Below are 126,454 nucleotides of genomic sequence, written 5' to 3'. Positions count from 1 at the left end.
TGGTGTCAATCAGAAAAGTAAAGGAGTACTAGTGGCACCTTAGAGACTAACCAATTTATTTGAGCATGAGCTTTCGTGAGCTACAGCTCACTTCATCGGATGCATTCAGTGGAAAATACAGTGGGGAGATTTATATACACACAGAACATGAAAAAATGGGTGTTATACACATTGTAAGGAGAGATGTGTATGATAACACCCATTTTTTCATGTTCTGTGTGTATATAAATCTCCTTACTGTATTTTCCACTGAATGCATCCGATGAAGTGAGCTGTAGCTCACGAAAGCTCATGCTCAAATAAATTGGTTAGTCTCTAAGGTGCCACTAGTACTCCTTTTCTTTTTGCAAATACAGACTAACAACGGCTGCTACTCTGAAAGCAATCAGAAAAGTGTAGTTACAAAAATGCCTCAAAAATAAAGATCAAGGTTGTTTTTTACATTAAGTGATGGCTTTATTCATAAAATACAATGTACATGATGGATTTTTTTTTTTAAAAAAAAGATCTGCTCTAAGAATGATCTTGGAAAAGGTCACTGGCCTGTGCTGTGTAAGAGGTCAGAGTAGATGATCACAATGGCCCCTTCTGGCCTTTGAACATATGAAACAATAAATGGGTTTATTCAAATTGTTAAATCACTAGTCACATTGGAAACTTTCAGAGTTTAAAATTCTAACGGTGATGTCTGCTGAGCAGGTTGAATGCACCTAGTTCATTGCTGAGTGACCCAAGTAAAATTCAAGAGAATGCGCCAGCATGTGTTAATACTGATTGGGCTTGAGTGGAACGTTAACTGGCGATCAGCAGCACTGCTGGGGAGATTTGGGACCAGGAGCAAATGACCAGTGGTGTACTGCTATTTTAACAGAAAATTACAAAGTATAACATCCCAAGAGATCCCAGAGTGCTTTGCAGGCATCATCTGCTACTACTGAAATGCACCAGCAAGCAGGTTGGTGTGGTAGTCTTTACAACTTCTCAGTCTGTGCTCCTCAAATAACCCCTGCTCCACACAGAGCTTAAAGCCATAATTAGGGCCCCCTTTATGCAGATACTGAACTTTAAGCACAAGAGTAGTCCCATTAACTTCCAGGAGTCTACTCAGGAGTTTAAAGTTAAAACAGATACATAGGTGCTTGCAAGACTGGAACCTAGAACTAGAATATCTCGACAGGAGAGGATAGAAACAGGATCTTACAAAAATATGATAGAATCCTCAAACAAGCTTAGCAAGGGTATAAATGGGATTCTGAAGGAAAAGATATAAACAGATAAAATATGTTCCCAAAGACTTGATATACCATTGAAAGTTTTAAGAACATTCTAGTCCCAGGGTTCTCTAAAAGTACATCCACTCAACAGAGCCCCACTTGAGTCCCTGTTTAGAATCCATTGATTCATTTCATTTTATGGTTTAGCCCTATCACAGTAGGTACCTGGACCTCCTAGGTGCATGCCATAAGAGAGGCAGCAAACTACCTCCTGTGGCCCTATGGACTTATAGGGTAGCCATATAGGGTAACCTCACCCTAAAGTAAAATTATTAGAAAAATACCAATTTCTTCCTTTGCTGGTAACCTGTAGTGACTGTCAAATTATCCCAAAGCCTATTTTTAGGAAGGGAACTAAGGGATACATTTTAAAAACTAGAATTGCAAGGGCAATGTAGGAACACAGAATGCAGTTATTGTACCTAGATTTGGTTATATCCTCAGGGTGAAGAGCTAGTCTTGTCATAAGTGCCAGGTGGTTTTTAATCACCAGGGCAGCCAAAACTTCCCAGCTTAGTTTTACATCCTGTCCAGAAATATTACTAATTGCATGATCCACTTAGATCCAGTTGCAGGAGGACTGAAACCTAAGTAAAACGCAGAAAATTAAACATTGCCTACAGGGAGAGCTTTGAGAAAAACACCACAGTTTGTGACCTGTGATAAAAACAGCAAAAGTTGACAACACTAGCAAGAAACAGACATTTAAGAAATATTTTATCTGGAAACTTCCCCAGAAACCTAAGAAAAATACTTTATATTAATAGAAAATACATCGTGAAGAGTTGCTATGGGTATCTCTATTAGTATTACATTATTATAAAATATTGATTTTGTAAAGCAACATTTTATGCAACCAACAATCCATATTTGGAGCTTTGTTACCTGACAATTTCCCTTGAAGACGCAGGAAAAAAACAGTGTTAATGAAATGAAAAAAGTAAATAAATTAATACAGCCAAAAAAGCTCAGTAATCTGCCCTTGGGTGCCATGTGGCATCAAATCTGCAGTATCCGAAACCTGCCACTAGATGGCCCTCAGACAGTTGTATCAGTACTGGCGGAAGTAGCTTCATTCTCGCTCCTCTGGCCGTTGCCGATGCCGTTGACGGAAGTTGTTTGGGACAGGTCCTGGCAGATTATAGTTGCTATTATTGTAGAAAAACTACGAGTCATTTTAACAACTGTTATGCTCTGAAATAAATACTCTTTGGTCTTCATCTAACCAGCGTAGTTATCACGGTTAGGAGGCTGGTTCAGATTCCCCCTTTCTGGGTCGTGATCAGGGATCTGGCCTGCCAGGACCTTCAGGAGTCACCTCATCAGCCCGCGCGCTCTTCCGCTCGCTCTCTCTCAGCGGCGCTGCCTCTCAGGGTGGCCGCCATTACCAACTGGTAAGTCCCGCGCCCGCCCGGATCCGTCGCCATCGGTGCCTGGGGGACCTGCTAGCCTGGCCCTGCAGTCTCCCGAGGCCCGTTGGCGGCCCCCTGCTTTAGCGCGCCGGGGTATTTCCCGGCGGGGGTGGATTATTGCGGCCGCGGAGCCGGGTTCGGGATCCAGGGAAAGGGGGGTTGGCGAGCTTGGGGCTGTGGGGGGGCCGCGCCGGGAGGGGCGAGTTCTGGGCTCCGCGGCCGAAGGGGTGGCCTCGCTCGCCGGCCCTGGGGGAAAGCAGGGAGTAGAGCAGGCGACCCCCCGGCGCTGGTGACCGGAGCTTTCTTCCTTCTCCCCGCTCTGGGCCAGACGGGGGAGGGGTGGACGGGGGCGGGGTTCTCTGAATTCTGGGGGCGCCGGGGCTGCAGCTTGGGGAAGCGGGGCATTGTCCCCCCCACCCCCGCAGGGGCTCCAGCGTCGCCTCGGCTGCGCGCCTGGAAACCCGGTAGCAAGAGAACTGCTTGGGGCGTGGGGGAGCGAGGCGTAATGGAAACCTACAAACCAGCACAAGGGCTTGGCTGTAGGATCCCCCCCAAATGCCCTCCTCCCTCTGAGTGGCAATTTACTCACACGAGTGACGGCCGCGCGGTCACTCATCTACTCTCTTTATACTACTGTGCTGAACATCCTAGCTGAGCATCGTTCACCGGTAGTCAACCAAGATCGCACTGGAAATCCCAATTTAAAGTGGTTGCATAAGCCTCTGTGTTGGCCAGTGGAAGTGGGAGCCTTGCTGTGGGTAAGGGAAAGCCCTTGAGGGTCAATGCTAGAGGGAGTTATTGCATTGCATAGGAGAAACCAAAAAGTTCTTCAGTGGACAACTCAAGTTGAAATAGCATCTGCTGAGGTGATGCTGAAGAGCTCTAGCTGGGATGGGGTGCAAGATTATATTTTCTTTTCTAGTTTGTATGGAATGGAGACTAGTACGTGCTGCAAGGATGGCTTTTTGACTCAGCAGTTTGGGCACAAATTGGAAGGAGTCCAGCAACAACCACAGAATTGGGAGGATGGGCAGGATCATTTGGGAATTAAGCTCCTAAAAACATCTTGTTGAAGGTCTATATGACATGACTTGCAAAGACATTTTATTCCCAAATAATTTTGACTTGTGTGAGCAAAATGGGACCTCCCCGGGACCGCATCTGGAGAGCTTTCAGTACTCTTCCAGCTTCGGAAGCAGGAGGGAGAACTACTGCAGAGGAATACCCATTCCATTACTAGCTTTGGAAGTGGCTAGTTAATGGAAGGCAATCTGCTACAGGTTTGGTTGAGATAACTTATTGCCATCTTGTTTTGTGTTCTTTCTTATCCCTGTTTTATCTATTTTAGACACCATGCCTGCCCTCCGACCCCTGGTGAAACCTAAGATCGTCAAGAAGAGAACCAAGAAGTTCATCCGCCATCAATCAGATCGCTATGTCAAGATCAAGGTATGCATCCCTCTGACCAAAAAAAAAATTGGAGTGTTTAAATCTTAAAGTCTGAGGCGTGATTATATTTAGGAGCTGTTATGAAGTAAAACATAAAAAGTACCTTTAATTATCAAGAATCAGAAATGTGGATTTTCTTTAATAACACTATGGTAGAGGTTCCTTGCAGATGTGCTTGTAATGTTGTAGGATGAGAAATGTTTGAATGAAAAAGACCACGTCCACCCTGAATCTTTGCATTTATTCTTCATGATTGTGCAATTGTATTCTTAAAACTTCCGTGCATTTCCCTAGCGCAACTGGCGTAAACCAAGAGGTATCGATAACCGAGCTCGCAGGAGGTTCAAGGGCCAAATCTTGATGCCCAACATTGGCTATGGTAGCAATAGAAAGACGAAACATATGCTGCCCACCGGATTCAAAAAGTTTTTGGTCCACAATGTCAAAGAACTTGAGGTGCTGATGATGAGTAACAAGTAAGTTGGGAAAGATCTCTTAACCTACCCTGGTATTCTGTGATGCAGGTTTACACTTCAGTTCTGTTGTAATTTTGTGATCAAAATCAAGGTTCTCAAGGGGCGGGGTGGGGAGCAGGAGTCCGGGCAGGTTGCAAGGGAGGGGAGAGATCTAGTGAAATAGTTAGAAACTGCTAGATTTTTAAGCCCGAGTGAGATGATCTGTTCTCTCTTCCTCCTGCCTTTGCCTCTTGCTGGAGCTACTCCCTCTTCTTGCCCATCTATACCATGCTTTGCTCCCAGGAAGCACCATGCCGTTATTCAGGGCCTTGGCTCATTGGGGCCTCAATCATGTTTGGAGGCCTTTGAACACTACTGACCTATGAATAAGAGGATGAACATGTAGTCCTGCTTGTCAAAGTATTTGACTCCTTGACATTTCTAAGTGGAACTTTACTGGAGCAGAATGTGGGAGGGGATGAAACTAAACTAGCCCTACCCCGCAACTGCTCTAACTACCCTTGTACAGCATTCCTGTCCCTCAGCAATATCAACTTGCTGACCAGCCTTCACCCTCCAACTCAAAACCAAGCCATGGTTTCTTGCTGTTCCTGTAATACCACAGTTCTTTTTCGAACACCAAAGGACTGTAAGATTTGACCATAAAGGATTTTGGGAATTGAGGTTAAAAATCAAGGTTGTATTTGAGTTTTGGGGTCCTAGGTGGAGAGAGGTTGAGAACACCTTGATTAAAAACAGAATCTTGGCTGTACCTGCCTTCTTGTTTCCCCTTCAATCATGTCCTCTTCCTGGGATGTTAAACATTCTATTTAAGTACAGTGCATCGTCTTCAGCCTTTAGGAGAAGATCATTTTATGATCAAACATTCAAAGGCTAGAAGTAATTTTGACCTTTGATTAAACAAACCCTAAACTCTGCTTTTTGTAGATTGATCTTATTCCTGTGAGACAGGTTTCCTGAGTAACTACATTATAGAACCATAAAAATGTAGGGTGGAGGGGCCCTGGAGAAGTCGTGTAGTCCTCACTAACTAGTGCTGAGCAGGACCAAGTATAGAGAAACCACTGTCAGGAAAGGCCTAGTTAATCTGTTCTTTAAAAATTCCAGTGATGGGGATACAACAACCTTCCTTTTAACTTATTTCAGTACTTAAACTTATTAACTGTAACGATAGCTAAGTATCATGATTTGGTTTTAATATCACATCAAAGTCAGGGTCTGCTTTGGCAATGTGCTGAATATTTCAATGTCTACAAACTGCTGCAGCAGCATCCTAGGAAATAGTACTAGGCAGATGGATTTACTTTCATTAACTTGACATTTAGGTGCTGGAAAGACAGTATTGATTTAGGAATCATGTGCTTGCATTTTTCTTAATATAATATTTGCTAAAAATTGCACAAGCAGAAGATCATAGGCATATGTACTAGCTAATAGAGGCTTTATAAAATGTCAAACTTAATTGTTTAAACAGTCACCTTTTACCCTTGTAAATGCATCTGACTTTTGTGTATTGTAGGAAACCTATTTGGTCCCTGGTATATTTTGAATTGCATTTTCTCACTACCGATTACATTTTGCTGTAACTAAACTGAGCTGGAATTATTGGTGGTAGGGCCTGAGTTGCAACTGGCATGAGTGGATGCAACTTAGCTGTTTTCATTGGATCTGTGCTGCCTTATTCCAGCAGTAACTTGACCCTAGGATGTTATAGGGATAATACAGAGAAATGGGATCAGGAGAAGAAAATGCAGTTGACATTTGAAGAAGAGAACTGTAGACAGTTCGGTAGCAGAGATGGGGAGTGTGTTGCTACTTGGGATCAGGAAGCTGGTACTAATATCATGTGATTTGACACACTGTCCTACTACAAGAGTTCATCTACTGCAGTAGACAGATGAGAAAGGAAACGAAGTGCAAGTGGAATGTTTGTGGGCTGTTAAACTTGTAGATTTTGCTAAAATACCAGCTTAAAACCTAAACTGATCTTTAATTAACATGGTGTTTCAGAATTTAGATTTAATGTTTACATTCAAATTTAAGCCTATTTAGTCCTAGTTATAAATAGTCCAGAAGAATGTTGCAGAGGAGTGTCTCACAAGAGGCACTGTGTACACTTTAAGCTGTTTATTTCTAACTGCCTAAATCATTAATTCTCATTGGACACCAATTAATGCTATATTTGGTTCTTCAAATATTTATTTTTACTTAGAGCTGCTTGCTTGTTCTTTCCCAACAGAATGCATGCACACTTAACTCAATGTTTCCATTCTTGTGTTGCTTAAAGGGGGAGATCTTTTTTCCTAGACTGTGAATTGAATATTGGCCTGCTTTATGCTGCTGAAATATTGATTCTCTATCCATATTTTAATAGGTCTTATTGTGCAGAGATTGCTCACAATGTTTCCTCCAAGAACCGCAAGGTAATTGTAGAGCGAGCAGCTCAGCTTGCTATCAAGATCACCAATCCAAATGCCAGACTGCGCAGTGAGGAAAATGAATAAATGGGCTCCTCCTTTGTGTAACTGTATTTAATAAAATACAAAAATCCACAATGTGGTGGTGTGTGTTGAATGGTTGTATTAAGTCTTTATCAGACCAGATATCAATAAAGCTGATCTCCCTATAAAATACTAGTGAAAAAGTGAGATTAAAGGCAGACTGAGTGTGTCAGTTTTCCCTTGGTGCTGTTCTTAAAAAGATGGAGGGAAGGAACTGCACTATAACTATGGTGTGAAGTTGCACTGGTACTGAATTAGTCTTTTTCATAGTGTAAGTGTAGAAAGCTTATTGACTTCAAAATGAGGCTGCTAATGTGGGGGGAGGGGCTACTATACTCAGTACTGTTACACTTTGGCTAGAGCATTTCTAAACTGCCAGTTCACTTCCTGTTCCATGGGGGGTGGAGAAACTATGCTGAGCATGTTGAATTTAAATACAGTAAGAAGCTGAAAAGGGAATGGGAGCACAGCACCCCTTGAATTGCCCCACTGCTCCTTCTGTTAAGGAACACTAATATTCCAGGAAGTATAGTAGTACACCATGCTGTATGGTTAAGACTAGTATAAATATTCCTGATTTGGGCACTTGCCTGCAATCTTAGCAAGTTCTTGTAGTTAAGAAGTTTGGAAGTATGCATTCAAAAAAGTGTATAGCTTTTTTTTTTTTAAATTGAGTGATGCTGCAACTCTATACTGTGTATAGATGACTTGCATCCATTAACAGGTATTATTCTTTGCTAGTAGAGTGAATACACCTAATGCTTTAGAGCAAAGTAAAGATTCTGCTCTAACTACAAGATGGGATACCTGCACCTGAAGCTTGCAGTGTTGGAGCATAGCATCTGGAATGCAATCTTCAGAGAATTATTTCCTCTTCCTGAATGTAGGGGACATCACTCATTTTGCGTTTACTTAATAATAGTAAAGGAATAAGCCTTTTTAATGGTCTTCTGAAATGTCACCTGAATACATATCCCTACACTAGTTTGAGGGGCAGGGACTAAGAGCAGCATAGCTAAAATGCTGTGGTTGACTAAATGTGTTTTACTTCTATTAAATATTGAAGTAGAGGAGCAGATACAGCTTCAAAAATACATCTTTATTTTCCTAGGATGCCACTTGTACCAAGTGGAAAGGTCTCACTCTGCACTGTGAATAGGACAGTTAAAATGTTTCACACTAACCACTCGGTCAAAAACAGGAAATGAAAGATTACAAATCCATGGCTGCAAGAAGTATTATGGCTTCATTCTCTGGTTTGCCATTACTCCATCTGTTATTCCTGTTACAGAATTTTCCCTGTGCAGGGCAGGATTTGAGCAAGACAACTAATGACAATAAGTTCTTGTATGGTGTGCAAAAGAGCTAATTTACATTCATGCAACTTCATAGTTGCCCTATACTATTTCACTAGATATCTGATACCAGAATACTGAAGGCAGGTCTCTTCTACAGCAGTATGCTGTATTTCTTCAGTTCTACTGACTATAATTCGGAATACATCAATGCTTTGGTGTCTGACAGTCACAGCCAAGAGTCTAGTTACCCAGTGGAACGCTGCTGGTAACTTAATGCAGGAAAAGACTGGTGCATATATAAAAATTAAATACTTTTTGTGGAAAATTTAAAACATGCCATTCTATTTTGGAAGACTTTTGTTACTTTGTACAGTACAAAGTTCTTGCTTTGCCTTTTGCTGCCATAAATTAGAATATCAATAAAATAGAATTTAGCTACAATGAAAACCTGTAAAGCTTGAAAGATAAATTCTGCTCAAGTGCAGTTTATAGTAAACACAGTTAATATCTTAGTGTAGGGTATCTTTCAATTTTGAAAAACAGGGCAGGGGTACTGCCACTTAACTCGTTCTGAGTTTCAGGACATTTGCTCTTAAATTTTTAACTAATGTTGTCTAGTGAAAAGGATAGACCTTCTGCAGACAAGTTATTTTGGATAGAAATGCATGTGTAATGGCAAAAAATGAAAACTAAATTGCCTTTAAACTACTGTCCTTATTCAAAATGATAGTGCAAGAAGTCCTACAACAGGGGGAAACTTCCAAGAGACAGTTTCTATTTTTTTAGTAAAGAATTGTAATAAGTGTAGATAGCCTCACTTAAGCCCTTTAATAACATGCTGAATAATTTAATACTTGTTTTTCACTCCCTTTGCAGCACACAGCCCTTTTAACCTTAGTCTCATTGCCAACTTATAATTTAATCAGAAGTCTGACTCTTGTAGCTGAACTAGCTGTCATTTTCTTAAAACACATCACCTTTTTTTTAAGCTAGGCCAGCTTTGAGACATTCTTCTTCCTGCCTATGCAGCATCTGTTTCAATTCTTGTTGTGGGGGGAGGAGAGTGATATGGGAAAGGATACAGAGGACTTTAATTCATATCCATTGATTCTGTGGTAGGTAATGAAGCTGAATCCTTCTGAATGCTTTCATAGAGTGAAGCCATTTCAGGATTGGCTCTGATTTGAGAAGCAAATTCAGCCATCACTGGACTTTTCTCTACTTCAGGGATGGTTAGTAGAGCAGCTACTGCCCTCATCGCTGACCGTTTCAGTTCATCCTGCTTTTCAAATTCCTGTTTCACCGAACCAGCTTTTACCTAAAAAATTTAAAACACTGCCCTTAAATGGGGTCTGGAAAAGGATGAACATACACACGAGGACTGTACACAGTCAAAGTGAGAGACAGGTGGGATATTTTCTAACTGGAGAGGAATTCATGGTGTTTTTCAAAAGCAATCCATGTGGACATAACTGATTTGAGAGAGATCAGAATTAAACTGACAATGAGCATTGTTGAAAATGCCCACAGTAGTTGTACTTTATCATTATGATTATGAACGTGTATTCACAAAAGGCTATTTCTGCCTTGATACCTACACACCTCCATTAGCAAGTGCTATATAGATACATCAGTTTAAGTTACACATCTAAAATAATAAATTCTAGGTACAGTACAATACACCTGGACAAACTAATCAACAAAACTAAATTTCCTATTGGCAGCCCATGTGACTAGGTATTCGTGACCTCAATTATAATTGCTCCACCTATATGTGAAGTTAATACTATTACATGAAATCTAGTAGCTGTGGTTACTGTTTCACTGCTTGGTTTTAATGTTTCTTCACCGTAAAGTCTATAGTTAGGTAAAAAGGGCAACTAAACATCACTCTGCTATATGCATGCTGAATACTTTCCTGAAAATAAATTTGCTCTATATTAGTTCTTTTTACACCTGCAAAGCCAACACAGTTATGGGAGAGGGAGCGGGATTCTATTGTGGCTTGCACATCAGCAGAGCTGTTAGAGTTCCTATTGTAGAATAGGAGTTACGGTTTGCAACATGCAAGTTGAAAGGACCAGAGTGACTTTGCAGGGATGGCGGTTTGAAAACCCATCCTTTTATTTAATAACTGAGCAAGTCTGATCTAGAAAATATTTCAAAGCCCATAAACATGGAACATCACATTATTTTTAGTCATTTTTTAAAGAGCAGAACCACAATTGAAGTCTCAAAACTAAAGTGATCTTGAGTGCTATTTACTGCAAGTATGGAAATAAGCAAACTGTGATTTAAGTAGGTTGAACTTAACCTCAAGACCACAGTACAATTTATTATTTTAAATATTTTCTGCAAAGTTCTAGTTTTTAAGAACTTCTGACAAATTCTATTCCATAACAAATATTTTAGATATTGCATGCCCCAAATTGGCTCATTTTCAGCAAGTTCTGACAAATGGTCTAAGGCACCATACCTTTCAGAAACATTTAATTCTTGTTTTATTACAAATGTGAAATTCTTGCTTTTACCAGGTATTAAGACCCAGACTACAGTGCCAAAGCAATGGTGCTGTAGACTTTCGAGATCTTGGAAAATCTCTATTGCACACACAAGCATAGTACTGACTTTTTTCCAAAATTGCAGACACTCAACATATCTGATAACTGAAGCTTTCATTTAATCTTACCTTAGTAGAACAGGTTGCCCGCAGGGGTTCAATCAATCGCTCTAGCCTTTGTAGAACTGCATTAGGACACAGCGTGGACAGTCGAGCCAGCATGATGAAAGTCAACATCTAGAGGATTTTTTTAAAAGGTTGATTTAAAATTTCTCAGATCCCCATCGAACCCAGAACCCTTCTATCGAGTCCCCATGTACTCTACTGCAACAATTTCAGGCAGAAATCACTGCATCACGTTGCATTGTTCTCTGTTGGACAGTTTTCTTTGCACTCATAAGGGGTATGTCTTTTAGACAAAAGAAAGGCTTCGATTCTAGAAAATAAGTATGCATCAAATTCCAAAGCATTACAGAATACACAGGGCCCTTCTGAGTATTTAAAAACAGAGGTCAAATCCTGCAACCCTTAAGACTTCTCTCATGCAAAATCTTTTTACATCAGTGGGTGTTTTGCCCCACTGAGTACTACAGGATCTGTCCCTCAGCAGAAGTCAAATTTGAAGGGGGCCAGAGGGAAAAGATAGTCGTACTCTTACACACTTTGCCTATAAGAGATACCAGTGATAGTAAATTGAGAGTAGACCAGCCCTAAAAGAATAACAGAAGGATCAAAAACTGTTCAGATGTTCATATGTACGGCTTGAACTACATATCGTTCAAATGGTAAAACTAATGAGGACAGAGCTGTTTACATAAGCGTAGCTTATTTCTAAAAAGCTGTACCAGTCTGAACATTTTATTCTAGTACAATTGCATCCACACAAAATTCACAGATTTCAAAGCAGGAAGGGACCACTGTGATCATCTACTCTGACTTCCTGTATAACATAGACCATAGAACTTACCCAAAATAATTCCTAAAGTGTATCTTTTAGAAAAGACATACAATTTGGATTTAAAATGGTCATTGATAGAGAATCCACCACAACCCTGGGTAAATTGTTCCAATGGTTACTCTCATTGTTAAAAATGTATGCCTTATTTCTAGTCTGAATTTGTCTAGCTTCAACTTTCAGCCACTGGATCGCATTATACACCTCTATCCCGATATATCATGGTGCTCGGGAGACAAAAAAAAAAAAAATCTCACCGCATTATAGGTGAGACCGCTTTATATCGAACTTGCTTTGGCTCCCCTGTTCCTTGTTCCCTGACTGCCCCCTCCAGAGACCCCCATCCCTAATCACCCCAGTACTCCACCACCCTGCTCCCTGTCCCCTGACTGCGCCAACCCCTATCCACACCCCCCATCCCCTGACAGACACTCACTGGCAATGGCGGAAAGCGGAGCAACGTAGCCCCAGCCCACTCCACTCCGTCACCTCCCAGCCGCAGCCCTCAGCTTCCTGCCACTGGTGAGTGCGGGGAGGTTGGGGAAAGGACGCCCCCCACACGTGGCTGGAAGTGGAGTGCCGTGACTGGGAGCTGACGGAGTGGAGCGGGCTGGGGCTGGGTTGCTCCGCTGCCAGTGAGTGGTGGTGGTAGAGGGAATCCCTTCCCCCAAGCCCTCTCCCCCGAGCGAGACGGCTGGGGCCGGGCGAGGGAAGCGGAGCGGGCTACTCCCGGCCCCCCACTACTCCCCCGGGCTACTCTGGGACTGCAGGGCTCCCAAATGTGCCCTCCCACAGCTCCTGCCTCCCAGACCCTGGAGGGGAAGGGGGAAGAGCCCCTGGACACCCTTAACATGCTGCTCAGAGCAGCGTGTTGGAGCTTTACTACGCTGTATGCGAACCCGCATTATATTAGGATAAAGGTGTACTTTTCTAGATTGAAGAGTCCATTATCAAATATTTGTTCCCCATGTAGGTACTTATAGACTGTAATCAAGTCACCCATTAACCCTCTCTTTGTTAAACTAAATAGATTGAACTCCTTGAGTCTGTATCACTATAGGCATGTTTTCTAATCTTTTAATCATTCTCGTGGCTCTTCTCTGAACCATGTCCAATTTTTCAGCATCCTTCCTGAACTGTGAGTGCCAGAACAGAACACAGTATTTCAGCAGCTGGTCACACCAGTGACAAATACAGAGATAAAACAACCTCTCTACTCCTACTCAAGATTCCCGTTTATGTATCCAAGGATCACATTAGCTCTTTTAGCAACAGCTTCACACTTGCAGCTCACGTTCAGCTGATCTACCATGACCTCCAAATCTTTTACTGAGTCACTGCTTCCCAAGATAGGGTCTTCCACCCTATAAGTAAGGCCCACATTCTTTGTCCCTAGGTGTATACATTTAACCGTATTAAAAATACATGTTGTTTGCTTGTGTCTAGTTTACCAAGCAATCCAGATCACTCTGAATCAGTGACCTATCCTCTTCATTATTTACCGCTCCTTCGAATGTCATCTGCAAACTTCATCAGTGATAATTTTAGGTTTTCTCTCAGGTCACTGATAAAAATGTTAAGTAGAGTAGGGCCAAGAACAGACCCCTCTGGGACCTCCCACTGGAAACAAACCCACTCGCCAATTCCCTGTTTACAGTAAGATTTTAAGACCTATCAGTCCATTTAATTTGAGCCAGGCCCATAATTACCCAGGTCATCTTGTTTACCCTTTTGAAAAATTGGAACAACATTAGTATTTTTTCCAGTCTTCTGGAACTTCCCCAGTGTTCCAAGGCTTATTGAAAATCAACATTACCATCCAGTGAGCTCCACAGCCAGCTCTTTAAAACTCTTTACAAGTTATCTGGGCCTGCTGATTTCAAAATGTCTGACTTTAGAAGCTGCTGTTTAACATCCTCCAGAGATACTAGAGGAAGAGAGCGTCACCATCGTATGATGAGGCAATCTGTTTTTTCCCCCTCAGATACAGAACAGAAATATTTATTAAACACTTCTGTCTTTTCTGCAATATTATTGAGAACTATCATTTCCGCCTAGTAATGGACCAGTACTATTGTCAGAATTATTTTTGTTCCTCATATACTTAAAATACTCTCTCTTATGGTCCTTAATTCTGCTGGCAATAGATTTCTCCTGCCCCTTTGCTTCCCTTATACATTTTCTACAATTCCTAGCTTCTGATTTATATGCATTACTATCAAATTCCCCTTTCTTCCATTTGTTATATATTATATTTCATAGCTGCTTTCACTTCCCCTCTAAACCAGATCAGTTTTTTAAACCAATATGGCCTTCCTTGAGTGTGGCACGTCACACCTTTCAGAGCACATTGTTTCAGGTTTTGCAAACTGATGCAGACATCAGTACATCGGTTACATGTGAGTTATGTTTTCAAGGCCAGTGCAGCAACCGTAACAACTAGTAACTTTTTAAAAAAATAAATAAATAAGAGTAAGCCTAAATACTAGAGAACAAAAAGGCAGCATAAAAAAGGTGCCGGGTGCTGCAGCACCACACATTGACACAATCTGAGCCCTGGCCTTCACTGTAGTAAATACGATCAAAACCAGTTACTTCCACTACTCTTGACCAGATAAGGAGAGGAAGTTACCCTAATGTCATAATGATCCTTAAGTCCATCCTCCACGTGGTTCAAGTATTCATAGATGTCCAGTCGGTCAAGGCAGCTTTCCAACAGTGAGTACATGCACTCAAAGGCAGCTTTCCTTACATCAAGGCCATCATCCACTGTGTGCTTGAATGGCCCCATTTCTACCTTAAAAGGAAAAAATGATACACCTGGTCACGCTGTCAGTGGGGAAGGCTCCCCGCTGCCACATCTGGGCGACCAACTTAATGCCTAATACATGTTCTTCTCCGACCCACCTACGCCCCCGGGGTTCCACCCAACTATTTGCTAATGAGAGCATCGCAGCATATTCATGTCCATTCCATGTTGACCAAGACATTGACATGCAGAAGTCATGAAGCAGCAGCACTAGTAACATACCTCCCGTATCAGTTCCCTTCTGATCTTAGTTTCATTGTATAAGTGGGGTAGGATAGTGTTCAGCATGTCTCGGATTAAAGAAGGCTTATTGTGAGCAGCAGAATTAAACATGGCTAAAGCAACACGTCGAACATTCAAGTCAGGATCCTGAAGAGTCTTTAAGAAGTCACCTGCAGGACAATAGCATAAAATTTGTTTGACAGCATTAAATGCAATGTTTTTGTAGTTCTTCAAGATCTACCTACAGCTGATCCTCAGAGTAACATAAGATATTTGAAGGAGCCAGGATATGAAGAAATCTTATACACAATGATTAAAAGCAACTCTAGAAGCAAAGCCTATACAGAGTGATGCATTTAGATCTATTTTCCCTTCCTTTTTTTGGGATAGGATTTAAACTATTTGAGGCAACAGGTTACATTAGGGGTACAGAAATACCAGTGTGATGCAAGCCACCAGTGACTTCATCTGAGAGTCCAAGTAGAAACCTTAGTATTTTTAGAAGGAGTTTCTTTTCAATGCTCAGCCTAGACGTCTCGGAAGCAGAGTTTTTGCAGTTTCTCTTTAATAGCTCTGAGATACAGGGATCTGGGTGTCCAACCTAAGAAATATTTTACAAGACATTTGTCTGAAGCCAGAATCACTAAATTCTCCACTAAATTCATGAGTGACACACATACCTGAAGGAGGAAGACCAGAACATTTACTAACACTCACTCTGCAACCTCAGCATGGAACTCTAGATCTTTTTCCATCTAATTTAACCCCAGAGAAATGTAGTCTCAAATCAATTTGAAAAAAATCTTACTTGCAATACAAAATAGGACAGTTGTAGGGCCATTGATAGTGTACCAGACCTCATGCGTAGAGCTCACAAGATTTCTATAGGAATTGAAACTCACCTATGCAACCTTTAAGAAGTACGTCAATAGGCTGTGGCTGATCAGAAATTGTGAATTTGATTGCAGTTACTACAGTACTTCGTGCATGCGGGGAACCTGCAACAAAGAGGGAACATAAAAAAAATGGTGTATACATTTACACAGTATGCTCTTTACTAGGGCTGTCGATTAATTGCAGTTAACTCACAACAATTAATCGTGATTTTAAAAAATCATGATTAATCAGACTTTTAATCATACTGTTAAACAATAGAATACCAATTGAAATTTAATATTTTTGAATGTTTTTCTACATTTTCAAATATATTGATTTCAATTACAATAGTACACAAAGACAGTGCTCACTTTATATTGTTATTTTTTATTACAAATATTTGCATTGTAAAAATGGCAAACAAAAGAAATAGTATTTTTTCAGTTCACCTCAATCAAGTCCTGCAGTGCAATCTCTTTATTGTGAAAGTGCAACTTAAAAGTGTAGATGTTTTTGTTATATAACTTCATTCAAAAACAAAATAATGTGAAGCTTTAGAGCCTACAAGTCCATTCAGTCCTACGTCTTGTTCAGCCAATCTCTAAGACAAACAAGTTTGTCTACATTTATGAGAGATAATGCTGCCGGCTTCATATTTACAATGTCACCTAAAAGTGAGATGAGACGTTCGCATGGCACTTTTGTAACTTGCATTCCAAGGTATTTACGTGCCAGATATGCTAAACATTCATATGCCCCTTCATGCTTCAGCCACCACTCCATGCTGATGATGCTTGTTAAAAAAATAATGCATTAATTAAATTTGTGGCTGAGCTCCTTGCGGGAGAATTGTATGTCTCCTGCTCTGTTCTACCTGCATTCTGCCATATATTTCATGTTATAGCAGTCTCGGATGATGACCCAGCATTTTCGTTTTAAGAACGCTTTCACTGCAGATTTGACAAAACGCAAAGAAGGTACCAGTGTGAGATTTCTAAAGATAGCTACAGCACTCGACCCAAGGTTTAAGAATCCGAAGTGCCTTCCAAAATCTGAGAGGGACGAGGTGTGGAGCATGCTTTCAGAAGTCTTAAAAGAGCAACACTTTGATGGGAAAACTACAGAACCCGAACCACCAAAAAAGAAAATCAACCTTCTGTTTGTGGCATCTGACTCAGATGATGAGAATTAACATGTGTCAGTCTGCACTGCTTTGGATGGTTACCAGGCAGAACCCGTTATCAGCATGGAGGCATGTCCTCTGGAATGGCAGATGAAGCATGAAGGGACATATGAATCTTTAGTGCATCTGGCACAAATATCTTGCAATGTTGGCTACAACAGTACCATGCAAATGCCTGTTCTCAGGCGATATTGTGAACAAGAAGCAGGAAGCATTCTCTCCTGCAAATGTTAACAAACGTGTTTGTCTGAGTGATTGGCTGAACAAGAAGTAGGACTGAATGGACTTGTTGACTCTAAAATTTTACATTGTTTTATTTTTGAATGCAGTTTTTTTGGTACTTAATTCTACATTTGTAAGTTCAACTTTCATGATAAAGAAATTGCACTACAGTACTTGTATTAGGTGAACTGAAAAATACCATTACAGTACTTTTGTTTTTCTACAGTGCAAAAATTTGTAATCAAAAATAAATATAAAGTGAGCACTGTACACTTTGTATTCTGTGTTGTAAGGGAAATCAATATATTTAAATATGTAGAAAATATCGAAAACTATTTCTATAAATGGTATTCTATTATTATTTAATCGCACAATTAATTTTTTTAATTGCTTGACAGCCCTACTCTTTACATGTGTTTGGGTTAGAAAATATGCTGCTCAATGGAAATGTAAGAAAGATTATTTTTGTACAAGAGCTAAAGGAATAGAGAATGCCATATTGGATCAGATCACATCACATCACATGTCCAAATCTGGCCTCCAAAGCATTCTCTTGTCACGCAGCCCTCCTATTCTTGTAGCATCCTTATTAATACCATGCACCACACAACTCTGCACTTCTTCAGAAACACTTCTTTTGGTTAATCTTTGGCTGATCTTCTCTCCAGCCTGGCTTTGCTCCCTCCAGCTACAGCTATACTACATTAAGATATTAAAAGATAGGACTGTAGAAGATGTTTACGCAGCGAACAAAAACATTTCCCTAGGCCTTTTACCATTCTAATCCTTGTCCTTCCCATTACCTGATGACAGCTGCTTTTTCAGCCTGGGCAGCAGCTGGGACGGATTCACTAGGGCCAGTTTCCCCAAGCATTCGGCAACCACATTTCGTGTCCCCTCCTCTGTGCACTCGCAATGGTTGAAAAGCAGAGCCCAAATATCTTCCACATAAGGTTTGAGGCCATCTGCTGGGGAGGAGCTGATGACTTCTTTTAGAGAATGGAGTAGTAAGTATTGTCTCTTGGGCTGACTTCCAATTTCCTTCAGCATAAAGGGAAGATATTCCTTAAGATTTCCAGCACTGATGTTCCCCAGAGCATAGGAAGCTGCTGATTTCACCTCTTCGCTGGGAGAGGCAAATGCTTCCAGTATTACTGTTTTGAGCTCCTTCTGAGCACTTAGGTTCATGGTGCGACCCATCTCTGCCAGCGAAAGGAAGGCTAGCATTTTAACAGCAGCACTGGACTTGGGGTTCTTCACATCTTGAATAAACTGGCTTGCTACCCTGGTGGCTTCTTTTGGGCATGCTGATGAAAGGGCTGCCACACACTTTGCTACAGAGTAATAGGCTTGTTTATGTAGGGTCACAGATGCCCCACCAGGACTTGAGTGTATGGGGCTTGTTAGCTGTTTCATCAGCTCTGCATAACCCATGTTAGCAGTCTTTGTTATAACCAAAGCTTGAAAGAAGTCTATTATGGCATTCAGTGCTCCTCCTTGTAGCAAAGGGGAGTGGACAAGCTGAAAGAGTTCAGAAAGAACTGAACCACTTATCTTGGATAAGGAAGATGGATAAACCTTAGCTAAGGTAGTAAGGAACACGATAGCCACCTGAGAAACATGCAAATCATTCTCACTAATTAAAGCAGGAAGCTCTGTCAGCACAGACTCAACCATGGCAGGCTTGAGGCTATCGCTGTAGTTCTTAATTAATATGTCCAGAGCTGTCAGAGTACTCAGTTTCAAGGCACGTTGATTCTTTCGCAAGAAGGAAGCTAAAATGGGGAATCCTTCCCCTAGAATAGGTCTTAAGTCTATCTTCAGTGGAGAACTAGCAATTAAGGTTAATGCTTTGACTGTTGTTAGTCTGGTTATTTCATTTTTGAGCCTTTCTAGAAAAATCTTCAAAGTTGGCGGGAGATCACCACTTAAATGGTCTCCAAGATTGCAGACGATCTGTCCCATGCAAGAAATAGCCCGTTCTTTCACCTCCTGATCAATATCAGCAGCTTTCAGTCTCTTCAGAGTACCAGAAAAAAGGTCTTTCACAAACGGCTTGACATCAAATGTACAAGATTTGTCCAAGGGCCGAATAACTTTCACAAGCTGCTGAGTGACCAGCAAAGCTTCTGATGTGATCTTATAAAAGGGGTCCCCAATACAGGACACAACTGGAGGTAGCAGTGCCTTAATATGGGGATGAAATACTTCTGGCTGGTGATTGCAGAGAAGAACATGAAGGAAAGACAGTGTATCAATCCTCATGTTGGAGGAGCTGGATTTATCGGCCAAGGAGAAAATAATACCTGTTCAGGGGAGACATTAACATATATTATCTTATTTCTTCAAATGATTTCCACAAAGATTAAAAAACAAAATTCTAAAATCGTTGGATACAAATCCAAATAATTTCCTTTGCTCCACCCCACTGAGGTCATGTCTACACTAGGAGTGCTTCCCCAATACAGGAATCCCAATATACTATATTGACAAAGCATTATTACTGTAGATGCAGTTATACCAGCAAAGCTATGCTTTGTACCAGTATAGTAAAGCCACCCCCGACAAGAAAAACAATCTGTACTGGTAGAAGCATAGCGAGGTCAGTAAGGGATTATACCTCATCACACCCCTGACCAACAGAGTTCTGCTGGCAAAAGCTCCTAGTGTAGCCATAACTGGATATACCCGCATTCTCGCAGTAGCTGTTTATGTTTTCAGCCAAGTGGCAAGTCAGAATATAGCCAGGCCATGTGGCTGCACTGGAGAGCTACAAAAGTATTTTACAAGCACTTTAACTGGATAGCTATAAAACCACCTGTCAGTATTTGTAGGGTGATCTGGGGAGGAATTATTTAGTGTGGTACACAGCGTTATAACTAGAAGTAATAAGATTAAATTAAGAAAATGGAAAATCTAGGCTGAACACCAGGAACTCCTGCCAGTGAGACATCTAGCTGTGGAAAGTCTCAAAGAAAAGAGTGGAAGCTCAACTGCTTGGGTTTTGCAAATTAGACTGGACAAAAATATTAGAAAAATGTACTTTAGAGAATAATCCTGCATTGGCAGGGAGATAGACTGGATGCACTAATGGGTCTTTTCCATATCTAACTTCTATGATATAGTCTGAAAATTGTTTTTCAGATGAGCCATTAGTAAGGTATTTCTAAGACTCCCACTCGCCACCCCCAATGCAATTTATTGTTCATATTTTCTGTTGTTTCTTGTAAACATACAGGAATTGAAGGTCATGGGATGCTCAGGGCCAGGGGATATTGAAAAGGCAGTTTCCCCATACATTTACAGTAAGGACAAGCCCAAGGTCTTGGAGGGCCTCAGTGTTATGAATATGTCAACATTCTTGGATGTGCACCCTTCACTAATTTACAAGGAAGGAAAGTTAGGTGAAAAAACTTGTGGGCCTGCAGATAAAACCCTCCCCCAATAAACATTTTTAAAAAGTTCTAGGAGATTAACAGAGAAATAGAAAATGTCACCACTATGACCCCAATCCTGAGCTCAAAGTCAATTGGTTTCAGTAGCAGCAGGAACAGACACTGTGCATCCGATGAAGTGAGCTGTAGCTCATGAAAGCTTATGCTCAAATAAATTTGTTAGTCTCTACGGTGCCACGAGTACTCCTTTTCTTTGTGCCTTTTTAGTGTTTATAAACATCCAGAAATTAAAAAAAAAAAAAAAAAAAAAGCAGGAAGGAGAAACACACGTCATTTAGAAACCTTATAGCACTGGAAGTGGAAACTTTAAACTAAGACAACCACTCCCTACCACTTCCCAGCCAACAAACCAGTTTTACCAGGCATTAATGCAGGGATGTGATCTGCCAGGCATCCAGGAAGAACATTGGCCAATTCTGTAAGGAGACTGAAGCACCCTTGCCTTGATTTGATGCTTTTCTCCTTGAGTTGCTTGTGCAAGGCCTTGATTATGTTTGGAACCTGCAGTTTTAGAAAGCAAGAAGGGAAAGAAAAAAAAAAAAAGCCTCATAGGTAACCATGGCCTTTTTGACACAGAGCTATACTAGCAAAGTAGTTTACCCAGCTTAGCTACACACATTAATAATTCAGGGTGAGAAGAGAGAGCAATCAAAAATGAATACGTTCAATGGTTTATTAAAGGGAGACTCTGGAGAGTAAATTAGGGGCTGAGAGAGAGAGAGAGTGGAGTGATAGGGTAGCTATTTAAACTCTTCTATTCATATATTTTAAGTGTTTTTTTTTTTAATTCTATGAAAATATTTTAAGGCAAAGCTTCTCCTCTAGTGCCACAACCTCAAAACATAGCAGCATTGCTTAGTGATCAGCTTGGATGCTTCTCTAACAAGGAGAAGGAAGTGAAACTGACCAGTCAAGTTTCAACTGTCTGAGTTGAACAAAAGGCAAAATTAAACAAACTGATGAAAAGTAGGTTAAAAGTTAGATATTAAACCTGAAATAAATTTAAGGACCTGATCCTGCAATTAGATCTGAACAAGTGGACTCCTGCAGAGCTCCAGCAAAGCCCACCCACACAGAACCAATTACAGGACTGGGTACAAGTTATTAGCCACACTGATATTTTCTTTTTTAAATATAGAATTTATTTACATCAGTTACATTAAATGGGCAGAAAACTACATTTTGGAAAGGATATAAATCCATCTGCTTCAGGGTAAAAGACAACCGCTAACTGACGTGGGCTAGCAAGGCGTTTTCTCATGAGCACCTTATACCATAATAGTTGACTACGTGTTTCTTTTATCTTCCTCTGAAGCACCTGGGACTGGCCATTAATCAGAGACAGGATACTGGCTAGATAGAGCCCTGGTCTGGTCTGGGGATTCCTAGGTTGCGAAATTATGTTGACAATACCCCATTAGTGTATTTCAGAATTTAAAAAATAGGTTTAAAAAAGCCATTGCTTCTAACATTTATTTAGTTCAATTAACAGTGAAGTATGTACCCTGCATAATTACAAGAACACAAGCATACAAAGACATTATGAAACACTAGCTAATGGCTCCTGTAATGATCAGAGCCGATACAGTGTTAATGCTCTGCCACACCTATACATTGTATCCGAAATTTATCTGACTTCTAATAGCCTAAATCTGATATGTTTATGCAATAATTTATTCAATGAGTTCCTGAACAAGGACATGTCTGCTTAACTGAAGCAATTGCCACAACAGACGATGGATTTTACACAATGACTGAGGTGGTACACTGGTGTCTGCAAAGCCCTTCGCAGCAGTTTGCAGGTATGACTGGCACAGATTATCCCACTCAGTGGCCCTTGGTTCACTTCAGGACACTCTTTTGGTTTATTGTTGCTGCTACAGGAGTCAAACAATTATAAACATGTCACCGTGCTACAGCTATGGCTAATTTTAAAGTACACATTTCAAGAGTTAACAGCACATTATCGTCCTGTGCGCAGTCAACAGTCATGGTCATCACTAATCACTATGATTAACTTAGTGTTAACCATCCTGCTGAAACACAGTTGAAATGGCTGTTGGTACAATAGTTCTAGCATGGCTTCCCTGTCTGGCATGGATTGATATTTTTGTGAGAGAATCATAGGGTGGGCGTGGGGAAGGTAGGTGAATCAGATAGGGACCTTTCCCTCATGTGCAAGGAAAGCTGTCTACAATGGTCAAGGAAACTGTCCCTGAGCACACTAGCATCAGCCATTTAAACATTGTGGTCCTATCTACACTATGAAATTAACCAAATTTAATAACTGTTAAGAAGCTGACATTATGGGGTTCAAAGGTGCTATAATTCTGGGCTGAGTGGCCAGAGCCAAACTGTAGAACCATGCAGTCAGTGAAAAATTGTTTCAGCACATTTTTGTTTGGTCTAAAAATCTGGTTACACCAGGGTTTGCCCCCTCCTCCAAGACCTCATCTACTCTAGATTTTTCTTGGGAAACCTTCCACCATTGCACTGCCACTCATGAGAAAACAGTGAGAGAACTATTCTTGATGAGGCTTTGGCATTTTGATCACACTGTTTTCTAGACCTGCTCTGAACCATTGCACCAACTCCACTTGCACTCCCACTCTTACTGTCACCTGGGGACCTGCACCAGAGGGAGATTTCTCAAAACCAGTTAATGTAGATACAGCCCTGTTGTAAAATGGATCTTTCATCCATGCTTAAGTACAATTCTAGATAACTCAATTGTTTAAAAAAGTCTCTCCCTGTTGGCACTGGCCAGACAGTGTCTGAAACCAGTTTAGCTGGAACAGTGCTTGAACCGAATTCAACACCCAGTATAGCCCGGTTGCTAGCATGATTTCAACTGTAGCCTACAGTAGATGCTACAGACAGAACTGGGATACATTAGGTATAACCAGGATGGGACATGTTCATGGTTACAGCTTGTGCGCGTGACTCCACACATTAAACAGATGTATTTTTCCTGGCGCAACCCTATGAGCCTGTCCCCTCCTACCATCCTGCACAATACGAGCCCATTCTGGGTAAACCTGGGCAGATATCCCATTCTGCCTCTGTTTTTTGGCACAACGAACAGAGGACTGTCAATATTTCACATGGCATAATACACTTTGGAATGTTCTCCCACACAATGACCCGAGAGGTAAGAGGACTGGCTAACCCCTTTATGCAGTCACAGTTAGGCCATCCCAGCTAAACAACAAGACTACCACTCCAGAACTCAGTTACAGCTTGAAAATTGCGTTACCGTTCTGCCAGTGGTAGAGTAGAAAACACATAACCATTCCGTGTGTAGACACAGACCATGTGACATCAACAATTTTACAACCTTACTGAAAAGCTGGAGTGGACACATGACCTGAAAACAGCAGATCTTCTGAAATGTGGCTATAAATCCAAGAATCAAGCAAGCGGGGTGAGAAAGCTTTCCATCTTCCTTATACTACTCTTACTAAGAGTCAAGATCCTTCTGATAGCCATGTTCCCTGGCTGAGCTATTGCACACATTTATTGATGGCACTTCTTCCAGTTCTTTTCACTCCTATTCAACTTAATCTGGCCTATTACCACTTTCTCACTCACCTGGTTCTGAAGCATGGTGAGGGGTATCTCTTCCTTGCCTCCTGCATCTGAAGCATGTAGCCAGCTTTGTATGGGCAGCGTTTGCTTCAGCAAAGCGATATAAGCACAGAAGATGTCAGCTTTGACATTCTCCTCTCTTTCCTTGAATCTGCCTATCAAAACCGGGGACAGAGTCTTGTAGAAATCCTGAAGGAGGTCGTGCCGGGTACTGACAATGGCTTCCAGGCACTTAGCCGCAGACCTGCGAACTTTCCAGCTAATGTCATCGTCATCGCTGTACTCATCGTCGCTCTCTGGAAACAGTCAGTGGGGGGAAAAAAAACACCCAGTTACAAGAGAAACACAAGTAGGGAATCACCACATGCCCCCGACTTTCCCTCTCACATGTCATTTCTCCTCCTATCGAGCTCAAAAGTTAACATGAGATAAACAGATGCCAATAATTAAAATGTTTCTGGGAAAAATCAGATTTGGGTTATTCTGGACAATTTCCACAGATAGTCATCAGAACCCAGTGCATTATAGTGGCTCGTATGTGTCACTGCTGCCTTGTGGTGGATAAAATGTCTAATTGATTCACTACGTATCCAATCCCGTAGACCTCTAGTGCCTGAAGGTCTCACTAATGTTAACTACAGCTACTGGAGAGTCCACTTTAGCTCATGTTGTAAGGGCTTGTGTTTTGAAGGAGGGATAAGGTCCCAAGTTCCATTTATTTTAAGGCCAGAAGTGACCATTAGGCCCATCCATAATGATACATAATAGAGGTCACAGCACTTTACTCCACAATTTCTGCATTTTACCCCATGACTTGTGGATGAGCAGGAGAAGCTCTTTTAGAAAGACATCCAATCTCAATCCAAAGCCTCCAAGCAACGAAAAGATATCATATCCCTTTGGATGCTGTTCCAATGGTTAACTCCCCTCACCATTACACATTTGAATCGTGCCTTACTTTCCATTTGAATTATTCTAGCTTCTGCTCTGAGTCATGACACCCTGTGCAGTGAGAGAACTGGCACATTGTGGAACTCATTCAATACCTGAAATGGACTAAGTGTACAACTGATATGACCTGAGCCTAGAGCATGAAACTGATTCTCTCCCACCTCAATCTATCCCTCACCTCACTCCTTTAAAAAGAAGCTACTGAAAAAGACCTGGATCAGAGGCAGTGTCAGTTGTAACCAAGGTCAGCCCAAAGGTAGCAAGGTCTTGTTTATTTTTAGGATTTAGTTTCACTATTTTACACTGCACTGTTTGGGTATGAGTTTGGCACGCAGTGCCTCAGCAGGATGCATTCAAAATCTGTATATTGGCTACTAGGAGTTCCCCTCTTCACACATGACAGAGCTGCTAGCACTAAACAATCCCTCGAGGTAGGAATACAGACACGCAGCTGCATTAAAGTCGCCAGTTCCACCAGATAAATAAAAGACCATCAGGAGAGGGTCCAAGAGCCCCAGGAAATGTCTACAACGCAGCTGGGAGGGTGCTTCCCAACTCAGGTAGACAGATACACACTAGTTCTGCTTCAGCTAGCACCTCAAAATTGCAGTGTGGCTGCAGCAATGCAAGTGGTGGCTGAGGCTAGCCACCCGAATACAATCCCAGCTGACCTCCTGGGCATGTACTCAGGCGGCCAGCCTGAGCTGCTGCCTACGCCACCACTGTCACACTGCTATGTTTAGCACACAAGCAGAGCTAGCATTGTCTGTCTATCCATGCTGGGAAGTTCCCTCCCAGCTGCTGTGTAGACATAGAGTTGACACCTGCCTGCTTGTAGTATGCATATAAAATAGCCTCACTCAAAAGGCAGGAAACGGAAGTCTGAGCACCATTTAGCAGACTGCAACCAGCACTGGCATTTGGTGGGGGGATTGTTTTGAATTTGGGCAATCACAGCGGCAGAGCAGGAGCTAATCGAGATACACCAGTGGTAGGGCTGGTGGACTGTGGGCATGCCGTGACAGACACCTGCATTCACTCACAAACACCAGAGGCAGCAGCTCTTCAGTCTTGCTCTCTGCCAGGCTAGCTTATGGTGTCCGTTCTAGCAAATGCCATCCTTCCATGACAAGAGATGCCAGTGACACGTGGATCAGGAAAGACACAACTGTAAAGTCCCACGTTTGGAAATCATTAGAATTACGCCACTGACAGAACTAAGCAGCTGTACACTAGTTTGGGTCAATGCAGATATCGTGGGGAAGAAGGTAATGCCACATAGTGCGAGTGCGGAGGGGAGAACTGGACCCCTTGGATACTATGTCAACAGTTCTACTAATCATAGTCATCCTCACAAGCAGGCACCTTGCTCTTCATCCTCCCCATTTTCAGTTTCCATCATTTCCTCCTCTTCCTCCTCCTCCTCATTGTCATAGTTGTAATTTGGGTCATAAGTAATGTACTTCAGGCACAATCCCATCACACTAGGGATGTGAGGGCCAATTTCCTTTGGACACCTAGCAAGACAAAAACAAAGCCTAAGATTAATGGGAGGTAAGTAATTTTTATATCCATCACCATAATTCATCCCACAAGATCCCAAAGTGTTTCACACAACTATACACACATATTATTGAAATGCATTCAACAGTAAATTTTCCCTTTCATCATAGTGCATGAAGCAGGGTCATGTACCCATGTGAGACTCCAAGAAGTGAGCTTCAGACTCTCATTCTCCACTACCTGAGAGGTTCTCCCTTTAGAACAAAAAAACAATGCCCCCCACAAGTTCAGTCCACCACCCCCTTCCCCGAGAGGAGGAAAATGTAGGCAGCTCTCTAACACATCTCCTCAAGGCCAACCTTCTCACCAGAATTAGTGTATGAAGATTGCTGCACAGCAGTCCCTTCTCAAGAAGCACCATTCCCACCTCTCACCCCTTCTACGGACATCAAAAGTCTGAGCCAACTCCTTCCCAGTCATCTGAAGGACTCAAACGTCCTCCAAGAACCGGCAGTAAGTGAAGTTCAGTCACAGTGGGTATTAAACTGCCACTTACGATACCCGTATCATTTATAAATATCATTGTAAACTCCTGGGTCAAGAACCGATTCTCTCACATATTTGGTAAAATACCTCGTACATTCAAGATGATATATGAATAGCCCAACTTTGTAAGGATGGATTTTGTTACTGGACTGATATTGTATCTCTTTGTCTCCCACAATAATGCATTTAGGAAAATATTCCACTCAGCTTAGTTTTTCCTCAGACCCCTTTGCACATGCACTTCCCAGAGAAGGGCAATGAAATAGAAATAAAGCACAGATTACTCGAGGGCACACACCTTCTCACAAAAGACTCGAAGGCCTGAAAGCAGTATTCCCTCAGCTCATCATCCTCCACGTTACAGTACCGAACAACTAATGGGATGATCTTCTCCAGATACTCTCCTGAAAGAGACAAAGTAAACAGCAGGGGAAATTGCTCCCACTTGAGCTGACTGGTAAAGTGAGAGCCTAGTTACCAGCCAGCCAGTTCCAGGCAGAGCATTCTTTACCTGGATCTCGCTGGTTATGCGTCGTGAACAGCCTGCCAAACAATTTCAACAGAAGAACCACCCCATTTTCATACAAAGGAGTTATGGAGAGACAGAGATGATCTAATGGTCTGAGGAACTCTGGGGGTGTAATCCCAGATGGGATAGCACCTCTGGCAAGTCACTCAAATACTCTGTGCCTCCATTTCGTCATGTGTAAAATGAGGTTAATAATGCTGAGCTTCCAAAAAGGGGTGCTGTGAGGATTAATTAATTAGTGTTTTGGAAGTGCTCCTGCAAGATCTTGAAATGAAAGACCCTATAGAAGCACAGCCAAGCACTGAGATCCAGTGTGCCCTCCCCTGAGGTCTGGGTGGAGATCTGAGAACCAGAAGTGGGAACCCTGCAACGAATTGCAGAGTGCTAACTACTAGTGCACTAGAAAAACAAATAAGTATATTTCTTTTTATATCTAAATAGGAACAGTTTTAAAATGTAATATGTGTGCATGTGTCTTTGTAGCTATCATTCCAAGCTACTGGACCTACCTGTGCGGTGCCCAGCCTGCCTGCTGATACCCGCGATACACTGAATGTACGTTCTAGTGGTAGAAGTAGACTCATTCCTCTTCAGTTCAGCTAGCAAGTGCTCCATGAGTTCTGAGAAGATATTCCCATTGCACGTCAAGACCAGATAGCCTAGAGCAATGATGGCTCTCTTACGCACAGCCAGTCTGGGGCTCCTGAGCTGAGGAAGGAGGCAGTTCAGGATAGAGGAATGAAAAGTGTAAAGCATCCCCCCTAACCTGCAATACAGAGGCAACACACACACAAGAAATTAGATCTTCAGCATGAAGGCTCCTTAGCTGGCGTAACTGAAATGCAAAAAAAGAAAGCTACATAAATGAGGACAAGCACATTTCTAGCAAAAAACAAACAGCGTGTTCTAGATTAAATCTAAAGTTGCTCTGGCTAAGACAGGGAGGATCCATTTTTCCCCTGTCCCTGAAACAAGATTTTGATTTTGACAACATGTCTTTGCATGGCCCAGTGTTTTTGGTGATAAAATCCTGACTGCAGCTGACAAGTTTACCCACTGTGCTGTCATTCTGAATTATGCTTGTGTTATGTAATAAGAGAAACCGCTAGCTAAAGAAACCGTGTGACCAGATCACACGTTCCAAAATAGAATTTTTCTTCTTTCTGCCCTTCTCCTTCCTACCTCCCCAGAAGTTTCTTATGATCCTGCAATGTTACCAGTATCCTTCCAAGTGTAAAAGGATACATATGTACATTCTCTTAGCTCAGCTAGGTGATAAGACCTGCCCAGACACTTCCCAACTGGCACCAATCCCAATCCTTTAATGTTTTAGTCCTCCAAGTAACACAAAAATCACAAGCAAACACACTGTGCAGCCCCCCTGCCATACACAGCTGCTTGGAGGAAATCCTTTCATACCTGCTCAACATATCTGACAGGATGTCAAGAGCCTCTAACTGCACAGATACATCCTCTTGTTTCCCAATGGCTCCAGTTAGCTGGGCCGTGATCTTTTTGCACACATTGGCTGTCATTGTGGAACCTAAGAAAAGAGATGACCTTTGGTCAACTTTTTGTTTTCAAAACCACTTTTTCCTCCCTGATACTCAGAGGTTATAATGCACAGCAGCATACATGTGGACTCGTCCACAGCAGGTGGCTAAGTTACTATTGGCCATAATGGTCTCTCCCAGTCAAAAAAAGTCACCAGAGGAAGACTAAGGGAGTGGAATGGTCAACTAATGCTACCCTTGTGGGAAAGGGAGGCTGCTTCTCCCTGGTGATGCCTGGGCTCCTCCATCTCCAAGTAACACGGCTGCCTGAAAAGCAATGCTCCCATTGGTTCCTCTGCCCAGGAAATACCATGACCTCCCTCAGTTGGGTGCAGGCCCAGAACAGAAGTAAATGCTGCTAGGAACATCATTAATTTCTGCATGGAGAGGGTATGTTTAGAGAGCAGCATGCTGCAGGAAGACCTGCTTCCTGGCTCCACTTTTTCCAGCCCCAATCACCTCCCCACCCCAATCCGACACTTGAGCACCAATGTCAGTGGGGTCAGAGGTGAAAGCAGCAAGCGATGAAGTCTCCCCTCCTCCCTCTTCTGTCCCCGCACATGGAGTACCGGGCCCAACCCTTGGGAAGAAGGCTCAGGTAATCTATTCCCAGTTACTACAGTAAGACTATTTCAGTTCGTGTGACATACACAAATGAAAGGTCTCTAAAACTATGGCTCTCAAGTATTTAAAATTTAGCAGCGTTTGTAAACAGAGCTTGAAAGCTATCTGCATGAAAAATAATTCCATCCAGTACAACTGCCAGCTCAAAGTCAAAGACAGCAATGCCGCTTTGGCTCCTGCTATGCAGAGTGGGGGTGGGGGGGGTGTTTGGAGTTGCCAGATGCATGAGAGATGGCATCAAAGCACAGAGACTGCTGAAGAGACAGCACAAATCTCTGTGCACTTAAGAGATATATTATTGAAGAACTACTATTGTGTTTACTGGAAACCCAGCCCAGTATGCTTTTTTTGTGCCATGGCTAAAGAAACTGGGCAAAAGAGGCAGCCTGGAGAGGCTGTCAATAGTAAAAAGACACAGGCAGTGAAACAGACTGTACATAAAGGTAGTGAATATATCAGTGCTGCTAAGATCCAGAAGACATCAGATTCACCATTTGTGGGAACCAGACCGTGAGCAGCCCTGCTAGACTTTAGTATAGACTCTCTCAGTGATGGTCCCAAGCAACAACATTTGAATCCAGGGTTTATGATTTCGGACTATTATGCAGACAGGGGTCAGTTGCAAACGTTAGAAGATGAAGGTTCACATTTCAAGCACCCCCATTTTGCGGGTGATCAGATCTAGGGTTTTGTTTCAAGTCCTGTCTTTAATCAATTTTATTAGCATCTTCAACTCTTTATTCATTACATTGTAATTCCCTATGCCTGTGCCCACCATTACTAACAGCACTGGGCTGGGGGAGAGGGAATCCCATAAAACTACAGGTTCTGAACTCTGCTTCCTAAAGGCTGTAGTAGATTTTACCATATTTCAGGGAAGAATTTTACCGGTAGACGCTGGAGGCAGCTCTGAAATGACCGTTTTCAGACCAATGCTGGAGATATCCCGAAGTTGTTCCTTGTCTGATAACATGTTTGTACACAGAGAGTCCACAATAGTTTCTACCTGATATTCTTTCACTTTGCTGACCAAAGGGCCCAAACTACAGAAGGAAAAAAGAAGACAGACCAAATGTGAAGAAAACCATTGTCTAGAAACCACACTTCATGTCAAAAGGAAGGATGATCTGGTTGGTGTTGGATTTCAGATGTAGTCCTTCAGATTTCTTTAAGATAAGGGGGGCACCAGATCTAATGTCACAAACACTACCATCATTATTGAAACATGTTTAAAATCAAAAACTGATGTCAGATGGTCTGTCAGAAATCTACTCATCATACTTCATATTCCTAGCTAGTTAGCACATCAGATAGGGTCTGATCCAAAGCCCACTGAAGTCAATGGAATCATAAAAGATTAGGATTGGAAGAGAGAGAGAGGTCATCTAGTCCAACCCCCTGCTCAAAGCAGGACCAACACCAACTAAATCACTAAAGACCCATTAAAGTCATTATCAGATCCATAGTGGAGAACATCAATTAGTCTATTGGAAATATGGAGGGGGAGGGCAAGTTATTTATACCAAATAAGATTTTCTTAATTGAATGTGCAGTTTAATAGCTAATAGACTGAATTATGACAAGGCAGCCATGTTAGTTCTTTTAACACTGAAATCTATAGTCATGTTTTAAAAGGTGCCAAAACTGACCAGTCTAAAAATAACATTAATATTTCCATGTGTAATTTACCTCCTGTTGCCCACTGCTATGCGGACTGAGAACTCTGCCTCTGTACAGTGTAAGAACAAGAGCTGATTAACCAAATCCAGTATTCATTTTCCTCTCTTATGTCAGTAACAACATGAGATTGTCTCTAATGAATCCACTATTCAAAATTACATGTGCAATAATTGCCAGTAGGGTGTTTACGAGCAGTTAGTTGCAAATATTTTATATTCAAAGTTTGAGCTGTGTTAGTTAGTTTTGATTAGACAAGTAACATGGTAACGTCTCAGTTCTCTAATCAGATGAAGGTAACTCTTCAAATCAGATTTCAAGTTTCTGAATTTAAAATTATTCATCTTCCATGAATATTTTATACTATGTCATGACAATTAGTTGTTTCCACAAACATTCCACTAACAAATCTGGTTTAGAGAACATTCAGAAAATACAAACAGAAAGGAATGCAAACAAAGAAAATTCAATTTTTTATTGAAATGAACATTCACAGAAAATATGTTTAGCCCAACTCTAATAGTAATAATACATTGTACTTCTTATAGCGTAAGTGATTTGCTCAAGCTCACACAAGTCAGCAGCAGTATCAGTAAGAGAACCCCCTAGTCCTGTGCCTTAATTGCAAGGCCATTCTTCCACCTTCCACAGGACTCACTGGGAAAGTAACTCACAGAATTGAGCATCTTGTTTACAGAGAAACACCATGAGCCAGATGCTGCAGGCTTTATTTGGGGAAGGACTTCAATGGGAGTTTGGCCTGAATACAAGCTAAACTATCAGGTTCTCCAACTACTTTCTAGTATTTCCTGTGGGCATAGTATGGGGACTTAATCCATAACATGCCCCTTTGTGTAACCTGTTTATCAATTAAGAAATCTGTAGTACATGAAAGATGAGGTCATACTGTTTTCTGTGTATGCATCTTTAAATGTGAAGGAGTCTCCCAGTCTGATGCAAGAACAGCTGCTGCCATTTTGAATTCCAGTTCAGATGCAGAATGTTAGAGGGGGTCACTGTGCTTGTTTGTGCTCACCATCTTCCATACAGAGACTAGACTTGGTCTCTTTCCTCTATTATAAAGTCAGGCATCCAATCTGAGTAAAACATACCTTGCGCTTTCCATGTGCAAAACTTATCAGAATTTAGCAGCTGGCCGGGGGAGGGGGAGGTTGATGTGCAGTACAGCCATCTTGCTCAACAGGGTTCTAAAGAAACACTGCCAAGATGTTATTCCAAGGTAAAAATACATAGATGACCAGCCCCCAGAGATTTAACACTCAGCAATAGTATTCTCTCAATTGGCTACAAACATGACTACGTGCACATGGTGAGAGAAAGAGGATTACTTTGCCACACTTTTTGCTACTGTCGATAATACTTGTAAGACAAACTCATTTTTCAAGAATAGTAATGCTTCACATGAACTGGGACTGGAATTTTAGGCTTAGTATCCTGCATTGTATTATGGTAAAACCGTATGACTGCCGTTTCCTTGGGACTCTTATCAAAGTCAGCTGTGAATCTAGCTCATAAAGAAAGAGTGCCAATTGTTCCGGAGAGTCCAAAACCCTGCGCAGCACCATGTAGCCTCCATCAACATATCCCAATCTTACTAAAGTTTATTCAGATACACAAGTGGAGCCAGATCTGGTTCCCACTGAAGCAAAAGTAACATTCCCTTTGATTTCAAAGGCAACTGAATGGGACCCTTCTATTAAGAATTCATCATGTAAACAATCTGACTATTAAGAATGTTTACATTAGAAAGTGTCACTGTTATGTATTTTGTTACAATATTTGTGACTGTCCATAGCAGATAAAATTCCCTGAAAGCCTAAAAACAAAAAGTATCTTTACCTACAGTGTTTTATCCTTGTCTATTTGGCAAACCTTGTATTTTTCCTTGTTGTGATGCTAATTGTGCAGAATCTGTATGAACCTACATGTATTTCCTTTTTGGTGTATCAGAACCATGACAGAGTGGGGCATGGACCTGCTGACAGAATAAAGCATTTGTTAAAGTTAACACTGTGAGCTCACATGTAGCCTGTTTTTTGGTAGGAACTTTTTTTTTTTTTAATTCAGTGATCGAGGCAAAAATAGCTATTTAGAAGCCAAATGAGTCTTCTGAAATACGAAAGTTTGAAAAGTAATATAAGCACTAATGTAAGCGCTTTTTGTCCATGAATCTCACAGTACCGGTTATCCCTATTTTACATATAGGGAAACCAAGACACAGAAATTACATGATTTGCCTGGATCAAACAAAAAGCTCACGGACTATCCAGGAAGAGACAAGAGGTCTCCTGAAACCCAGTCCTGTGCCCTGTATAGGCCACACAGATCAGATGTTGGGCCTAACCAGACTGTCAGCATCCGAAGGAATCTCTTGTTAAAGATACTGACCACAGAATCCTAGAATCGTAGGACTGGAAGAGACCTTGAGCAGTCTTCTAGTTCAGTCCCCTGTACTCAAGGCAGGACTAAGTAGGATCTAGACCAGGGGCTCTCAACCTTTCCAGACTACTGTACCCCTTTCAGGAGTCTGATCTGTCTTGCGTACCCCAAGTTTCACCTCACTTAAAAACTTGGGCTTCAGCCCCGCATGGCAGGGCTCAGGCTTTGGCTTTCTGCCCTGGGCACCAGTGAGTCTAACACTGGCGACCCCATTAAAATGAACTCGCCCACAGTCTGAGAGACATGCTGATATAGTATACATAAAAGTATAAACAAATCACTGTCTGCATAAAATTTTAGTTTGAACTGACTTTGCTAGTGCTTTTATGTGGCCTAGGCAAAAATCTAAATGAGCTGATGTACTTCCTGGAAGACCTCCGCGTACCCGCAGGGGTACATGTACCCCTTGTTGAGAATCACAGATTTAGACCATCCCTGACAGGTGTTTGTCTAACCTGCTCTTTAAAATCTCCAGTGACAGAGATTCCACAACCTCCTTAAGCAATTTATTCCAGGGCTTAACTACCCTGTAAGAACAAAACCAATGGTGGAACCTAATGTCCAACCTGAACTGCCCTTGCTACAGTTTAAGACCACTGCTTCTTGTCCTATCCTCAGAGATTAACGAGAACAATTTTTCTCCCTCCTCCAGGTTAGCAACCTTCTATGTACTTGAAAATTGTTATGTTCCCCATCAGTCTTCTCTTCCCCAGACAAAACAAACCCAATTTTTTCAATTGTCCTTCATAGCTCATGTTTTCTAGACCTTTAATCATTTTTTTGCTCTTCTATGGACTTACTCCAATTTGTCTACATCTTTCCTGAAATGTGTCACCCAGAATTGGACACAATACTCCAGCTGAGACCTAATCAGTTCAGAGTAGAGTGGAAGTATTACTTCTTGTGTCTTGCTTATAACACCCCTGTTAATACAGTGGTTCTCAAACTTTTGTACTGGTGACCCCTTTCACATAGTAAGCCTCTGAGTACGACCCTGTCATAAATATAAAGGGAAGGGTAAACCCCTTTGAAATCCCTCCTGGCCAGGGGAAAGCTCCTCTCACCTGTAAGGGTTAAGAAGCTAAAGGTAACCTCGCTGGCACCTGACCAAAATGACCAATGAGGAGACAAGATACTTTCAAAAGCTGGGAGGAGAGAGAGAAACAAAGGGTCTGTGTCTGTCTGTCTGCTGGGTCTTTGCCGGGGATAGACCAGGAATGGAGTCTTAGAACTTTTAGTAAGTAATCTAGCTAGGTATGTGTTCGATTATGATTTCTTTAAATGGCTGAGAAAAGAATTGTGCTGAATAGAATAACTATTTCTGTCTGTGTATCTTTTTTGTAACTTAAGGTTTTGCCTAGAGGGGTTCTCTATGTTTTCGAATCTAATTACCCTGTAAGATATCTACCATCCTGATTTTACAGGGGGGATTTCTTTATTCCTATTTACTTCTATTTTTTATTAAAAGTCTTGTAAAAAACTGAATGCTTTTCCATTGTTCTCAGATCCAAGGGTTTGGGTCTGTGGTCACCTATGCAAATTGGTGAGGCTTTTTATCCAACATTTCCCAGGAAAGGGGGGGTGCAAGTGTTGGGAGGATTGTTCATTGTTCTTAAGATCCAAGGGTCTGGGTCTGTAGTCACCTAGGCAAATTGGTGAGGCTTTTTACCAAACCTTGTCCAGGAAGTGGGGTGCAAGGTTTTGGGAAGTATTTTGGGGGGAAGGACGCATCCAAACAGCTCTTCCCCAGTAACCAGTATTAGTTTGGTGGTGGTAGCGGCCAGTACAAGGACGACGGGTGGAATATTTTGTACCTTGGGGAAGTTTTGACCTAAGCTGGTAAAGATAAGCTTAGGAGGTTTTTCATGCAGGTCCCCACATCTGTACCCTAGAGTTCAGAGTGGGGGAGGAACCTTGACAGACCCCCACTTATAAATTAAAAACACTTTTAAATATATTTAACACCATTATAAATGCGGGAGGCAAAGTGGAGTTTGGGGTAGAGGCTGACAGATCGCGACCTCCCTCCCCCATGTAATAACCTCACCACCCCGAGGGGTCCCGATCCCCAGTTTGAGAACCCCTATGCTAATGCATCCCAGAATGTTTTCTTTTTTTGCAACAGTGTTACACTGTTGACTCATATTTAGCTTGTGATCCACTGTGACCCCCCAGATCCCTTTCTACAGTACTCCTCCCTAGGAAGTCATTTTAATCCTATCCTCCAAAGCACTTGCAACCCCTCCAAGCTTGGTATCATTTGCAAACTTTTTTTTTTTTTTTATCTGGACCCCTCTCTGAAGAAATAAAATTTTAAAGATGCAAGTTTAGATATGGCAAAATCTACAATATAAGCCTTTCGATAGTTTCATCTACTGTTCCTACAAAACTATTATACATTCATCCCTACCCACACATCTCTCACCATAACTAGAGACTGTCGCTGCCTTTTATCAGACAGAAAGCATTCATACGGAAGATTCAATCTACAACCTATCCTGAAGGACGACCCATCACTCTCACAGATCTTGGGAGACAGGCCAGTCCTTGCTTACAGACAGCCCCCAAACCTGAAGCAAATGCTCACCAGCAACCACACACCACACAACAGAACCACTAACCCAGGAACCTATCCTTGCAACAAAGCCCGTTGCCAAATGTGTCCACATATCTATTCAGGGGACACCATCATAGGGCCTAATCACATCAGTCACACTCTCAGAGACTCAAAAAGAAAAGGAGTACTTGTGGCACCTTAGAGACTAACCAATTTATTTGAGCATGAGCTTTCGTGAGCTACAGCTCACTTCATTGGATGCATACCGTGGAAACTGCAGCAGACTTTATATACACACAGAGAACATGAAACAATACCTCCTCCCACCCCACTGTCCTGCTGGTAATAGCTTATCTAAAGTGATCATCAAGTTGAGCCATTTCCAGCACAAATCTAGGTTTTCTCACCCTCAACCCCCCCCCCCCCCCCCCCCACACACACACAAACTCACTCTCCTGCTGGTAATAGCCCATCCAAAGTGACAACTCTCTACACAATGTGCATGATAATCAAGGTGGGCCATTTCCTGCACAAATCAAGGTTCTCTCACCCCCTCATCCCCCTCCAAAAAACACACACACAAACTCACTCTCCTGCTGGCAATAGCTCATCCAAAGTGACCACTCTCCCTACAATGTGCATGGTAATCAAGGTGGGCCATTTCCAGCACAAATCCAGGCTCTCTCACCCCCGCCCCCCCCCTTTTTTTTTCCCGGGGACACACACACACACACACAAACTCACTCTCCTGCTGGCAATAGCTCATCCAAACTGACCACTCTCCAAGTTTAAATCCAAGTTTAACCAGAACGTCTGGGGGGGGGGGGGGAGGGTAGGAAAAAACAAGGGGAAATAGGCTACCTTGCATAATGACTTAGCCACTCCCAGTCTCTATTTAAGCCTAAATTAATAGTATCCAATTTGCAAATGAATTCCAATTCAGCAGTTTCTCGCTGGAGTCTGGATTTGAAGTTTTTTTGTTTTAAGATAGCGACCTTCATGTCTGTGATTGCGTGACCAGAGAGACTGAAGTGTTCTCCGACTGGTTTATGAATGTTATAATTCTTGACATCTGATTTGTGTCCATTTATTCTTTTACGTAGAGACTGTCCAGTTTGACCAATGTAAATGGCAGAGGGGCATTGCTGGCACATGATGGCATATATCACATTGGTGGATGTGCAGGTGAATGAGCCTCTGATAGTGTGGCTGATGTTATTAGGCCCTGTGATGGTGTCCCCTGAATAGATATGTGGGCACAATTGGCAACGGGCTTTGTTGCAAGGATAAGTTCCTGGGTTAGTGGTTCTGTTGCGTGGTATGTGGTTGTTGGTGAGTATTTGCTTCAGGTTGCGGGGCTGTCTGTAGGCAAGGACTGGCCTGTCTCCCAAGATTTGTGAGAGTGTTGGGTCATCCTTTAGGATAGGTTGTAGATCCTTGATAATGCGTTGGAGGGGTTTTAGTTGGGGGCTGAAGGTGACGGCTAGTGGCGTTCTGTTATTTTCTTTGTTAGGCCTGTCCTGTAGTAGGTAACTTCTGGGAACTCTTCTGGCTCTATCAATCTGTTTCTTCACTTCCGCAGGTGGGTATTGTAGTTGTAAGAAAGCTTGACAGAGATCTTGTAGGTGTTTGTCTCTGTCTGAGGGGTTGGAGCAAATGCGGTTGTATCGCAGAGCTTGGCTGTAGACGATGGATCGTGTGGTATGGTCAGGGTGAAAGCTGGAGGCACGTAGGTAGGAATAGCGGTCAGTAGGTTTCCGGTATAGGGTGGTGTTTATGTGACCACTGTTTATTAGCACTGTAGTGTCCAGAAAGTGGATCTCTTGTGTGGACTGGACCAGGCTGAGGTTGATGGTGGGATGGAAATTGTTGAAATCATGGTGGAATTCCTCAAGGGCTTCTTTTCCATGGGTCCAGATGATGAAGATGTCATCAATATAGCGCAAGTAGAGTAGGGGCTTTAGGGGACGAGAGCTGAGGAAGCGTTGTTCTAAATCAGCTATAAAAATGTTGGCATACTGTGGGGCCATGCGGGTACCCATAGCAGTGCCGCTGATCTGAAGGTATACATTGTCCCCAAATGTAAAATAGTTATGGGTAAGGACAAAGTCACAAAGTTCAGCCACCAGGTTAGCCGTGACATTATCGGGGATAGTGTTCTTGACGGCTTGTAGTCCATCTTTGTGTGGAATGTTGGTGTAGAGGGCTTCTACATCCATAGCGGCCAGGATGGTGTTATCAGGAAGATCACCGATGGATTGAAGTTTCCTCAGGAAATCAGTGGTGTCTCGAAGGTAGCTGGGAGTGCTGGTAGTGTAGGGCCTGAGGAGGGAGTCTACATAGCCAGACAATCCTGCTGTCAGGGTGCCAATGCCTGAGATGATGGGGCGCCCAGGATTTCCAGGTTTATGGATCTTGGGTAGTAGATAGAATATCCCAGGTCGGGGTTCCAGGGGTGTGTCTGTACGGATTTGATCTTGTGCTTTTTCAGGAAGTTTCTTGAGCAAATGCTGTAGTTGCATGTAGAGACTCGTTCACCTGCACATCTACCAATGTGATATATGCCATCATGTGCCAGCAATGCCCCTCTGCCATGTACATTGGTCAAACTGGACAGTCTCTACGTAAAAGAATAAATGGACACAAATCAGACGTCAAGAATTATAACATTCATAAACCAGTTGGAGAACACTTCAATCTCTTTGGTCACTCGATTACAGACCTAAAAGTTGCAATTCTTCAACAAAAAAAACTTCAAAAACAGACTCCAACGAGAGACTGCTGAATTGGAATTAATTTGCAAACTGGATACAATTAACTTAGGCTCGAATAAAGACTGGGAGTGGATGGGTCATTACACAAAGTAAAACTATTTCCCAATGTTTATTCCCCCCCTCCACCCCCCACTGTTCCTCAGACGTTCTTGTCAACTGCTGGAAATGGCCCACCTTGATTATCACTACAAAACGTTTCCCGCTCCCCCACCTCCACCCCGTTCTCCTGCTGGTAATAGCTCACCTTAAATGATCACTCTCTTGTTATAGTGTTCAGAGTAACAGCCATGTTAGTTTGTATTCGCAAAAAGAAAAGGAGGACTTGTGGCACCTTATTGACTAACCAATTTATCTGAGCATGAGCTTTCGTGAGCTACAGCTCACTTCATCGGATGTATACTGTGGAAAGTAGAGGAGATCTTTTTATACACACAAAGCATGAAAAAAATGGGTGTATAAAAAGATCTTCTATGCTTTCCACAGTATGCATCCGATGAAGTGAGCTGTAGCTCACGAAAGCTTATGCGCAAATAAATTGGTTAGTCTCTAAGGTGCCACAAGTCCTCCTTTTCTTTTTGCGAATACGACTAACGTGGCTGCTACTCTGAAAGGAAGCTATAAGACACTGTATACCTAGGGCTCTATTCTAAAGAATTTTCTGGATTATTTGACAGTTTCATTGCTACTAGTATGTGTGTTACTCCATATAGAGGCTCTTACCACTTGACAGCCAAGTTCTGCACCTCCCCGTTTTTGTCCTCAAGCAATTTTAAAAGCATTTTCACAACTTTCTTCTCACTGTCTTCATCCAGCTTTATGGAATCTTTCTGCAGTTCCATCATCAGGTCATTGGTGGCCATAAATCTGAAACAAAGAATATCAACAATAGGTTGACCAGTATGTAAACACAGATACATTTCACAGAGATCAGTGCAGAGGATAAAATTTAGTATTCACATGGCACAAATATGGAAAGCACTTAAACACTAACTAATTAATCCTCACAACCCTCCTGTGAATTAGTTAAGAAAGTAGTTCCTCCATCCCCCGTTTGGACAAGTGGGGGAACTCAGGCAGAAGGAATTGGTGGCAAAGAATTCAGCTAGTTCAGAACAAAGTGAGACAAGACACAGGAGAATTTTAAGTTATTCTCTCCCCTCAGATCTGCTCTGAAACATGACTCTACAAAAATGGTATTGTGGCATTCCACATGTACTTTGTCTCAATGTTTCCAGATGGAATGGTCTCGGGTTACGAGAACAAAATGTGTTTTCTAATTGCCAGTCCTGCAAAAGTCAGCCTGGGATCTGAAAATCCAGATAGGCTCTTTCTAGCTTACTCATCATTACTAGTCATAAAACTTCTGACAGCCAGATTCTGCCTTCAGTTTCACTGAGGCACAACTATAAAACTGAGGGCAGAAGATGGTCCGACAACTGTACCTTTGCTAACAATTCTGTTGATAATGCAGGAGACAAAATAAAAGCTAGCTCACTCTCTTGCAAAGTTGACAGAGTAAAAACTTATTTTAATCACGCAAACAAGCGGATAGTATGCTGATTACACAGAGAGAAAATCTCTTGAGAAAGAAAGTGCCACTTTTACATAATCACTCCTCAGACTAGCATTCAGCGTAGCAGCCGTGTTAGTCTGTATCCGCAAAAAGAAAAGGAGGATTTGTAGCACCTTTAGAGACTAACCAATTTATTTGAGCATAAGCTGTCGTGGGCTACAGCTCACTTCGTCGGATGCATTCAGTGGAAAATAGTCCTCAGACTAGAAGTGCACTTTAAAGTTATCTAGGCTAGTGTTTCTCAACCTTTTTGATACCAGGGACCAGCTTGTTGCCTTCCTAAAATGTGCCAGGGAGATCCCAGGGACTGGCGCCGCATGGGCCAGTCACTGAGAAATACTGATCTAGGCTATATTTAAACTTCTATTGTTCAGTCTAGTCACTCAGTTTGTTTATTTCCTTCTGGAGTGTCTTGTATTCTTCAAAAATCTGAATGGTTTGTTGTATCATCAAAAAATTTAACCTCCTCTCTTGTTTACTTCCTCCTTAGAGGCCTTATCTATACTGAAAAAATGTGTTTTTCTGCACCACTGTAGCCCCACCAATGCTACTAATATTGAAAGCTGTACTGTAGTCAGGATGTAGGCTCTTTTACCATCCCGGGTTATGAGATACAAGGCACTCTACCTAGGCTACAGCTTCTACTGTTGCTCGCACTAGTGAAGCTGCACTAGTGCAAGAGACACATTTTTCCAGGCTACCTGTACCCCAAATCATCAATATCTACATCACAGTTCCCAATACTGATCCTTCTCATATCCCACATGTGAGAAGCAGCCATTCATGATGACTTTATTCCTTATTGCCACTAGTTATTTAGATTTAACGTTCAGCTAGATGGATGACTTTCAGATGCACATCTTTTCACAAATGAAACCAAATATTTGGCCTCCAGGTTCAGAAAATCCTTAGAATTGCAGCTCCCTATTAGTGAGTGTAATTTTATAACATGGATAAATATCCAAAAGGGACTAAATGGAAATAACTCCCTTTCATTTCACAAGCTGCTTAAGCTACATTTTAAAAATCAAGCTTCCAATCAGCATGTTCAGCATTTAAAAATGCTACCGCAATAGTTTTGCCATGTCTTTGGTGTGTAAGCCTGTGCTTGAGTAGCAAAATAACTACATCTGGGATAAGAGACTCTTAGATCACCAGCCAGAAATTGAAGATGAGAGAATTAAAGGAATTACTGATCTACAATTTAAACAATATTTGACTTTATTTTTGATTAAGCAAGGACTATTTAGCTCCATTTTAAATTGGAAGTCTGCACAAAGCATGACAACACATGTAAAGATCCTGAATAAGAGCTAATGAAGCTGCTCTATCATCAGCTTCATTGGGGGGAAAAAAAAAATCCATTTTATCATCAAAAAACGTAGACATGTCTTCTAGAAGTTATACTACTATAAATAAAAATAAAAAAACCTCTCTCTTATGAAGTACCTCAAACCTTCCTATCTGGCATAAACATTACCCATTCTGGCTGGGGGCAGGGGTACAGTTGGCAGAATTGCAATAGAGTAAAAATCTTTCATAGTGAATCAGCACATTTTTTAAACACACCTATTACATTTTATTTATAGAGCACCTTGAATACCACTGACTCCAAAGTCTAACAAGGTTTATTTGCCTTTCCAGAAACATATATACCCAAAAGAATAAAAGCAGCTGAGCATCTTGGTCCATTTAGAGAAGTATTTTAGTGGAAACAAAATATTTCCTCAACATGCCAATATAGTTTAAAAATAAAGGATTTGAGCACAGCGAAAACCTGTAATACTGTATCCATATCCTTGGGTACATGTGCTACACTTTACTGCAGTTCCATAAAACACTTTTCAAAGGCAAAATGCTGCACATAAAACATGACAAAACCATGACCAATAAAATTAAAGTACTCCTTAAAGAAGTATTTCAAAATCCAACTGCATGAATGGATGGTAAGAGGATACACACACAGGACAATTACTACTTAATTTAAAAGGACCTTTAATTAAAATAAAATCATTTTAAAAATCTGAACAAGCTACTAATAATATTTTAGGATCAAATTCTATTTTAAGATCTGCTCTTTGATACTCTAGAACAAATCCCACTGATGCCAACAGAAGTCACTTACGGCATAGTTTTGGCCCTGAGGTTATTAAAATAGAAGTTGTTTTAATTTGCTTATCTCATTATTAAACTATTTGTTCAGTTTAGGTATTTCTCTCTTTTTGGACAATTAAAAGAGACAATTGCGTGTTTCCTTCTAGTCAGCTTCACTTAGGGTTCTCTAGCACAATGCTGCAATGTTTAAGTTGTAGACGCATATTTTAAAAAATAATAAATTCTGTTTTTAACATAAAAAAAAATCTGTATTTTGGGCCCCTAACTACCTGATAATAGTAACCCTTAGTTCCTCTTTAACAGGTTGGGATATCTTACCCTTTTACTTAATCATTTATTCAGGCCAATAAAAGCTACATGTGTTACTCCATACCAACTTTCCCCTTCACTTTTGTGGCTTATGACTGATGATTCACTGTCCTACACTATTACTTTATTTGAACTCCAAGTGGGTTTGTTCACCCCCCTCCAAACACATACAAATAAACCAGTGATGAGGGACCACCACCATCCAACTACTTTTAAAAGAAGGCCTCATATGCCTTTTTATTTTTCTTGAACAGCACAGAACACACAGCAGATATTTTCCCAGATAATAGCAGCTGATTAGGATTTTTTCTCCCCTAGCTGCTGCTGTCCAGTGCCCCTCAGGCCCCAATTCGGGCATGGGGGGGTGGAGGTTGAGAGGGAGAGAGTTCTATAAAATAAGAGCAAAATCTCTAACCACTTGTAAGATAAACTAAAAAAAACTTAGCTTGTTTCCCCACCACCAACCACGGAGCCCTTCGTTTGGGCATTCATGTGTTTACTAATCAATCCCAGAACATACAGCAGATTCCTCACCCTTTGGGGGGCGGGGAGATTGCACTGATTGCAGCTGACCCTTAAGGAACTTTGCAATTGACACCTCCTCTTTTTTCGGGTTTTGTACTAGCTGCAATTAATAAAACAACCCCTCTCTACTCTAGGAGGGTTGAACTAGCTGCAGTCAACAAGATCTCTCCCTTGTATGGGTTTGCAGATACGCACCTTGCTACCCCTAACTAGTGAGTTGCGATTAACGAGATCTCCCCCAAACTAATCTCAAACAGCAGCTGGGATCCTACCTAAAATCTTTGTCAGTGGATGTCATCTTCTCCAGGAGGTTAGAGATGTGATAGGACACGTTAGTCATCTTGCCCTGCAGCTCCTAGAAGGTGCTCCCCTTACTAAAGCCTGGATTTTTTAGGGGATGTTGAAGTTTCGTGCTGCCCTGAGCCGGGGTGCTTGCTTGCTGGAGATCTGCATGGAGAATATGGCGACAGAAGGGACACAGTGAGGCTGGGGTGGTGTTTTCCTCTCTACCCCCCACCCCCTTCGAAGTCGCTGGAAAAGCTGAGCCCCTGCACTGTAATCATGGGATATAAATAGCCCGGAGTCCAGGCTGCTGAGCTACGGGCGCCACCTGCCGGCAGTTATTCGTAGCCTCTCAAGTTACAGCAAGGAGCGGGATAGGGACAAGGGGCAGCAGCCCCAGCTGCTTTTACCCCCCCCCCCCGCCCCATTAAACTCATCACTTTTTCCCTTTCCCAACACTACCGATTGCCGGACTACTGACAGGTGAACAGAAGCATTCTCCTTTATGATTAACATTCTCTTGCTGGCACCCCTGTTTCATTCATGGCATCCATAATCTTGAGCTTGGTGAAATTATGCTTGCTTGACCGTGCTGAACTGTGACACTGTACAGGCTGTTTTATGTGCTATTATCACTAAATGAACAGGAATGATTCAGAAAACAGAACGATACTGTCTACCCCAACGCCTTGGTTTACAGCAAAGAAAAGGCAAGAAAAACTGAAAAATGTACCTGATGGTTTAATATGTCCCTTTGGCCTTGTCTACACTACGAAATTAGGTCGAATTTATAGAAGTCGGTTTTGTTGAAAGCGTTTTTATACAGTCGATTGTGTGTGTCCCCACACAAGTGCTCTAAGTGCATGTAGTCGGTGGAGTGTGTCCACAGTACCGAGGCAACCGTCGACTTCTGGAGCGTTGCACTGTAGGTAGCTATCCCACAGTTCCCGCAGTCTCCGCCACCCATTGAATTCTAGGTAGAAATCCCAGTGCCTGATGGGGCTAAAACATTGTCGTGGGTAGTTCTGGGTACATATCGTCAGGCCCCCCTCCCTCCCTCCGTGAAAGCAAGGGCAGACAATTGTTTTGCGCCTTTTTTCTTGAGTTACCTGTGCAGACACCATACCACGGCAAGGAACCCACTCAGCTAACCGTCACCGTATGTCTCCTGGGTGCTGGCAGACGTGGTACTGCATTGCTACACAGCAACAGTTTATTGCCTTTTGGCAGCAGACAGTGCAGTATGACTGGTAGCCGTCGTCAACGTAGTCCAGGGTGCTCTTTTACCCAACCTCGATGAGATCATGGGCACCTAGGCAAACATGGGAGTGACTCAGCCAGGTCATTTCCCTTTTAAGTTTCGTCTCATGGCAACTCAGTCCTACCGGCAGTGCACTGTCTTTTAATCTGCAGCCAGCAGAAGACGACGGCCAGCAGTCATACTGCATCATCTTCTGCCGAGCACCCAGGAGATGATGATGGCTAGCGGTCGTACTGCATAGACTGCTGCCAGCAAGATGTATAAAGATAGATGAAGTAGCTCAAAACTAGAAATAGACCAGATTTGTTTTGTATTCATTTTCTCCTCCCTCCCTCCGTGAAATCAACAGCCTGCTAAACCCAGTTTTGAGTTCTATCCTTGAGGGGGCCATTCTGTTTCTCGCCAAGCCACCCCCTTTGTTGATTTTAATTCCCTGTAAGACAACCCTGTAAGCCATGTTGTCAGTTGCCCCTCCCTCCGCCAGACCAACGGCAAACAATTGTTTTGCACCCTTTTCCCTAGATTGCCCGAGCAGGAGCAGACACCATTGCACAGCAAGCATGGAACCCATTCAGCTCACCACAGCAGTTATGATCATTGTAAATGCCTTGTGCATTATCGTGCAGCGTATGCAGAACCAGCACCTGAAAAACCAGGTGAGGAGGCGACAGCAGCACGGTGATGAGGACATGAACACACTTTTTTCTAAAACCGCGTTCCCCCGCAATTTGGAGATAATGGTGTTAATGGGGCAGGCTCATGCCATGGAATGCCGATTCCGGGCACAGGAAACAAGCACAGAGTGATGGGACCACATAGTGTTGCAGGTCTGGGATGATTCCCAGTGGCTCCGAAACTTTCGCATGCATAAGGGCAGTTTCATGGAACTTTGTGACTTGCTTTCCCTGAAGCACAAGAATACCAAGATGAGAGCAGCCCGCACAGTTCACAAGCGAGTGGCAATAGCCCTGTGGAAACTTGCAACGCCAGACAGCTACCGGTCAGTCAGGAATCAATTTGGAGTGGGCAAATCTACTGTGGGGGTTGCTGTGATGCAAGTAGCCAACGCAATCACTGAGCTGCTGCTATCAAAGTTAGTGACTCTGGGAAATGTGCAGGTCATACTAGATGGCTTTGCTGCAATGGGATTCCCTAACTGTGGTGGGGCTATAGATGGAACGCATATCCCTATCTTGGGACCGGACCACCAGGGCAGCCAGTACATAAACCACAAGGAGTACTTTTAAATGGTGCTGCAAGCACTGGTGGATCACAAGGAACATTTCACCAACATCAACATGGGATGGCCGGGAAAGGTTCATGACGCTAACGTCTTCAGGAACTCTGGTCTGTTTAAACGGCTGCAGGAAGGGATTTACTTCCCAGACCAGAAAATAACTGTTGGGGATGTTGAAATGCCTATAGTTATCCTTGGGGACCCAGCCTACCCTTAATGCCCTGGCTCATGAAGCCATACACAGGCAGCCTGGACAGTAGTCAGGAGCTGATCAACTACAGGCTGAGCAAGTGCAGAATGGTGGTAGAATGTGCTTTTGGACATTTGAAAGCGCGCTGGCGCAGTTTACTGACTCGGTTAGGTCTCAGCACAAGCAATATTCCAATTGTAATTGCTGCTTGTTGTGTGCTCCACAATCTCTGTGAGAGTAAGGGGCAGACATTTATGGCAGGGTGGGAGGTTGATGCAAATCGCCTGGCAGCTGAATACGCGCAGCCAGACACCAGGGCGGTTAGAAGAATACAGCAGGAAGCAGTGCGCATCAGAGAAGCTTTGAAAACCAGTTTCATGACTGGCCAGGGTACTGTGTGACACTTCTGTTTGTTTCTCCTTGATGAAAACCCGCCCCCTTGGTTGACTCTAATTCCCTGTAAGCCACCCGCCCTCCTGCCTTCGATCACAGCTTGCTTGCAAAGGAAATAAAGTCACTATTGTTTAAAAAACATGTATTCTTTATTAATTGATTATAAAAATAGGGAGATAACTCACAAGGTAGCCTGGGTGGGGTGTGGGAGGAGGATAGGAGGGAAGGAAAAGGCCACTTTAAAACTTGTTGAATGCCAGCCTTCTGTTGCTTGGGCTGTCCACTGGGGTGGGGTGGTTGGGTGCCCAGAGCCTCCCACCCCGCGTTCTTGGGCGTCTGGGTGAGGAGGCTATGGAACTTGGGGAGGAGGGAGGGCGGTTAAGCAGGGGCTGCAGTGGCAGTCTGTGGTCCTGCTGCCATTCCTGAACCTCCACCAGACGCCAGAGCATGTCCGTTTGATCCTGCAGTATTCCCAGCGTTTCCTCATGCCTCCTCTGATCTTCCTACCACCACCTCTCCTCACGTTCATTGGCCACAGTCCTGTACTCTGCTATTGTGTCCCTCCACACAGCTCTGTCAGTGCCGGACGACTGCATGAGCTCAGAGAACATGTCATTGCAGGTGCGTTTTTTTCGCCGCCTTATCTGAGATAGCCTCTGGGATGGAGGAGGGAGGCTTGAAACATTTGCAGCTGCTGGAGTTAAAAAAGGGAGTGAAGTATTTAAAAAGATACATTTTACAGAACAATGGCTATACTCTTTCACAGTGAACAACACTATTCACATTACATAGCACATGTGATTTTGGTACAAGGTCGCATTTTGCATCTTATATTGAGTGCCTGCGGCTTTGGTGTTAGAGATCACATGCAGGCAACAGAATTCGGCTTGCAGGCACCCATGGTAAGCTATAGTCTTTCGGCTTCTGCAACCTTCATAACAGCAGCCCCTCCTTTCCCATACCAAGCAAATCCCGTTGAGTTGGCCATTTACTGCTGCAGTTTTCCTGTTAACGTGCAGCAGCAGAAACCAAACTAACCCCTTCCCCCCAACCAATTCTCTGGGATGATTGCTTTTCCCCTCCCCCACTGCCTGGCTGGCATCAGGGAAGATCCCTGCTAGCCAAACGCGAACAGCTCAGCACCAATGGCCCCCCCTCCCACCGCGTGGCTAATTGCGGGGAGGATTTATTTTCAGCCACAGGCAAGCAGCCCAGTAGGAACGGCCACCTCTGAATGTCCCCTTAATCAAATTCCCCTATTTCAACCAGGTTACCATGAATGATATCACTCTCCTGAGGATAACACAGAGAGATAAAGAACGGATGTTGCCTGAATGCCAGCAAAGACCGGGACCATACGCTGCCAGGCTTTGTCATGCAATCATACCAGATTACTTGCTACTAGCATGGCATAGTAAAATGTCCTACCATGGAGGATGGAATAAGGCTGCTCTCCCCAGAAACCTTCTGCAAAGGCTTTAGAGTACCTCCAGGAGAGCTTCATGGAGATGTCCCTGGAAGATTTCCACTCCATCCCCAGACATGTTAACAGACTTTTCCAGTAGCAGTACTGGCCACGAATACATCCCAAGTCCTCAGGGCTACTTAATCATTAAAAAACGCTTGCTTTTATGACATGTATTATATTTAAAAAGGTACACTCAGCAGAGGTCCCTTCTCCGGCTTCATTGGGTTGGGAGGGTATTTCAGTCAGGGTGATAAAAAGATCCTGGCTGTCGGCGAAAATGGTGTGCTGTGTGCTCTCCCCAAGCTCGTCCTCCTCCTCATCTTCCCCATCTGCAAAATCCTCAGCCATGGCGGAGAGTATCCCATCCTCGGAGTCCACGGACAGGGGTGGGGTAGTGGTGACGGCCCCCCCTAGAATTGGATGCAGTTCAGCATAGAAGCGGCACGTCTGGGGCTCTGTCCCAGAGCGTCTGTTTGATTCTTTGGTTTTCTGGTACGCTTGTCTGAGCTCCTTAAGTTTCACGCGGCAGTGTGTTGCGTCCCTGATATAGCCTCTGTCCCTCATGGCCTCTGAGATTTTTTGAAATGTTTTGGCATTTCGTATTTTGGAACGTAGTTCTGATAGCACGGATTCCTCTCCCCATACAGCGATCAGATCCAGTACCTCCCGTTCGGTCCATGCTGGAGCTCTTTTTCGATTCTGGGACTGCATGGTCACCTGTGCTGATGAGCTCACCTGGCCAAACAGGAAATGAGATTCAAAAAGTCCCGGGGCTTTTCCTGTACACCTGGCCAGTACATCCGAGTTCAGAGTGCTGTCCAGAGCAGTCACAACAGTGCACTGTGGGATAGCTCCCAGAGGCCAATACCTTCGAATTGTGTCCACACTAACCCTAATTCAAAACGGCGATGTCGATTTCAGCGCTAATCCCCTCGTTGGGGAGGAGTACAGAAATTGGTTTTAAGAGCCCTTTATGTCGAAAAAATGGCTTCGTTGTGTGGACGGGTGCAGGGTTAATTCGGATTTAATGCTGCTAAATCCGACATAAACTCGTAGTGTAGACCAGGCCTTTGTAACCTACTGGTCCATGTGCATTACACAGCCCTCTTGGTGCCCAATTCACAGAGGATATGAATCTGTTACAACCCACAGAACCTGACTCTTTAGCTCAAGCTGTGGCAGCTTTTGCATTTAGCTCTGGAGGTGCCTAGTGGTTGGCCAAGCTGGTGGCTGTCACACTAGCAAAATACTATAATCTATTTACGTTTTCATAAGGAGATTGTTTCTTATTATATTCTAGAATCACTTAGAGGTCCCAGGACGCTACTTACTTTACTTACACTAAGACAGTTCTGGACCCAAAGAGCTCACATTCTATAAAGACAACACAGTCAAGGATGCAAAGAAATATTATTATTTCCATTTTACAGATGTGGAATTGAGGCACAAAATTACTTACCCAAAGTCACAAGGGAAGTCTATGGCAAACATGGGAATTAAACCCATAAGATCCCAGGCCTTATCCACAAAACCATCCTTCCTTCTTTCAGGCTTAGCAACAAATAAATAATTTAAAAACAGCATTAACAACCTCAGACAAGCTTTGGAGCTTTATAAATGCTAATGCTATAACTGTTAAAGCCTCGTGTCAGGTCATTTTAGGCCCAAATGTAGGTTTTCTTTACAAACAAAAATTTCAATAAAAACATTTGTCTTCATTTCACGAAAATGTTAAAAGCTTGTAGTTTGGATTTAAACCTTGGACAAACCCAAACACTGTGTTATTGCATGAGAACCAGAAAGAGAAACCAGCAAGTAGTTTTCATTGTCCAAATTGAGTGAAATGCAAAAAGTAAATAAAATTAATGGGGAAAAAAAGTTAGTTTAAAATTTTTCACTTATAATCTCAGGTGTTGTTAGTAGCTTAGACAAAGTTATCTGTGCCTCTTCTAAGACTACATGCTACATAATTATTGTTTATTTGTATTGTGATAATGCCTAGGGATTCCAGTTATGGACCAGGGCCTCACCCCTGTGCTAGGCATTGTACAAACACACAAAAAACACAACAGACTCAGGTTCACTTTTCCAATCTGTTGTTTTGCTGGTCTCAGAGCACTGCACAGACAGTGATTTTAGCTCTGGGGATGGGAGTACATGAGGAGAAGATTGCCTTTACAAAGCACACTGAGGTGGCCTTGATGCACTGCTCAGTTCCTCTAATTACCTCCTAATAGATCATCTTCTTCACTAAGTTGTCCAGAATAAAGGAGCACTGCTTTCAGCAATCTACAATCATGTTACACTTTCCCTGCAGGGCTGCAGATTAATGTAAATGGGTCTTTTTGACTTTTACAGCTCGTGGGGTACAATATAAGCTCTTAGATAGCATTTTTCATCTGAAGATCCAAAAGCACTTTACAAAGGAAAATAAGTATAATTCTCAACACTTTACACATGGAGAAATTGAGACAGAGAAACATTAAATGACTTACCCAAATTCCCCAAGTTGATCAGTGCGAATACCAGGATTAGAAGTGCCTAACTCCCAGTCCATTGGCCTCTCCACTAGACTGCACTGTCTCCTAGGGGCAAGGACTATTCTGCAAACATCATCTTAAGGTCCCACTGTTGTATCTTAAGTTGCTAAGTAGTTGCATCTTACCCCTTCACATCCGTCAGAGACCTTCCCTCCTTTTAACTGATAACACAAAACATTCCCCCTCCCCTACAAAATGATTTCTGTTATGACCGCTATTTGCCCCCACATTTATTTCTTCTTCCATATATATATTTTTGGTGTTAGATGCCCAGTAACATTATATTTTATTATAGGAGGGAAGTGATTTTATTATAAATTATTGACCCCCTTTGTTATTGCAGTGCTCTGAGCCCTTTGAGAGTAAGGATCAGGATTAAAAATTTAGTTATTATAGTATGACAATCTGTGACCATCTAGGGTTTCACATTTGCAATTATTCTGCACACAATAGTCACAGAAATCCCAATTATTGATTGGTTTGAGACGCAAAAGGGTAAAACTCTGTTTTAAGGACCAGCAGATTTCAAGTTTATTTAGAATCCAGGAGACTTTTCCTCCTGTAAGCTCTGAGCGGCTGCATGGAAGCTCATTGCAGAACTGGGGCTTACAGGTAGCAATTTTGAGAAGCAATTGGAGCCTTACAGATAGCAATTTTGAGAAGCTAACCTTTCAGATGCTAACTATGGTGTCCTAACAACTGGAAGAAACTTTCAACAGTTATTTAAAAAATTGGGAGTTAAGGGTCTAGTTATACTCATGACTCTCAACCAGTAGTAGAGAATAGGGTGACCACTGACCAGGTGTCTGGTTTTCGACCAAAACACCCAGTTCAAAAGGGATCCTGATGGCTCCGGTCAGCACTGCTGACCAGGCCGATGACTGTCTGTTTGGCAGCTCCACACAGTGGGACTAGCAGGCTTCCTACTAGCCTTCACACTATGCAGCTCCTGGGAAGCAGCCGGCATATCCCCCCTCTGGCTCCTACGTGTAGGGGCAGCCAGGGAGCACTGCACACTGCCACTGCCCTCGCAGCTCCCATTGGCCAGAAACCGCAGCCAATGGGAGCTGTGTGGGCAGCACCTGCAGACAGGGCAGCGCCTCCATGTAGGAACCAGGACGGCTGCTTCTGGGAGCTGCTTGAGGTATGGGCCTCCTGGAGCCTGCACCCCTGACCCCTTCCTGGGCCCCAACCTCTGCCCCAGCCCTGATCCCCCTTCTGCCCTCCAAACGCCTCAATCCCAGCACAGAGCACCCTCCTGCATCCCAAACCCCTCATGCCCACCCCAGAGCCCATACCCCCAGCTGGAGCCCCCTCCAAACCCCAGCTCTGATCCCGCTCCTGCCCACCAAACCCCTCAGTTCTAGCCCAGAGCACCCTCCTGCACCTCAAACCCCTCATCCCAGCCCCACCCCAAAGCCCACACCCCCAGCTGGTGTCCTCACCCCCCCACACCCCAATCCTCTGCCCCTTCCCAGAGCCCCCTCCTGCACCCTGAACCCCTCATTTCTGGCCCCACCCCAGAACTCACATCCAGAGCCCATACCTCCTCCCAATCCCCTGCCTGAGCCCAGAGCCCCCTCCCATACTCCAAACCCCTCGGTCCACCCCTCAGCTCCCTCTTACACCCCAAACTCATCATCCCTGGCTCCACTCCAGAGCCCTCACTCCCAGCCAGACCCTCACTCCCTCTCACACTCCAGCCCCCTGAGCCAGCCAGGTGAAAATGAGCAAGTGAGTGAGAGTGGGGAGAGCGAGTGACAGAGAGAGGAGGTGATGGAGTGAGTGGGGCCTCAGAGAAGGGGCAGGGCATGGGTAGGGCCTCTGAGGAGGGGCGGGTCAAGGGTGTTTGGTTTTGTGGGAGTAGAAAGTTGGTAACCCTATTAGAGAGGCTAGTGGATGCTGGCCAAAGATTAGAAATATTTGGAGCTGGGGTTTTGGTCTCAAATCCCTATGTTTTTAGCCAGATGTGAACTTCCAATAAGTTTGAGGCTGTTTCAGTTGAGATTTTGGCTTATCTCGAGCAGTATGGCTGAGCCCTGTGCACTGTAACTCACCTGTTAGTTCATACCAGCTCTAACCCACTGGTGGTGCTCTCTCCAAGACATTGAGTTAATGGGAATAGGATAGCAAAACAAGCAGTTTAGGGCTTGCCAGTGTGTTAAATTGTTCCTGATTAACTGTTCTATGGTTCAGCTAAACAGGAACGAGGCATTTTTATTCCAGACTCAGTGTCCACAGCTGGAGTTAATCAGGAACAACTCCCTGGGGTAGGGCTGCCACCTGTCTGGTTTTTGACTTCTGTGTCTGGGTAATGTAGTAGGCAAGCCCTTTAATCTGGGTAAAAGGGCAGCTGCCTGAGGTGGCTAGTCCGTTTTAAAGGCAAAATGGAAAATCTAGCAGGAGTTGCTATTTGGCCCCCTGGGAAGTTTGGGGTCACTGTGTGGGCTGTTTTAGGGATGAATGAGATTCCCCCTCGATGAAGTGAGCTGTAGCTCACGAAAGCTCATGCTCAAATAAATTGGCTGGTCTCTAAGGTGCCACAAGTCCTCCTTTTCTTGTTGCCCCCTCCCTTGGTGTCATTAACTTAATACTGGAGAGTGGAATGCTCCCCACAGGCTAGAGAGCAACTGGCGCTGGAGGAGCTAGGCCTGCCCGCAGGCGGCACTGAGCTGCGAGGGCAAGGCAGCAGGGCAGGTCTTGAGCGCAGCAGGGCCTGAGAGCTGGCGGTGGGTAAGGAAGCCCATCCCGCAGGGGTGAGTGCCCGCACGGAGCAGGACGTGTGGGCGAGCTGCGCCTGAGCGGCAGGCGGAACCTTGGCGTGACGGGAAGAAGAGCGTGGGGCTCATGTTCCCGACCGGGGTGGCTTCATCGCCGGACCGGGAGCTGCCACGTCTGAGAACCGCCGGCTGCAGCCGCAGGAACCCGGCCCGGCCTAGCCCGCAGCCAGAGCAGCGTTAGCGCCGCCGCCATGGTAAGGTTCCCGCGAGCGGCTGATTTCCACCGGGAGGGAGACAGTGCCCCAGGGCCTCGACCTCCCTGTATCTGCGCGGGCCGATCAGGTCCATCCCGCGCCCCCTGCCTGCCCCGGGCTTCCCGCGGGACGGGCCCTTCTCGCCTCCCCCGCGGCCACTGGCGGGGGGCGTCTTCCCCGCTTTCGCACTGGCCCGAAGTGAGGACGGGCCCCTCGCTTCCTCGTCGGCCGCAGGCTCGAGAGCTCCCACCTGCAGGGCCCTGGCCGGGTGATGTCTCCATGCCCCAGCAGCTCCGGTTCAGTAGTTCCCCTGCCCCCTTTACCCTGTTGTGCGATGGGTAGCAAATCAGAAACGTCGCGGGAGTCGAGTGTAGGATAGAGAAGATAAATCTTTTGTTTGAAGAGGCAGCAGAAGTGTAGCCCCAGCGGCGGCTGCTCGTGGCTGTTCCACAAACTACAGTGCCTCCTTGGAAGATACATAAGCTGTAACAGCCCCGTTGGGCTTTGACATGTGATGCATGCCTGCTATATACCTAAGACTTGATCGGCATTACCAGCTTATGTTGCTATAACCATGTCGCTCAAGGGCGTGGAAAATCCACACCTCTGAGTGACGTAGTTATACTGACCTAACCCCCCATTGTAGACCCTGCTATGCCGGCAGGAGGGCTTCATAGCTCCTGCCTTTCGCTTAGGTGGATTAACTATGCCAACCGTAGCAGCTCTCCTGTTGGTATAGTCATGTCTTCACTGAAATGCAGCAGCTGCACTGGTTCAGCACTGTAAGTGTAGACACGTCCTTGTATAGCGCTTTACACCCTGGGGGGTGTTTGGTATCATTAACCCTGTTTCACAGACTGGAGAACTGTACTTTACAGGTGAGGCACAGAGAGGTGAAGTGACTTCTTTGTAGCCTGTTTGTCTGAATTGGAGTAAAAACTCTGGAGCTCCGGCCCCTTATTTTAGCTGCTGCCTAGTGGTCTTGTTGCCTTCTTACAAAGGGACTGTTAGCAAGATGCAGAATAGATGCAAAAAGGCTGTCTCTGCCAACCAAACAGGATTCGTTGGTATTCTGAAGTGAGCAGTGCCAGGTGAATGAAGTCAGAATGTGGGGAAGTTCTGAATTCTGAATGTCTGGTGAGGGTATTCTCTTGTCCTTCATCCCCAAAAAGTTTACTAGGGGGACTGAACAGTTCAAGGGATTGATGGGTACAATCCTTTACTTCTGCATTGCTTCATCAAGTCTAGTCTGGCTAAGGAGCTGAAATAACTAGGAGCTGATGCCTGTTCAGGTGGGTCCTGTGAAATGAGTTAGGTTTCAGTCCAGTTTCCAATCTCTTTGCACTGACACACATTTGTTGACAGCCTCAGCAAAGACTAGTCAGGGAGATCAAGCTGTCCTTCCTTCTCTAGATGTGATTCTTCCAGGACAGAGGCTAAAAATATTGGTAGAATACTGTGTGGAGGATTGCATTGCCAGGGCCTGGGCTTTCACTCTTTTTCATAAATAAAAGAGAGGACTTCATTCTCTGTGGAGGGCCAAGTCAGTGCCAAATTCACTTACCAAAACCCAGAACAAAGCATGCCTATTTGTACTTTTTCCACCTTAACAACAACATTTGCAAAGATAAACTAAGATTGACCTGAAATGAAGTTCTTATTGAATGGAAATGGGTTATATCCTTAGTGAAGCATAGGTGATTACATCTTACCTAGGTATTTTAATATAAATTTGCCTCTGGTTAAACTATGTTAGTTTCTGTCTCCAGGTTGGCATCTGCACTAAATATAAATTATTTTTCCCCACCCAGGTGTCAGTAATTAACACTGTGGACACCTCTCATGAGGACATGATTGTAAGTATTTTAGTTTTTAAAATAAAAACTGAGGATTTTTTTCTTCAGTAGAGCAAAACTGTTTTAATTTTGTTTTTTTAAGTGTAGTAGTGGGGAAAATTCTGCTCCCAGTTACCTGTGTAATCCCAATGACTTCAATGAGCTTATCCTTAAGGCACCTCCTAGTGACAGCTTGAGTGAGCGTGTAGTAGAGGTAAGGGGATGTGTTACAGCTTTGGATGGAAGAAAGCAAAAGCCTTGAAAGCTGTTAAGCCTATTTCATTTGGTGATGGCTAGGGAAGTTGAGCTGGTTGAGGAAGGAGAAACAATTAAGAGCTCTCATTGTAATGTCTGGGACCTGCTGCTGTGAAACAAAAAAAAAAAAACCCCAACCCTAAGAACGTAGGCTGTTGCTTAGAGAACTTGGAAGAATGAAATTGAGGAGGATTAACATGTGCATGCCTACTTAGATAGGGAGTATAATGGCACTTCAGAATGTGAGTCTTCCACTGAAAATACAAGGGCCTTTTCTTGATAACTCTGCACTTCTTTGGTGCTTTATATGGAAGGATCTCAAAATGACTTACAAACATTGATTAATGAAGCCTCTGGATACACAGGTGAGGTAGGTCAGTATTCTTTTATTTTACAAAGAGGAAAGCTGAAATAAATAAAATTAAGCAACTTGCGCAGGGCTAGAGAGTCAGTGGCAGAGAGTGAACCCCAGAGTACCAGCTTCCTGTCCCTTGCTATAACTACTAGACACTACTACTTTTTACTATAGTGGAATGATATACCCAAGTCATAGAGAAGTGTAAAATACTTTTAATATCTGTATTTTAATAGCTAACTCTTTTGAGAAAATAAGAAAATATCTCTGGGAAATGAAATGATTTATATGAATAAGATCATTTATAAGCTATCTAACCTTTTTATCCTACTGCTCTGACTTGGTAAACAGTTCACAATTGTTACAGCTACTTTTAAAGCATAAAATCCATAATATTTATTAATGCAGCAAGAGTATGCAGATGTTAATGGAAGTCTCTGTTACCTTCCAGCATGATGCTCAGATGGATTATTATGGTACTCGATTAGCAACCTGCTCCTCTGACAGATCTGTAAAAATCTTTGATGTAAGGAATGGAGGGCAGATCCTCATAGCTGACCTGAGAGGGTGAGTACATTAAATGAAAAATAATCTCATGTAACTAATCAATGGATTATTGGCATGACAATGTCTGGTGGGATGATATTGGAATCATTATTATTATTTATGCAGGATATTATCACAACACTAATGAACCATAAATTCCTTTATTAAATCAAAAGACCAAATGGTATTTATACAGTTGCTCCAAACATGCCTAAAAAGTGTAAATAATAAGCAACTTACCACATCCAAACAGTAACAAAACATTTATAAGCATTTGATCAAAATTCTTACAAATGGGCTAAACCCAGTGGGACTTAGACCCATATTGGTTGGCTCCAGCATGGTCAGGCAGGTATTAGTAATGGAACGCTTTGAGTTTACTTTTTATACCCTTTAACAAACAAGAGGTGTCACTGCCAAGTACTGACTTCAGCTAAAAAAAACAATTTGAGACAGTTCACCCTTATTTTCTAGTCTTAATCCAGAGAAGATTTACAGCCTTTCCTCTCTACCGCTGACAAACAGGTTTTTGTTTTGTTTTTCTCCTTTGCACCTGGGGTCACACAGGCCCTAATTTTTGAACTAACATTGGCATGTGGGGTGAGAAGATCTGCTTTGGCTTTTAGGACAGGTTCTGTTTGTCTTATTGCATCAGACATCCTCTGTACTTCATTGCTTCTGGCCTTATAATTAATTTCTTTCATGCTCTTTCTTTTACTTGCTAGTTAGGCCTTTCTTTACAACACATTTCTTTAACCAGACTTAAGTTAACTTTTTAATTTTCTAATTTTATATTTATTCTACAGGTGCGTGTTTTTTTTAAATGATGTGCATAATAATTCACACCTGCACTATGCAGTGTGCACTATAGATTCCTCCTGGGAAGTAGTTACTCTGGCTGGCTGTCTTTAAACTTTCCTTGTATTACTGTGAGTGGAGAAAGCAAGCAAGTTAAAAATAACTTGATGCTTTTCAACCTTGACATCTCTGGTATTCTAGAAATAAATATGCACTCTTAGTAGCTAGTGTGTGAATGAATATTTTGGATTTTCTCTTAACCAATGCATCCAAGTTGCACCCTTCATTGCTCTCCCACTTTCATCTTGACACTACAAAAGTGTCTGGTGGTCATTATTTGCAAGGGGGGAAAAATTGCTTTGCAATTTGCCTGCTGTGAAACAGGCAAGATTGAAAGAGGTTTCTCCTCTTCAAATGCCATGCTTTCCTTATCTTTCCCAACTACTGTTGTTTCTTATAGCCATGAAGGTCCTGTGTGGCAAGTTGCCTGGGCTCATCCCATGTATGGAAATATTCTGGCCTCGTGTTCCTACGACAGGAAAGTTATTGTCTGGAAGGAAGAAAATGGCACTTGGGAAAAGACATATGAGTACACTGGGCATGACTCCTCGGGTACGTGGAGTGTTCTAACTGTAGAGGAGATCTAGTTGTATCTTAATCTTTTTGCTCATCTGTCATATAACAATGTGTGTGTTTGACAGTCTTGGGTGTTGGAAGGTGACTGGGGTTTAAAATTTTAATGTCATTTTTATTAAATAAGGGGGGGAAAGGACTATTTCATAAAATACCATCTTAAACTGGCATGGAGAAGAGTTCTACAATATAGTGCTTCCTTCCCTATGTGGCCAGTCTCAGGCTTGATAGTTCATTATATATAACATGAACATCATATGAAGGGTATTGTATGCTATGAAATGTGTCACAACAATGAATACCTAACTGAACAAGCTTACAGGCATATCATGCTAGATGGGTATAATACAGCACGCTACAAACAGAATGGTATATGGTCACTATAGCGGGAATGCTTTCAGAGTAGGTGGGGTTGGTTTACAGTGCTGTTATTTTTTTTTATAAAGAGGCTGTTCTGTGAGAGTGGCAGGCCTTTCTGGATCATCGGTCTCCCTTTTAATTAAAAAAAAAAAAAAAAAACACAACCCACAGGACCCTGGGTTGCTGTGCTCAGCCTCCTGAGGAAGAGTGGAAAAGATGTAGGTGCCCCATCCTGCTGCTTCATGTGTTGTCAGCTTAGCTTGAGTAAGGACTGCTGTATCAGGTCTTTGGTGTGTACGTCTCTCTTTATTGGGCCAGCTGAGCTGCTGTTGGATAGCATGAGATACTTGCTTCTAGGGCTGAGCCTGACTGAAGGTTTAAGATTCCAATTCTTTAACAGAATATGACTGTAGACTTACAAAAACTACAAATAAGTGCATTTTGTGGTGTTGGGGGCATTTTTGGCTGAAGAGGTCTCTGTGCACACATCCATCACCTCCCCCTAGGGATCATCACAAGAAGTTTGTGGCAAGGGGGTCACACTATTTGTGTACTGGCCAGAATCTCTCAAGTACTCTTCTCTGCCAACACTGAACACAGTCTCTGCATCACTCCCATTCCTGGTAGGAAGGAACAGGGTTTTGGAACCTGAAGACCATAATTATGCACAGTAGTATGCTGTGCTCCCATTAAGTACTCACCTGGCACAAATAAATATGGTTTAAAGCAAAATAGCTGTTCGTTTTTCCTCTGAATCTGATGTTGATGCCTATAACTCAGTTCCTGGCTCTGTTCTGGGGGTCTCAGCTGTCACAGAAGAAACTCAGGATTTCAAACTATTCTTAAAAATGCTGCAGGTATTTTATTATCTTCAATAAGGACCCTTAAGCTGATTAAAAAGGTAACTTACTTCATCTTAGTGCCTTACTTGTGGCTTCCAAAGTGTCATACCAGTCAGTCACCAGGGAGTAATCCAATCTTCAATATGTTTCTGACAGTGAATTCCGTCTGCTGGGCACCACATGACTATGGCTTGATCCTCGCCTGCGGGAGCTCTGATGGGGCCATTTCATTGTTGAGCTACACAGGCGATGGGCAGTGGGAAATCAAAAAGATCAGCAATGCGCATACTGTAAGTGTATTTCTATAGCTCCGTGAACATGCACGTTGCTCTGTAGGCATACTGTTGTTGCCCCAAAGGGCTTACAGTCTAAGTCAAGACAGAGAACAGTGAAGTGACACACACTTGGAGAGGAGGTTTCCCAAGATGAAACATGACAGAGTTTTTGTTAAAAGTAAAATATAAGTGGGAAGCTGTTGTACATTGTGGACAGTAAAATAGAATGGAAATGAGAGATGACTGCAGTGCCAGGTCTGCCCTGTGACCTCAAATGCTGCCTTTAACAATAGTCATTCAAAGCTGTAGCACTGTGCAGCTTTACCTTGTCTTAGTAAAAACAGAAGTTGATTTATGTAGCCACTTGCATGAGAAAGGTGTAGTTTTTGTCCACTAAACTTTTTTTCCCCTCCCCCTCTCTGCCCTCCTGGCCTTCTCAGTAACTGTTGTGCTGTGTTTGAGACTAGACCATATCTGGTCTGCTTGCTCATCAGATCTCAATACAGCATTGTGTGGGAAACTTAGGTTCAGGAGTCATCCCTGGATGCTTGCTGCCCTGGAGCAGTATGGAAGGTAGAGATAGTATCTCTTGTAACCCCAGCATCTTTAAAGAGTAAGAAATCTAACAGTGAAATTCTGTTCTTGCACAGATCGGCTGTAATGCTGTTAGCTGGGCCCCTGCAGTTGTACCAGGAAGCCTTATAGACCAGCCATCTGGCCAAAAACCAAATTACATCAAAAGATTTGCATCGGGTGGCTGTGACAACCTCATCAAGATTTGGAAGTAAGCATCCCCGCTGTCTGAATTAGAGACTTTGTTTCTTTCCTCTTCCTGTAAAAGGGAACAGTTTCTTTGCTGATCTCCCAAATAACCTTTATATGTCATCGTTGGTATCTCATATAACGTTTTAAGTAATTCCATGTTGCCTTCCATGCTTTAAAAGCTTTTCTCTTAACAGTTCCATGACTTTTGCATCCTATTGCATTTATTATGGTGGTTAAAACTCAACACAATCCTGCTTCACTTTATATTTTGAGAAGCAAATATACTTTGAACTGGCTGTGCCCGAAGTTGTTGGAATATAATTCCAACTCTCTTGAGCCAAGAGGTGTACAGACCATGGAAACTGAATTCTCATCCCTAGAGCAACTGTCCCTTCAAGTCAGGCCTGTGTTATACTGAGGGGGAGAAGAAGGGGATGTCTGCTGCCAGCATTATGGATAAATCCGACACCCTCTCAGGAGTATTGAATACATTACAGAATACCACCTTCCAAAATGGGAGGGGTTGTTGCTGCTGCTCCTTTCTTTGCATGAATATGTCTTACAATCTCTTCAGAGAGGAAGATGGCCAGTGGAAGGAAGAACAGAAGCTGGAGGCTCACAGTGACTGGGTCCGAGATGTAGCCTGGGCTCCCTCCATAGGTTTGCCAACAAGTACCATTGCCAGCTGTTCACAGGTAAGACACTCATCCGTGAGAAACATGCTGGCTCTGACAATGCCCCCCACTTCAAGATTGCTGTGCTGCATGAAAGGTAATCAAGTAGGAGAGATAATGCAGCTTTTTCAGCTCTAACCAGTCATCATGCCAATCCATTGTTCTAGGATGTTGTGCCCCATCTGTACTTAGCTGTCCTAGGCTTCTACTACTTCCCTTAAGAAATTTCTACAGAGTTTGAGCTCAGATGCTTAACAGACGTAATATTTGACGAGAGTGAAGGAGTAGATCAGTGCAGCAAAGACAGCCATTTGATAGAGAAAGAAAAAGTGGGTACAGGAGTCCCATTATGAAGTGTGGTTCTAAGCTGAAAAGCTCTTAATGACTTGGGATCTAACTTGCCCATTTCACAAATAAAAATATTTTTTCCCTAATTGCTAGCCCTGCAAATAACCTGAGATTTGAGGGTCCAGTCCTCCTTTCAGGTTCCTATAGCCTCAGCAGTAATAAAGATTCTCCAGTTGGTATTTATTGAACAGTTCCACTGCTGTATGTGCCAGAGAAGAACTAGCTCGCTCTTGTGTGGCAGTGTTGGCTTTGTAAGACTGGCAGAATAAAAAGTAACGAGAACATATTTATGTCAGAAAATTCAGCTGATGTGACCCAGAATGCTCAGAGAGCAGATCTCTTGAGGAGGGATATGTCAATATCTATATAGCTACTTTTTTGACCCCAACGGCACTTTAATGTTTCTGCATTTTTCATTTAGACCTCTTAGAAAAACCAAACCTGTCCAGCACTGTTGTCGTCATGGTGTTTTTAAACAATTGCACATAAAATGACTATCTTACAGATTATGTTGTTGCTGCTTTTTGAAGTGAGCAGAGTGCAGCTATAAAGCCCAGATAATCTTGTTTCAGTATTGCAATATGCCACCATTGGTTCTACAGACTTGTTTTGCTTTTTCTCAGGATGGCAGAGTGTTCATCTGGACTTGTGATGATGCCTCTGGAAATTCATGGTCACCAAAATTGCTGCACAAGTTCAATGATGTAGTCTGGCACGTTAGCTGGTCTATTACTGCAAACATTCTTGCTGTGTCAGGAGGAGACAACAAAGTGAGTGCTGTGGCTTGAACCTTGCGTGTGGCTGTTCTCAGTAGAGCTAACTGATGGAGCACAATGCTAACTTAAGCTCTGAACTGTTAGGTGCTTTTCCAAATTCTCAGTTGAGCCATATCAAGAACATGACTTCTGGTGTAGGCTCCAGTTCAGCATGAAGGGCTTTCTTCATTCTTGTCTCTAGTGGATGTACAAGCCAGTTCTCTTAACAAAATACTTTAAAGGCAATTTGAAAATAAGATTCTGTTTCTTTCAGTGAGAGAGTTAAACACCTGATTTTTAAAACACTAAAGAGCTAAATTTTTTTGGAGTATTTTGAAAAATACAATCCTTCCAGTGTACATTCACTTTAAATAGGGGTGTAGTTACTTAGAATTTATTCTGGAGAATTGCACTGTCCAGATTCTGCTGGTCAGTTAACCAGCTACCCTGACTTAACTGAGATGGTCAGCAGTAGCATCACACAGAGAGGACTACCTTGATCTGGGAATTCAGTCTCTTGTATTAGGTTTCCTTTTTCACATTACCAGTCACACGTGAATCTAAGTGAGGTGTTTTAAGTCTGTCTTCCTATCTTCAAACCTCCTTATCCTAAGTATTCTAGTGCTACCTATTTCTTGTACATTACCTTTCCTGTTCTCTTCATCAGAAAGGCCAAACTCCTGTTCAACTACTTAGGACTGACAAACTGCAGTGCTTTCTGGGGTATGGAAATTAGAATTGCGGTCCAGTATTGTTTGATGGCAGTGGAATCAGTTAGTGTCTTATGTAGGATATTAACATACCATCCCTTCCTTGTGCAGTTATAACTGTCAGAACTTATGAATTAGGATGTCAGTCATTGTCTGGGTTGAGAGCATTATGAAGAACCTTTTATCATTAGGCGTGATCATATGAAGAGATGACTGGACTCAGCAATATGCAGAGGTGTTTTTAAAAAGTGTATGAAACGAACAATGGTGGGGAAAGACCATGTGGTGTACAATGAACTCCAAAAGAAGGGAGGGGAAGAGTACTGGTATTTTACTAAGGCTAATACTTCTCCTTCCTGATCTGTTTTCAGGTCACTTTATGGAAGGAATCAGTAGACGGACTGTGGGTGTGCATCAGCGATGTCAATAAGGGCCAAGGAGCAGTGTCTGCTATTACAGAGGGTCAGCAGAACGAACAATGACAGATGGATTTAATAGCACACTAGTTGCAATGCAAGGAGATTAATCACTTAACATGATTTATATGACCCTTCTAGATATGAAAATCTGATGAACATCCTGTAACCGTTAATGGTAAAAGCTACAAACGCAGTATTGATCATCAGCCTTAATGTCAGTTTTCTGAAATTGAAGATGAACTGTAGAGCAAAATATTGTGCCCTATGCAGTTCCTTTCTGATGTGTAATCAGAACCTCCCTTCCTCTACATGATCAGGGTCTGACTTGTTCTTTTTGCTGGAGGACTTTGGTTAACTCAACTGAGGACATCACAGATAAGTACTGAAACTTGAGCTGTGGCTCTCCTGGTGGAAAGGCTCTGACCAAGGCTCAACATCCCCTTCTTCAGAAGAGGGCTCGGAGAGCTTTCAGCTTGAGCTGTGCTCTCCCCACTCAAGTACCCTAAAGACTTGCCAGAGTCCTTCACCAAAAAAGAATCCGATCCTGATACCTAGTGAAAACAACTTGAGGGTAAGACGAAGGACCACACAGAGACTACCTTCATATGGAAAGGAGCAGTGAAGTGTACAAAGGTATTATTGCTTTACAATTTGTCTTTACATTTGGTTGAAAGTTCTTATTTAAAAATTTCCCAAATCTTCAAAGCTATTAATTTTAAACTATTTCTTTTTTAGACACTTTTGTGTACTGTACCTCAGGTGTTTTTTGGTTTCAATAAAAATGGAATAAAGTTCTATTGGTTACAACCCTGGTGTTCTGTGCTAACTGAGAAATAATATGTAGCTCTCATAATCAGCAAATCTCAAAGCTCTTTACAAAGGAAGTCAGTATTATTATCCCCATTTTACAAATTGGGAAACAGAGGCACAAGTTGGGGAAGTGACCTGCCCCAGGTCACCCAGCAGGCCAGTGGCAGAACCAGGACTAGAACCCAGCTCTCCTCAGTTGCAGTGCTCTTTTTGACTAGGCCACCCAGCCTTTTGTTTGCAGTGGTTTTACCATGAGTGTCTATCCAGTGTCCAGTTAGCCATTCCCCACTACTGTTCCTTTCTTTTGCAAAAAAACCCCTCAGATTTGTGACCAGCATTAACATCAGGTGGCTGCTGGAGACCCTTCCTGATGTGCCCAAGGGCATATGCTGTACTGCCCTTAATAACTGGGGGACTGTGGCAGCTCTGATAAAGCCTTGAGCAAGGAACTAGAATAAAACTTGTTCTCTTGGCATGCTCTAGTGCAGCTATCAGCATTGGGTATCTCGCCCTACTAGTATTATCTTCTCTGGTCTTCACTTGATGTAATGTGGGTCATCAGGGGAGAAAGCACTAAGAAGAAAACTCAACAACTAAAGCTTGCTCACCTGGCTTTGGTTAAAACCCTAACCCTTTGCTGGAGTGAAGTATATCACACAAGTTTCATTATGGATATTTTCAGATGAAAAAGTTGAGAGCAGTTTTCATACCCTTTCTCCATCACCAAGAGGTGCTGCGCTAGGTCTTTGAGCTGTATTTCTGTTTATAGCGGCCCTCCTTTCTTTACTACTTCCCAATTGCACTGAAAAGACATGGCAGAGAGAGACACTGCACATTTACATAGCTGCGCTGGGGTGTGTAACATTCCTTTTTATGTTTAGCTGCACTGTTGGCATATACAAAGAGAAGAAGCCGAGTTATCTAAGATCAATATTTGCTGGAACATGAGAGATAAAGCCTTTTTAGAAACAGTATAGCAAAGGAGTATTTCCATTTTTAAACTAACACTGACTTATACCCAAAGCTGATGGGAGTGATATTTTTCCTGTACATGATTTTAAAATACCTTCTTCCTTTTTATGTTGTCTGGTTCTCTGCAAAAACACATGCACTCAGTGTCTGTGCTTCACTCCTCAGGTGTTCAAATGGATTTGTTTTTTAGGAAGCAAACCTTTTTATCCCATAGCCATCACTCCATGGCTTTAGATCCTCTACCATCAATCTTTCCCCGCTAGGATTCTCACCTGCTTATTACAAAAGTATTTTAACCTCTCTACCCAAGCCCCTCACCTAATTAGTAAGTTATTCAGGACCCTTGCCATGGACCATGGCTCCTTACCCAATTAGAAGTGAAAATGTACTGGACTATAAAGCTACCCATTGCAAAGTCTCAAACTATTATTTGTGCTGTGGCTGCCACACACAACCTTCATAGCCCTGAATTATCCAAAGCAGAGAGTTTGGCAGAAGAAGTTCCTAAGATCCCACAGGTACAAGCACAGAATGAAAGACCCCACAGGGCACCTCTGATTTTCCAACACCAGGTTTAGAAATGAAAACAAGTTTGCCTTGGTTAATCTTACCATTAGGGGACTTAACAGGCAAGGTGCTTTCTGAGGGAGCTGCTAGGGTCCAGACTGTTTATAGTTTTAAAGGTCACTAGATCTTGAATTGCAAGTACAGGCATTATGTCCCCAACTCAAAGTGTTTAAGACTGTGGTTAAACTTATGAATTGTAGATAAAATTAAGTACCTTTAAGTACTTTGCTTGAATTGGAATTTATGGACCAGATCTTCAAAGGTATTTAGGCACTTAACTCCTATTCCTAAATGCCTTTGAAAATCTGGGACTATATGCCAGGGGTGACCAAATTTACTGACCCTCAAGCCACATGTGCTAACCTTCACAAGTTCAAAAGCTGCAAGACATGTACAACCTGCCCTGCAGGGCAGTGCCTACTGGGGTGTAGGACTTCACTCTGACATTTCCCAGTGGAGCTAAAACCCTGAGACACCCCACCCCCCCATATCTGCAAGACAGAAGCCCTTAGCCCCACCATTCTGTTGCAGGCCAGAAGCCCCAAGCTCCCCTGCCAGTCTGGTAGATGGAGAATTGAGGGCATGGGGTAGGGGGGCCCTTAGCAAGCCACACTTTAACTATGAAAGAGCTGCATGTGGCTCATGAGGTGTGGTTTGGCCACACCTGCTATATACTAACAGCTTCTTATCACATCATCTTTAAAAATACACAATTATGTATAGGTGGGTCCAGTTAGAGATGATCAAAAAATGAGGTTTTGTCAAATGTATTTTTTCCTAAGACAAATGTCATTTGATAAAGTTTATCTATGGAAGACTTCACAACAAAATAAAAAATCCAGCACATGAAAATCAAAATGTTTGAACACAAATAAATGAAATTAAAAATTAAATTATTTTTTTACACTTTTTTCCTGAGGAAGAAGGGGAGGGGAAAAAACTGGTAGTGAGGTGGAAACCTCTCAATCTCCCACCTTCCCCCTCCTGTGGCAGAATGTGAAAAGGACACATTAAAATGAGTTTTGTGACCTTTATTTGTGAAAGTTTGTTTTTGTTTTATATTAAAACCATTACCCATCTTACATATTTTTTGCTGGTGAATTAATTAATGGGGTGATTATTACAAGCAAAACCTAAGTACCTGAGAGAAGTTTTTTAATCAGTCTGTTTAAACTTTTTAGGTTTTAGCCCTATTTAACTCCAGCTTCTGACAAAACACTTGTGAGAAAAGGTCTCCTGGCTTCTCACAGTCAGAGGTTTAGAGACACCCTGAGCATGAGATTGCATCCCTGCCCATCTTGGATAATAGCCCCTGATGGACCAATCCTCTATGAACTTTTCTAGTTCACAGAACCCTGTTTGGAACCCTGTTATTCTTTTAGCCACCACAACATCCCATGACAATGAGTTCCACAGATGGAGCATTGTGTGAGAAAGTATTTCCTCATGTTTGTATTAAACCTGTTGCCTATTAATTTCATCAGGTGACCCCTAGTTTTTGTATTCTGGGAAGGATAAACAGTTCTATTTTTCCATACCATTCATGATTTTACCAACCTCTACAATATTCCCCCTTACTCATCTCTTTTCTAAGCAGAGCAGCCCTAATCTTTTCACTCTCTCTTCATAGGGAAGCCATTCCATATCCCTGATCATCTTTGTTCCCTTTCTCTGAACCTTTTCCAGTTTCAGTATATCTTTTGTGAACGGGAGCGACCAGAACTGGACACAGTATTGAAGGTGTGGGGACACCATGGATTTACAGTGGCATGATGATATTTTCTGCCTTATTTTCTATCCCTTTCCTCATAGTTCCTAACATTGTTAGTGTTTTTGTCCATGGCTGTGCATTTAGTTCAAGTTTTCAGAGAATGATCCACTGTGACTCCAAGATCCCTTTCTTGAGTAGTAACAGCTAAATTAGAACTTGTCATTGGGGAAAAATAATTCCTACTTTATACAATGTATATTACTTTGCATTTATCAATGTTGAATTTCACAATTCATGTCATTGCCCAGTCAGTTTTGTGATATTGCCATGTAACTTTGGCATCAGCTTTGGAACTAACTATCTTGAATAATTTAGCAGCTGCAATTTTGTCACTTCATTGTTCATACCCTTTTCCAGCTTGTTAATGAATACGTAGAACCGCAATGGTCCCAGCAAAGATGCTGTTTCCATTGTGAAAATTGACTATTTAATCCTACCCTTTATTTCCTGTTTTTAAGTAGTTACTGAACCATGAGAGGACCTCCTGTTATCCCACGACTACTTGGTTTCCTTAAGAGCCTTTGGTAAGGGACCTTGTCAAAGGCTTTCTGAAAACCCACCACGGATCAGAATAGTAGTCCAGCTAGTCTAATATCCCATCTCTGGCAGCAGCCAGAATCCTCCAGAAGGCATCTGGGGAATAATCTACCCCCTACACAGGATTCACCTTGATTGCTAGAGGTTAGAGACTGGCTTAAGGTCTGAAGCATGAGATTTACCATCACTTTCAAATTTTTGTCACTAATTATGACAACTCTGTCTATTCTTTATCCCTATAAATATCCAATCCCTTTATCAAATTTAATTAAATTCTGGACCATAATGACTTCCAATGTCAGAGTTCCAGATTAAACAAACATTATTTGAAAAAGTATTTCCTTTTATTGATTTGGAATATCCCACCTTTAAATTTAATTGAATGTCCTCTAGTTCTTGTGTTAGGAGATAGAGCTACAGTTCTAGCTCTGTAGTCTCTACACCATGTGCTTTTATCATATCCCATGTTTCTCCTGAAGAAAGGAGATGAAATCAGTCTTTTCAATTTCTCTTCATGTGAGAGGTTTTACCAGGCCTTGGATTACTATTATTCCTCCTCTCTAAATCCCGTTCCAGTTTTGAAAAAGTAAAAGACACACCCTCCCACCCCAGCTATCGAGGGCTGAAAGCTGCTTCAAGTTTGACCCCTCCAGCAAAACAAAGCAAGGCAACATTTGATAAGGTAGAACACAGCTAAAGACCACCAGCAGGGAATTTTAAAACAAAACATACAGCTCTCAATTTCATTTTCCATTATAGGTCACAAACATAGCTTCTTTATATCTTAAGATACACTCCATTGAACTATACCAGTCCAAATATGCATAAAAGTATTCTTAGGATAATAAAACACTATTTAATCTTTAGGTAAATGGAAAAGTCTTTAAATTAGGCTCTTTTCTTTAAAGAGTCACTACCATATCCCACAGAAAATCTAATGCAGCAACAGATCTATGCATTATTTTCACTTTCTGTTGATTTTGTCACAATGACATGAAAAGAGCGGTTTCCAAGGAATTCCAAATACATGTTGGATTGCATTTGAAAAGGTGTTTTATCACAAAACAAATACTCCAGGCACTATATAAATGCTTAACAGCAGCAGCCATATGATGAACAAGAAATCTCAGGTAGGTAACCTTTGAGACTGCCTTTTTTGTTTTCCTACACACTTCCTCTCCTTCAGTTTTATATTTTTCTACTTGTGGAGGGAAATAAGGTAAGTTTCATACAATTTTATTTCTTATTAAAGTAATAAACTCACCTATAAAAGCAGGATCTCTGTAAGACGACCAACTACCTCATATACATGTACCTTTAGTAAACATTACAAATTTATCTGAAATCAGTTTATGAAAAATTGCAGGTTGAATCTGGACTCAAGGAAATAAAAGTGTCAATAAAAAGCATACTAAGTTGTCCTATCTTTATTAAGTTTTCAGGTTTGATACAGTCTATGCCCAAAGTCACTCATGTTTCTCAGAAGCACTATGCTGGGAATTCTCCTTATCTGCATTCTCTGGACAGAGACTATTATGGCTGGATCTAGTTTTTTAAGCCCTGAATATCAAAACACACAGGTAAAATTTAGGTATATTTTACTCTTCTTCCCTCTTCTTTCAAAACTACTTCTTGAGACAAAATATTTTTTATAATACTCAGAAAAATCTATCAAAATACTGCCTCAACTTAAGAAGGTACAAGTTCTGCCAAAGGAAAGGTTTATCCCAATTCCCAGATGAATAACAAACCAATAGGGCTGCATCCACAGTAGGAAAATTATACAATTCTGCAGTGGTGGCAACAAAGGGGGATGTTGTAGCGTAGACAAGACTTTGATGACTTTACCACTGTTGTCTGCTTACAGCAAGGTAAGAAAACAGCGTAGACAAAAAAACCCTGTCTACGCTACAGCTCCCACCTAATGGAGCTGCCCATATGGTGGATTACGGATTCTAATTTTTCTGCTGTAGACAAGGCCTAATTGTTTGTCTATGGATAGAGTATTTACACTGTGTTTTGGTTACTTTCCAGCAACGAAAGGATCCAAAAAAGCATACAACAAAGTTAAACCGCCGAGCTGCAGAAGGACTTTTGGATGCAGATGCAAGGCAGATAGAAGGAGACAATGAAATAGAAATTAAGGTTTGTATTTTACACTCAGTTTTTAAGAGGGTTAGTTTTGCATATGACCACATAATAAAAAATGAATAGATTGTGATACACAAACGTGGTACAAATCAAAACTACACTGATATCTGATTTGAGAAGCAGTTAGAAAAAGCACTTGAAAATGGTAACCATAGCTAATCTTAAAAAAAATCTAAAGCAGTTTAAAAATTTATTGCAACTGGTCAAACTGCAACCTCCTACTGAAGATTTACTTCCATTTCAAGATACATGTACAATGAAATTTCACTTTGTAGACTTTCTTCAGTAGTCTCACATTTTGCTGTATTTTGTTTACAATAGCTATACACAGGGTAATTGCTGTTTCTCATGTGTATAGTTATTTCAACCACAAGTCAAGTGGGTGCTTAGCAGGAACATGTTTTCCTCGTTTTCACAGACCTCAGCTAACACTGTTCCCATGAATGTAATCAGTCTGCAAAGTCTGTTCACCCAATAGCAGAAAAGAATGGAACTCTCTTTAAGGAAACTGTTAAACTGAGCTCTTCTGGTTTGGTGTTTTCATTAGCTTAATGTTCCCTTTGAAATTGGTGTCAAGATAACAGAAGACCAGTACCAGGAGTATGGACAAGTGCTGGAGAAGATCCTAGAGGACATTCTTGCAGAGGACACTTTAGGTACTTCTCCCTCCCACATCCCAACTCCTCTGTGCGGGACTGGTGGGTGGAGAAGAGTGTTCCAAGAACTTTTGCTGGAAGTAAAGGGTATTGTATAACTTAATATATAAAACATTGGGCCAAGATTTCAAGAGCCACTTTGGGTGTTCAACGTGACACTCTGTAAAGGGACCTGATTTTCAGATTGGGCAAATAGGATCCCTCATTGTTTTATTTGGGAATCCAAAAATAGAAGCAACTAACATCACAGATTACTTCTGAAAATCTCAGGTTTTTTTATGCCTCCCACAAGCCAACATCTTCATCTCTCTGGCAGTGAAAGAGACCAAAACCAGGGTGGATAAAAATCAATGATTTTTTTAAAGATCATTTTTAAAAAAAATATTTAAATAGGTTTTTTCCTCAAAAAGCATTTTATCAAAAAAATGCAATCTAAAGATAGTATTAATTAAGATCCATTATAGCTCAAAGATCTCTCATCATGGAATAGCGATTATAAATTCTAATTCTATAGTATGAGAATATATTCACGTAACGTTTAAGAGTTTTGTAAATGAGTTCCAACAGTTCATGGATTAGGGACCCAATCTTATGCGGTTTCACAGGCTTCTGTATAGATTTAAGTTAATCTTTCTATCTACCCACTGGAACTCAGTATCTTCTAGACTGAGCACTATTATAGATGTTTAGTTTTCCAGTTCTCAAACTGCGGATTTGTGTCTCCAGAGAACAAGCTTAACACTAAAAAATGTTTTAAAATAAATATAGAGGTGAGAAATAACAGACTTCAACTTTGTCACTCTGCAAATTTGTGTACAGAGAGTCAATCCCTTACCTCTCTCTAAAAGTGAAAAGTTTCAAAAAGTTCAATGAATAGAAGATTGTTGGGGGTGGAATAGATCTGGGCAAGGAGAAGAAGTCTAGAGATAAATGTGAGAAGCGAGGGACATATGCTTGTTTTGTTAAAATATGGTATATTCACTGTTGAAGAAAAAAATCCAGAATACTTAACGTTGTTGTTTTAGTTAAATAAAACAATTTAAATGTCTGTCTGGTTATGTTCTCCTAAAACAGCATGGCAAGAAAATCCTCCAAATATTAATGATTAACCTGTTGAATTGGAGATATTTATGAATTAATTGGGAGGTGAACTATCTGCTTCAATTACCTTTGGTAATTGAAATAATCAAACAACCATTCATTTTCTGATATAGCTGTAAAACTAATCTGAAAAGTTTTCCAAATAAATCACTGTTTAAAAATGTATAGTGTGTACCTTCTAAAAATGAAACCTACATCTATCTCTGAGTTGTGAAGAATCTGTATTAAGGTTATAACAACCAGGAAGAATGCACTTTTATGTATAAAACCCATGATTAAATAGAGTCTTCCTGACTAGTGATTTAAATCAAATTCACCCTGACCAAAACTATGCATTAGCAATGGAAAAGCAAACAAAACTCATTTTAATTGTCACAGATACTATTTTGCTGTCTCTCCATTCCACCACATCAAGACCAAGTGTGTCTTATCCTCACCTTCAAGGCCCTGGTGCTTCTCTCTGCTCTTTTATTGTGTTGGCCCTTCACCCTCTCCACTCTGCTAGCAATGCCAATTTTGATAGTCTGATTGTCCATTCCCGTTAAAGATTTCTTTATGCTTTTTACTGCGTCTCCTTAAGCTTGAACAGATGGATCTGCAAGGCCACTTATTCTGTCTTCTTTCAAATCCCTTCTCAAGCCTCACGTTTTCCAGGGGCAGGTCTTCACTACCCACTGGATAGGCAGGTAGTGATCGATCTATTGGGGATCGATTTATCATGTCTTGTCTAGATGCAATAAATCGATCCCTGAACGTGCTCCCCGTCAACTCCGGAACTCCAGCTTGCGAGAGGCGGAAGCGGAGTCGATGGGGGAGCGGCAGCACTCGACTCGCCGCCATCCTCACAGCCAGGTAAGTCGACCTAGGTAAGCAGACTTCAGCTACGCTATTTGCGTAGCTGAAGTTGCGTATCTTAGGTCGACCGCCCTCTCCCCCGCAGTGTAGACCAGGGCCAAGTCTCTTCAGAGAAGTCAGCCACTATAATTATGTAATAGCAGCAAGTATACATAGAACTGTGTATAGGTCTTCCTCTCCCTCACTTTTCACATGCTGCTTAGTAACACATACAATAAACTTTTCTGACAGGGATTACATCAACAGGACTTTGATCTTGGTTCGGCTTCTGGGAACTACTCTAATATAAATATTAAAAACTAATGGAAAAATTAACACGAGTTACATACCCAGCAAAACAGACAGAGGACAAATAGATACATAGATTTTTGGTTACCTTTTATTCAATACTCAAGAGTACATTCACCTGCAAAAACCCAGAACACCTAATTTGGTCTGTTAAATGAGTAATCAGAGATTTCACCCAATAAAAAAAACAGATGTTATGCATTTCACTCTAATATGATAATATCCTGTTAGAAAGATCTGTATTCTTGTATGTCTGTCAACATCGATTGTTTTGTTTAAACTTTATATGGCAAGGATGTCTAAACCTGTTAATACTACTTAAATAATTCAACAGTAAAAACAAAAAAAAGTAAAAATTAAAATCTCTACCCTCTTCCCTTTCAGAAACCCAAAACTGGCACGAGTTGAAACGTGAAGATGTTACAAACTGATTAGAGTACAACAAAATTCTGCTCATTGGCTTGGATTGCTTTAAATCTTGCTTTACATTGTGCAATGGATGATAATAGCATGTGTTAAAAGACAAATGCATAAAGCTGAACATTTTGCAGTTTTAAAAAGGACATTTTGTTGTGTAACAGGTCTTTGGATGAGGTTGCAAGTAGTATAGATATGGTAGACAGATAGCTGCAAGCAAGGTCAATCACACTGAAGTCTAAATGGTTTTCTTACCTTTCAAAACTATGCGCCTGAAGCTACCTGTTCTGAAAGTGAGGATAAACTGTGTTAGTCTACCATATGCTTCTTGCAGCAGAAAATAAAGCTACTGTTGAAACCGCAGTCATTTGTTTATGGATACTATATACATGTGGCACGAGATGGAAGTTTCAGTCTCCATTATACACCTATGTATATGATAAAGGGATGTGCATATGAAGTTATCTTTTAAGAGCCTAGTTAATTACACAAGTCATATGTTGACATCCATTACAAAGGGCCCTATCCTGCATCCCCTGAAGTAAATGAGAATTCTGCAGTTAATTTCAATAGACACAATATTGTCTCCTTAGTGGTCCTAAAGAGGAAGGGGAGCAGCAAATTATACCCTTTACAACATGAAAGCTTTTAAACTGTTGCTTTGTCAAAAAGATTAGTAAATTCACAAGTGGCAGTTATCCATGAGGGGGGCTGTGGTATAGCCAAACCTACTGAGACATACACTTGTGGTGGAAATACTGGTCAACTTCACATTCAAGTATTTCAGTCTGTTGATTTAAGACAGGCTATGTGCACTTACAATAATATTTGGAGTAATACTGTTAGAAAATTATGTATTTAACAACCTGTGTACAGAACATGAGGCCACAACACCTGCTTGATACTAGCATACACATGTGGCCAATGTACAAAGTGGAAAGGCGTAACTGAACACCTTCACAGTGTCATTTATTAGTTTGGAGGGGTTGCCCGATTATTAGAATGGAACTCTTCCATTTATCAATCTAGATTTCACAGATAACTAAAATCAATCTACAAAAACTTAGCATAGTTCTGTATAAACCGAACAACAATTTAACAGCATCTCTTTCTCAGAGATCTTTATTTACAAATAAGCTTTAAAAAAGTTTCAACTGTAGTTTCAAGGTACATTAAAAGTAACCTATATTACAGAAAAATTAAGTCATTGTCATTTGTCAAATTGCCCTCTGAAAGCAGTTAAACTGGCCTGAAGTAGTTTAAAATTAGACTTACTTTTACAAAAAGCTTATTTTGAGAAGTATATTCACCAAAGTGCTTTGCATTTCTGTCACACAGGCATTTTTCTTCACGATAACACAGTTGGGTCACAACCCCATAGAAGAACCTTCAGGATGGATTTTCACATTCAATTGCATACTACAGGATCTATCAAAAGTGGGATCAGTGGGCTTCTATGTTCATACTCCACTTTGGTTCTCTTAAAACCTCACTGTAGCCAAAAAACACTCATGTCTTTTTGAGGCTATTCAACACTCTGGTAATTTTAACATTTTGCTGAAAAAATTTAAAAGCTTATTTGGCACCTACATGCTGTTTACTTTATCCAAAGAAAGGCACTTGTACACAAACAACACTTAACAATTTTGGGTATGTTTTCATTCTGTGGCATGAGGAAGTCTGTGCACAGTTATGCATCAAATTCTCTGCTCTGATACATACTCTTTTCTGTATAGCCTCAGCAATTAGGTGCTTTAAGAAGCCAAGATCATTGCTCACCTTTTGGGCTCTAAGCTCGAGTAATCTATATCTGCTCAATAATTATAGGCTGTTCACTCTTGAACAGGCTAATACAAATAAAGCTGAATAAAATCCCATAATATTTACCACAGCAGATTCTCTTTGTCTCCACAAGAAAAACCATTTACCCAACAAAGACATCAACACCCTTTCTTGTGGTACGTCACAAGGAGACAATGGACTAGTAGAGAATGAAAAGGAGATGCAAAGGGATATAGATTAAAAGGGAATGTGTAACACTTTTGGGAGGAGTAGGGATGGCAAGTCATGAGCACTTAATACTAACCATCATCTCCAAGTTGGATTGCAGCATAACATTTTGGGGCCACAGAAGACATAATATACTTGAAGGGTTTGTCACCATTTCACAGTAGCTTTCCTGACCTCGCTCTTCTCACATTTGCTAGCACCATCCTATAGATTGTACATGTGGTTGGTGTTCTGCCTTAGAACAGCCAAGGTACGGGAGAGTGGCAGGTCCTTCAGACGGGCAATCTCTCTCACTGTGTGCAGGGCTAATCCTGGGTGAGAATACTGGCATATGCTTTTGGGAACCTGCACAAACATTAATGAAAGGGAAAAGTTAAGAATGGTGTAGGTCACTTCCTCCTGTCTGCAATATACAGAACCAGTCAAGAGTTATCACTTCAAGCCTCTAAATATGATCACTGACATTTTTCAGAAAGTGTCTTTCAACAATAATACTATTTGATGTTCCCAGTGTTTCTTCCATCCCAGAGCTCTTTATAAGGGCAGCAGCCAGCAAACAAACTGCACAACGGGAGAAGGAAACTATTGGCCAGAGACATTGGAGTAAATCTCTCTCCATTCATGCAAAGCAGAAAGGACCTCTGTTTTTCCAAGTCCTGTATGTAGAGAATTAAGTATGTTGACTACAGATGAACAAAGGGATGAGTTGGCCCAGCTAAGATCTGAACCTGTGGTTCTAAACAGTCTATAATTTCAAATCTGAGGCTTAGATCACTGCTACTTTGTAAAGGGAACACCTTACCAGACATATTAGAACTTGCTTCCAGATCCACATGCTTTGAATATTTGAAGCAGAAAACAGACCTACAAATGCAATATTCTAATCCAGGGGTCGGCAACCTTTGGCACACGGCCCATCAGGGTAATCTGCTGGAGGCCACGAGACATTTTGTTTACGTTGACCGTCCACAGGCACGACCGCCCGCACTCCCAGTGGCCGCAGTTTGCCATTCCCAGCCAATGGGAGTTTCAGGCAGCAGCAGCCAGCACGTCCCTTGTTGTTTCCTGCAGCTCCCATTGGCCGGGAATGGCAAACCGCGGCCACTGGGAGCTGTGGGGAGCCATGCCTGCAGATGGTCAATGTAAACAAAACGTCTCGCGGCCTGCCAGCGGATTACCCTGATGGGCCGCATGCCCAAGGGTGCCAACCCATTCTAATCCATTCCTTCTTGCAGATGTCCTATCACACTTCTGACAATGCAACATTAACACCATGGGCAGAAAAGAATGTTTTGAGCATTTCTAGAAACATACTTACCTGCCTAGGAAGGAAATAGGGAGCATCTGTTTCTACAATTATTCTGTTCAAAGGAATTTTTCTTATAGTCTCTCTGGCTTCAAAGGCAGATGAGTAAGTCAGCAGTGCAGTGAATCCCACAGAAAGGTTTGGGAAATGCTCTAGCAATGGCTCAATGACATCGTAACTACCAGTAAAACAATGCCTAAGGGTAAACAGAAAACTTTGGTCATTCTCCAAGGTAACAGTTTTGCAAATTTCTAATAGGAGACAGACTCAGGGATAAGAATTCAAGGATTCAGTTTTCTTGGATTAGCCCAATCCTGTCTAATGTTTCAGTATTTAATGGGGATTGACTCAAAATTGAAGGGGTCAGGAAGGGTGGGATTATTGTAGAAAAGACAGGGAAAAGACTGCACGGATTGGGGCAAGCCGCACAGCAGTCAAAGCAACGAACAGGAGCTAGATGATACTTAACATGGTTGCTGCCACCAGGTAGAATTCTTCAACAATTTAGAATAAAAACATCAGTTAAGATTGTTCATTTAGTTCTGTGTAGCGCGCAATGCGTTCCTACAGATCATGCATCAGCTGGGAACTTCCAATCACATTAAAATGCAATTTAGATATTCCCAGCATTACAATTCTGGTTTCATTCATGATTTTAGAGGTTTGACCTCTTATTAAAAAAAACAAAAAAGTTTTAACAGAAGAGAAGTCTGATCTATTTAAATAAATTACTTGTTTCTGAAGACCTTTTATTTAACTAACAGTAGTAACACTTAAAATTACTAGAACCAACAGAGATTAGAGAAAATGGTTTTGTTTCCCCTGGATTTAGCTACACTGTGTGTAAATACAAGTTTGGGTATAATCAGTTCAATGGTTTCCCCTTTATAGTCAGTTTCCTCTTTTTGTGTAGATCTCTTACATAGTAGTAAGGGGAGGAAACAGATTTTAAAATTAAAAAAAGGATAGGAAAGTGTGATTGTAAGAGTCACAAGTTGGCAGGTAGATTCAGGGAGAGGTGCGAGGTGCAACAGCCAACAGTACTTTTACCTCCATTTTCAAACTGACAATGCCCGTTCCAGACACTAAATGTCCCCTTCAGAATGAGTCAAATTCATAGCTTCAGAACACAACACAGTTATATCAGAACAACTTCTGCTGCATCACTTCCTGTCAATTCCTAAGGCATCCTCAGAATTCTTTTAAGAAGCCATGAAACATTACTGCTGCAGTAAAGCTTCCATAATTTTAAGCACTGACGATCCAGCTACCTCCCTATTTCTTTTTCAATTAAAGCATCACCTGGTCTGAACAGTTCCATATATCTCCTGGTTTGTTATTTTACTAATGTAGGTATAATTTCTGATTTAATTATAGGATATCCAGCAATGAATGATAGAATTTAATTTAGCAAATACAGCTACCTGTGTATCTTGTAGTCTTTAGGCACAAACTTTTTCATGATCCCCAGCAGATCATCATCAGCCTCTCTGCAGTGTATTACCAAGGGTTTCCTTAAGGACACAGCCAGTTGCAGTTGCTTTTCAAATACCTGAATAAAATGTAAAAAAAAAAAAAGAGCACTACCTTAATTTCCACTAGAATTGTTCTAAAAACAAAGGGAATACAATGGGGTGATAGTAAGGGGTGGAAAAATCTATCCCCTAATTTATGCTGATTTCCTGTAAATCCATTCACGTTTTCAGAGGAATTGTTACAAAAGACACCCAGGCACTATGGTGATCGGTGCACTAGCTTTCTACACCAATAAATGTATTCATTTCAGTTTTAGTTACTTGGATCAAACTATCACACACCTATAAGTTTATAAAGTCATATTTTGAAGCACCTTCCAAAATGTGAATAGATATTTTTATTTAACAAATGAGAAAACTGAAGGTGCAGATTTTTCCAAAGTTAAAAAGGAAGTCTGTGACAAAGCTGGAAATGGAGTGGAGTTCTCCTTCCTTTCAGTGTTGTCCATGATGCTTCCCTACAATACTGTATGGTACTTTTGGCCAGCTATCCAGGTATTTGTATTATGCTCATCACTACCATATCAGGATTCTCGCATTCTAAATATACATTTCAGAGGCTGCAAGAAAAAATAACTAGAATACACATTTAATATGCTTTGTAACTTGCCAACATCTCATTTATCCAATATGTCTCCAATTCAAATTTGGAAAACTGTTAGGAGGGAAGACCATAAGAGTATTTGATGAATGATTTATACATCTTCATCTGAAAAGGTCCAATTCACATATCACCCTGAGGGTTCTCTTCTATCCCAAAATGAATATAAAGGTTGTAGAAAGCTAAAGTATGTTGTATACAGAGAAAAGAAAAAAAAAGTTTAGAATCCATAGGTAAACCTGAAAGAAAAGTTCCAATTAGTACCATACAATTAGAAGCTCAGCTCCTTACCTCATGTTGCTTGGAGATATCAGTAGAGCATTTATAAGAGTAGTCTAGACCCATCTCTCCAAATGCAATAGCTTTCGGGTGCCTCAGTGCCTGTAAGAGATTTCTTTCATGGAGGTCTGTGTAGTAACGTGCAAAATGTGGATGACAGCCAAATGCTCCCCAAACCATTTCTTCTTTTAACAAATCCTCCCACAAGAAGTCCTTTAGGGTCCGAGGATCACAGAAGTCAGCTATACAGCCTTGAAATTCTTTGGGAAAGGAGCTATTGTAAACTTTTCTAAACTTTGCAAACGTGCCTCTGAAAGACATCTTGGAATATAGCATGTCCAGGTGGCAATGGGTATCTATGAAACCCTCCTGTAAATGTTTAGGGAGTTCAATAGTTGCTTCCTGCTTTACATATTCAGAAGTAAAAGAATCAGACATCCGTGCTCTAGAGATAATGGGAGCATATGATTCTGCTTCCTTGCTAGACAATTTGCTTTTCTCCTCAGAGATCAGGGAAGACTCAAAAGAATGTGATCTCCAATATTCACCTTCAATTGCAGACTCTAGATCTTTTGATGTATTGGAAGGAGTGCTTGCTGCAAATTCTACAGAAATATCACAAAGATGACTGCTACTTGAGCCACCTAAATAAGAAGTATCCTCACCGGGGTTTGAAAATGAATGATTAGGTGGTTTTGGACTACTTGTCCAGCACTTTGCAAAGTCACCCCATGGGTGACTGTACAGATGAGCAGGGTACGTTACGTAATCAGTTATAACCGGTGAAGTCTCCAAAATAACTGACCTATTGTGATGTGGAACTGAATCCTCCTGGGAGAACCTAGCTAAAGATTCTACATCATCCACATCAGACCAATCACTTCCCACGGAGGGCTCCTTTTCCAGCGTATCTCGCTCTTTGAACTGCAAGTCAAATGGAAACAACATATACAACCGAAACAATCTTAACTTTGTGAACAGTAAATTGTAGGAGTGTCAGAGTTAGATGTTCCACTTTGTAGCCTATTATTTACCAAAACCTGAGCTGTTCCAGTAAGCACATGAAAACCTCAGACTGAACAAATATACAGGGTTGCTGTCTGAACAAAAGAATTACTGACATGAGACTAAGGCCTTGTCTACACTTAAAAGCTTTACTGCTTTAACTATGCCCATATAGTTAAGTAGCAAAACCCCCTTAATGTGGACCCAATTATACTGGTATAGCTTATTTTTGTTTGGCAAATGAAATAAACTTTACTAATATAACTGTGTCTACACTGGAGGCTTTACCAGCATAATGTCAATTATATAAAAAAACCCAACAGTCACACTCCCAACTGACAATTATCCTGGTAAAACTTTTTAACTATAGAGCAGGCCTAAAAGGAATCCTTCAGATGTCAAGCTCAGAATATGCGGTAAGGCAAGAAAAACTGCTAAGAGAGGGGCTAGTAAGTGGAAGGGCAGAGATCTGTACTAACTGTAGCTCACAGACATCAGAGCTGTAAAAGATTAGGTCACCTGGACAGGATGAACAAGCTACTGTAGGATTGTTCCATACAGAACATTACACCTTAAATTTGACCTAGGTGAAATTGTCACTCTTTTCTCAGGCAATCCAGGATGACCTAACAGATCACCTCCATCTCTAACGTCTATGATTTGGTTTCTTTTATAAAGAAGGAAAGACTGGAAGGAGAATCTGATTGGAATACAGAATTGTGTGGTAACCACAAAGAAAAGTGCATTGCTTCAGATGTATGCAACAAGTGCCTATCCTATTCTCTAGATCGGGGTAGTCTGTTTTTTTTTGTCAAGGTCCAAATTTCATGGTCAAGGTATAGTTAAAGCCTGGACTCCAGAGAAACATTTTTCACACTGCAAGTGCCCCTGTTCAACAAGCACAAACAATGCTGTGTAATATATACAGTGCTTATTGCAGGGGTAGTCAATAGGCAGACCGCATGCCAAATACAGACCGCCAGAGGTTTTTCAGTGGATCATGAAATTCTGGGGGATCCATGGGCAGTTACTGCAGGGGAGAGGAGGCCTAGTGCAGGTAGAGTGACTGGCCATGTGCTGGCAGGCTTGGGGGAGCTGGCGCCCAGGACTGACGGGTAACTCAGGGTTGCAGGTGTCCCCCAACCTTCCCTAAATGGAGCCCTCGCAGGTGCCTGGGGCTGGTAGTGGGAGTCCCAGTGCACCTGGCAGGGGCTCGATTGGCTGGGGGGAGAGGGGAGAATGGGACACCTACACCTCCCCTAGTTATGAGTCAGCCCCATGCACCAGCTCCCCCAAGCCCACCAGCATGCAGCCAGTCACTAGACCCCCGCCCGTTGCACTAACTGCCCCCAGCCCCAGAGTTTCGTGGTCTGGACAAAAGCCTCTGGTGGTCTGGATTTGGCATGCGGTCCGCCTATTGACTACCCCTGCAGTAAGCACTGTGTATATTAACCCACCTCCACAGAAGTCTCACTAATAAAAACCCTCGGACCCTCAGCCTACTACCCCTTCAAATGCCTAAGACAGAAAGTGAGCCTCAAAGTTCCTTAAAAGGTTAATAACCCAGGTTTTAGCAGAAAAGTGGATTCCAAAGTCTCTCCCCATCACAGAAAGCTCTACGTTAAGAGTTCAGAAGTGACTACAAGAAACAACATTTCATTCTAATTTACTGTAGTCAAAATATACAAAAACAGTAGTTAGCTCTTATATAGTGCTTTTTCATCACTAGATCTCAAATGTTTTACAAAGGAGGCAAGTATCATTATCCCAATTTTACAGATGAGGAAATGGAGGCTCAGAGAGGTAAAGTGATTTGCTAGAAATCACCCAAATCTGGCACTAGCCAGCTGGGATTAGAAATGAAGTCTTCTGAGTCCCAGTCCAGTGTTCTATCCACGAGGCAACACTGATTCCCAGTCAGAAAAAGAATGTATCAAATCTCATTCTTCTCTGATTTCTGCAGAGATCCATCTCATATGGCATGTATAATAAGTATCCCTTATGCACCCTATAGAACAAAGCAAAGGATGCTAAATCTGATTTATATTAGAGTAATCATGCACAGGAACACATTTTGATTGTATCCTTAAATATTTTTTGAAGGGAAGGGGTACAGTAGTGCCTAGAAACCCTAGGGAAGATTTTCAACCATAGCCTCTGAAGAATCCACAAATAAGGGTTAATAAATTATGAATATATTACTTCTTTATTTAAGTTAATTAGCTCTTATTTTAAGGGACTGAACACAAAGATAAAGGGCAATAATATTCATCTGCAGCTACAACAGGACTTACATCTTCAGAGGTGATATCATAAGTTAGGAAAGATATAATGCTATAAAACTAACATTGCATAGACAAGGATGTGTTGCTTTTTACAGTCATTTTGGGATTATTATCCAAGAGTGAAACAAGACATGCATTGCTACCACCATTTTATGTTCTAGTTTGCATTAATGTTTACAGCTGCTGTATTTCAGGGTTTAGCTATACTGAATCCCATTTTCTTAAACTAAAGTAGTGATACTAAAATGCTTCACATTAAGACTTTGTTTGTACAATTGACAGTGATATATTCTACACATTAAAAAATGGATCCTTCAAAATTAGCAGCTGGTATTTAGTGTTCCTAAATGCATATTCTTTATATGTAGGGGAAAATGGAGAGCGGCCATTGAATTCTACTCAAATGACATCAACATCTAGTAGAGAAATCTATGAGATTTTTCCCCAATACTGGGCACGTGCTTTGTGTTTTGAGTGTTTCCAATTTGGTCAGAAATACAAAGAACTTTGATTTGTTCATTTAAAGTTTTAACTAGTAAAATTCCAAATATTTTTTGATATGTCCTATTCAAGAAACACTACTTCATGGCCTCACACACACTTACCTCATAATCTTCTTCTGAACTCGAATTGTGTTCATCCACAAATACAAGCTTTGGAGAGGGTCCTGCAATATTTGGCCTTTGGTAATCCACATACTGTTCTTTGGAGTTACTCTGTCCAGTGCTAACTGAACTAGCACAAGCATTGTTTTCATCTACTGAAGTTTTCTGTCTGTCTGAACGTAGCTGACGTCGCTGATCTTCATGCCTTGAAACTGCACAGATACTTCTTGAGTTGCCATCTGATTTGCAAGGTTCTTTACTATGACAGAGCCTTTGATCTTGATCTCCACTTGATGTAGATGCCTCCTTTCTGACCTTTTTCCCTAATGATTTCCCAAAAGCATCCTGGAGAGCTCTAAGGTATATTACTGTGGATCCCTGATCCTTCATTCTCTTCTTCCTATGATCCACAGTCTGTTCTTCTGAGACACCTTTACCTTCAGTCCTTAGTGTGAGGTTACAGCCTGCACCATCCTTGGATTTATAAGACCATATAAAAAAGGAAACAGCATTATGTAGGTGCGCATAAGTAGTAAACATTTTACTAATCAGAAAGCATGTATGCTTTGTTGTGGGTGGGGAGAGTAGAAGGGTAAGAATTCCTCTCAAGCAGAGAGGACAGAGATGGGCAGCCTAAAAAATTTTACAGCACTACACACAAAGACTTAAAAGTCTCAGCATGTGCCGGAGGTATGGCCACATCTCTTATGTTACGAATGTGCTAACTTTTCCTTAACACTTACAAAAAAAGTGGCCAGAATCTGCTTTTTTCTGCAAAGTAAATGCCACCCTTAGGCTTCTGGAAAGCTGCCAATACAGCCACAATTTGAGAAAATATGGAAACCTTGTAGTAGGGGATCATTTCTCACCATTGGGAGCTGCTAATATTCTCTGCATTGTTGCAGAGGACTACACTCTTATCCCTTGTAAGAAAACAACCGTGTCTCCAGCGCCTCCTGTCCTTACAGTAGCGCCACAGAAGGTGTCTTTAGACTAGTCAGAACAAGACAGGCCATATTAGGATACTGTTTGGAACAGCTTGGTCCCATTCCAAGTAGGAAAAATGCTCTCCCCACTCAAAACCAGCCACAGGAGTCTTTGCCTATTAAAAGACTAAACTTTTCAAATAATATTAAAAGAGAATCAGGCATGCTGCAACCTAAATTATATTTAGGATTTGCACAGCTAGACCAACTCTTTGGCCTAGACTTTGCTAATATAAAAACAAACCCAGTATATTAAGCTTCAGAAGCCAGTCTCTGTAAAAATGGAACAAAACATATTAACGAAAATAAATGATATAATTTTGCTTCTTGAGGGCAAATGAAGGTCTAAAAGATTTTAACAAAGGAGTTTACTGCTTTAGAAAGACACAATCTGAATTATTTTTCCTGAAATTCTCTACAGAGAACTAAATAATTAATTCAGTTATAATACTAAAAAGATATAAAGTAACTGAAACCCGATAGAGAACCAAAATGATTTTTATTTAGGCCATTTAAAACCCTAGGATTTTGTTTGGCTTTGTTAAGCCTTTGCATTCAATATAGGAGTTAAGAAACAGCTGGAAAAGAGCTGTTAAAGATTTGACATCCTAACCCTACAGCTAAAGGTTGAGAAAGCTCCTAATGTACTTCTCCGGAGCTTCCACTTTTGCTGTAAGAGACAGGAAGACAAGATTTGAAAGGACTTCCAGGGGAAGGTATTGAAAAGTTTACACAGTTCTAAATTAACTAATGGAAAACAAGTGAAAGTTGTACAAAATGAATGAATGAATAATGAAAGGTAACAAGAAAATAAATTAGGCACTCTGATTAATCCATTTTACAATACAAAGGAACAAGGACAGTGAAAGTGAGTTTACCTTACAAATAAAACTTTATGCCTTGTGTACATGAACTTTTAAACAATGTAACTCACTGCCACAAGATATCACTGAGGCCAAGAATTTAGTAGGAGCAGGACTAAACATCAATATGGGTAATCAAAACATGTAGGTTTCAGAGTAACAGCCGTGTTAGTCTGTATTCGCAAAAAGAAAAGGAGTACTTGTGGCACCTTAGAGACTAACCAATTTATTTGAGCATAAGCTTTCGTGAGCTGCATCCGATGCAGCGAGCTGTAGCTCACAGAAGCTTATGCTCAAATAAATTGGTTAGTCTCTAAGGTGCCACAAGTACTCTTTTTCTTTTTGCAAAACATGTAGCTACATTAAAGAAAAAAACACACATGGCTAGAAAATCTTCATGCTTCAAGGCACAAATAACCACTAACTAGGGTTAAACTAGAAACTTCACTGATGGACAAGATACAACAGTATTAAGGGTTTCTTGCACCTTTCTTTGTGCATCTAGTACCAGCCACAGTTGGAGACAGGCTGCCAAATTAAATTAGCCACTTCTATGATTTTGTATGGCAATTACTATGCTCCTGATATTTCCAAGGTAAAACAGGATAAAAATCTTCCTCCCCCACCCTCCTATCTTGCCAAAACAAACCAACTTTTTGGACTTTTTTTTAATACATCAAGAAGAAACAGATAGCACAAACCTATTTTCTCCCTTTGCAGGTTACCTTAAAACCACACAGACACATTTTTACTAGGGCTTTGTACAAGAGGCCATAAAAGTTAAGCCAGTTTTCTAAAACTTGCCTGTGCAACAGGATGAACCTTTTTCCCTGTTTACTGAGCTTTGTTTCAGAGCAAAATCAGAGAGGAGTCCTTGTAGCACCTTAGAGATTAATTATTTGAGCATAAGCTTTTGTGGGTTAATTTTAACCCACGAAAGTTTATGCGCTAATAAATTTGTTAGTCTCTAACGGGTCACAAGGTCTCCTCGTTGTTTTTGCTGATACAGACTAACACGACGACCACTCTGAAACCGGCTTCAGAGCACTACATTAAAACGACACACACTTTTACTGGCAAACAATTATAGCAAAACACTACATAAGACAAGTGAAGACTCTTGTCCTGTGATGCCAGCCCCCCCCCCCAAAGTAGGTGTGGTATTTTTAAAAAGTGGCTGGCAGGTCAAGTTAAAACACTGCCGCTGCACTGTTATCTTCTTCAACTCTTCCTGAAATGTAGCCCAAAAAATCTCATCTTCCTCTCAACCAGGAAGCTGTACCTGTGCATTTTTAAAGAAGTCTGCAATAGAAAAAGGCCCCCCTCGGGGAATTAGCTGCACAAAGGGAGCAAAACACATAACTTCCTTCACAGGGCACCAAAACATTAAAGGCTTTGTCAAACTCCTCCTGTTTTCGGTCAGCTTTTGACTCTAGTTTGCAGCCTTTACTGTTGATCACATACCTCCCGGTTCAAAGACTCCCGGGGCAGGGAGACCAGAGCTGCCTTGGACATTTCCCAGCCAAGAGGTTTCCTGAACAGGGTTCTCCTGGGAAGGGAAGAGCCCCTACCCCTCTCTTCCAGGCTGACGCTGCTCCCATCGGCTGCGGCTGCGGCTTCTGGGGAGGAGCCTCGTGCAGAGGACGCGGCCCCGGACATCTCGCCGGCAGAGAGCCCTCGGCAAACGGCCTGCGGGGAAAGCCAAGTCCGCGCCCGTCCGCACGCCGCTGGCTTCCCTGCGCTCCGGGCCTCTCCCGCCTGCGCGGGGCAGCCGGCGGCGGAGCCGGGGCGGGAGGACGGACATGGCGGCCCTGCCGTGGCGCATTTGCGGTACTTGGCGGGGGAGCTGTCTGACCCGCCGTCCCATGCGCCCTTCGCCTTGCGGCGCCGGGCGGGCTCCATCGGGGCGCGGCACCTGCGCGGCGGGGAGCGCAGCCGTTAGCCAGGCTCCGCGAGGGCAGCCGAAGCGAAGGGGCGGGGGCGGGGCGAACCCGCAGCCCGGGCAACAAAGCCCGAGCTTAGCGAGCGACCACCCCCACGAAGACCGCAGGGCTCCTCGGGCAGCCCCCGCAAGAGGCCACAGCGGCTGAGGGAGCCACGCCGGGGGCAGGCCGCTCGGGATCGGCGCCCGGCGGGGGGGGTCCAGGCTGCGGGCCCTGGGTGGAGGGAGCCAGAGAAGGGGCCAGCAGGGGCGCCCCCCTTCCTCTCGGCCCCTCCCCCTCTCCATCCCTCCGAGCCCCGCCCTGGCGTTCTCATTGCCTCGGCAGGGACAGGCTGCGAAAAGGGGGGGCGGTCCGGGAGGGGCGGGTCTCTTACCGGCTGGCCCCGCCCCTCCGCTCGCGGCCGCTCAGGCTGGGTCGGCGCGGGAGAGCAGGTGGCGGGCCCTGGGCCCTCGCGGGGCGCTGTCACGTGACCTGCGCCGCAGCAGGGACGGGAGCCTGCGGCGGGCTGCGTGCGCGTGCGGCAGGTTGAAGCCCGCTGCTCTTTCCCCCGGCGCCTGCCCTGCGCGATCGAGGGGTGTGCTTCAAAAAAAGGGGTGGGGGGCCGTCCCCTGCCCGGCACTGGACCCCTCCTACTCGCATCACGGAGAGCGAGCGTGGCTCAGAACGTTCCCAGGGAGAGGGGGGGGGTTTGCAAGAGCCTCTGGGGGCTTTGTGCAATTTCCTGTTGAATTATAAACAAACGTGTGGCTTTTAAACAATGTTCAGTGGGAATGGAGCTCCTAGGTTATGTAGGCTGAGGCTCAGGGACAAAAGCTATGGGAAAAGCACTGCACAGCTGGGGCAGAGGCCGCCTTTCGGAATTGCTCCCTGGCTTGGCTGTCTCCCGCTTCGTGCTTTGGAGCAACACGTTATCCTGGATACGTACAGGTGAGAGGATACTTACAGGCTTGAGCCCTATGGTGTGACTTTGTGGAATTATATAAAGTTTCTGGGGTCAGGTTTTGGAGATGTGGTTTTGTGAGTGCTGTAGTGATAAACTAATTCTTGGTGATTTAATACCTTATTACAAAATAATACAGGCAAAGCAAAATATACTGTGTCACTAAGAAAATACCTGATCTTCTCAGAAGCTGCACAAATGTTTTTATACTCACCCAACCATCCGCTTGTGTCAGAATGATGTACAGTATAGCATACACAATAAGTGATATTTTCAGCACAGGGGCTACAGCTTTTACAACCTTTGCAAATTCTTTATAATTTGTTTGCTCGGCCAGTCCATCATTCCATTACCTCTTCTTCTTGCTCTCACTGTTATCTTTTTTTCTCCATTCTGTCCATTACACGCACTGTCACACCTTTTTTGGTTTTGAGCAAAATTTTTCATTGCCAGCTACATCTGACGAGGTTCTCCCACCAGCTGTGTGTAGGGGTGAATGGGTGGGGAGCAGTATATAAAAAACACTGAATTCCATAAAGTTTATCAAAGAATGGCAGAATTGAGAAGCAATGTATCATTTGCTGCCAATATTTTCCCCTTTAAAGATACTGTAGTTATTTTCTCTCCTTAAAAATGCACTATAAGGATAGATCTTGAAATCCTTAAGCAGGCAAAATTCCTTTTGACTTCAGTAGGAATTTCACATGTGTACTCTCTGCAGTACCATGTCCTAAATGTTTAGTTTGCTAATAGCCATCAATAGATTATTTTGTTTAATAATGGTTGACATATTTCAACTTCATTTCTGTGTTTTCTCACTTTAGGGTAAGGCCTTATAATGTATTTCAATTTCTTACTTTAGGGAATTTGTTAATAGTTACTAAAATAAATGGTGTTTGTATAATATCTAATGCAAAGTGGAGCCAGGAAAGGATCAATTTGATTCTCAGTAAATGTCAGCTTGTAGAATATCCACCCCTTTCACCACTGCCCAGTAAAAAAAATATAGTTAATTTTATTAGATGCAAGTTTTGTAACACTAAAGTTTCATTTTAAGATACAAAATGTTTGTATACAGAGAGCAGATAAAATAGTCAATGAGACCAGAAAAATGTTAAAACCACCATTAATATCTTTGGAAAGCTGGCCAGTAATACTTTCTTCATAGATTACATATTTAAATGCCCTCCTAGCTTAACCACGGGAAATGCTACTTCAACTGGACATCTACATTTACTTTCAGCTTTATATTATACTGACAAGAGACTGAAATTAGCCTAATATGTCCATGAATTTTTAACTTAATCACCAGTCATTAGCACAGAACAGTGTTTTTCAACCAGGGGTATGTGGCCCCTGGGGTATGCAGAGGTCGTTGAGGGGGTCCATCAATACATCTCTAGGCCTTTTCTAGTTTTACAACAGGCTACATAAAAAGCACTAGTGAAGTCACTACAAACTAAAATTTCATACAGACAAAATGAGAGGGTAAACAATTTTTCAGTAATAGTGTGCTATGACACTTCCTATTTTTATGTCTGATTTTGTAAGCAAGTAGTTTTTAAGTGAGGTGAAACTTGGAGGTATGCAAGACCCCTGAAAGGGGTATAGTAGTCTGGAAAGGTTGAGAACCACTGGCATAGAATGATGCTCAGTCTCTAGTGTTCCATTTCGTTGCACCCTTGCAATGTCCTTAGCTATTCTAAAGAGGCCTTCTAAAGAGGATGGAGTAAGTATTGTTTGCATAGCACCTAGCAAAATGAAATCCTGATCTATGACTGGGGTCCCTAGCTGTTACCACAAAACAAATAATAATTGCACTCTGTACAGGTAGGGATACTTTGAGCTGCTCTCTGAAGACAGGAAGTTGCCAAAAAAGGTGGTTTGGAACAATTTTTGCTGTCCTATACATCTTGTAAAGGCAGGTCTTACAGAAAGGGCTTTCCCCCCCAAGTTGATTCAAAATATATAGATTTTAATAAAATTCTGGTGTACATTACACTAAGCAAGTTACATAGAGAGGCAAACACTGTATACCCCAAGGTATAAAATAATAGGTCATCCAGGTTATATTACTTCAGAACAGTTAGTGAACATCTTAAAACAAACACTCAATTATTTATAAAAAATGTCCACATAATTTATTTTTTTTTGTATTTTTAAACCAGTAATAAATTTAATACCAGAAAACATCTAGAAAATATATTTATGGATATTAGTAATTTGATTAGGCACTTATAGTCAGGAACTTACTATTCAGTTAACTTACTGGTCAGTTACTAGTGTAGGTATCCACCTGAGGACCTGGTATAAGATTGTCACATTGAAGGGATAAGTTAAATTATACTTATTTGCTTCTGGTAGTGCCCACACTGTGCTAGGCACTGTACAAATAGAAGGCGTGGTCCTTGCCCCAAAAAACTTAAGACCTGACACTGCACTGGGTAAAGGGTCTAAATTAGCTGTTACCACTCAAGAAAGAGATCTTGGAATCACTGTGGATAGTTCTCTGAAAACATCCACACAATGTGCAGCAGCAGTCAAAAAAGCAAACAGAATGTTGGGAATCATTAAGAAAGGGACAGATAAGACGGAATATATTGCCTCTATATAAATCCATGGTACATCTTGAATACTGTTTGCAAATGTGGTTGCTCCATCTCAGAAAAGATATACTGAAAAAAGTTCAGAAAAGGGCAACAAAAATGATTAGGGGTATGGAATGGCTTCCATATGAGGAGAGATTAATAAGACAGGGACGTTTCAGCTTGGAAAAGAGATGACTAAGGAGGTAGGACTAAAGATTGAAGTGTATAAAATCATGACTGGCATGGAGAAAGTAAATAAGGAAGTATTATTTACTCCTCCTAACACAAGAACTAAGGGTCACCAAATGAAATTAATAGGCAGCAAGTTGAAAACAAAAGGAAGTATTTTTTCACACAACACAGTCAGTCTATGAAACTTGGCCAGAGGATGTTGTGAAGGCCAAGACTATAACATGGTTCAAAAAAAGAACTAGATAAGTTCATGGAGGATAGGTTCATCAATGGCAATTAGCCAGAATGGGCAGGGATGGTGGCCCTAGCCTCTGTTTGCCAGAAGCTGAGAATGAGCAACAGTGGATGGATCACTTGATGTTCATTCCCTGTGGGGCACCTGGTATTGGCCATTGTTGGAAGACAGGATACTGGGCTAGATGGACCTTTGGTCTCACCCAGTATGGCCACTCTGACTTTCTTAATGTGTGGATGGACTGCTGTGCCTGAACGGACACCCACTGAAATCAGCTACCAATGCAAGAATGAGGCCTTGCACAAGAAAAAGACCAAAGAAAACATACACAACACCCTAGGCAGATGAAAGGTAGTATACTGGGGCAGATCATGCAAGTTGACAGTTGACCTTGCCCCACTTTGGTAAGGCAGTATTTGGACAAAGGCAATATTTGGGTTTTTTAGATATATAGTCTACCACAGTTCCTCCTACCATTGTCAGTTGGCGAGTTACGTGTAGAAGTCTTCATAGAACTAGGTCCTCAGAAGGGACTTGAATGTGAAGGCCTTACTGTACATCTAAGAAAATTTTACCTTTCCATAATTACATACAAGGCCCAATCCTGCATTCCTTGCTTGCTCAAATTGTAATGGGAATGTTCCCCAAGTACATATTAGAGGTTACCCACAGCAGAAAGCTGAGCTATATGGTTCCGAAGGTCCTTTTTTCCTATTATAAAGTTGTATTTCCTTATGCTGGATTAGAGGATTCTGTTACAAGGTAAAAGAAAAAAGAAGGAATAAGAATGGCACTGATGTTCTTGAGGAGGTTTCCTCTTGAAAATAAATAGGAGTAGCATCCATGCGTTCTAGTATAATATTTAGCATTTTTCCTCTTCAAAGTGATCACAAACATTGCGCCTAATTCTGCAGCTCTTGATCAAGTGAGTAGGCACACTGAAATCAGCTACTTCACTAGGACTACTCAAGTAAGTAAAGGCTTCAAGATCCAGCCCTTTAACTAACTAATCTTTAGTTGATTGTTTTAATCATTGCGTCAGGCCCTTTACAAATTCAAACTCAAGTGTTGCATAAAAAATTAAATAGGTTTTAAATTAAAATATTGAATTATATCAAAATCCAAAATATACATTTACAACCAAAGCTACCGTATGAAACAAGTAATCACATGAATAGCACTTAACTAACGTTTGTAAAATACTATAAAACTCTCAAAACAGCCTAGTGAGGTATTAATTTTCTAATCTGCAAAATAGGGTTAAGGCACAGAGAGATTAAAATGACTTTCTCAAGGCTACAAAGGCAGTCAGTGTACACAATCTCAGTGTAGCTTTTTGATACTACATGTTCATATGTACAGTTCCAGAGCATACCATCAGTGACATCTAAAATTGTCCAAACATTTGTTTTCAATGCAACTGGAAATGGAATCATATGGAATTCAGAGAACTTTCCTTAAAAAACAAAACACCCACCACATCATCTAGGATATGGAGTGCAATCAAGAACGTGGAATAAGATTATATGAAACTAGGTACCTTTTTAGTTACTTGGTTTTGAAAAAATGAAAAGTTCATTGATCACCCTGTGTATGCTAGATGCAATGGATATTACAGTGTACTGCCAACTAGTATGTAATGAATGCCTGCTGTATAGTGTGCAGGATCCTAATTCTTCATAAAAGAAATATATTGTACACAAATGCTTTGTGAAGTGCAGTGCAAAACAGAACTTGCCCTAAGCTAATTCAAGCAATTGTCTCAGTTGGCCTGTGTTAATTTTTTTCAGCATAGTAAGGCAAGGAGAAAGAGGTCAATGCTAATTTTTCTGATCATAAAAGTTGCATTCTGCTTTAATCTACACTGTAGCAGACGTTCTCTTGGAATCACCTGAGATGTGGCTATTCTTTTTCTCCAAAGAGAGTTAACATGTCTGTTGAAAACATCCTACTTAAGCGTACATGAAGTGTGTGGTTTAGCTTTTACCATCTTGCTACCGGAAAAAGATGCCCAATTTCTTCTTCCAAGATGGCATTCCTGATAATTCAGTCATATTTGAGACTCAAAGAGTTCAGAGCTGTTTAGCTTTTCTTCTTCATATAGTAAAATATTTTCCATAAGCTTCTTTTTTTTATCATTGATCTTTATTTCCCAGGAGGTTTCTTTGGCTAATCCTGCGGGGGGGAAAAAAGGCCCAAATATTTAGCAAAAATCCATCTGTGGCTAACGCACTGATATTATATATAATTTGGGAGAGGGGAAACCATTCTAAATCGCTTAAATTTGACTTCTAAACAAGAAATTAAATTGAAAAACTAGATTTTAATTGCCTCTATAAATTAACTGGTAACATAATAACCAAGGAGACAAAATATGCTGAAATGTATAAAAGGAAGTTTTTTCAAAGACTGCAGGAGTGATCTATCAGTCTCTTTAGGCAGTTATATTTTGCCTATCACCATAGTAGCTGAGCACCTTATATAAATATTGTGGTCATGGTAACACAATTGGAGACATTGTGTCATGATAATTTAATGGTTACATATTGAATGATCTGAACTCAGCCTTTCACTCCCAAAAAATACTTAGATTTACCTTGTGAAGAACATGAAGGGTCAAGGATTGCATTGGTTGAAGAAACCATTCTTTTTGCAGGAAATACTATTTCCAACGTGTTTTTATTTTCATTGGATGCCACATTTCTTTCTTGGAAGCCACCAGTACATATTTCATCATTTCTCCCGGAATATGAGGATGTGGCATTTTCTGGATCAGTACAGCCACGGCTAGGTGGGCCATATGCAGAACCCTCCACAGGATCCCAAACAAAACTACTTGATTCATCCGATTCACAAGGGACCTGTGACATCTGTCCATTGTACATTTCAGGTGGCATGACTCTTAGTAAAGATGGGGATGAATTTGCACACTTCAGGGACCTTGCTGTTGCACTGTCCTCATTGCTATCACCTGAAGAACCATAATTGTAACTAGCTGTCTCATCATCTGTTTCTTCTGGGGTATTAATGGAGAATCCAGAAAAAGTGCTGCCTTCAAGAATGCTGTGATCTCTTATTTTATGTTCAGCCATTTCCATCATTTCATGCACCTGTTCAGAGCAACAACATCTGGTAAGCAGTTAATCAGTGCCCACATCCTTCTCCTTGGTGGACATTAAAAAAATAATGAAATCACATTTGGTTGCTTTGGCTTAGACCTTGGTATGTAAGACTAGTAGGGCATACAACACTTACCTCTGCTATGTCAAGATTCTTTTTCCGCAGACAAAGGCAGATAGCAGTGGCAAAGTGAACAGCAATTTCTGATGGCAAGTGTCCCACCTTCCTGTCTAGATATTTGCAGCATATTTCCTTGGCAGCAAGATTTTCAAAGGTTTTGTGCTTGGAGCATGAACTTTCTCTTGCTGCTTGAATTTCATCGGCAATTGCATCTTTCTGTTCAAGAGGAAGAGATACACTGGTTAAGAGGGAAATGATTTGTCAAAGAAAATTATTCATTCCTATCCAACCCTTTAAGAACTTAAGACACGCCCCGAGTACTTGCTATACCCTGTGTAATGTGCTGGCTAGTGTACGCATACTAGTGCCTCCTAGTGACTGACTTACAAAAGATAAAAGCCCAAGGAAATTCTCCTTTAGCTCAAATGGTAGAAATCTGTGTTTTAACAGCAGAGTCTGATACTCTGTGCTTCATAAGGTCTGTAGGCATGCACGCAATGCTTCATTACACCAGGCTCCAGCAGTTCCAGGCAGGCCTCTCAATATTATCAGGCCAGTGATAAAAAAAAAAAGGCTGCTGTACATTGCATTGATAAGTGTGTTAATTACCTTTTCTAAACATCTATCAACAAAATCAGAAACCTCTTGTCTCTGCTAATGAACTTATCACTGAGACTTGTCATCTTCTTCACTTTTGGTATCCATTAGAAAGTTGCTGAAGCATTTAGCAAGGAATGAATGACAAGGCGAGGGTTCACTTCCTTCCCCTCTTACTCAATGTTTCAGGGGCATGACAGCACAAAAGGAAAGTACCACTTGTGCAAGGGAATAAACAGGGTCTGGTTTTATTCACACAAAAAGGAGCATTCATTTTGTCACAATTAGGTGAACTGACCCAAATTTATTTTGAGTTTGTTAAAGTAATTTCCACAGCTCCAAGTACACATTCAGTGATGTGTCTGTGTACAAAATACTGATGAGTACACCTAGCCATAAATACAGCACATTAGTCCATTATGATTCACCTTCTACTTACGTTTCACTATTCAATGCAGACCTTCCTGATTCAAGAACATGAATAGTTACAATTTCAAAACAGAGCTGCTCTCTCTAAACAGGTGGGTATCTAAACGCTAGTGACATTGCAGCAGCTCATACACAATCAGGAGCAATATTAAAACTGGAGCATTCATTCTGCTCTCATTGACGTGAGCTAGAGTTTTGCCACTGGACTTCAACAGAACCAAGGTTTGGCTTCTACGCAGCAGCTCTTTAGGAGTTATAAATTTGCCAGTATTACTCCTGTGGGAATTCTGCGCTAAAAAAATTAAAAATTCTCCCCAGAGTATTTTAAAATTCTGCATATTTTTTCAAAACAACACAATATAACCACTCTGGTCTCAATTATTTTGGTAATTTATTTCAAAATACCTGTCTACACGTATGTCAACAATACACACAACAACAAAAAAGATTCCCCTGGAGTACAGAGTTAAAGAAACCCCTCTGACAACCCAGTTCCAGTTGTGGGGTGCTGGAGGGGGCTGTATGGGGCCCCAGAGCCCAGACACCCACACACCCCTCCCCCAGAGCCCAGCCATGGGGCTACCCCAGAGCCCAGACACCTGCACTCCTCTCCGCCCACAGCCCAGCCATGGGGCACCCCCCCAGCCCAGACACCAACACTTCCCTCCTCCCAGAGCCCAGCCACCAGCACTCCCCTTCTCCCAGACCCTAACTTTAGGGCACCCCGAGAGCCCAGACAACTGCACCCCATCCCCAAAGAGCCCAGCTGTGGGGCAGCCCCCAGCCCAGGTACCTGGACTCCCTGAGCCTTTGCACCCCTCCCCCTCCAGCTTCTTTACTGTCCTGCCAGGGGACATGGTGTGGTGCAGCCCTGCCCTTCCTCACCCTTTCCCAGAGCTGGGTCTCCTAGGGTCTCTCCCATCCCCGGGAGAATGAGATCAAGCTGGGTACCCAAAGCATGCAGGGCCTCCATTCCTGCCAGGCTGGGTGCTTTGCTCACTGTGAGCTGGGCTCTGCAGAGTCCATTGGCCCCTAGTGGTGGCCAGAAGCTCTGAAGCCCCAATTCTGTGGGAGAAGCATGGAATTCTGCGCAAATTCTGCACTGTGCAGTGATGCAGAATTCCCCCAGGAGTACAGTATGCAACAAACTCTGTATTTAGTTTTGCACTCAAACTAATTTCATTACAGTAGCACTGTTTGCAAGGGTTACACCAGGCAGGTGTCATTTATTTTGCTTTTCTCTTACCAGATAAATAGGGGTTCTTCCTTCATCCATTGCCTTAGTGCCTGTCAGCATCTCTGCTAAAACCTAGAGAACATTTTTATAGGTAAGACAATTTATTTAGATGGCTTCTTCTAAAAAACTGGACATTGTAACTAAAGGAATATTTACCTGTTAGCTTAAAATGCTCTATTTTTCCTACATTCTTAGAGAAGATGGGCACAAACCAGCACTCCAGATCTGAACAACCTTTGAGAGAGAGTTTGGAACCTGGTTTAGATCCAAATCCATATTTTGTGGCCTGGGCCTCTCTTTATATATTACACTGTAGGGGCAGTAGATGGTCATTCTGTTCTATAGTGTTCACTGAACAGATGTAACAATACTCTATACAGAAATGAAAATTTAAAGTACAACTAGAATTTTAAAAAAATGATATTGTAGGCCATCATATTTATTCTCTCTCAGTGGCTTCTATACCACGTTTGCTTAGTTTTCAAACCGAAAGATAATTTTTCCAAAGTCCAATAGTGCAAATTGAACAAGGGAACTGAGATCCAAGCTATGGTCTTTCTGCTTCTTCCACTAAAACCAATAATAAAGATTTTGCAGCTAGAATGTAGTGATAATTTTGCAGTTTTTGCACAAAGCAGAGTATAATCCAGCTCACTCTAACCCACACTGTATTGGATTTGGAGGATGAACAGGGTTAAAAACATGTTTGCAACATTCAGTGAAGTCAGCACATGACTTGAACACAGACAAACCTGGCATCTTTACTGAATAAGGTGGTAACATGTTCACATATCCGTTTTTCTGACTATGAGCACCCGACAATACTATATAGTACTGCATTGATCATAACCACACTTTTAAGATTATAGGTCATAGTCTGACCTTGTGTGGATGGCTCTCTAACAAGATAGAAGGCATTAGCTAAACCTATATTCATCATGGATAAATTCAACACAATTTCCTCCTCTCCTTTCATGTGTTGATATGAAGGAGTATCAATTGGTTTCTTGGGAGACAAAGCAGGAAGAATACCTTTGGGAAGATCAGGGATCCAGACCCAGGATCACAGGACTTGGATACACCACAAGCTGGGAAGTTTTTTCTGATGTTAACTTCCTTTTGTTCCTATTTATAAACACTAAACTCTGCAGAAAAGATCTTGTAGACTGCAACTATGTTTTTCTCTACTAACCATTCCATCGAATTATGTGATCTAAATGAGAGTCGCATGTATGCGTTTCAGGGAAGAATTTGGCTCTCTTTCATTGGTTATTATTGAATGGATATTAAATCTCCAGCTGATCTGAGTGTCTTATGTTTGAAAAACTTGATATATATATATATATATATATATATGAGAAAAAAACCCTATGTGCACAGAATATAACCAGGTATCTGCAAACTGTAATAGCAAAGGTTAATATTTAAAAAAAAAAAAAAAAAAGAAGACAACTTACTATTCCACAACCAAAGATGTCAATTTTTTGTGTTAGCTGTCCATGCCTGACAAAATCTTCTGGCAGGTAAGTGAGGGAAGCTTGTAAAACTTTGGTTTTCATCACAGCATAGTCTGATTTTTTTTCCACAGAATACAGTCGGAGACCGGAATGTCCAAGTTTTGGTGTGAAGTTTTCATCCAGCAAAACATTGGAGCTGCATAAAGTAAGACAAATACCAATAGTGATCAATCCATTCACACCGGAATGTAGAGTCTTATGGTAAGATGTGATTTTAGAAAGTACATTTAAGGGCTTCTTTATGCAAATTCTCTTTTAGAGATTCCAGTCTTGTATGTTGAAAAGGGATAGTGAACGGAGATATAAATCATAAACCAGAATGTTGTTTTTTTTAAACAAAAATAAAGTCAGACAGTAGCAGTGTTTTCCTCCCATTTAATCTAATTCTACATTGTTTTGTTGTATACATTTTATTGTTTGTTAGCAAATATATAGGGTCATCTTCATTCCTGGTCTAAGTTCCTCGAAAACCATGGATCATCAGGGATTAATTTGGCCCATTTGATTTTGAGTTAAACAGTTTTATGGACTATAGGGAACTCCTCTGTTGAAGAGACCTGAAATTGTTTGTTTTTTTCCCCCATTCTCTGGAAAGATCACAGTGTGTCAGGCAAATCCCGAGTTCTTTTCTCCGCATTTACTCAGTCCTTACTCAGTCCAAATTCTGTGACCACAATGGACTCCAAATGACCTCAAAATGAGTTTTGCCTCATCAGAACTGAGTAAGGAACTCAGGACATGGCCCCATGATAAAACAAAGCAAAGAGACCAGATAAATTCTGTAATTTAAAACCTTTCTACCATCACAAAGAACAGGAGCACTCTGCTTTCCAGCTGCATGGGGATACAAAAAACATTGCCTGACAAAACTGGAAATACGTTTTTTCTGATGATTACCGAAAAAGCATATATTAGTCACAGGTTATACCATGAAAGGCCGCATGCTGTAGGGCACAAGCAAATGGACATTTTGCCCTAACAGATTAATAGATTCTAAGGCCAGAAGGGACCATTGTGATCGAGCCTGACCTACTTGATAACACAGGCTGATGGACTTCCCTGAATTAATTCCTGTTCGTACTAAAGAATATCTTTTAGAAAAACATCCAATCTTAATTCAAAGATTGCCTGTGATGAGGATCAACACAACCCTTGGTAAGAATTTCCAGTTAATTACCCTCACTGTTAAAAACGTGCACTCTGTTTCCAGTCTGAAATGTGTCTAGCTTCAAGCCTTTGAATCTTATTATATATCTTTGTCTGCTAGGTTGAAGAGCCCATTATCAAATTTCTGTCCCCTCAGCAGGTACTTATAAACTGATCAAGTCACCCCTTAGGTCTTTTTCACCTGGAATTATACGATTCCATTAACACCAGTGGGAGAAAAACACTGGAGAGTGGAGTTAAATAGATGGTTGAGCACAATGAAGAGTTTATGGTAGTCTGAGGAAAAATCAGCTGTCCTTGAACTTGCATTCCTAAACCCTGATCAAACTTGGAAACCCAAAGGTTAAAAAGAATTAACAGAATGTATATTTTAAGACAGAGCTGTAAACATTATTTTGTATAAGAGTAAGGCTGGGTCTATGCACAAATTTAATACTAATTTAAGTATGTCTGATAGGACTAAGATTTTTTTTTTTAAAATCAAAATAACCAAATCAGTATAACCCTTGTGTGGTTACAGTTACAACAGTAAAAAAGTGCCTTATACTGATACGACTTATTCCCCTTCCCATATGGGAGTAGCTGTACCAGTATAAACACCTTTATAGTGATATAACTGCATACACACCAGAGGGGTGCACTGTGGTACCACTTCAACTCTATAGATATAGTTGAGGTGGTACAACTTTCATGTACAGAACAACTCTAAGACATTTTCAGGGAACAAACAACTCTCCAATACTGGAATAGTATGGGGAATATTTGAAATTTTACCTATGGGGAAAAGTGGAAGGGAATGGCGGAAAACACTTCAGAAGAATATACTTTTGCCACACTAAAAAGAGAGGTAAAGGAAATGTGGAGGGGAGACATCAAAAAGAGCAAGAGAACAGGAAGCAGATGTGTATGGGGAACGATCATATGCAGACTTGAAGACTTTCAGCGATTTCTGTTTTTTGAAATTCTGGAAACAGTTGAATGACAGGGAGTTGCAGATATGTCGATAAGCTAGCAACCCTACCTCTTGACATTCCCATGCAGAATCCCAAAGTTATGGAGATACTGAATGGCTCGGATAAGTCCTATAGAAATTGTGATGCGTTTCTCCCAGGTTAATGGCATAGAACCAACCTGGAACAAAAGTAGGAAGAGAGTTGGTGTGTTTTTCTTTTTATGGAAAGAAGCACAAAACAATGTTAGTTTTACAAGCAAGAGACTTTCTCCTTCCCTCACGGCAAGCATTGGCGAAACACTCACTAACCTAACTGGAAGCAAGATGAGGTAAACGAATCTCATGCTTCAGGGTAGAAACCAATTATGCCGGGGTCAGGAAGGAATCCTCCCACCCTCCACATACAGCACTGCACACTCGGCGTGTTGCATTACATGACGACGGTACGGATGAGGCAGAGATCACTTTCCTCTGGAACACAAGGTATTGCCCACTGCTGGAGGCAGGACAGTCATCTAATCTGGTTCAGTAAATCCTATGTTCCTATTTAAGAATTCACAAGTGTCCTTTCCATTGTCCTGTTAGTTCCCCTGCACAGTGCTCGAACAATGAATTTGAGCATCTCATAAGCTGTTCCCCCTAAAACAGTTGACTTCATACTATATTTCAACACACGACTCTGACAACCAAACACTGTAGTTGATTTTTCAGCAACATATTGCCAAATCTAATGCATATAGTGTTGTATAGCTGCATATTTTACAGTTTCCTTTTTCTGAAGACAGAAGCTGCATGGCAGAAACTCTCAGTACAGGTGACCTGCCTTGTAGCAGAAAACGGATTTATTTGTACATAAAAAGACTTGCAGCCTTTCCAATACTTGTGATTGATGTATGTTCATGCTCCTTTTTTCTGTTGCTAATGATTCACATGGTGGGGGAGGAAAGGAAAGAAGAGAAGCTACCCTTCCTGTGGGAAAGGTAAAGAAGAGATTCTCTCCCCCCCGAGTACTGGCAAGGATGTGTTGAATTCTCCTAGAAAACATGAATATAGATCTTGCCCAAATTGCAGGAATATTACATAAAACTCAAAGAACATAGTAAAATTTTTCAAAGAGATACAAATGCTTTTCATACAGTACTTCGATAGGACCCAAATCCTCTGCTTACTTGACACTGTAGTCTGTTTTCAAGCGATCCATTTTCCATGTAGGGGTATATAAGACAGTGATATCCACTTTCTAGTGAGAAACCCACTAGTTGTAAAATGTTAATGTGACAACACCTGAAGCCAAATATCAACAAATATTAGCAAGTAAAATGAGAACAAACAGAAAATTTAAAATTCCAGTGCTGGACCAAACTGACAACATATAGACTAGACTGTGTACTGACTCCTGTCCCTGGGAGCACAACAGCACAGCAGAATCACAACTGTTGCACATTGCTGAGTATGAGGAGTGCACAAGGCTCACACTGCAGCAGAGAGGAAGTGGGGCTATAGTGCCATCCACTTCCACACTAATTAGAGGGGGATGCTCAGCTGCAGAAAGGAGCTGCCCTGGACCTGCTTAAAGAATAGCACTGTGGCTCCACTCCCCCAGCAAGTAGGTGAACTTTGGAAGCAATGGAGACATGCTGCTTCCCAGAGCTCCTACTGGGTCAGTACAGATGAGAGTGACCAGATAGCTAGTGTGAAAAATCAGGATGTGGGGAGGGGATGGTAATAGGCACCTATATAAGACAAAGCCCCAAATATCAGGACTGTCCCTATAAAATGGGGACATCTGGTCACCCTGGTATAGATCCACACCATCCTCAATACAGTGCAGTGCCTACAGGGCAAAATTTAGCCCTTAACACAAATCAGATTATTTCTTGTTATTTTGTAAAAGATCTATTAATCCCCAGACAGACGGACCAGAACCAATTTCCAAATAGCTACTTACCGAAAGCAAATCTGTACTTCTGTATGAAAGAATCTTTGTGTTGAATTCTGGCTTGTACATTCCATCTGTGAAAACCACCACAAAAATGCACTAAAATCAACTGTCTGTCATAAGCACTGACTTCATTTAAACTAGAACCAAAACATATTTTATATGTAGAATAGCAAATAAATAACTAAAGACTTTATCCTGCTAACAATTATGCATGCAGGTAACTACTCACATTAGTAGTCCCATTGAAGTCAAAAGGACTACTTATGCGTGTAAAAGGTTTCACATGCATAAAGGTTTGTGGGATCTTGCTTTAAACTAGACATCATTTCCCCTCCTAAAAACACCATAATGCAGCATTTCTGATTACTAGTCTGTGGTGTATTAAATGATAACGGTTAATGTTTAGGAGATGTTAACAAATGATTCCCCTTCAAGCTTAAATGAAGAAAAGGCGGAAGGGTAGGTACTTGCCTCTTTGAGCCTTTTAATGACGTATACTGCATTGTGTCTCTGACCTTTGTAGACCTCAGCAAAAATACCTTCGTTAATTCTGTTCTCCGCACTGAAACCATTGGTAGCATTTATCACTTCCCCCTGGGTCCACAAAAGGCTCCCACTAGGGAGATCAGCAATCATTTCCTGCCGAGGACTGGAAGAACCACAGGGCTAGAAATAACAAAAAAACAAGTTTATTTCCCTGGAACAATGGATTTCTCTCTCTGCTAAGGACTTTAAGGGCCTTTTCAACACAGCCAAGTGATAGGACCCAGTTACACACAGTTGCCCCCAACCTGATTACAACACAGTTCCAAGGCCAGTTAGTAGTGTGGATAGGCTCTGAGAAAACTAGTCCTGTATTTCTAACATAGGCAAAACTCCTTGTGTCTTCTAGGACTCCAGGATGAGAGTCCTATATGGATATCCCCTGAAGTTAGAAAATTCACATCCAGGATTCCTCTCAGCCCTGTCTGTGATGTGTTGACATCCCTACTGAGTTCATTTTCTACTCCACAATTTCTCTTCCATGACAACAAAATAAACACAGGTTGTGTGAAATTGTGACTGCTCTTCTACATGATCAGTCCCTAGGTTTTTCACAGTTCAGTTTTGGTAGTTTTGCTGTTGTGAGAAATTTTGCACAATGGGGGAATTTGCATTGAACAAAGTTGAAAATGTGAATTTTGTTGTACGTACAGACTCTGCTTACAAAAAAGGCTTAGTTTGGATTGAAATGTCACTCATTTTTGGGAGAATTTCACTCCTTTGCCTCAAAAATGGGTCCTCCTTCACTGAAAAATGTCCTATTTCCAAGTGAAACATTCTTAAACTTGTTGTGACTTTTTTGTGAAAGGGCAATTTTAGAGTTCACAAGGAAATGTAAATAAGCTCAGTTTTGGAGTGATTTCAGTTACATTGCTAGAGTTTCACACAGCTATAAAATAAACATTTTAACCATCTACTCTGGCTTGTTCTCAATAAATAGCTCAGCAAGTTTGATTTTTTAAAATGATCTGATGTTTATTTAAAGAATTAATACCATCAGGAGTGACACTAAAGGTATGTCTACACTGCGATAAAAGATCTGTGGGACAGCTGTGGCTGGCCTGGGTCAGCTGATTCGGGCTCGTGGGGCTATAAAATTGCAGCGTAGACACTGGGGCTCAGACTGGAACCTGGGCTCTGGGACCCTCACCACTCAGAGGATCTCCAAGCCAGAATGTTTACACTGCATTTTTATAGCTCCACAGCTCAAGCCCAGTCAACTGCCAGCTGCAGGTCTTCTGTTGCAGTATAGACATACCCAAAAGTCAAGTTACAAGAACCATCAATCCTCATGCTTCAAGGCATAAACTGATCATCAGCTGGATCAAGAAAAAATATTCTCCATGTTACACATTAAATATTGTATTTAGGTGCTTGATAGGAGCTTTACTCCTACTTCTGAAGCATGTAGCACTGACTGCAAAGTTATTTTTTTCCAGTCCAATATCAGTTCTTGTTTGGCAACTCCTGTGTTTTTTACTGAATGAACAGCTCCATTTGATATTATAAGTCACAATACATACAAAGGAAGAAATAGCTTAAATATTAGCGTGCAGCTCCCACATCCCGAGCTTGATAAATCTGTTCAATATACAAAGGTGCAAAACACTAACTTCCCAGCAGGGAGCTTTGGAACCATTGCATTTATTTACAGCCATCTCCTCCTCTGGCTGGAATGCTTGTATCATGTTATATTGGACATCGTCAGTGAGGTTTAGAGGTTTAAAATGTAACCTTCAAAATTTTTAGAATCTAGTAGGAAATATTGATTAAACTTTTTTTTTTTTTTTTTGAGTCCCCAAATCCACCACACTTAGGAACTTTTCTTAAACTTCTAAAAATAAATATCCCCCCCTTATTTCCATGTCTGGTGTGATCACAGCACAGTGCAATGTGAAAAGCACCCTTTACTGCTCTGCATCAGTAACCACATTGGGAATTCTCTCATAATCAGTTGCCATCCAGATTCGTTTCCCATACCTGACTTTGTAATATGCAATGGCATTAATGAGCATAGTTCTTCTCAGTGGTAAACCAACTGAAGTCAGCAGAGTCTGTACAAGTTCTTCAAACAAGAACTTGTGAAATTAGGTACCATGTTTTCAACAGATATACAGTAACTCCTCACTTAAAGTCGTCCCGGTTAACGTTGTTACATTGCTGATCAATTAGGGTACATGCTCGTTTAAAGTTGTGCAATGTTCCCTTAGAACGTCATTTGGCAGCTGCCTGCTTTGTCCACTGCTTGCAGGAAGAGCAGCCTGTTGCAGCTAGCTGGTGGAGGCTTGGAACCAGGGTGGACCGGAAGCCCCGCCCATCAGCTCCCCATTCCTTTAAGTTCCCTGTGCAGCAGCCACCCAGCAGGCTATCAATTGCTGGCAGTTCAGCTGTCCCTCCCCCCACTGCCATGTGCTGCTCCTGCCCTCCAGAGCCTCCTGCTTGCTGTGTGGGGGAAAGGGGGGAGGAAGAGGGAGGCTAATGTCAGGGTGTCCCCCTCCCCTCTACTCCTGCACCCCGCTTACCCCATCTTCTATAGAGCATGGGGGGGGGGGGCCCACGACATCACAGGGCTCAGCACAGCAGGAGCTTCCTGGCAACAGCTGCCATCTCAGCTTGCTGATTAACTTAAAAAGGCAGCGTACTTAAGAGTGGGGTCAGCATACTTAAAGGAGCAATGCGCATCTCTCTCTTACACACAGGGTGTGTGTCTCTGTCTGCCATGCTGTCTCTCCTTGCTCCATTCGTGCTGCCTTATAGAGTGTGAGGCCACATTAACAACGAGTTAACCCTTGAGGGCTCAGCCAAATGCTAATTCATTTAGCAGTAAGGCATCCCCTGGGAAATATCCCACCCTCTGACGTCACCACCTCAATCAAGCTTCACAATCATCATCGCTGTGTACCATTATTAAATTGTTTGTTTAAGACTGAGAGAGTGTGTGTCGTCTGGTAAAAGTGATTTCCCTGGAACCTAACCCCCCCCCCCCTTTACATTAATTCTTATGGGGAAACTGGATTCGCTTAAAGTTGCATTTTTCAGGAACATAACTACAAAGTTAAGTGAGGAGTTACTGTACAGTTTATGCAGGTAGAAGGATGCACACAAATTCCTTTTAATTAAAGGAATACAGAATGGCATGAAAGGCAATTTTCACTGTCATCAGAAAATTGAGGTTTAAACTATGGGGTTTACCTTCACACTCGATGAATGAGGAGGATTTGATTGTAGGGAGTGCATAAGGTCCTCTGGGGGAGGTAGTGGATAGGGGAGTGAGTCTGAGATTCTTCCAGAAACTGGATCTGAAAATGACATTAACAGTGATGGGGAAATGCATTATTTTTGTGATACTATAAGTATGAATAGTTCAGTTTCTGTGATTGTTTTCTCAAGTCCCCTAAACCAGTTGACAGCCCATCAGGACGAGGCACATTGTGTGACGGTGCAGATTTGTTCTTCTGACTCACCCTAGCAGGGTGGGACTCTTTAGTTCCAGCTTAGGGATATAAAATGCTCAGTCTCTTGAAGACGAGAGAGAGAGAGAGAGAGAGAGAGAGAGAGAGAGAGAGAGAGAGAGAGAGAGAAACTGGAGGTCTTTCCAGGAAAACATCAGGAACAGACAGCTCAGGAGGAAGTTCAGGGCTTTGTTACATAAGCAGTAATAAAGGCAAACCACAGGAAAGGGTGAGTTTGCGTCATCATGCAGTGGATCTATGCTGGTTGGGAGTGCGAACTGTCCCTATCTACACATTAATTCCACCATTAAACAAATATATCTCATGTTATTTTACTTACTAGCTGCTGGTAAGTCTGGTGATGGTCCAATCTCATTTTCTTTGGCTTTATTTTTGTTTTCTGTGGGATAACAGGGTATACTCTCTTGTTTAGGTGACTCTAATGGTACTCTGGCAGGATTAGTAATATTAGAGACTGATACCCCTGCAAAACAAACAAGAAAAAAATTAAACTATGTAGATTACTAAAACAAAAAACCCCCATACAGCCACACCGAGAAAATGAGCTCTTAATCTGAGACAAAATGTCCTAAAAATGCCTTAGTACATTATAATTAAAAATGCTTAGTCAGAGTGTAACATATTAAATTAAATTAACTAAATAAAAACATAAGAACAGTCATAGTGGGTCACACCAGTGGTCCATCTAGCCCAGTATCCTGTCTTCCGACACTTGCCAATCCCAGGTGCTTTGGAAGGAATGAACAAAACAGGCAATCATTGAATGATCCATGGCCTCTCGTCCACTCACATCTTCTGGCCATCAGAGGCTATGAAAATCCAGACCATAGGGTTGCATCCCTGACCATCTTAGCTAATAGATGTTGATAGACCTATTCTTCGAGAATTTATCTAATTCTTTTTTGAACCCTGTTGTAGTTTTGGCCTTCACAACATCCCCTGGCAATGAGTTCCACAAGTTGATTGTACACTGCGAGAAGAAGCATTTCCGTTTTTGTTTTTTAAACCTACTGCCTCCTAATTTAATTGGGTTACCCCTGGTTCTTGTTGTTATGTGAAGGAGTAAATAACACTACCTTACTCACTTTCTCCATACCATTCCCTATTTTATAAACTTCTGTCATATCCCCCAAGTCGTCTCTTTTCCAAACTGAAAGTTTCCAGTCTATTTAATCTCTCCTCCTACGGAAGCTGTTCCACATCCTTAATCATTTTTGTTGCCCTTCTTTGTACCTTTTTGAGTTCTAATTATCTTTTTTTGAGACGGAGTGACAAGAACTGCACACAGTATTCAAGGTATGGGCGTACCATGGATTTATATTGTGTCATTCTGATATTATCTGTCTGATTATCTATCCCTTTCCTAATGGTTCCTAACATTGTGAGCTTTTTTGACTACCGCTGTACATTGAGTGGATCTTTTCAAAGAACTACTCATAATGACTTCAAGATCTCTTTCTTGAGTGGTAACAGTTAATTTAGATCCCATTATTTTGTATGTGTAGTTGGGATTGTTTTCCACTGTGCATTACTTTGCGTTTGTCCACAGGATTTAAACTCAATAAGTATTACTGAGGATGAATAGAAAGTGATTATTTGAAACAAATGTATTTCATAGTCATCACCATGCATAACTTGTTACTTAGAAAGATCAGTTAGCAATAATAATATATTGCTCTTATCATATGGGACATAGCACTTTTCATCCAAAGATCTCTTTAGATACATTAGTTAAACCTCATAGCACCTCTCTGAGGTAGTTGTGTTTGTTATAGCCATTTTATAGTAAATGGAGGCACAGAATTTCAGTGACATGCCCAAGATCACACTGCCAGTCAGTAGCAAAGGTAGTAACAAAACAAAGGAATCCAGGCACTAACTGCTGCATCTCTTAATATGTCCCTTGTAGAATAAGTCCTATAGAACATAATAGAAAATGATTAACTTTTTTGTAGTCTTTTTTCATCATTGTATAGATTTTAATAGAGAATTATTCTCCAGTTTTAGAATTCCATAAGATAGTTAATAACCTAAAGAAAGAGTCTCATTCTTTATTAAATTTCATGATATCAGAGTAATTTCTATAGAATCCTGCTGCTTTCCTCCTATTAAATACTGTGGGACTTTTCTGGTAAGATTCAGGGGTAAATCATCATCTTGATGTACAGAGAGAGACTATGCCATGCCAATAATTATTATTATTTGGGGTGGATCACCCCCTCACAGGACAAAAATGTGAGTGCAAAGAAACCCACTCAGGGTTTTTATGAACAACATGTAAAACAATAGTAATGCTTTGCTCTTATATAGCTTGCTTCCCAACATGTTTTACAAAAGAGAATCAGTGTCATTTTCCCTACTTTACAACTGGAGAAAACAGAGGCAGAGAAAGGTGAAGTGGTGTGCCCAAGATCACACAGCAAGTCAGCGACGATGCCAGGAAGAGGGCCCTGGTCTTCTCCCTCCATGCCCCAGACATTACTCTATTGGATTACACTGCCTACTGTTTCATTGCTATTCTTTTTAAAATAAGAGACTAAGATTAAACAAGTCTTTTCACAAACCACATTCAAAGGAAACAACCCCATTAGATGATATTGGTTTAACAGACTGAACATGAAATGATTTATTTAATATTTACTCTGGCAAAAGATCCAGGGTAAAAATTTCAAGGGCACCTAAGCAATCTAGGTGCTGAAGTCCCATTGGCTGTCAATGAGGCATCAGCTCTTAAATGCCCAAAGGGGCTGATCCAAATCCCACTGGGGTCAGTGGAAAGACTCCCATTGATTTCAGTGGGTTTTGGATCACGCTCCAAGTCACTTTTGAAAATAAGACTTACTCTCTTAAGTCATTTAGGGGCTCTTGAAAATTTTACCTCTGAGGGCCAAATTTTTCTCTTACATTGTCATAAATCAAGTGACTGGATTTATTCTAGATAAACACCTGTGAAACTGAGAGAAGAACTTGGCCCCAAATTTCAAAAGGTACTAAAATCCTGCTCTCATTAAAGTCACTTGTTTTTGGTGAAAGCAGGAGTAGGGCCACAATCCTTTATTGACAATTATTTATTTCACTTTGTCCCGTGAATGCATCGTAATAGTAAAATGTAGGTTTAGAGAATTATTGTGTATCTCAGTGGTTCCTTATTGTTGTGAAGTGATTGCATGGAACATCTAGCTCATGTACCACCAATGAAACATATATCACGCCCTGATATATCTGACTTGCCTTGAGAGAGTGTTATGTGTTAGGTTATTTCTGGTTTCGGTCGCACTTAAAAAAACACCACAATTCTCTAGACCAGGGTGTCAACTTGTGATATTTTCCATCTCATTCCATTTCCAAAATACGCACTTCAGCAGGTGAAAACAGGAAATCACAGCTGACTAACATAGCAGAAGTAGACAAGTTGGTCAACAAGAAAAAAAAAACCCAAACCCTACCAGAAAATTTGTGGTTTCAAAGCTAGTATGAACATAAAGGATGAGCTAATTTATAGCAGAATTCAGGTTGCAAGAAAGGGCTATTTGTTTGTGGTTCTTACGTGGCTTGTTTATTCTGTGGTATAATTCTCACTTTGTGTGCAAGAAGACTAAGGGCATACCTACACTGCCCTGCTGCTTGGACTAAAGGGTTGTGAATAGCAGCATGCACGCATGTACTGCAATATAACTCTCCGTGGGGGGACGACACTGCTGGTGTGAATTTAAAGGTCCCGAGTTTGCATAGTGCAGTGTAGCCATGCCCTAAGGTTTAAATCCCACATTAGACACCATGAACACTTATTTTTTTTTACCTTTACATTTATAGGAACAGGTTAGGGTGGGTATATTATCTTTGCGTGGGTGTAATCCCCTGACCCTCCTCATTTCAGAAGCCATTGTTTGGGATCCTATATGGATTCAGCCTAACTAGAAAATCATTGTTCCACATTACTAGAAAGAAATATAAATCGGAGGCAGTTCAGAGAACAATAAAAATGATCAAGAGCCAGAACTGATTTACAAAGAAAAATTAAGAAGCAATTTATTAATATGTTACAGCCCATTTGTGTTGCTCTACCAGTGCAAAGGCACTAGAAATCCAGCAGTATTTGCTACCTGGGAATTTCTGTAGCCCAGGGAGAATCCACACATGATGAAGAGCCAGCCCAGCCGCTCTTTACCATCCCCCTCACAGCCTCTGATATAGGGGCCATATTAGGGTACCTCTCCTCTCTAGCTATTCCTGGCTGCTGGACATAGATTAGAACAGCCCTTAGGCTTTTCTCATTTACAAAAAAAAAGCTGAATTGGGGAACACCTTTGCTCACTGCACCAACAGATCCTGCACCAAGTACAGGATGAAACTGGGAATCAGGTCTGAAAGAGCAAAACATGGAATACTGTTAAGAGAACATTATAAGTGGACAAGTTATCAACGTACAGAAATTTGAAAGATAAAAGCATCCTTGAGGGAAAGAAGGCATTACTTTATACAATTAAATAAGGGCATACGTAGGAGCAATGGGATGGAATTAAGGTAAGAAAAGAAGGGAAAAATTTAGGCTAATAGGAAAAACTTTCTGACAATGGGGTGTATTAGAGTGTGAAAGATTTTCCCAAGGAAGTAGCTGGAACTCCACTGCATGGGACATTTAAAACTGCAATGGACAATGCATCTGGAAATGCCCTGCCTGGACTAATGATCTCAACTTCTAATTATTTTGTCAATCTGGCATCTTGCACCAATTTTACTAAAAATGAAAATTGTTTTCTTTTTGATAAAAAACCTGGAAGCACCAATATGAAATTTATTTTACCACACCATTGTAACAGGTTCTTTTATCTTAAAGAAGGTTTGTATCGGCAGTACAAACCACAGCCTTCTTTTTCATTTTGAAGTCAGATAATATCTTTGTGTTTTACTTAGTAGTGGCTGTATTTGAAACAACTAGGAAACAGGATGTTTTATTTATAATCTGTATTCTTGATAAGTATGAAAACTAAAGGCCCTATCACATTGGTGGAAGTAGGATGAGGTCCTACAGTTCTTCAAAACTAGGCAGATTCACTTTAGATGCACATCTTCTTTGGTTTTAATCTGTTTGGATCTTACCCTGAGTTTTCCTTCGGTTCCAGATTTGAATGAAACCAAGCACCCAGTCTGAAATTCAGACAAATTCATTTCATGTCCTCTGGTGCTGTGTCAGAAACATGTGAAACCACAAGTTTTATGGGGTTTCACAATACCTGCTCACCAGCAGAAGTTGGTCCAATAAAAGATATTACCTCACCTTGTCTGTAATATCCTGGAACTGACACGGCTACAGCACTGCATAATCCCTGCATCATGAAGTTAGGGGTTGTTTTTTTTTAACTTGTTCTTTCAACTACATTGGGGTGGCCAACCTGAGCCTGAGAAGGAGCCAGAATTTACCAATGTACATTGCCAAAGAGGCACAGTAATACGTCAGTAGCCCTGCATCAGCTCCCCCAACCCTGTTCCCAGCACCTCCCACCCACCAGCAGCCCTGCTGATCAGCACCTCCCCCCTCCCTCCGCCTACCTCACGATCAGCTGTTTCGGGTGTGCAGGAGGCTCTGCAGAGGAGGGGAAGGAGTGAGGGCACAAGGAGTGAGGGCATGGCAGGCTCACGGTAGGGTGACCAGATAGCAAGTGTGAAAAATTGGGACGGGGATGGCGGGGGCAATAGGTGCCTATATAAGAAAAAGCCCCAAATCGCAGGACTGTCCTAATAAAATCGGGACATCTGGTCACCCTAGGCTCAGGGGACGGGATGGGAAGGGGTGGAGTAGGGCAGGGCCTGTGCAGAGCCAGGTGTTGAGCAGTAAGCATCCCCCGGCACACTGGAAAGTTGGCGTCTGTAGCTCCAGCCCTGGAGTTGGTGTCTTTACAAGGAGCCGCATATTGACTTCTGAAGAGCCACATGTGGCTCCGGAGCCACAAGTTGGCCACCCCTGAACTACATGAAAAGTTCTAAAATTAGAACTGCTTTCCCCACTGACAGTGTTTTTTTGAGGGCCTTTTCTGAATGTTGTAACTTCCTCTATACCCAGCAAACACGCTACCACTGAAGCTACAGAAATGATGTAATCATAAGAGTCCAGGGGAGTCATTGTTCCTGACATTCAGAAATGGCATTTGAGTAGAGCAGAAAACAGGCCTGATGGAGTTCTAATCCTTTTGGTAACAATCTGCCAATAACTTCTCACATCAGTTTTTGGGGCCTGATTCTGATTTCACCAAGGTCAATCAGGAATAACTCCATGAAGTAACTGTTTTTACAATGGTGTTAGTTTGATCAGAATCAGACCCTTTAAGTTTTATAAACTGTTTGCCCACTAAAAAAGTAGCACATTATCCTCTGTCATGTCTGCTTGAGGAGTCTCAGCTGAATAAAGTACTAAGGCACAAAACATAAGATATTGAGGGCAACGACTTCAGAGCTTTTGTTTTCTTTGACAAACAGTCTGAAAAGCAAGCCATCCATGTTTCTGCTCACAGCTGAATACATTTTGGAAATCCCACAATGAGGTAATAAGATAAACAATTCTGATTACTGCATACTGGAGAGGGGAAAAAAAAAAAAAGGAAGAGAGAGAGAGAGATTGTGGCCCAATCCTGCAGCCCCTCAAAGCAATAGGGAGTTTTGCCATTAACTGCAGTGTAGAAGTAGGCGATAAGATATTCAAATAAAGTTAACTGTATGACCAATTAGACACCATAATGTAGTTCTGTAATTCTATACATTTGAATTATAATGAACATTTGTCAAAATTGAACATTGATCAAGCCACACTATCATTTAAAAAATTACTGCTAAATATTGACGAAGCCACAGATGACCCTGGGGATTTGTCCTTTCACCCCTCTTCTGAATTCTCCCTTTCCCCATCATTTTTTTCCCCAGCATTAACCCCCTTCTTCTCTCAGATCCCCCCTTTCTCTCGCTTATCCTCCCCCCCATCATCCAGTCAAAATCTAAACCAGTCTCCATTCAAAGGCCATCAGTTCCACTCCTTCATTGACTAGAGCCATGATACTCAGACTCACGAGCCATAAGTGGCTCCTTCATGTGTCTTCTGCGGCTCTTTGTAGCACATGATATTAAAACACTGTGTGATTTAATTATTAACTGATCTAAATAGTAAAAGCATCCTGATTGGTTAATGTTATTAACCAATTGTAGTTGATAAAATAATACTTGGTCATTTTGCTGTGAGGATTAGATAAGATTAGATAAGGAGAGAGAGAGAGTGTGAATAGGCTTCCGAACCACTGAGGTGTGAGTATCACTTGCTTGGAGACTTGCAGAAATCCCAGGGCCAGAACAACTATGTTTACAGCATTTTTAACCTTATCCAGGGAATAAGAAGCTGCAGCTGGAAATGAAACCTGAGTCTTGCACATGACCAATTACAGTGGAGCCAAAAGATCACAGGACAAACTAGTTCAGTGTTTTTTTTAAACTGCCACTAAAATGATCAGTTTCTAGCTATTAAGCAATGCAGGAGAATATGGTTCCTCTTATTTATTATGTTTTATAACTTTTGAAAATGAGCCTTAGGCCTTATCTATACTGCCACTTACAGCACTGAAACTTTCTTAGTTCAGGGGTATGAAAACACACACCCCTGAGTAATGCAAGTTTCAGCGCTGTAAAGTGGCAGTGTAGACAGTGCTACAGCACTGGGAGACGCGCTCCCAGCGCTGGGAGCTATTCCCCTCGTGGAGAATACAGTGCTGGGAGAGCTGCCGCAACTACACAGCCACGTTAAAGCGCTGCCATGACAGCACTTTAACGTCGGCTGTGCAGACATACCCTTAGTCACTTCAAAAAAAATTACCCATAATTAATTGTTAAATAAGGCTTTATCTGCTTAGTAGCCCCACATCACTATATATGTGAAAACCTCACAAAGAGGAAGGATGAGACTGGCAGAATGGTCCAGTGCCTAGGGCACAAACCTAGTATTTAGGAGACCCGGGTTCAGTTCCCTCCCTGGCCAGAGACTTTCTATGTTACTTTGGGCAAGTCGTTTAGGGTATATCCACACACAGCAAAAAAAACCCAAACAAACAAACAAAAAAAAACCCACCTCCACCGCAGCAAGTCTCAGAGCCTGGGTCTGCAGACTGGGGTTTGTGCTGTGGTGCTAAAAATAGCCACATAGCTGCTTGGGCTCTGAAACTCACCCCCCCACACACACACACATGGGCTTCAGTGCCCAAGCTGGAATGTCTACACAGCTGTTTGTAACATGAGTCCAGGTCTGTAGGCCTGGGCTCTGAGACTTGCTGCCACAGGGTTATTTTGGTGTACAGACATACCCTATGTCTCTCTGTACCTCAGTTCCCCATCTGTTAAATGGAGATAATAATCCTTATGCCACAGGAGTATTGCGAGGATAACTACATTAAAGATTGTAAGCCACTCAGATATTACGGTGATGGGGACCATATAAGTATCTTAGATAGAACATTAATAAATGTAGTCTTACTACATGCCCCACAAAGCCGTTCATTATTATCATCATCCCTATTTTTCCATATACAGAGCAGCAATTTGCGCAAGCTCAGACAGGAAATCAGGAGTATAGCTGATCGCAGGCTGAATGCAGATCTCTGGACTTCTACTCCAGTGCCTTAATCAGAAGGCCATCGATCATTACACCATTTTCTTTAGTGATTATGGCAGAACAGCTATGATCCTGAACCATGAGGTTCAATTCTGGATTCCAAGTTTGCCACCTCCCCCCGAATGCATGTCTCCTCACATCTTGGATTTTGGGCTGACCTATTATCATTTGTGAAATTTGGCTCTCAAGCTAGGTATGAATTCCATCCACCTGAATTCAGATTGAAATACTGGCCCCAACCCAACTAGGGCAGGAAGGCAGTGTACTTAATTACTTCTTTCTAAAGTACTCCACTGTCTGACTTTCCTGGCTTTTATGACCCCAATCAGCTACTCCCCTCCCACATGCCACTCCTAGTTCATTGTGCTCCAATAATCTCACTCAAACTGCTCAAGCTTTGCTTTCCTCTAAGGCCTGATCCAGTTCCCAGGAAACTCAATGGAAAGATTCCTCTTTACTTCCATGAGAGTGGCTGCATTGGACAAATTCATTCTAGTAGTCAAGTTTTACAGCAGAGCTTACAGGCAGATTTTACTCCCCTCTGATTTGGAAAGAAGTTGTTTAGATACTATTTTTAACAGGGGAAACCCCTGGACTTGCTGGTGTTTGCTGAGTACAGAACAGTCCTGTTTATCCCAAAAATCTTTCAGTAAGCTCAAAAACTTTCACAGAGACAGAGGATCATAGAAGCAGGGTGTGATGAGGAAAGCCACTCACATCGGAAGAGACTGAGGTCAGATAGGAAGGAGCTGTACCTAATCAGGGAGCTGGATGCTTGGGATTCTGCTGCTGCATGTTACAGAAAGTGCTGTAACATGGATACATACAAGAAGAACAATCATCCAGAAAGAATGGGTTGATGTCACTATGTAGCTGAGATTATGTTTTCTGTGTACTTCGGGAGTCTGCTGCTGCTGGAGACAATTGCCATATGGAGGACTGTTTCTCCATTACCTTATACCTTGTGTAGTCATAGATAAGAATTTTACTTGGTCCTTGCTGAGGCAAAGCTTTCCTTGACTAGTGGAAGTTTTGCCAGAGTAAGGGCTGAGTTGTTTTTGAGTAAAAACAGAAACTCAACATTTTACCCAGGATCCCTTTCCATTTTCAAATATTAGAGCAGACTTAACTAACAAGTGAAATTTACTATGCAGCATCTGGGTTTGCTGCGTAGTTGCTCTGAAGATTACTGTAGCTGGGTTTCAGCCATGTAGTCTGTAAACTACCGTGCAGTGAGATTAAATAAAGGAGTACCCCCTGTGCTGAGTGAGTAGGAGTCACACTGAGGTCATCCAGCTGTTTATAGAAGTCTTTGCTGGAGACTGCCAGATCTCTCTACCCTGGGGCAAAAGTGATATCATAATTTCAGGTGTTATTAAAATTCATTTCCCTAAAATCTTTGAATGCAACTTTTGAAAGCCTGGTAACGATTAAATTCCTCTGCCACAGAAAAGACATCGCACCTAGCTGAGTAACAGACTTCCTGGAAAAGATAAAATTGCAAATTGCTGTTCCTTGCATGTAATTAAAGAAAGCGAGGAGAGGTTTTTGTGTCCGGTTCCAAACTGCTTTCTCCAAAGGAAAGAATGCAGCTGATTTTCTCTCTGAAATCATTACAGCATGGTATACATAACAGGATTACTCAGAAATGCCAGGAACACCCTGCACTGAGCAAGCACAAAACCAAAGGTGGATCCAGGATTCCTTTGTGGGGAGGGGGTGTAGTATAGTGTTTTAATGGCTGCTTCTAATTAGAGTTTAAAGTGTGACTGTGTGAAAAGTGACTTTAAAAACACTATTGGGGGATTCCACATTTATTGTCTTAGTGACTTCCAAATCAAATTTGCTTCATTTATGAAGAAAGAAGATTTTTTTTTCTAACAGCTAGACCTGCAACCTTAGGCTATGTCTACACTACAGACCTTACAGGTGCACAGGTGTACCGCTGCAGTTAAACAGCTGCAAAGCCTCCAGTGCAGCCTGCTGCTAGAGCTCTCCTGCCAGCGTAATTATACACCCCCAATGAGCAGTGGTAGCTATGTCAGTAGGATAGTGTCTCCTGCTGACAAAGCGCTGTCCACACTGGCGCTTTTGTTGGTGAATTTATGTTAGTCAGGGGTGGGGTATTTTCACACCCCTAACCAACAAAAGTGCTAGTGTAGACAAGACCTTAGTTTAGAACCTGTGTTACTGACATGCAAATCAGAATAGATACCAGCTCATTTTCCCATAGCTCCATTGGTTCTACAGGGTGGATAAGAGTAAGGTTTCTCTCTCTTACAAAGAGTAGATGTGATCCTGAATTCAGACTGGGGGTATATCTATTAAGTAAGAAGGTGCCATTTTTGCATTGGCCCAATGATGTTAATTGAGCAAAACTCCTTCTGAAATCAATGGTAATTTTGCTTAAGGAAGGTGAGATTTTTGGCCCTTAGTCACTTAAGAGTAAAATTGCATTTTCAAGGACAACTAAAACAGAATGTCTGTAGGCTGTTTAACGTGTATGTTTCAATCTCCTCAAGCCAGCTATTATTTTGTCTACTACAGTATTAACTCAGCCTCCAAGTACTGAAACCCTGGTAATTTATCTGAGGAACTTAGATAGCTGATTCACTAGGGTGTAGTCAATATTTGCGAAGCACTATGGATGTGCTGGGTATCACCATTATTTGCCAAGGACAGGATCAACATTCCTCTGATTTGCCATAAATAAACTGACATCCAGTGTCTAATGTTAAGGCCTTGATACCAGTCTGACTGGCATCAAGAAACAGCCAGAGACAAGTTTGTTATCCCAGGCCCCTGTCCTGCTAAATGCTGAGTGCCTTCTGTTTGTTGCAGAGCATACTTCATTCCAGCAACTTACTTGAGTGATGTCTGGATCTGAGTTTTGGTTCATCTCTAATTGATAAGATCAGTTCTTCCTTGGACAGATAAGAATAAAATCTGCTGACACTAAGAGTAGACATTCACCTATGACCAGGGCACCAAAATGCAAAGGCAACATGGCCCATTGGATTTAGCATGGGATTAGAAATTGGGAGCTTATTCTGTCTCAGTTTTTCCCTGTGCAATTTGGGGCAAATCACTTAACCTCCCTGTACATCAGTTTTACCATCTCTAAAACAGGGACAGTTTCTTACATGGACACTATGGGTATAAGGTGGCAAATATCTGTAAAGGTCTCCTAAATGTGTAGTCAGAAACACAAACATAACTTGGATACATCAGGTATTGAAAGCTATGGTATTATTTCATAATGCCTTTTTATAAGTCAATGGTTTGTTCAAATTCTAGGCACCCTATATCTAAAGTGATATAGCAGAAACAGAGGCTGTTCACAGACAGGTGATAAAAATTATTAGAGGCCTTCATCTGGAGACACAGAAAAAAGACTAGGACTATTTAGAGAGAGATGGTGCTAAGACAGAGGTGGGCAAACTACGGCCCGCGGGCCACATCCGGCCCACGAGACCCTCCTGCCCAGACCCTGAGCTCCTGGCCCTGGAGGCTAGCCCCCGGCCCCTGCCCTTCTGTTCCCCCTCCCCTGCAGCCTCAGCTCACTGTGCTGCCAGCTGAAGTTGCGAGCTCTTGCCAGGCAGCGCAGCTGCAGAGCTGCAGCCTGAGCTGGTGCTCTGTGCTGCACAGTGGCATGGCTGGCTCCAGCCAGGTGGCACGGCTGGCTGTCTTGGTGCTCTGGGTGGCGCAGCTGTAGTGCTAGGGTTTACGTTGCCTAATATAAAATACAATAAGTTCCTCTCAGGGAGAAAGATCATCTACTCACAGTCCAGAATCACTTGTGCTGCTTGGTAGAGCTGCAGTCCTTGGAGAAGTTCTAGTAACTGTTGGACTGTTGCTAGCCTCACTCCCCACCACCACATGAGTTCTCTCGTTATGCTGATTCCTGTCTTCTCCATGCACTTGATTTTCCGCAGCTCTGTCTGATCAGTTATCACATAGGAGGCTAAAGGTAAAGAAGGGATATTTCTCTTATAAAAAGTGGAAGAAAAACACAAGCGGGGGAAGTCTGAGCCTATTGCATATGCTCATTTAGTTTACATTTGCACAACAACTGAAAAAATAGGTACACAATAAATTAGGAATAAAGAAGATCATAATGCGAGTCTCAAGAAAAATCGGTTCCCTGGAGTAAGAGGTGCTAAATGTCTATACTAAATTTTTAGTATAGACCATTACTGTAATTTAGTCCTTTTCTATACTCTGGTCTACAATTAAACTTTAGATCAACCTAGCTATATCTCTAGGGGCATGAAAAATTCACACCCCTGAGGACCATAGTTAAGCAAACCTAACCCTTGGTGTAGATGCAGCTAGGTTGATGGAAAAATTCTTTCATCAGCCTCACAACAACCACTCGGGGAGGTGGATTACGTATTTAGATGGAAAAACCTGTTCCGTTGCTGTAGGAAGCATCTACACTATAGGCACTGCAGCTGTATCACTATAGTTCCCATAGTGTAGACATGCCATACGCTACAAATGCTTTGCTGATATAACTATAATGGCAGAGCCTCCTAGTGCAAACAGTTTATGTCAACAGAAGGTGTTTTTTTCGTCAGCATAGGAACACTGCATCCCCAAGTGACATTAGCTATGCCCATAGAAGCACTTTTCTGTTGGTGTAGCTGCATCCATACAGAGCGGTTTTCTGGCATAGTTATGTCTACACTACAAAATTATGTCGACATAAGTTACTTTGGCATATACCCGCTGCAATAATTAAATCACTTTTGTATGTTCACACTACAATCCTTGTGTCAGTGGTGTGCCTCCTCACCAGGAGCGCGTGTAGTGTCAGTGGGGCATTGTGGGACAGCTTCTGAAAGCCAGTAACAGTCGACGTAAACAATGCAGTGTCTACACTGACACGGCACTGACCTAACTACATCAACACTGACTCTACACATCTCCTGGAGGTGGAGTTATTAAGTTGTCATAGTGGGGCACTTACATCAGTGTTGAGCCAAAGGGGAGGGGGAGGCTCGGATACAGTTAATTAAGCCACACCAGGTGCATAAGTATAACCGGTTTTATTGCCAAAGTATAATAAGCTTCCCAGCCTTCACGCATTGCTAAATACATGCTTTCCAGCAAGCAAGAATCAATGCTTACGCCCCTTCTGCTATGGACAGTCCCGGACCCTCCAGCCTTGTCCCTGAGGGCTTGTAGTAGGCGCTGCTCCAGCGTGGGGAATTCCTGGGCACCCACAAGGCAGGGTCCGCAGGTGAGACTATTCATCTAAAGCAATCCTCATAGCAGTTTTTAATCATCATCTCCTTCTAAGGGGGGAGAGGGGGTGTATTCACCCACAAGCAGGCTCTGGCAGGAAACACTGCTGCTCTCTATTTCCACACTTCACAGTCTTGGGCCTTGCCTATCTCTTTGCTTGTTTATCCAGTCAAGTGGCTGCAAGCCAGCCTGGCTGGTTAAAGCCAGTTCACTACTAGTTCCCCCCAAACCATTCTGTAGCAACAGCCCAAGGTAACTTGTGGTCAGCCCCAACGATCAGTGGGAACAAAATGTTAGTGTATACACTTACATAGTTAGGTCAACGCAGGACAGCTTACGTTAACCTAACTCTGTAGTGTAGATCAGGCCTATGTCGGTTAAGGGATGTGGTTTTTTCACATCCCTAAACAATATAGCTATTCAGACAAAACTCTGTAGTATAGATTTGGCCTTACACTTTCCTGTAGCTTCCTCAACATGAACATACACCAACTTAGCCTCCTTCTAGACTCCTTTGAACTCATCCACTTACCAATATGTAACTCTCATCCCTTTTACCCATATCTCTGAATTTGACTAACTAAGCCCCAGCGTAAGTGAGTCTGCATTGATGTAACTAAGGGGTCAGAAGAGAGGAGTGGAGCAAGAAAAACAAACAGAAGGATACAAGAAGGTGCAAACTGAAGTAGCTCCAGTGTACCTGGTCTTACATCTTCTGACTTCTTGGTGTGTAAACTACACTAACTTAGGCTTTGTTTACACTGGGGATTTCAGTCTTTGGTCAGCCACTGGTGTACCTGCCACAATGTAACTCCCTGGTGTAGAAAGTCTTAATTTGCACTGGTACAGTTGACTCCAGTGTGAAGCTGGAATAAACTGTACTGTAAGTGGAAATTGCAATTTACGATGACTTTGCCCGTCTACCCTAGGATTTTTCACCAGGGCAGCTATGCTGTTTTGTGGTCATCAATGGCTGCAGCTGGGGCAAATCCCCAGTGTACGTAATGCGTTAGACTCCCTTACACTAGATAAATTAGTGTCAGGGAGTTTAAATTTCTCTGCTTACATATTTCCCCTTAATTTGGCCCAATGGAGTTACAGCTGGGATGGAATTTAGTTCATGATCCTCTATTACTGCACCCTTTGTCCTTTCTCCATGGTCTGTCATTGCACCCAATGAAGTGAGCTGTAGCTCACGAAATCTTATGCTCAAATAAATTGGTTAGTCTCTAACGTGCCACAAGTACTCCTTTTCTCATTGTTCACTGTGTTTCTTTAATTTAGACTCCAAGCTGCAGGGACCTGTTCTTCTTTGACCTTCAGACTCTTGGGGTTTGGGATAAACGATTTTCTCTTTCAAGACAAAATGTGGATTTGGGGAACTAACAAATGTCAGATAATTTGAAATGTGAATATCCAAGAATGGGATAATCTGGGTATGCCTGTCTCTCTAAGGGTCCATGCACACCTCTGGCACTGAATAAATAATAATTTCAGTAGAGAAAATGTCGTAAGAATTGTAAGGAAAGTGGTAGGTGAAATCAAAAGATATAAAATAAGGTTCCTCCTTCCCTCCCCCACTGGCAATAGCTCACCTTACCTGATCGCTCTCCTTATAGTGTGTATGGTAACACCCATTGTTTCAGGTTCTCTGTGTATATAAAATCTCCCCACTGTATTTTCCACTGAATGCATCTGATGAAGTGAGCTGTAGCTCACGAAAGCTTATGCTCAAATAAATTGGTTAGTCTCTAAGGTGCCACAAGTCCTCCTGTTCTTTTTAAGTATCCTAAGTATTTCTGTGCTTATCTGAATAGAATGGAGGTTCAGCCACCACTAAGTTATTTACGAATGGATCCATATGCAGGGGAAGCCCTGAGCCCTCCACCTACAGCATCTGGTCTTTAGAGAGCGCCAGAAAGTGCCTCTGTGAGGAATCCTCCGTGTGACCCCATCTTAGAAAGCGGAGAGTTCACTGCCGGGGCTTGTCTCCAGCCATCGGCCCTTAACTCCTGTCACGACCCCTGCCTGCCTCGCTCCTTGTCAGCGAACCCTCCGCCCCTTCCCCTCTCAGCTCCCCGCTCTCACCGAAGCGCATCCAGTCGTAGTCGTTCAGGCAGTCCATCTTCTGGCAGAACTCCTCCAGCACGCAGGCAGGTAGGGTGTGGAGGTAAGCGGGCTGCGGGGAGCTCCCCGGGCCTGGCTGCTGCTGGGCCATTCCGGCACAGTCACTTGCTGCGCCCGCCGCCGCCGCCGCCTTCCCTGCTTGGGCCGTCAGCGGCCCACGGCGCTCGCTGCCCTCGCTCTCTGGCGCCGCTCCGCGCGTAGGCGCTCATCTCACAGGCCTCAGGCGCTGCCCCCTCTGCGGGGGCTGGCACGAGCCGCATGTCCCCCTATCAGCGGCCGCCTCGAGCCCCGGGGCGGAGGTATACCGGCCGCGAGGCGCTCTGGCTCTTCCGGTGCCGTGGTGACGTCAGCCGCGCTTCCCTCACGCTTAGGACAGGTTTTTCCTCCCCAGGGAGCGTGGGCGACGGGGGCGGGTGAAGTTGCATTGCTAGGTTGTGAGTGTGAGCCGGGGCTGGTTCCCTGAAAGTTACGCCCAAGGGTTTCCCCAAGCGCAGTTGCACGCAGTGTTGCAAATTTAGTGGTTGTTTGTACATTTGAATTGAGATTGAAACTCATACAGGCTTTAAAAGCATGTACAGGATAGGAGAAAATACTTGTATTTGAGGAAGCAGAATGGGTATGAAAAGTATGAACAAAGACTAGCTTCCTCACACAGCTGTTATTTATGACAATGTTGGCACATTTGTTTTTGGCTGCATTGGCCTACCTAATACTGTCAAATTATTATTGATAAGCAGGGTCTGAATGAGCTCTCCCCTGACAGCTACTGATGAGCCAGGGGTGGGTGGACCAGACTGTATTTGCATGAACACACCTACTTTGCCTAGCTATCCAGGAGACAGAGCTGTGCTGCCCAAGTGATCAGTTTTGGCTGGTGTTGGGTTATAAATCACTGAAGTATTAAATGTGAGGGTTATGAAATGTTGTTATCCTTATTGTATACGTAAAGGGCAGCAGAACTGTACTTAGCCTGCTGGAATGAGGGGATCTCCCTCATGCTTAATTTGTGCGAGGGCTTGCCAGGGCTGAGCTCCAGTAGCTCTAGGCTCCCCAGTTCATAGCCCTGGAACCTGTGGGCTTGTCATATCCGTTATGAAAGTAATAAACTTGCTTGAACCCTGGCACCTCTTTTGTTACAAATTCAGCTCTGGTCATCTTCAACTGAACTGCACTCCCTACGCAGAAGGTTTGGATGCTACAGCCTAGTGACAAGAGAGAGTGATGGGGCACACATGTTTTGCTTGGTGGTGGGAGCTCTGCCTAAGAGTCACAGGCACTATTTGACCTGCTTCTCTCTCCTGTTTAGAGAGAGAGCTGATTAGGCTTTAAAAGTGACCACTAGTTGAAATCCCTGATAATCAGGTCTAAGTGCTTAGACCTGCTGTGGGATAGTGTTTCTGTGGAAGAGACAGCCTAGCTTTTGCTAGCAGTGAAGTTTCCCCCTTGAGAGCTGAAATCACTGAGAGCTGGGTGGAACCGTGAGAGACCATCTCACAGAGGTTACAGTAGCAGGTGGCAGCAGAAGGTGACAGTGCACGGCCATTGGGGACAGAGTGGCCAGAGCATTGGACTATGTTTTATTGACTTCACTACAGAATGTTAGATTTGTGACTGTGAAACTTATATAAATACATTTCCTAGTAGGCCAAGATTTTTAAAATGCATTATTTGCCAAGGTTGTTATTTCACAACATCGCTACCTCAAGAGGTCATTATCTTGGGGAGTTTCTGTACTAAACTTGTTTATTATAATTATGTTTATGTAAGAACAGCCATATTGAATCAGACCAATGGTCCGTCTATCCTAGTATCCTGTCTTGCGACAGTGACTATTCCAGGTGCTTCAAAGGGAATGAACAGTACAGGGAATTGTCAAAGTCAGATTCAAGACTCACTGAATTTGTCAGACCACCCTGTTTATTAGCAAAGCGCTTTGCCAATGCACCCAGATATATGTGAGCCTCCTGCAAAAAGCTCAAGCCAACCCATTTATACAGACAAGCCAAAGCCAATCCAACACAGGAGACAAAAGGAAGCAGAAACTGACAAATATACATGCATATCTTATTTGCATACTAACGTTTACCAATCTCCTAGCTCAGTAGGAGCTCTAAGTTAATTAGTTTGAGGATCCATTGTCTCACACTCCTTAAGGTTTCTCTTCCTGACAACTATATTTCAACAAATCTTTCAAGCAGCATTTCTTTAATGAATTATAATTTCAATATAATTCATTCTACTTTCACAGAATCATCGAGAGATCCGTCCCTTGTCATCCACTCCCGGCTTCTGGCGAACAGAGGCTAGGGACACTCAGAGCATGGTGTTGCATCCCTGCCCATCCTGGCTAATAGCCATTGATGGACCTAACCTCCATGAACTTATCTATTTCTTTTTTGAACCCTGTTATAATGTTGTCCTTCACAACATCCCTGGCAAAAAGTTCCATGGGTGACAGTGTGTTGTGTGAAGAAATACTTCCTTTTGTTTGTTTTAAACTTACTGCCTGTTAATTTCATTGATTGACCCCTGGTTCTTGTGTTAAGTGAAGGGGTAAATGACACTTCCTTATTCATTTTCTCCACACCAGTCAAGATTTTATAAGCTTCTGTCGTATCCCCTCTTAGTCATCTCTTCTTCCAAGCTGAAAAGTCCCAGTCTTTTTAATCTCTTCTCCTACAGAATCTGTTCCATACCCCTAATAATTTTTGTTGCCCTTCTCTGTACCTTTTCCAATTCCAGTATATCTTTTTTGAGATGCGGTGACCAGAACTGCATGTAGTATTCAAGATGTGGGCATATCATGGATTTATATAGTAAAAATGGAGGAGCTTGGTTTGCCAGACTGATCAGCTAAGCCAATATTGACAACCTATATGAAAAGGTTGCAAAACACCATGCCTCTGGACTGCATCAACTTGCAGAAAGCCTTATAAGCCAGTCACTATCAAAGCCAATTTTAGAAGAACTTAATGAGGCTGTTAAGAATGTGGAGACACAACTCAGTTTATGTGAATGGCTGTTGCACCATACTTTCTATTTAAGTAAGAGATACCACACACTACAAACTGGAGGCCAATATTAAGCGCACTGTCACTTGTTAATCCTGAAGTTGGACATTGGTTTTGAACAAGACTGGCAAATGCTCGCTATCTTTCTGAAAAAAACTCAACTGATTCTCTAGAAGCATGCAGTGCAACAGTGAAAGACTCAGCCATTGAAAAAGTGAAGAACTCTCTTACCATATTCAAAATATATGCATACATGGCTGATGAAGCTCCAATGCAAATAGGCATCAAGTATTAAGTCATTGCATATGTTATCTTGATGTCCATGGTAGGCCAGTAGATGCATTCTAAATGTTCAGGTTATAGAAGACACATTAGCTGCATCTGTGACATCTTAGAAGAGTTAAATGCTTGTCAGTTGAACCCCAGACAGATGGCTGCTTGTGCATTTGATGGAGCTACAAACTTCTCTGGAAGACATAGTGGAGTACAAGCTTTGCTCAGAGAAAAGTAATGAGAAGTCCTTGTGGCACCTTGGAGACTAACAAATTTATTTGGGCATAAGCTTTCATGGGCTATAACCCACTTCATCAGATGCATGGAGTGGAAAATACAGTAGGCAGGTATAAATACACAGCACATGAACAGGTGGGAGTTGTTTTACTGAGCAGGGGGTCAGTGCTAACAAGGCCAATTCAATTAGGGTGGATGTGGCCCATTTCCAAGAGTTGACAAGAAGGGGTGAATATCAACAGAGGCAAAATTATTTCTGTAGTGACCCAGCCACTCCCAGTCTTTATTCAGGCCTAATTTGATGGTGTCAAGTTTGCAAATTAATTCCAGTTCTGCAGTTTCAGACTTCAACGAGTAACTGCAGAACTGGAATTAATTTGCAAAGTTGACACCATTAAATTAGGCCTGAATAAAGACTGGGAGTGG

The 126,454-nt window shown here is 42.0% G+C and overlaps 6 protein-coding genes, 1 long non-coding RNA gene and 1 other non-coding gene across 18 annotated transcripts; 5 read left to right on the top strand and 3 right to left on the bottom strand.

The window, feature by feature from the left end:
- Nucleotides 1-1,978: 1,978 nt before the first annotated feature.
- LOC140914124 (cullin-associated NEDD8-dissociated protein 1-like) lies at nucleotides 1,979-44,529 on the bottom strand. Of its 6 annotated transcripts, none has more exons than XM_073351241.1 (15): nucleotides 44,249-44,528; nucleotides 40,175-40,318; nucleotides 30,875-31,029; nucleotides 29,229-29,352; nucleotides 28,319-28,575; nucleotides 27,579-27,684; nucleotides 26,597-26,748; nucleotides 24,284-24,576; nucleotides 21,052-21,193; nucleotides 18,041-19,543; nucleotides 15,859-15,954; nucleotides 14,957-15,126; nucleotides 14,558-14,722; nucleotides 11,100-11,207; nucleotides 1,979-9,728 (listed from the first exon to the last, which is right to left on the bottom strand). In XM_073351241.1, exons 1-15 carry the CDS (start codon nucleotides 44,314-44,316, stop codon nucleotides 9,501-9,503), a joined length of 3,711 nt encoding a protein of 1,236 aa, XP_073207342.1. In that variant the 5' UTR covers nucleotides 44,317-44,528; the 3' UTR covers nucleotides 1,979-9,500. The 6 variants fall into 6 exon arrangements, with proteins under 6 accessions (XP_073207342.1, XP_073207343.1, XP_073207345.1 ...); XM_073351242.1 differs by lacking the exon at nucleotides 44,249-44,528 and adding an exon at nucleotides 40,671-41,066 and having other exon boundaries at nucleotides 8,193-9,728; XM_073351244.1 differs by lacking the exon at nucleotides 44,249-44,528 and adding an exon at nucleotides 32,776-32,871 and having other exon boundaries at nucleotides 8,193-9,728; nucleotides 40,175-40,261.
- Nucleotides 2,560-7,166, top strand: RPL32 (ribosomal protein L32). Its single transcript, XM_073351248.1, has 4 exons — nucleotides 2,560-2,668; nucleotides 4,035-4,135; nucleotides 4,430-4,611; nucleotides 6,986-7,166. Exons 2-4 carry the CDS (start codon nucleotides 4,040-4,042, stop codon nucleotides 7,113-7,115), a joined length of 408 nt encoding a protein of 135 aa, XP_073207349.1. The 5' UTR covers nucleotides 2,560-2,668; nucleotides 4,035-4,039; the 3' UTR covers nucleotides 7,116-7,166.
- Nucleotides 3,829-3,968, top strand: LOC140915430 (small nucleolar RNA SNORA7). The gene has a single exon (XR_012160167.1). It is a non-coding gene; the product is annotated as a small nucleolar RNA SNORA7 (small nucleolar RNA).
- A 7,915-nt stretch (nucleotides 44,530-52,444) lies between the features above and the next one.
- SEC13 (SEC13 homolog, nuclear pore and COPII coat complex component) lies at nucleotides 52,445-64,698 on the top strand. Its single transcript, XM_073351236.1, has 10 exons — nucleotides 52,445-52,491; nucleotides 53,966-54,321; nucleotides 56,133-56,177; nucleotides 57,218-57,333; nucleotides 58,571-58,722; nucleotides 60,102-60,235; nucleotides 60,871-61,004; nucleotides 61,560-61,680; nucleotides 62,631-62,777; nucleotides 63,844-64,698. Exons 2-10 carry the CDS (start codon nucleotides 54,319-54,321, stop codon nucleotides 63,952-63,954), a joined length of 963 nt encoding a protein of 320 aa, XP_073207337.1. The 5' UTR covers nucleotides 52,445-52,491; nucleotides 53,966-54,318; the 3' UTR covers nucleotides 63,955-64,698.
- GHRL (ghrelin and obestatin prepropeptide) lies at nucleotides 64,446-74,159 on the top strand. 3 transcript variants are annotated; one of them, XM_073351240.1, is made up of 5 exons: nucleotides 64,446-64,524; nucleotides 69,984-70,128; nucleotides 70,583-70,693; nucleotides 71,277-71,355; nucleotides 73,984-74,159. In XM_073351240.1, the coding sequence occupies exons 2-5, from the start codon at nucleotides 70,021-70,023 to the stop codon at nucleotides 74,028-74,030; spliced, it is 345 nt and encodes a 114-aa protein (XP_073207341.1). In that variant the 5' UTR covers nucleotides 64,446-64,524; nucleotides 69,984-70,020; the 3' UTR covers nucleotides 74,031-74,159. The 3 variants fall into 3 exon arrangements, with proteins under 3 accessions (XP_073207341.1, XP_073207338.1, XP_073207340.1); XM_073351237.1 differs by having other exon boundaries at nucleotides 71,247-71,355; XM_073351239.1 differs by having other exon boundaries at nucleotides 64,498-64,524; nucleotides 69,991-70,128; nucleotides 71,247-71,355.
- Nucleotides 73,669-87,722, bottom strand: TATDN2 (TatD DNase domain containing 2). 3 transcript variants are annotated; one of them, XR_012159776.1, is made up of 7 exons: nucleotides 86,956-87,722; nucleotides 83,643-84,116; nucleotides 79,760-80,671; nucleotides 78,757-78,884; nucleotides 77,345-77,528; nucleotides 76,103-76,371; nucleotides 73,669-74,303 (listed from the first exon to the last, which is right to left on the bottom strand). XR_012159776.1 is itself a non-coding variant. In XM_073351233.1 (6 exons), exons 1-6 carry the CDS (start codon nucleotides 87,391-87,393, stop codon nucleotides 76,231-76,233), a joined length of 2,277 nt encoding a protein of 758 aa, XP_073207334.1. In that variant the 5' UTR covers nucleotides 87,394-87,722; the 3' UTR covers nucleotides 73,669-76,230. The 3 variants fall into 3 exon arrangements, 1 of the variants encoding a protein (XP_073207334.1); XM_073351233.1 differs by having other exon boundaries at nucleotides 73,669-76,371; XR_012159777.1 differs by lacking the exons at nucleotides 73,669-74,303; nucleotides 76,103-76,371; nucleotides 77,345-77,528 and adding an exon at nucleotides 79,478-79,650 and having other exon boundaries at nucleotides 78,798-78,884.
- On the top strand, nucleotides 87,066-104,816 carry LOC140914123 (uncharacterized). Its single transcript, XR_012159778.1, has 4 exons — nucleotides 87,066-88,361; nucleotides 96,905-96,983; nucleotides 98,481-98,610; nucleotides 103,363-104,816. It is a non-coding gene; the product is annotated as an uncharacterized lncRNA (long non-coding RNA).
- IRAK2 (interleukin 1 receptor associated kinase 2) lies at nucleotides 90,329-122,863 on the bottom strand. 2 transcript variants are annotated; one of them, XM_073351234.1, is made up of 13 exons: nucleotides 122,469-122,863; nucleotides 118,915-119,094; nucleotides 106,806-106,949; nucleotides 106,206-106,312; nucleotides 102,942-103,136; nucleotides 102,477-102,541; nucleotides 101,698-101,812; nucleotides 100,598-100,707; nucleotides 98,350-98,545; nucleotides 96,902-96,964; nucleotides 94,645-94,845; nucleotides 93,986-94,499; nucleotides 90,329-93,564 (listed from the first exon to the last, which is right to left on the bottom strand). In XM_073351234.1, exons 1-13 carry the CDS (start codon nucleotides 122,596-122,598, stop codon nucleotides 93,440-93,442), a joined length of 2,145 nt encoding a protein of 714 aa, XP_073207335.1. In that variant the 5' UTR covers nucleotides 122,599-122,863; the 3' UTR covers nucleotides 90,329-93,439. The 2 variants fall into 2 exon arrangements, with proteins under 2 accessions (XP_073207335.1, XP_073207336.1); XM_073351235.1 differs by lacking the exons at nucleotides 100,598-100,707; nucleotides 101,698-101,812.
- Nucleotides 122,864-126,454: the final 3,591 nt, after the last annotated feature.

This window comes from Lepidochelys kempii, chromosome 7 (assembly GCF_965140265.1).
Source record: "Lepidochelys kempii isolate rLepKem1 chromosome 7, rLepKem1.hap2, whole genome shotgun sequence".
In the NCBI taxonomy this organism is placed as follows: domain Eukaryota; kingdom Metazoa; phylum Chordata; order Testudines; family Cheloniidae; genus Lepidochelys; species Lepidochelys kempii.
Note: the sequence above shows the minus strand (reverse complement) of the source record. Positions and strands in the feature narration are given on the sequence as shown.

Coding starts and splice junctions, on each gene's coding strand:
- RPL32 (XM_073351248.1), top strand. CDS start 4,040: ATGCCTGCCCTCCGACCCCTGGTGAAACCTAAGATCGTCAAGAAGAGA. Junction 4,136..4,429: donor ATCGCTATGTCAAGATCAAG/GTATGCATCCCT, acceptor GCATTTCCCTAG/CGCAACTGGCGTAAACCAAG. Junction 4,612..6,985: donor GTGCTGATGATGAGTAACAA/GTAAGTTGGGAA, acceptor ATATTTTAATAG/GTCTTATTGTGCAGAGATTG.
- LOC140914124 (XM_073351241.1), bottom strand. CDS start 44,316: ATGACTAACGTGTCCTATCACATCTCTAACCTCCTGGAGAAGATGACA. Junction 28,576..29,228: donor CTGTCAGATATGTTGAGCAG/GTATGAAAGGAT, acceptor TCTGTATTGCAG/GTTAGGGGGGATGCTTTACA. Junction 15,127..15,858: donor ACTTCTTAAAGGTTGCATAG/GTGAGTTTCAAT, acceptor ATTGTCCTGCAG/GTGACTTCTTAAAGACTCTT.
- SEC13 (XM_073351236.1), top strand. Junction 57,334..58,570: donor CTCATAGCTGACCTGAGAGG/GTGAGTACATTA, acceptor TGTTTCTTATAG/CCATGAAGGTCCTGTGTGGC. Junction 61,005..61,559: donor AACCTCATCAAGATTTGGAA/GTAAGCATCCCC, acceptor CAATCTCTTCAG/AGAGGAAGATGGCCAGTGGA.
- GHRL (XM_073351237.1), top strand. CDS start 70,021: ATGTTTCTCAGAAGCACTATGCTGGGAATTCTCCTTATCTGCATTCTC. Junction 70,694..71,246: donor ACAATGAAATAGAAATTAAG/GTTTGTATTTTA, acceptor TGTTTTCATTAG/CTTAATGTTCCCTTTGAAAT. Junction 71,356..73,983: donor TCTTGCAGAGGACACTTTAG/GTACTTCTCCCT, acceptor CTTCCCTTTCAG/AAACCCAAAACTGGCACGAG.
- TATDN2 (XM_073351233.1), bottom strand. CDS start 87,393: ATGGAGCCCGCCCGGCGCCGCAAGGCGAAGGGCGCATGGGACGGCGGG. Junction 77,529..78,756: donor AAAGACTACAAGATACACAG/GTAGCTGTATTT, acceptor GTTTACCCTTAG/GCATTGTTTTACTGGTAGTT. Junction 76,372..77,344: donor CCTATTTCCTTCCTAGGCAG/GTAAGTATGTTT, acceptor ATGTTTGTGCAG/GTTCCCAAAAGCATATGCCA.
- IRAK2 (XM_073351234.1), bottom strand. CDS start 122,598: ATGGCCCAGCAGCAGCCAGGCCCGGGGAGCTCCCCGCAGCCCGCTTAC. Junction 100,708..101,697: donor AAAACAGACTACAGTGTCAA/GTAAGCAGAGGA, acceptor CTTTTGTTCCAG/GTTGGTTCTATGCCATTAAC. Junction 94,500..94,644: donor AGAATCTTGACATAGCAGAG/GTAAGTGTTGTA, acceptor TGCTCTGAACAG/GTGCATGAAATGATGGAAAT.